This window comes from Apium graveolens, chromosome 7 (assembly GCF_009905375.1).
Source record: "Apium graveolens cultivar Ventura chromosome 7, ASM990537v1, whole genome shotgun sequence".
NCBI lineage: Eukaryota > Viridiplantae > Streptophyta > Magnoliopsida > Apiales > Apiaceae > Apium > Apium graveolens.
In genome coordinates, this window is record NC_133653.1 from 4449405 (window position 1) to 4559566 (window position 110162).

Below are 110162 nucleotides of genomic sequence, written 5' to 3' on the forward strand. Positions count from 1 at the left end.
GATTTAAAGAAATTAGGAAGGGAGATGGTTGGTAAATGTCGAGGTTTACCACTTGCAATTGTGATACTGAGCGGCCTATTATTGCACAACAAGAGCTATAGTTATTGGTCAAATGTGAAGCAGAATATGTGGAGACAATTGAAGGAAGGTGGCTCTATGCAGATTGAAGAAATACTGAGCTTGAGTTATATCGAATTGTCTCCTCAAATGAGAGACTGTTTTCTCTATCTTGCAAGGTACCCGGAAGACCATGTGATTTACTCAGACGAGTTAAAGCTTCTATGGATTGCAGAGGAATTTATATCAGGAGCTGATCAAGGAGGAGTAGTCATGGAGGACTTGGCTGAAGATTATTTGAATGAGCTAATTAATCGCAATTTGCTTCAGATTGAAAGATTGCGATTGAACGGACAAGTTCTGACTTGTCGGGTGCACGATCTTGTACGTGATCTTGCCTTAAATAAAGCAAAGGAGCACAAGCTGTTGTTCGTTTTCGACTCAGGAAAACACAATCCAGTCAATTTGTTGGACGGACAATCGCGTCATGTCATTCATACTGAATTAGGTGAGTACTTGAAATTACTTGAAAATGGATATGATGCTTCAAATTTGCGTTCATTGGCACTAGTAAATTATTTCAGTGAAATAAGAGAAACGAAGTTGTACAGCAAATTTAAAAATCTAAAAGTCCTAGATATGAGAAGTGTGGACTCAGAGAGGATACCAGAAGAAATAGGAGATTTAGTTCTTTTAAAGTACTTGGGCTTAATGGGCGGTGAGAACTATTCTATAATACCTATAAAGATTCCGCCAAGTATAGGCAAGCTGAAAAAGCTACAAACTTTGCACGGTTCTTGGACCAGAGAGTATACAGTTCCTACAGAGATATCTGAGTTGCATGAGTTGAGGTGTGTAGACTTCAAAATTAGTGGGAGTTTGAAAATAGGTAACCACCAAAAAAAGTTGCACACTCTCTGTATTATACAGTATAAGGAATGGATGAAGATTGATACTGTTAATCTCACCAACCTCCATGCACTGTCAGTTCAAGATAAAAAAGGAGATTATGGTTACTACACTTTGGAGTCCATGGCTAATATAACATGTCTGCAAACATTCAGCCTATCCTTTAGTTATGTTGAGATTCCAACACTGAAACCACTCTCGTCTTGCAATCGTCTCAAGAGCGTCAACTTAATGGGTACTCTGAAAGATCCATGGGAACTATGTTATTTGCCTAATTCAGTCACGGATTTAAGTCTAGACACTAGCGAGTTTAGAGAAGATCCAGTTCCCACTCTGGGAAGTTTGTCGAATCTTACAGCTCTCGAGTTGATTAATGTGTACAAGGGAAACAAAATGGTTTGCCGTCCCAACGCGTTTCCATGTCTTGAAATTTTGAAACTACTGTTCTTCTCCAATCTGGAAGAACTGGAAGTTGGGGACGGAGCTTTCCCTTCTCTCAAAAAATTTCAAACATTGGAATGCAGAAAACTGAAGAAGATTCCCGTACTACTAGAACGTTGCTGGTGGGCGTCAGCCAATTTTTCATAGATGCTGCTATTTTCTTCTGAATTTTATTTTACTTTTTAAAAGTTTGTATTTCCTATTAATTAAAGAGCAATCTGAATCCTTTTCCTTTATCATGTTTACGATAATTCTTTTAACTAATCTGCCCAAAAGTAGAAAAATTAATAGAAACATGAAAAATAAATTTCGACAAATCAAACGTTACTGGAAACAAACATTCATGAGTTTCAAGATCGCATGCCTTTCGACCTCTTTGTATAAATGAATAACCTGAACACACACACCGCCTTCTTTGGAAACTAAATCTGTCCTTTGGCATGGTTGTGGTTGATTATGCACGTTGCACAGACAACCAAACACCCCTAAGAAATCATAATTGCAAGGAAAATTATACAAGGTCTGATGCGGGGACTTGCTTTGTAGAAGAGTAGTCGAAAAGCACCTAAGAGCAACGCCAACAAGGAATACCAACTGGAATTGGTGTCATCGAACTTAAAAAGCTGTCAGAGCTAAAAAGCAAAAACTCAATGAAAAAATCAGTTGAAAAAAGAAAAAAGAGACCTTCATCCTCAGGCTCATAGAAATGTCTTCAAATAAAACTCAATTTAAACATTAATTTGAAAATTTATCGAATAATAATTTCTCCCAATGTATATTAGTCAGCATATCCACAAAAGGACAACACTCTGGTTGTTGCAGAAACCAAAAACTGAAAGCATGTTACGGGGACACCATATGCGGCATCAAATAAGAAAAGTCAAATGTCTACTTTAATTATTAACTCAATAATTCATTCAGATCCAGTTCGATCAGATTATTTAAATAATCTCTGAACCATATGTTTCTGCTATATAGAGTTTACATTTGGCCTAACAAACCCTACAAGTCAAAGAATCTGCAGCAGACCAGCCTTCCCAAGTCACATAAATTTAGTCCGATTTGTATTTTTCTTGTTGTTCCTGAGAAAAATGGTTGATGCAATCGTATCTTTTGCAATCGAAAAGCTTGGTGAATTTATTGCACAAGAAGTTAACATTCTACTAGAAGTGAAAGATAATGTAAGATGGCTCAAAGATGAACTGCGCTACCTCCAATCTTCCGTCAGATCAGCAGAATCAAGGCTGGAGGAGGAGCAAATCAGCAACTGGGTGAAGGATGTCAGAGATGTTGCCAATGACGCGGTAACTATCCTGAGCAATTTCAATGCACACCAACAAGAACATGCAGCTCCAAAACAAGGTATCTTGGATCGTGTTCGGGCCTGTGTCTGCGTGTGCAATAAAGAAGTCATGCTTTATGATATTGGCAAGGAGATTGAGTCACTCCAAAAAAGGATCGTTGTCATCAAGAATAGGCGAACTGAGTACCGTATTGACAACATCTTAGCCACTCCAAACGTGCAGCAGAAACAGAGAACATTATTAAGAACCACCGCCATTGATAACCAGGTGGATGTGGTTGGTTTCGAGGATGATTTTAAGATTTTGAAGGCTGAACTTGATAGCAAGGATCTCGCCCTCAAAGTCATTTCAATTCACGGAATGGGGGGCTTGGGAAAGACTTCACTTGCCACTAAGTTGTACAACTCTGGCGAGTTGAGAAATTTTGACACTCGTGCTAAGGTTTGTGTGTCCAACGAATATACCATTAAAGATGTTCTAAAGAGAATAGTAAAGTCTTTTATGGGACCTGAGCACGAACAATATCTGTCAAACATGGACGAGCACGATTTACTGCAGTACCTGCCAAAGTTACTTCAAGATCGAGGCCGCTATTTGGCGTTGATTGATGATATATGGGACATCAAGGCATGGGACCAGTTAAAAATTGCATTTCCGAATCAGAAGAATGGTAGTAGAATTATCATAACTACAAGAAACAAAAAAATTGCAGAGATGGCAGATGACAAATGTTTTGTCTATCAACTCCGTTTTCTAATGGAAGATGAGAGCTGGCAACTGTTCTGTAAGAGAGCAGAACCAACAACCCCGAATTTGAAGAAATTAGGAAGGGAGATGGTTGGTAAATGTCGAGGTTTACCACTTGCAATTGTGATACTGAGCGGCCTATTATTGCACAACAAGAGCTATGGTTATTGGTCGAAGGTAAAGGAGCATATCTGGAGACAATTGAAGGAAGGTGGCTCATTCCAGATTGACGAAATAATGAGCTTGAGTTACGATGACTTGTCTACCCAGATAAAAGACTGTTTTCTCTACCTTGCAAGGTACCCAGAAGACCATGAGATTGAGTCAAACAAGTTGAAGCTTCTATGGATTGCAGAAGAATTTATACCAGAATGTGAAGGAGTACTCATGGAAGATTTGGCTGAAGATTATTTAAATGAGCTAATTAACCGCAATTTGATTCAGGTTGAAAGTTTGCGATTGAACGGACAAGTTTCGAGTTTCCGGGTCCACGATCTGGTCCGTGATCTTGCCATAAATAAAGCAGAGGAGCACAAGTTGTTGGTCGTTTTTGACTCAGGTAAACACCATCCAGATCCCATTCATTGGTTGGAAGGACAACCGCGTCATGTCATTCATAGTAAAATAGGTGAGTACATGGAATTAGTTGAGCGTAGATTTAATGCTTCAAATTTGCGTTCATTAGCACTATTAAAATATGTCAGTGGTAAAGTTGAATTAAATGAAATGAAGCTGGTGTTCAGGAGATTCAGAAATCTCAGAGTGCTAGATATGAGAGGTGTTGACTCAGAGAGGATACCAGAAGAAATAGGAAATTTAGTTCTCTTAAAATACTTGGGCCTAATGGGTGGTGAGGAGTCTTTTGACATACCTATACAAATTCCAGCAAGTATAGGCAAGCTGAAAAAGCTACAAACTTTGCAGGGTTCTTGGAATAGACGGTACACAGTTCCTCCTGAGATATGCGAATTGCATGAGTTGAGGTGTCTAGACATTGAAATCAGTGGGAATTTTAATATAAGTAGTACCCACCAAACAAAGTTACACACTATCCGTACTATACCGTATATAGAATGGATCAAGATTGATACGGTTAATCTCACCAACCTCCATACACTAACTATAAAAGAACAAGAAGAAGAAGGACAAGAGGGGGAGGAGAAAGAGGAGGAGCAAGAAGAAGGACAAGGTCACACTCTGGAGTCCATAGCCAATTTAACAAGTCTCCAAACAGCGGAAATATGGTTTTTTTCGGGTGTTATTCCAACAATGAGGCCACTCTCGTGTTGCAGTCGTCTTAAGAGTGTAGACTTATTCGGTGCTCTAAATGATCCATTGGAACTATGTTTTCTGCCAGATTCTGTCACGGATTTAAGTCTAGGCTATAGTGAGTTTACTATAGATCCTATGCCCACCTTGGGAAGTTTGTCTAATCTCACCGCTCTTGAGTTGATTGATGTGTACATTGGAGACAAAATGGTATGCAGTCATAATTCGTTTCCAAGTCTTCAAATTTTAAAATTAAGTGATTTCGACGATTTGGAAGAATTGGAAGTTGTGGACGGAGCTTTCCCTTCTCTCATCAAGTATCAAGTATTGGATTGTGAAAAATTGTTGAAAATTCCTGTACAACTAGAACGCTTTTGGATTTTATAACGGGATCTTTTCATAAGTACGTAATTCTTTTACACTTGTGTAGACTTTTTCTTCTGAATAATGATAAAAAGATATATTTCACAAACAAAAAATAGACATTGGTTAACATCTGTTAATACACCATATACCAATCCAATTCTACACATGAGTGTATTATAGTTAAGGTCTGATAGATAAGACCCTAAGTTGTTATCCTGCATTGATCTATAAAATTATTGTTCAGAAACTACGAGAGTGAACCTGTGTTGATCCCGAGTTAACAATGCCGTCATCACAAGCGCAGTTAGATAAGATGCAGCTCCGGCAGAGCTATCGGAATGTATGGCACTCCGATCTCATTTCCACAATGACAGCTGATGCCCCATGTATATATCACTTTCTCCGTTTTCATTTAATTATTCCTATCGTTTCATCTATGTTTTTTTCTCTATAGTTGGTCAATTATTATCTGAATTGATCATGCAGATTGCTGTTTTGCAGCATTGTGGTACGTACTTTTCTAATTCCAATTGTTTTTTAGCTTTTGGTTGTCTATTAGGATCTTTTATACGATAAATTTGTAAAATGTGCTGTGTACGTGAATGTTTATGATCATTCTGGCACGTCGAGATTCAGATGAACATCTATGATTGCAGTGAATGTTTATGATCATTCAGTTACAGACTTATTTCAGAGTGTTAAACTACAAACTTGCAGGTGAATGTTATATGTATACTGGATGAAGGTTAATAATATTAATTGAATCGCAAATTTTTACATTGAAAGAAAAATTTGTATGTGAATGTAGTGTGAATAATTTAACCTAACAGATGTAAAGTTTGGCTCTGTTAATCGTCATCACGTGCCTTTTTTTGATAATACTTCAGTCTGCAATTTTATTTTTGCTGTTAATGCTGCATTTAAGTACATTCTGTGGATTGCAGTGCACCATGTGCATCATACATGCTTCGTAAGCGAGCTCTTTACAACGATATGTCGAGGTATGCACAATTTCATACCTCTGTTTTTGTTGTTGTGGTGTTTAAACGTGTGCAATTTATACTTGTATTGTGCCACAGGTATGTTTGTTGTGGTGGTTTTCTCCCCTGCAGTGGTCATTGCGGAGAAAGTAAATGCCCTGAGTTCTGTCTTTGCACTGAGGTAGAGCAATTGCCTTTAAAAGTTTTTACTAACAAAAAATCTCTGTTTTTCCCAGCTGCATTAAGCGTTGCTTTGATGTTATGGAGTCTGATATTGTCAAAAATTGCAGGTCTTCCTTTGCTTTGCAAATTCTGTCGCATCAACTCGTTTTCTTTTGCAAGATGAGTTCAATATACAAACAACGAAATGTGATAATTGCATCATTGTACTCTTTCTCTGCCCTTTACTTGCATCCTCGTCCCTGATCTCTCGTTCTAGCAAACTGAATTTTCTCGTATGGTAACACAGGCTTTCATGGTTTGTCTTCAACAACTAGCATGCATATTTTCCCTTGTCGCAATTATAGTTGGCAGTGATGAAATATCAGAAGCCTCTCAGATCCTCAATTGCTTGTCTGATATGGTCTATTGCACGTACGCATTGTTCCTTAGTTTCTGATTTAATGTTTAGCATTCACAAGGGACTAAGAATCATCTTTTTCCTCTTTGCTAGGGTGTGTGCGTGTATGCAGGTATAATTTCATAACTAGCCCCTTACTTCTACATATTCAAGAACCGAGAATTTTTGCCAATAAGATCATGGGGTTTCTGCTTGGATGGCACTCCTGAAATCGGAAAATTCTACTTATTTCTTTTTCAATTCAATGAAACTTAGTCTGTTTTAAGACCTTACCTAGCATTTCTAATGCTACATCTGTATCATTCTTGGAGTATTTGATCAATTGCTTTGTTGCAGACACAGCACAAGCTTGAAATGGATAAACGAGATGGTCGATTTGGTCCACAGCCTATGGCAGTTCCCCCGCCTCAGCAGATGTCACGTGTCGATCAGCCATATCCTCCCCCTGTAGGATATCCGCAAGGCTATGGGCAGACACCGTATGGTTGTCCACAAGGCCAACCCCAAGGCTACAACTCCCAATTTCAACCGCGAAGCTATGCAGCCCAAGGCTCCCCACACCAAGGCTACAACTACCAGAATCAACAACAAGGTTACCCACCCCAAGGCTCCCCATACCAAGCATACCCGCCACAAGGCGCCCCACACCAAGGCTATAATTCCCAATATCAACCACAAGGCTACCCGCCCCAAGGCCCCTCACACCCCGTATACCCATCTCAAAGCAACCAACCCCAAGGCAATCAAGCACAAGGCTCCCCACCTCAAGGCCAACCTCAAAGCCACCTGCCTCAAGGCGAATCCCAAAATCACCCGCCCCAGGGCTCCCTACCCAAAGGCCAACCGTCCCAACCTCAAGCGCCAACTTCTGCTCATCCTCCAAGCGAGGATCCTGGCCATTGAAAGTGATCGATCAAATATGTAATTATTCGAAAAGTAAGTTCACATTTAAAATAGTCTTTAAAAGGTACATGCAAATTTCAAGTTTGTTAATCCGTGATTTCTGATGATGCATTGAAGAAGTCTACAACAAATCAGATTGTTAGTTAGTTAGATAAGTATTAGAGTTTTGTTTAATGTTAACTTAGTTAACTGGATAACCTTTGACTTATTTTTTCAAAACAAACTCTATCTTAGATAAACCTAACATATTTCAAATTCCTTATCTCTCTCAGGTTTATCTCTTTCAAGAAACAATTCTAACGGATTACTTGTTTTACACATTCAAATATTTCAAACCTAATCTTATCCTTTATTATTTTTAAAAGAGTTTGAAATCCATTATATCCGTTACACGTTTTCTATATAAACCGACTTGATGTTTTTCAGAAACACACAACTCTCTGCACTTTCCATCTTATATCTTTCTGAGAAAAACATCCTCTTAATTACATTCATTGATTATCCAGTTAATTAAGAGTTTATAGTCGAGTTGTAATCTTTCACATTATTATCTTTGTATTTGAAAGGAAGGTGTATTGTATCACTTGTCCCGGGTTGTGGGAATATTGATTACAAGATCAAGGCCAAGTAGCTGTGTGCTAGGTAGCTGTGTGCTAGGGAAAGGGTTCTTTCATTCAGGGCCAAGATTGTAATCAAGGAAAGTTTGTAAGTACTTTATTTAAGTGGATATAATACATTCTCTATGCTAGTTGGCATGGGGACTTGGATGTAGGCCATAGACTAGGTATAGGGGCCGAACCAAGTGAAAAGATTTGGTGTTCTTGCATTAACATATTTCCAGCATTGCATGTTTATATTTCTGCAACTTACATTCTGCTGAATATATAGTATCTGTCTCATTTGCTAAGACAAAAGAGACTGTCTCATTTGTGAACAGTTGCACTTTAACTAATTCTGTTGAGCCTTCGAATTTCATTTTTCTTGATACTTGGTTTAATTATCTGTTGATCGGATGATTTTGGTTGGATAGCACTGGTTTATGTGCTGGATTAAATATTTAAGGTTTTATAACTTTAAGTACTGCTGAGTGCTTGGTTTTTAATCTTGGTTTTTAATCTTATTTGCTGTCCCATTTGTTTACCTGTCTCATTTGATAAGTCTTATGTTTCATTTGCATATTCTCATGATTATCAACTGATTGTTGCATATATACACTGTTACTATCTAACATATTGCAACAGGAGATTAAAGTGTTTTTGATAGGGGGAGCATAACACTTCTTTACCCTTGGCATCATCATAAAAGGGGGAGAATGTTAATCCGTGATTTCTGATGATGCATTGAAGAAGTCTACAACAAATCAGATTGTTAGTTAGTTAGATAAGTATTAGAGTTTTGTTTAATGTTAACTTAGTTAACTGGATAACCTTTGACTTATCTTTTCAAAACAAACTCTATCTTAGATAAACCTAACATATTTCAAATTCCTTATCTCTCTCAGGTTTATCTCTTTCAAGAAACAATTCTAACGGATTACTTGTTTTACACATTCAAATATTTCAAACCTAATCTTATCCTTTATTATCTTTAAAAGAGTTTGAAATCCATTATATCCGTTACACGTTTTCTATATAAACCGACTTGATGTTTTTCAGAAACACACAACTCTCTGCACTTTCCATCTTATATCTTTCTGAGAAAAACATCCTCTTAATTACATTCATTGATTATCCAGTTAATTAAGAGTTTATAGTCGAGTTGTAATCTTTCACATTATTATCTTTGTATTTGAAAAGAAGGTGTATTGTATCACTTGTCCCGGGTTGTGGGAATATTGATTACAAGATCAAGGCCAAGTAGCTGTGTGCTAGGTAGCTGTGTGCTAGGGAAAGGGTTCTTTCATTCAGGGCCAAGATTGTAATCAAGGAAAGTTTGTAAGTACTTTATTTAAGTGGATATAATACATTCTCTATGCTAGTTGGCATGGGGACTTGGATGTAGGCCATAGACTAGGTATAGGGGCCGAACCAAGTGAAAAGATTTGGTGTTCTTGCATTAACATATTTCCAGCATTGCATGTTTATATTTCTGCAACTTACATTCTGCTGAATATATAGTATCTGTCTCATTTGCTAAGACAAAAGAGACTGTCTCATTTGTGAACAGTTGCACTTTAACTAATTCTGTTGAGCCTTCGAATTTCATTTGGTATCAGAGCAGGTGCATTTAATTCTCTTTTTAAGTGTTTATTTTGCTAGCGATCCATGGCTCAACCAGATAGGTACTCAAACAATTATCCACCACTGCTTCATGGTGCTGAAAACTACAATGATTGGAAGTTTCGTATGAAGATCTTTCTCCAGCGTGATGCATTCGAATGGGATGCTGTAGAAAATGGTTTTACAACTCCCATGAAAGAAGGGAAGCCAAAATCTCTCAAGGATCTTTCTCCTGAAGAAGTGAATGCAATGAACTCCAATGCTAAAGCGATGAACTCACTTCTCAATGGCATGGTAGCTACAGAATTAAGAAAAGTTTCAGCATGTACTACTGCCAAGCAGATTTGGGATACGATCAAAGTCAGCCACGAAGGCACGTCTAAGGTACGTGAAGTAAAATTAAGTATGCTAATGAGTGACTATGAAGGTTTCAGGTTGGAAAGAGATGAAAGCGTTCGAGATGCTCAAGGGAGGTTTCTGACATTAATGAACTCCATCTCACTTCTGGAAAGGATCATTCCTCAATCTGAGATTAATAGGAAAATCCTCAGAGCAATGCCAAAGAAATTTGCTCCAAAGGTGACAATTCTGCAGGATTCGACACTACTTTCGACTATGGATACTCTAACACTGTTCAGTGAATTGGAAGAATTCGAGAACCAACTACGCAGATATGATGAAGAAGATGAAGCTCCTCGCAAGAAAACTCTGGCTCTTAATGCAGATGCAGGTGATTCTTCTGAAGATTCTGATGAGGAGATTGCACTTCTCACTAAGAAGTTCCACAAATTTCTGGCCAAAAAGAATACATCTAAACGACCCATGAAGTCTTCATTTCCAAAGAAAGAATTCAGACCTAGTTCAAACAAGGAAGGCAAAAATAATCAAAACAAGGATGCATGCTTTGAGTGTGGAAAGAAAGGTCACTTCAAGAAGGACTGCTACAAGCTCAAAGCCAAAAAAAAAGCTTTACTCACATGGAGTGATGATGATTCTGAAGTGGAAATTGACTCAGACGATGAATTAGCTCAACTATGCTTTGCCGGACTTGAATCTGACTCTAGCCGAGATTACTTCCCCTTTGCCCCTGCCTGCAGTTCCTCCACCTGAAGCTTTTGGGATGACTCGTGCTGAATATCGTTCGTATATTCTGGAATGGCTTCACAAGAGAGATGGGAAAGCTCCAGATGAAGGCAAGTTAGACAAACTGTTCTCCGAGTATGGTGCTTCTCCTGTTTACCACAACAAGGGAAAGCGAAAGACTCGAGAATCTGCTCCTGTTGATGTTGATGATTCTGACTAGTTCCTTTACCCGCCTTTTATGATGTTGAGGGGGAGAATTTTTAATGTGTTTGTTTGATTAAAGACGATTGCTTCTTGATACTTGGTTTAATTATCTGTTGATCGGATGATTTTGGTTGGATAGCACTGGTTTATGTGCTGGATTAAATATTTAAGGTTTTATAACTTTAAGTACTGCTGAGTGCTTGGTTTTTAATCTTGGTTTTTAATCTTATTTGCTGTCCCATTTGTTTCTTATTTGCTGTCCCATTTGTTTACCTGTCTCATTTGATAAGTCTTATGTTTCATTTGCATATTCTCATGATTATCAACTGATTGTTGCATATATACACTGTTACTATCTAACATATTGCAACAGGAGATTAAAGTGTTTTTGATAGGGGGAGCATAACACTTCTTTACCCTTGGCATCATCATAAAAGGGGGAGAATGTTAATCCGTGATTTCTGATGATGCATTGAAGAAGTCTACAACAAATCAGATTGTTAGTTAGTTAGATAAGTATTAGAGTTTTGTTTAATGTTAACTTAGTTAACTGGATAACCTTCGACTTATCTTTTCAAAACAAACTATATCTTAGATAAACCTAACATATTTCAAATTCCTTATCTCTCTCAGGTTTATCTCTTTCAAGAAACAATTCTAACGGATTACTTGTTTTACACATTCAAATATTTCAAACCTAATCTTATCCTTTATTATTTTTAAAAGAGTTTGAAATCCATTATATCCGTTACACGTTTTCCATATAAACCGACTTGATGTTTTTCAGAAACACACAACTCTCTGCACTTTCCATCTTATATCTTTCTGAGAAAAACATCCTCTTAATTACATTCATTGATTATCCAGTTAATTAAGAGTTTATAGTCGAGTTGTAATCTTTCACATTATTATATTTGTATTTGAAAGGAAGGTGTATTGTATCACTTGTCCCGGGTTGTGGGAATATTGATTACAAGATCAAGGCCAAGTAGCTGTGTGCTAGGTAGCTGTGTGCTAGGGAAAGGGTTCTTTCATTCAGGGCCAAGATTGTAATCAAGGAAAGTTTGTAAGTACTTTATTTAAGTGGATATAATACATTCTCTATGCTAGTTGGCATGGGGACTTGGATGTAGGTCATAGACTAGGTATAGGGGCCGAACCAAGTGAAAAGATTTGGTGTTCTTGCATTAACATATTTCCAGCATTGCATGTTTATATTTCTGCAACTTACATTCTGCTGAATATATAGTATCTGTCTCATTTGCTAAGACAAAAGAGACTGTCTCATTTGTGAACAGTTGCACTTTAACTAATTCTGTTGAGCCTTCGAATTTCAAAGTTTACAGTCTTTACTTGGATTGCACCTGAATATCAGAAGAGCAGAGCAATATCATGAGCCCGTCATTTCCTATTACAAGAATGTTAAGTTTTCCAAATATGTAGCTTTTTTTAAGGAACTACTCGAATGCACGGCCATGCTCTATATTACGTTAATTAAATTTTATTTTACAACTGTAATTGCTAATGGTATATTTATGTTATTGTCTGATGGATAAATGATGTATTTATTTGTACGTATGAGCATGAGTATTTGTGGTGTGGTTGTAATGTTGTTTCGAGTATTTGTTTGAACTATAATTATTGACAGTATATGCATATCGTTGTCCGGTGGATTGAGTTCGTATTTGTTTGTGTATAGGAGTTATTTTTGGTATGCGGTGATATTTGGGTTGAACGTGTTCTTGAAAATTTGACTGAAATAATAGAGGCAAGAAACAATTTCTTGTTTTCCAGTGTTAATGGCGATCAATAGGGGTTGTTTGTAGAAATGTTTGTGGTATTTCTTGTTCTCCACTGGTAAGGGTGATCTATTGGGTTGTTGTAAAAGTGTTTGTGATTGTTTGAGATACTGCAAAATATATTAGTTTGTAGGCTTATAATTTTAATTTTGATTGTTAATTGAATATTTATTCTTGACCTTAGTAACTTTTTACATCACTCGTTTAATATTAACAAATACATAGTTCTGAACATGCTAGGTTCTTTCTCGTTTCATTTGATACAAAAACATTACTAAGATTATCTGCTTTATTCGCTACCATTCTTTCAAGTTGTGACGTGTAAGGCCGCAACCAGATATCAAAATATCAAAATAAACCAATATGATCATATATTTAATAAAGGCTATAAGCCAAATATTATATGTGTGTTTGTGTTCATTTTCTATTAGACATTTCAAAGAAAACAACATTTGAGAAATAGAATGGTATATAACTCACTCTGGACGGTTAAGAAAATACTAACAAGATATTTTAGAGGTTGATTAATTATACATAACATAATCTTTAGCCAGTGTGACACACTAGCATTCTCTAAATATGTATAAGATATTGATTTGTTCATAATTATTCTATTTATTTGTATGTTAAAAATGTGATTAAAAATATTTCGTGTATTTGTTGTGTTAAAAATGTGATTGAATAGTCATACAACATTTAGTGTCAATACAAGTTCGTATTGTACTTATATACATCAAAGTTCCTTAATTTTTGTCTAAATTCGAATTTATTTGTACCATAAAAATATAATAGTTAAAGTATGACAGTAGTATATATAATTTATCTAATTAGAGACATAAATAGTTCAATGCACATATGTATGCTCGATACATAGTTTTTTCAGTTGACATCTAACTTATATATTATTAATTATCAAATTAATAATCTAAATAAGTGAATTATAAATGTTAATATTTAGAATTTTAAATTTCACTGAAATATCAAAAAGTACTTGATTTGAATTAGATTTATGTTTTATATGTTTCTCACGTATAATTAATGGATGATATATTATTATAACTATGATTATGACCGTTATTATTATTGACAAAATATATGTATATATTGATTTATTACTCAAACATAAATCTAAAATAAAATAAGTATTTTTTGATATTTCAGCGATATTTAAAAAATATATATATTAATGATGCATTAATTGAGAGAATAGTGTGAAATAAAATATATTTAAATTATGCACGAACATGAAAATATGTATAATTCGTTGATTTTTCGAGATTATTTTATGTGTTCATATTATAAATGTGGTTAGAATTATTTTTTGTGTCAAAAATGTGATTGATGAGTAAAAATTAGTATTCTAGTCGAGTATTCAATTCGAGTGTTCGCTTTTGACCTACTAGTCTAGTTCAAATAAGTACATATGCACGTGTATATATGTATGTATGTATATATATAGGGAGTATTCAATTCGAGTATTCGTATTTGACCTACTAGTCTAGTTCAAATAAGTACATATGCACGTGTGTATATATGTATGTATGTATATATATACGGCAATGATCAAATACAAACTAAAATTAAAATAAAAACTAAAAACTAATCCAAGTCATTAAATCAACTTAATCTAATGGTCCCCCTTAAATCACCCCACCCAACTACTCTGCACCCTCCCACACTCAATTTCAGCTTTTTCCCTCCGTTTTTAATTTGAGTTTTCCCATCAAATTGTAAGTTTTTTTTTAAATCCGATTTCACTGAATTTTTCTACATCTCACAACGATCGATTTGCATAACATATGTGTTATATTTCGAAGTAATTTAAAAAAAATTATTTGATTTCTAGTTTCTATTCTAAATTGGTTTCTATTGGAGTAGCCATATATATATATATATCTATGTATATATGTAAGTATAAATATGTATATATTTGTTTATTAATCATGTAAAATTAATAGATTTTAATAAATGATGATTTAGTTAAATAAATTTTACATTTACATCAATGTTTATATAAAGTATATAATGGTGAAACATGTTAATGATACATCAATTAACATATATTAATTATGAGCAATAAGTATTATATATGTATTAATAGTCAACTAATAAATATTAATTGTGAGAATAAATATAAAATAAATACTAAGTAGGGGTATAATAGTCATATGAATTAATTTTCTCAACAAACCCCCTTGTTGTTGTATTATATATATAATAGATAGATAGATTCTTATTACAGTAATGACCTTTATTAATAAGCGAAAGCTCTAGTACTTTAGTTTCACTTTTTGGTTCCCCACCTTTTGTTTCACCCCTTTTTTATTGGTGCTATAACTTTATGTGTATTATTTTTATCCTCTTTTAATCCTATTTGAATTGTAGATCTATATCTATTATTTTTACCCATTTCACCCTTAGATAATAATTAAATTGTCCCCTTTTTTATTCGTGTTATAACTCTAAGTGTATTATTTTTATCCTCTTTTAATCCTATATGACTTACAATTCTATATCTATTATTTTTACTCATTTTCACCCTTAGATAATATTAAAATTATTCAAACTGTATTATGATTACAATTCTATTTCCCATAAAACTCTAAATTATATTTTGATAAGTTTCTTAGTTTCATCTTAGTACGGGTATATACCGTATTTGATTTCACCTAGATTCCTATTTCATGTAGAGTTTCATGTTACTTTTTAATGAAATATAAAATTTTTGGAATCATGTTATAATTACGATATATCTATTTTTCGTAAAATTCTTCATTATTTTTTATCAAAATAATAAAATAGTTCACATCTCTGATTACGATACTTCTATTTTCTGTAAAGTGTTGAGTAATACCAGCTCATCTAAAACCTTAAGGTATTAGAGGAAGACCCCAATAGGATCATATATTTAACACTCCCTCTCACTCGAAAGCCCATTTATGGGTCGAAGAGTGGAACACCAGCGTCCATCTTTGGGGCATTAATTGTCTTTAGTATCCACAATAAATTGTGAGAATGTTGGGGGTGGCTGGGAATCGAACCTTAGTTCTCCCGCCAGCCTAAACTCTGATACCATGTTGAGTAACTAACTCATCTAAAACCTTAAAATATTAGAGGAAGGCCCCAATAGGATCATATATTTAACATAAAGCTCTATATTATTTTTTAACGATAGAGTACCTGGTTTCACCGTATATTCATTTCAATCTGACTCGTTTTAGTGGTACTTGATTTTACTGTTTTAGTTCCCTATTTTTTGGTTCTGCCCCTAAATTCCTATTTTTGTGGAAGTAATAAAATTATTGAAATTGTAGTATAATTACAATACTTCTACTTCCTATATAATTCTATGTTACTTTTATTGAAATAATAAATTTTTTTGGATCGTGTTATATTTATAATAATTTATTTCACCTCTGATGTATGATCTTTATGATCATATGCTTTCTCTATATTTTAGTCTATTTTGCATGTAATTGGATTGTCATTTAATTAGTTTGAATGTTTTATTGTAGGAAAAAAAGAGAATTCTTATTATAGAAGGATTGTGGCTGAAATTGCAAAATTTGACGTAAGTTCTAGCAAAATTCGGATTTTTGGGACAGCTTGCCCGGTGTTCACTTTTTTGCTATAACCGGAGCTCCCGATGTCGAAATGAAGTGATTCAGGCGTCGTTGGAAAGCTTACGAGAAGACCTTTACTTTAAGTATGGTCTCAGATTTTATTAACATTCCAAACTGCCCAGAAAAAGGCCAGAAGTAATGAGGCCAGATTTCTAATTTGAGAATTCTACTTCATGTAGGATACTTATTTGTATTGTTAATTAAAAAATTAAAATATTAATATTAAGATATAGGGCAATTAGTTTAGGCTATTATAGATTCAAAAAAACATTAGACACGTACGTGACTTGGAGGAGAACAGTAACACACAAAAACCGAGAGAAGCACGGGAGAAAGAAGGCGGGAAATATTCAAGAGGAGAATTGGTGGAGCAAGATCAAAATATATATATTGTTTTATATTCTCTTCTTTACTCTTCTTAATTGTAATATTTTTACGATATATTTATTGTGTATATCTCTTTGTTGTGATGTTCAACTAATTTTGCTTCTAGGCATATAATGGATTCTTGTGGTTTTGTATAAATTACTCTTAAATTCTTTATTATGGCGTTCATTACATTGTTTATAGTGATTTATATGTAATACTTTTCAAGGAATGATCAACCTTGGACTTGATTTGGTAATTTAGGTTGATTTGGGAAAGAAAATCTAAATTAAGACCTAATCACTATAGCTAAGGATTGGCATATGTGTTAATTTGTGTTCAGGATAGGAATATAGTTGAACACCCTTCGTAATCAAATTAAGGTGGATGTTAATGTTGTTATAATACTTAAATTCTTCATAGAAATACGGGAATTACTGGACAAATTAGGATCACTTGAGATAAAGATGGTCCATGTGATTAGTTAGATGTCTTAGACTAACAATTGGAACACTAAAATAGAGATACATTAGTAGTTTATTGACGAACTCAAGATGAAGTTATAGACCTTGTTTTGTTAATCTTGATTATATAACTTTTGAAAATTTAGCATCTTATGTCAGTTAGTTTATGCTTGCAAACAACTTTGAATTTGACTTGGATTAAAAGAAAAGTAGTGTATGTTATTTAGCTTCTTAAATTTAATGTCTATGGGAACAAAATATTTATACTATTTATTACGATATGTGCACTTGCATTTGAGTTGTAAAATCGCTAACATCGAACTCTGTATTATTTTATTAACGATACATTATTTAATTTCACGTATTTTGGTTAGACCATAACATCAATATATTACGCTAATTATATTATTATAAGTAAATTTAATAAAAAAAATGTTTGACCCCATGCTTTGCACGGGTTATCTTCTAGTTACATTATAATTTAATAAAGAACATTATTATTTGGTCTTGATATTTCTACGATTCCATATACTATATAAAATTGACTGCAGATGATGTGTTTATTATAATCTTCACATTGCTCTTATTATATATGAAGTTGAATTTGAAAATTATATGTTAGCATCATGAAATAATTATAAATTAAATTGATTCGTTCAACACACTAGTTTTAAATATTTTTTATGCTAAATGTGTCCTATTATATACTCGTTTTTTATACTTGGTTAATAATTACATAAAATTATTCCACAATGTTAACGTAGCTTTAAAGTTAAATTTTGTAAAATAAATTTAAAAAATTATGAAAAATATTTCAATTCATGTTGAGAATTGTATAAATTAATAATTTACCGCATTAAAAGTGTCTTAAAAACTTAAATAACATTTGTAGTAAAGAAAGATGATAGGTACAATTCAAACAATATTTATTCAACTTTATATTTGAAAATTTAATATAATTCTAAAGTATATAGAAAGAATAATTCAATTATCCCGCAAATAATACTAAAAATATGTCAAGCTCGTTCTCTCCCCCCGGATCTCGCTACAATCAACGCCACACGCCGCATGTCGTCAAATCCCAATTCCAATCATCGACGGTCTCATCCGCTTTCTCAAAGCCCCAATTTTTTTAGGGCCTGACTAAAGATTTTATTTTGTTAGAGTTTATATATTTTTTTTCCTTTTCATGAAAGATATGTACATTCGTTTTCTAATAATTTATCGAATACATAATTTCTTTTGTTACTTTTAATATTTTTTTCCTCATTTTATTTGTTATTATTTTCATGATGCTGTAAAGAGATTTAATGGCTATTCTCTAATTAAACGTTAAAATACAATTATTTATTCAGGGATCTCGAAAAACAAGATAATTTAGCTACAAATTTTGAGGGTCCGAAGAAATTTCAGAGTACACTTGTATTATTCTTAATGAGGCGTTTTATTTGGGTTATCTCTTCAGAAATTAAAGGTGATTTTATCTAAATTTTCGGGAGTATTTGATATGATATACTTTCAATGAATGAAAGAAACTCTGTTTTTTCGGATGGGAAACTCTATCCCTCCGGATTGTACTCTTGATATTTATATAAATGAAATTTTGACAAAATACACACACGTTTAGTTGCTAACTAAATATTGGTTAGTCTAGAGTCTACGAAATTAAAATCAAAAATTGTTTAAATATGTCCTTATGTTAGTTTCAGTTAAGGGGCGTAAACGAGTCAAACTATTTGTGAGCTATTCGTACTTACCTCGTAAAATATTCAAATTCACGTCGGTAATAATCGAGCCAAGCTCGAGCTTGAGCTATTCGAATTCTTTACCGAGCCGAGCTCGAGATTCAAATTACCCAGCTCGTAAGGTTCGCCAGCCTTATCGGACCTTTACTATTTTTAACTTTTTTATAAATATATTTAAATATGTATTTAATATTTTATTTATATTTTATATATTTCATCGAATCGAATTCGAACCTAACAGATTATTTTTTAAGTTTTTTTCAATAGTAAGTGAAATCGATTCGAGCTTTTGAGCCGCAGACGAGCCTATCGAGATTTTACGAGCCGAGCTTCGAGCTTGAAATTTAAGGCATGGTCGAACTCGATTCCGAACATTTTTAGTCGAATTCTTATAAAATTTATTTACTCATTTATAGTGACGACGTGTGATGAGTGCTTTTCGTACAAAATTAATCCTTGAAATGTTACATGTAAGGTCAATTATATTGTGGATGTATCACTTTTGTTCAATTTTTTGGATATTTATTATTATTTTTTGTGAATGAGAAATTAGTAAAATTAAATTTTGTGATATCTTCCACTCTTTATATTTCATATTTGGGACTTTTTAAGTTACACAACATATCCATATTTACATATAGAGCATTAAACATGTGCACGGGTTTTTTAATATATATATATATATATATATATATATTATGTTAAATCATTTTTATTAAATATTATTCGATAGCAAATTTGATCATGTTTTAATCATGTCAGTTAATTTTTATAATATTTGGATTTAGTAATTTATACTGGTAAAAACGAATTTTCAAGAGAGTTTAATCTTAATAATATAATGACGTTAACAATAACTATAATCTTCATTTAATTGATTTCATGTATTGTTTATAACTAAGAAAAAATTACATATTCTAAATTTTAAGATTGTTACTGTGAGGATTCGAACCTTGAACTCTTGATAGATAGCCTAAATGAAAATTATTTTTAATATTGTTGCTGAGAAGATTCAAACATTGGGTTAGAGAATATTGTATGGGTTGGAAATTACTCATTGTCTTGGCCATACACGAGTGACTTTGGAATATGATACTTTGAATGTGATTTCAATGATCAATGGGAATGTGGTTGGTTTCCCTCCTTTATTCTTGTTCTATGAGATATAAGAAGAATCAAGGTTTGGTTTAAATTTTTAGATTATTAGTATAGATATATGGACATTAATGTAGGAGGTAAATTGGTTCTTACCGAGCATTTCCCTCAAATTATTTGTGATTTGTCAGCTATTGATTTTTTTTAATAAAATTCTGGTTAAAAAAAGCTCTTATTTATGTAATGAAGATTTAAAGGCTAATATTATTATGATAGTTAAACCAAACGACTAACAATTATACCGTATTCCTCTAAAAAATAATGATACCATATTTGTCTTATTATTATTATTATTATTATTGTTATTATTATATATAGACACACATATTCATGTTTCTACAAAACTTGTATTTTTATTTGTCACTAGCATTTTCTTTAATGAAGAATACTAATGAATTTTTGGTAATAATCTTTTACATAAATATTGGTTCATACTGATTAAGAATATCAAGTATGCATTAGCATTCTTGTCGAGTGGCGCAATAAGACTGAATTTTCAAATAATGAATGCGTAAGCAACGACTTGCAACTTATTTCGGCTCTTTTTTAATCTATCTTGGCACACAAAAAATGATTGAATTTACAGATAATGAATGCGTAAGCACTACGAAGCTATCTATCGGTGACTTTTTTGTCCTGTCTGAAAGAATGCAAGCTACAAAAGTACGCATTCAAAGAATCTATATATTGAAGAATCTATAACCGAAATTACACCCTAGGAAATAGGAATTGAATAAGCCCGGAGTATTGGACCAATGATCACCTACGACATTTGTGTACCACTTCAATCCGTGTCGGACCGATCGATATACCAATAAAATATGTGATAATGTAAAAGAAACTTAAACAACATAATCAACAATAAATTGAGTCCATGATTTTTTCTTTAAAATTTATAATGACTACCATCTCCATCTCCAAATTACATATATATATTTCTAATTTCTAAAATCAATATAATATTATACAAAATAAGTGAGTAATGTTAATACTATTATACAAAACTGAATTAAAACTAAATTAGGTAAAAATCACAACTTGTTTAAGAAATAAAAGTATTAATGTATTTTTTTAAAAGGCCTTTTTGTTATTCTTTCGTTATTTGTTCGTTCAAATGTTCATATATTTCATAAAAAAATAAATTGAATGAGAAAGCGTGTTTATGCATTGAAAATATTAAAATTGAGTGAATAATGACCTAGTTGATATGTTAACATATGATAAAGATTTTAAGTTAATTCCGCATTACATTTAAAGTGGAACATTTTAGTAATAAAATTATACGAAAAATGATGTTTGCCCAAAACTTATTATCATGTAGCAAAATTCTTCAGTAGAAGCAGGACGTTACATGGTATTCCTAATCACTTTGGACTTATTTATACTATTATTGGTTTTTTCTGCATGTAATTTTGTCCTTAATTATACTCACACCTGTCATGTGTTGTCAGCTTATAGATGTGGTTAAGATACTATCAAAAAAAGATAGTCATGACATTAATTGCTTTTTTGTACATATTTGAAATGTATCAATTTTCATTAAAAAATAATTCATTTATAATTACACGAATATGCTATAAAAGGAACTACAATGGGAGTTCTTTCATCTGCAAAACAAGCTTCAAAATCTTCTATCTAAACAAGTAAGCTTGTACAGTTTTTTTTGTAGTTAGCTTTCTTTTCATCTATATTTCAGATTGCTCCCATTATACTCTTCTTACTATACTTAATTGTATCTATATTTTGGTATCTATTCATATACTTACTTATATAAAAGTCACCTTCATTCATTATATTGTAGTTAATATGTATTTCATTCACAAATCGGTATATAGGATCTTATGATACTTATGTATATATTATATATATGTTATGATCTTATTAGTGACATGCATCGTTGCACAATAATTCGTATAACATTTTTCATAGCAACCTTAAAACAAGCTAAACTAATTACTAATACATTAAATATTTGATGTTTGATTGCAGGTTTTACATATTTTCCACATAAGTCATGGAAGGATTTCCCAATTCGGATACACAAGTCCCTATTTCTGAAGCAAATTTTCGCTTATTTCATACAATGGATCGAATATTATATATTATTCTTGTGACAGATCTATCGTGCGGTCCTAAAGAAGCCATGCAAATCATGGCCATCTGGCTATGGTTGGAGCGAGTTGGCTTCCCGAATACTATTAAAAATATCTTACGACTACCTATCCCGCTCATTAATGAGCTTGTAAATGAGGCTAACATATGCTTGCATTTTATCAATAATCCACAATCATTTAGATTGAATAAGGCAGGTGATATCCATCTCATGAACTTCCTCATAAAAGACTTTTCGCTCCAATATTTGCAAAAAAATCAAAAACTTGCAAAATTTGGAATCGAGACAACCCGAAATAAAATTTGTATGCAAGCTTTTAGTGATTTAATGCACCAGGCTATTTTGCAAGATGAAGCTTGGAAGATAGCTCGGAGCCAACAACAACTCTTCATGCAACAAGCAATGTTATCCAATGGATTTGGTCACGGGATAGTGCCTGATGAACAACGGACAATGTTTGTCACATTTTCCAAAGGGTATCCAGTACAAGAATGGGAAATTCGTGATTTTCTTGTACGAAATTTTGGAGACTGCATTGAATCTTTTTACATGGAGAATGTGAGGGATATTGGAGATCAACCTTTATATGCTCGAATTGTGTTCATTCGAGCTGAGTTTATTCATATCATCCTCAAAGACTTGTTCAAGGCTAAGTTTACTATTAACGGTAAACATGTTTGGATGCGCAAGTACGTTCCAAAAGATCAAAGAGATATCAACACAATAACAACTTAGCGTTTTGCAAAGTGTTGCGTAGCTAGTTTTTAAAACAATAAAACTTGTAATCGTTTTAAAGTTATTGTAAGCAGAAATTAACATGAATGCAATGAAAAAATGATGTTTGCCCAAAACGTTTTACCATCTAGCAAAATTCTTTAGTATGAGTAGGATGTTACATGGTATTCCTAATCAGTTTGGACTTATTTAAATTATTATTGGTTTTTTCTGCATGTAATTTTGTCTTTATTATATTCACACCGGTCATGTGTTGTAAATATATAGATGTGGTTAAGATACTATCAAAAGAGATAGTCATGACATTGATTATTTTTTGGTACACATATGAAATATATCAATTTTCATTAAAAATAATTCATTTGAAATTACACTAATATGCTATATAAAAGAAGCTACAATGAGAGTTCTTTCATCTGCAAAATAAGCTTCAAAATCTTATATCTAAACAAGTAAACTTGTACAGTTTATTTGTAGTTAGCTTTCTTTCCATCTCTATTTCAGATTGATCCCATTATACTCTTGTTAATATATCATTTTGTATCTACATCGGGGTATCTAGTCATATACTTACTTATATAAGAGTCCCCTTCATTCATTAAACTCTTTTTTTCTGCATTCTTCTTTAAAGTTCGCCTATATTGTTCTTAATATGTTATTGATTCACAAATTGGTATTTACGATCTTATAATACTTATGTATATATATATACATATATTATGTATGTTATGATCTTATAAGTGACATGCATAGTTGCACAATGATTGGTATAACATTTTTTATAGCATCATTAAAACAAGCTAAATTAATTACTAATACATGTTTGATTGCAGGTCTTACATATTCTCCACATTAGTCATGGAAGGATTTTTCAATTCGAATACACAAGTCCATATATTTGAAGCAAATTTTTGCTTGTTTCACACAATGGATCGAATGTTATATATTATTCTTGTAATAGATCTATCGTGTGACCCCAAACAAGCCATGCAAATCATGACCTTCTGGTTATGGTTGGAGCGAGTTGGCTTCCTGAATACTGGTAAAAAAATCTTACGATTGCTTATCCTGCTCATTAATAAGCTTGTAAATGAGGCTAACACATGCTTGCTTTAATTAGCAATCCACAATCGTTTACATTAAATGAGGCCAGTGATATCCATCTCGCGTACTACCTCATAAATAACTTTTCGCTCCAATATTTGTAAAAAAATCAAAAACTTGTAAAATTTGGAGTCGAAACAATCAGATCTAAAATCTGCACGCAAGCTTTTATTGATTTAATGCATCAAGCTATTTGGAAAGATAAAGCTTGGAAGATAGAAGACAATAACTACTCTTCATACAACCAACAATTTTATCCAATGGATTTGGTCAGGGGATAGTGCCTGATGAACAACGAACAATGCTTGTCACATTTTCCAAAGGGTATCAATGGGAAAGAATCATAAATTCGAGATTTTCTTGTACAAAATTTCAGAGAATACATTGAATCTTTTTACATGGAGAATGTGAGGGATATATGAGATCAACTTTAATATGCTCGAATAGTGTTCTTTCAAGCTGATTTTATTTATATCATCATCAGTGGCTTACTAAGTTTACTATTAACAGTAAACATGTTTAGATTCGCAAGTACATTCCAAAGATCAAAGATTTACCAACACCACAACAACCTAACGCTTAACAAAATGTTGCGTAGCTAGTTCAAGAACAATGAAACTTGTTATTATTTTAAAGTTATTGTAAGCTGAAATTTATACGAAGGTATTGAAAAATGATATTTTCCCAAAAGTTCTTATTATCTATTAAAAAAATTTAGTGAAAGTAGGACGTTATATGGTATTTCTAATCACTTTGGACTTATTATTGATTTTTTTGCATGTAATTTTGTCTTTCATTATATTCATCCCTGTCATGCGTTGTCGATATATAGATGTGGTTAAGATACTATTAAAAAAAGGTAGTCATGACATTATTTTCTTTTTTGTACATATATGAATCGCATATAACCCGTGTGATGTACGAACTGATTATATTATTTGTTATTTTATTTTTTTATAAAAGTAACAATTATATATTATTGAGATTAATGAAGTTAAAATATTTATGTATCATTTTTGAGATAGTTAAAATTTTAATAAGTCATCCCACTACATCTTATAGGTCGTTTTGCTGTGCGGGTGAGTTTTGAATCGCAATGGTATATGTTGATGCTTTAGTATTATTTTTCTTAATATCATTTTTTTAATTTTTTCTTGATTTTTTAATTATTTTGTTATTTTATATTTTGAATTACTAAAATTAATTTTGGAAGTGTTTGGTTCCCTACAAAAGTAATAAAAAAGTTAAGTACGATTAGAAATTAAGTTGGATAATAATTCATGGGATTTGTAGTTATATTAGATACAAGATTTAATTTTTTTAATTAAATTGTATTTGTTTAATCTTTGTTTTGAAAGGTGTTAAATATATTTTAGGAAGTTGTTAACCAACTGACCAAACGAAATCATGTTTCGCTTATAATAGTGTAGTGTTTATTACTAAAATTAATTTTGGAAGTGTTTGGTTCCCTACGAGGTAAGAAAGAAGTTAAGTTCGATTAGAAATTAAGTTGGATAATAATTATAGAGTTTGTAGTCATATCAGATACATGATTTAGTTTTATTAACTAAATTATATTTGTTTAAACTTTATTTTGGAAGGTGTTAACATATTTTTTAGGAATGTGTTAACCAACCGACCAAACGAAATCATGTTTCGCTTATAATAGTATAGTATGAATTTAAGATTGGATCGATAATATAAATTTATATGGCCCGGCTTGACTGAATTAGAAATTTTTTTAATTCTATTTGTATTTATATAATTCTATTGTGAATACTTACCTATTTAAGAGAATGCTTTATTTTATGTATTTCTATAATTACAGTGATCAAACCGACTACCAACCAAAATTTTATTGTTTCATCTTTAATATAATAGTATAGATATCAATTTTTCTAAGAAAGAAATTAATTTAAAATTACACAAATATGCTATGTAAGAAGCTGTAATGAGAGTTTTTTCATTTGCAAAACAAGCTTCGGAATATTCTATCTAAATAAGTAAGCTTGTACATTTTTTTGTAGTTAGGTTTCATTTCATCTCTATTTCAGATCAATCCCATTATACTCTTGTTGATATACCTTATTGTATCTACAACTTGTTATTTAGTCACGTAGTTACTTATATAAAAAGTCACCTTTCATTTATTAAACACTTCTTTTCTTCATTTTTCTTTAAAGTTCACCTATGTTATTGTCCATATATTTTCTGATTCAGAAATTGGAATATAGGATCTTATAATACTTTTATATATATATATATATTATATGTATGTTTTGATCTTTTAAGTAACATGCATCATTGTACAATGACTGCTATAATATTTTTCATAGAAACCTTAAAATAAGCTAACTAATTACTAATACATTATATATTTGATGTTTGATTACAAGTTTTACATATTCCCCATATCAGTCTTCGAAGGCTTCCCAGTTTTGATACACAAGTCCATATTTTTTTCTGAAGCAAATTTTCGATTGTTTCACATAATGAATCGAATATTATATATACCTCCTGTGATAAATCATTTATCGTGTGATCCTAAGGAAGCCATGCAAATCATGGCCATCTGGCTATGGTTGGAGCGAGTTGGCTTCCTAATACTATTATAAAAAAAATTATGATTAGCTATCCTGCTGTTTAAGATTAATATTAATAATAGAATAATTGAAAAAAAAAATTGATAAAGATTAGGATTTAAAAAGTGAATTAGACATTGAAATTTGACTAATAAGATAAGAATTATTTATAGATTCCCTCAGTTTATTTCAGTTGCGTATCAATTCATATAATACGGTAAATGTATAGTGTGGCATAAAAACTAGTTTACTCACATTCCGGAACACATAGATGCCTTATTGAGTTTTTCTAAATTATGGCATAAACTAGTCCCCATCTAATCATCGAATTAGAAAATATAGCAGCATTGTGTCGCGTGCATAGTGCGACCCTAGAACCATGGGATTTTGAAATTAAGAATTTGATTATTAAATAAGAATTCAAATTTTTATTATGTGGATTATCGAATGTGTTGTGTGCTTCGCTTTAATAATTGTTATACATTATATCGTGTGCATCTTTGTTCAACTTGTAATTAAATACATGTGTGATTTCATGTGATCTCTGTTATATGTTATATGTCTAAATTAGGTTTTTGAAAAAGATTATATTAATATTTGATTCGTTGGACGGTAGTTGCTTGGTGGGATTCACAGCTTCTTCTTTTAATATTTCAGGTTTGATGTAAGTTCGAGTTGGATAACGTTGGAGTTCGAGGACTTAGGATTGGAGTAGACTGAAATTTGAACTTCCGCTTTTGGCTTCATTTTTGTAATAGTCATCTTGGTATCAGATTTTGGATTATAAATTATATTTTAGTTCTACTTTGAGTTATAGTTAATTATCTAAAAAGTTGGGTTGTTACATCCACTCACAATGCGCTTGTAAATGAGCCTAACACATGTTTGCATTTTTATCAATAAACCACAATCGTTTATATTGACTGAGGTCAGTGATATCCATCTCATGCACTGCCGTATAAAGGGCTTTTTGTTCCAATAATTTTAAAAAAATATATAAGAAAACTTGCAAAATTTGGAGTAGAAACAATCCGAACTAAAATTTGCATACAAGCTTTTAGTGATTTAATGCATCAGCCTGTTGTGTAAGATAAAGTTTGGAGGATAGCTTGGAGCCAACAACAAAATTCTTCATGCAACAAGCATTGTTATCCAATGGGTTTGGTAATGGGATATTGCTTGATGAACAACGAACAATGTTTGTCACATTTTAAAAGGCTATTCACTGCAAGAATGGAAATTTTGTGATTTTATTTTACAAAATTTTTTAGACTGCATTGAATCTTTTTACATGGAGAATCTGAGAGATATGGGAGATCAACCTTGACATGTTCGAATAGTGTTCTTTTGAGCTGAGTTTATTTATATCATCCTCAATGACTTGTCTAAAGCTAAGTTACGATTAACGATAAACATGTCAAAAAGATACCAACACAACAACACCTTAGCGCTTAATAAAGTGTTGCAAAAATACTTTGTAGAACTTTAAAATTTGTTGTCATTTTAAAGTTATTGTAAGCTGAAATTGATGTGAATGCATTGAAAAGATTTTAATCTTTCTATTTTTTATGGTATTGATAGTATCTTAGTAGTTTTTGGGCTTAAGATAATAGTCTTATTTTAATTTAATTTTATCAAATTATACAAATTTTTTATTATAACTTTTTTTTGCATACTTTTAAACTCCTTTTAGTTTCATTGTTATGTAAAATCTACCTCGTAATAGTGGTCAAATCATATATGTGCAGTCCCCATATGAATTGTACAAACAAGTATAAATTGTGAAATTAAAGTCTAGTCTAATTTGCGTCCAGATTTTAGACTAACCCCGACTAAAAGTTCTAATAATCTTATTTACTTTATCAATTTTATTGAAGCAGTTTTATAACCAAAATTGAACCGATAAAAATCAAAACTAATATTTTTAAACGGAAATCGAACCGATAATTTAGGTTGTGATTTCAGATTTAAATTTTGAAAATTGAGAATATGTTGTATCGATAAAAAAACTGACTCAAACCGAACAAACCGTACTCCCCATGGTAGAGAGAGGGATGTATGTACATAATTACTTTGAGATGTGATAAGAAAATTTAATACTCTAACTAATTTCTCAAACTCAATGCTAATTATACACAAAATCTGGGTTAAATGCTATTTTGGTTACTCAACTGACAGAATACCAACACCAGGAATGCACAATAGCCTCACAACCACCAGGAATACCAACACCAAACCGAAAATCCCGTATGTATTCTTTAAAATTTTCAATTAAGTCATTGCCATTACATTTCGTTAAAAAACTGACTACGTTTGGTGAGTTGACTTGAATATGTTCACTGTGTGATGTATAATCAGCTAAATCGATGATTCTGTCATCCAACGCACTAAAAATTTGCAGTTGGGTAATCAAACTGAAGAAACTTTCACCAAGATCACTAACTATTAAATCTGTTAAAAGTTCAAAAGAAATTGGAATAAAAGCTTTCCAACCATAATCTCAAGAGCTCTCCTACAACAAATATTTCCTCTCTTACAAAATTCCCAAACATATAAATAAATAAAATAAATACACACATTATCATTAATGATTTCATTTACGAAAATATCATTATTTTTAATCTCTTGTTATTCCGTATATATTTTAGGCCATTTTGGAAAAATCCATCAAATTTCTAACAATAATTAGCCTTAACATTGTGATATCTTTTTAGTAATTTTAAAATAAATTAGATAACCAAATAAGTAGATAATAAGAACAATAATATATAATATATATAATATCATTAATGTATAATTTTCAATAAAAATACTACTACTCATGTAATAGCCCGTGTTCTAAAAATGGGTCGATGAACCGATTAATCGGCCGATAAATCGATTAATCGGACGATTAATCGGCTAATCAGACGGATCCCGTCTCGATTAATCGAAAATCTGGTCAAAGTGTGTTATTTTAAATCAGCCAAAGTCGGTCGATTTGGTCAAAAATTGGTCAATTCGGGTCAAAATCGGTCAGTTCGGTCAAAATGTGAAAATTAATATTAAAAAATTAAAGAAAAATTGAAATTCAAAATAATAGTTAATATTTAATAATAATATATTGACTTGTATTGACTAGCACATGCTCCTAAATCCTAATCTCTAATAAATTAATAAGTTTTTTCAATTAGAATACTCTTACTCCCTAAAATATACTCGATTGATTAATTCATTTCACAATCTCCTTTAATTTGCTATGTATCTAATTTTAACCGTTCATAAATTTGTATCTAATTTATATCAGTAGGTATTCACTTTCTAACTACTGATTAGTGAGTATTTATTATTTTGCATTAATCAATTATAAAAATATGTATATGTCATTTAAATATTAAATATGGACTAGTGATATATGATATTATTTTTGTAAGTCGTATGAAAATTTAATAAAATTTAAATAGAAATTTATATATTAATATTTAATTAATTAAATTAATTCTAATTAATTTTCCAATTAATTAATTTTATTAATTACCGATTATCCAATTAATCATCGAAAGATAGCACTCCATTTTCTCATTTTCGACGACCAAATATTTAAATTAAACAGCTTTCCAATTCAATGTACAATTGACCCAATTGGAAAGTACACTCCAAAACCCTAACTCACACTCTCACTCACATGGGCACCGGAAGAGGCGGCCGGAGAAACAATCTCCGGCGAAACCAACCCAAACCCACTTCATCTTCACACCTCCCAGTGGACCCCACCAACTCAGAACCCTCAAAACCCCAACCCACCGGAAAAACATTACCAGCTGAGCTGCTTCTTGAAGTACTTTACAGAACTGAAGTGAAGTCACTTGTGAGATTCATGTGTGTTTGTAAGTCATGGTATGGTCTCATTACTCACCCTAAGTTTGTTAAGAAGCATCTGTCTTTTAATAACTGTAATAATAGTCATGTGATATTTAATGCTTATGGTGCTGGTAATAGTAAGGCGATATCGTTGTTACGTGTGGATAAAATGCCTGTTAAGTTGCTTGATATTGATGTCAGTGGTAAAGATAGGTTTGATTATCCTAGGAAGATTAATTTTGTTGATTTTTCGAGGAAAATGCATGTTGCGGGTTCGGTTAATGGGGTAGTGTTGCTTATGCATATTGATGAAATGATTGGGAAGTTTGTTGCATTGTGGAACCCTGCAATTAATAAGTGGAAGCCGATTAAGCTTGATGAGAAAGTGGGGCATGATTGTGAGCTTGAACGTTCGGCTTTTGGGTTAGGGTATGATGAGGGGAATGATGATTTGAGGATTATAAGGGTTGTTACTAAGTCGACTTCGAGGACTGAGTTTCATAAGAATTTTAAGTGGGCTCGGGTTGAGATTTATTCGGTGAATAAGGGGTGTTGGAAGGATGTTGATTATGGGGGTGAACTGTTGTTTTGGCCGCGGCAGTATCATTGCAATTTTATTGTGAAAGGTGCTCCGTATTTTGTGGGGATTGACGAGATGCCTGATTGTGTGGTAGCTTTTCAGCATGAGATTTTGGGGTGCTTTGATCCTTGTACCGGGTTTTATAAAAAGATCCAGTATCCGGAACACTTTAGGGAAATGAGTACTTGGGCAGAGCCTTTTGAATATCAGGATTCTGTTGCTGTAATGGTTCAGTCTACTCCTGGATTACTTGACGAACCAATGATTGATTTGTATGTGCTGGATGATGACACTGCTATCTGGACAAAGATGTTTACTATCGGGCCTTTCCCTTATTTTCAATTCCATGTACCTAGAAAGTCCTTCAAAAGTGGTGAAATAGTATTTGAGGAGCAGTTACGTACTAGAGACTTTTACCTCTATGATCCTAAAACTAGTTATATTAGTAGTCTCATTGGAACTGAAGGTCTGAAACCACTTTGGATGCAATCTTACAGTCACACAGAGAGCCTAGTTTCTGTTAAGGGAATGGAGTTGATAGGAAAGGAGGACAAAAACAAGAAAACCAAAGACAAGAAGAAGAAAAGGTATCTCCCTTCATTAACTGCAATTATTTTTCTTTTTTTACTGTGATTTTAAGGTTCTTGTCATTAAATCATGTATTCGGCATGCTTTATTCATTACGGTGCTTAGTAGACAAATTTGTGCAGTCCTTTACTATATGACTAAAAAGCCTTTGACTTGACAAAAGCCAGAATACCTTTCCAGAACAGACTCTTACTATAACGACAGATGCTACTTAAGAACTACATTTTGAATTTACTTGAGGTGCGTTCTGTTGTAACTGGTTTTTAGTCGCTTCCTTGCAAATTAGGGTAAATTTAACAATTTTTTCATGCCTTCTACATCTTGTTACATGCTTTTGCTTCTCCATATATAACATATCGCCACAAGTCACATACTATTTGTTTTCTCTCTTCCGTCCTTATGTCGTCGTGCTATAGTTATTGTTATCTTATTATGAACTAGCTTTAGTTTTTACCTGGCTTGAATTTTACATGCAGGATTGAACTGCTGTCTAAAGATTTTGAGTCTGTGTTGCATGTTTAATGTGGGGCATGAAGGAGTGAAGCCATCTTTTGGAAGGTATGGAACTAGTAGAGTTCTTACTTACGATACTCTTATTAACATTTATAGTTGCACTGAAGATATTTCTTGTTTAAATCTCATTATTATTGAATTTAACTATTCTAGCATATTTTATGACTGAAAGAATTATTTTACTTTTGAAGGCGGAAAACAAGTGTTCTTGGTAGACTGATGCAATTTTTTTCCCAACCTGCTTGACTTGACTCTCTGGCTTCCAATCTGCTGTTTCAGTACTACTATCTTAGAAATTCTGACTATTGTCCAACTCAAGTCCACATAGTTTAGTTTTGGATATTTTATCTATACTCTTATTAATGAATTTAGGGGCATGTAAGGTTCTTAAGGTGTGTAAAGATATAGATTAAACCTTGTACTTCATAATTCTCATACAAGCCACTAAGGGCTGTTTAACTTCTGTTGGCACTTAGTTTACATGTGCTTCTTCCTCTATCAGTTAGTTTCAAAAGCACTGGAATCAGTGACCTATTATGGGATTTTTTAATTGTTTATCTTTTTCTTTAATGTTTGACGTTGCCAGTCAGTGATTTTAACGGTAACTGTTTAGAAAAGGGACTTTGAAGGTGCAAGTACAATACTCTGTTCTTGTAATTTTACTAATTACTAGGTTAGTTAACATTGTCTTCTAAATTTTGTTACGCTAATTTTTACCTATGCTAATCAGTGTCTGCTCCTGCTCTTCACTGGAGTATGACAAGGTTAATTTACTTTGCATTTTACCCAATTATATGGTGATTTGGTTGTATAACATGAAAAACATGAAAGGTGAGAACCTCTAGAAATTACTCCCTCAATCCCTTCCAATTGTTTACATTTATGAGGAAGTGTCCGGCACACATTTTAAGGTGCATAAAAAGTATAATTATTTAGCTTATTTTTACAATTTTCTTTTTCTGAATAAAAGTTGAATGTTTTAATTTTTATTCAGAGAAACAAACTTGTAAATTTTTTTTACAGAACTATACTTTATATGCACCTTAAAATGTGTGTCGGACACTCTCTAAAAAATGTAAACAATTGAAAGGTACGGAAGGAGTAGTTCGCATGGGTCAACAGAAGAAGTGTTCTCTAGAAATTAAGCTTAATGAAGATCTGACTTATTAACAACAATCACATGTACTAAAATGCTAAGTGTGGTGATGTTTACACACACACCTACATTGGTCATGGTACATAAACACTTACCTTTTGTATGTGAATTATGACATCCATAGCTGTCTAGTCTTATGTGCAATTAGCTCTTTTTCCTAAGTCAATGGAGAATTGAGATATCATGTTACTGTTAGAATGGGCATCAATAAAATTTTGTGATACCATTCATTGGACTCAATGTATCTTAAAGCATTCACTGACAAGAAGTATCTTCAGATCCTCTCATACCTAAGTTATTGTGTCAGATACCAATCTCTGTTCTGAACGTATACAATTCTACTTATCATGATTATAATATGCAGTTAGGCTAATTTTTGAATATATACTCGGGTCAGTTGTTGCATTTCTAATTTATAAGTGTTGCTTAGTTTTAAGTTGTACCAGCGTAGCTACCAGTATTAAGCATTACTAATTAAATATTTAAATGTGTTCTTTTGCTTGCTGCATAGCACAGGGAGATGTAAATACAAGTTTTCATCAATTTGGGTGTGTATGTTCTGTCTTTGACGCTGGCTAATTGGCTATACATTTGTTATTAGTAATTTAATTAGTGTTTTTAATTTTTAAGTTGGTATCGTCTCTTTCTATGATAGCCATACAATTCTGAAATCTTTGTAGTTTCCATATCTAATCTCTCTGTTGTTTTTAACTTCCAGATATGACTGTTTTGTTGAAGGCTACTAGGCTAGTACCGGAAGGATGTGATGGAAATGAAGACATTAGATGTTATTAAAGGAACATGACATGTAGAATGTTTCCCTTTTGAAAGTTCTCTATTAATCTATTATTTAATCTGTCTCGTTCAAGAACTCAATGTAGGAGCCTTGTTACTTGCCCTTTGAACCCCGATAATCGCTGTATCTCGACGATTTCTACAGTTATGCTATGCGACGGTGATCGAAACTTTGAATTATATCATGGTATTTAGGTATCATGTACTTTGGTTGGGAAGAAGCAATGTTGCCAACATTGCTATTTTCTTCATGTTGCTTAATCCTACTTTTATTTATAGTGACAGATCCGGAAAGTTATGGTCTAACATTAGTATGCAAGTTGGACCAGAGTTAGATGGGCCCATAAATCTGTTGGACTGGATCTCAAAAAGTCTGGAATTCTTCAAATTGAATTGGGCCAGATCTTCAAAAGATGCGGTCCAATTGTATACTTCTCTAAAATTACAAAAGTGCATTTTAGGTTCTTATAAGATCCCTGTTAATCAAATTAATATATAAAATTATTTTTTTCAAAAGAGTATATATAGATTTATTAATAAGACATTTTCAATTTTTAAAAACTTCACGTTACTTTCAAAATTTTCACCTATTTAACGTAACCAAATATTAATGAAAGAGGTGATATCAAATCAGATTTTTTCTATCGATCTCCTCAAATATTTCTGGCCGAAATCTGATAAATTATAGAAAACTCACGAAACTAAATTACACGAAACGAATTAATAGCCCAGCTTCTGAAACAAAACACATTTCATTACATGAAAATACCTAAAATCCCAGAAACTGGAATACACAAAAAGAACGAATTGCCTAAATTTCATAACAAAATACATTTAGTATACGAAAATACGAAAATTCCAAAAAATTTAATTAAGGGAAATGAACGAATCATCCCTAACATAATACATTCTATTACACGAAACACGAAAATACGGAAAACCTGAATTAGGCGAAATGAACAAATTGCCCTGCTTGCGGTGACAAAACACATTTCTAAATACTTATTCAACCATAAACAAACACTTGCAAGACCCTAAGTCCCCCTCTCACTCTCACTCTCCCCTAAAAAATGGCACCCACCGGAAGAGGAGGGCGGCGCAACACGCACCGGCGCAACAACCCCACTTCATCATCTCACACAACCCCTCTCCCACCATCACTAATCATCAAAATCCTCACTCACACCGACCCCAAATCACTCGCAAGATTGAAATGCGTTTCAAAGTCATGGTATGCTCTCATCACAAACCCACTCTTCATCAAAAAACACCTCCTTATTCACTCTACAAACACCCACACTCACATCATTTGCAATGCTTATATTACTCGTAAACCTAATACTCGTAATTGTAGTCATCGCAGTACTCATAGTACTTGTAATCGAATTAATTGTAGTAAGGTTGTGTCGTTGTTACGTGTCGATAAAATGCCGGTTAGGTTGGTTGAATTGGAAAATGGGGTTAATGGTAATTGTGAGTTTAGGAAAGGGATTGGGTTTGGGGAGTTTTCGAAGAATATGGTGCTTGCGGGTTCGGTTAATGGGGTTGTTTTGGTTATGAATTTGGGGGAGTTGAATGAGAGGTTTGTCGGGTTGTGGAATCCCGGGGTTAATCGATGGAAGGTTGTTAAGATTGGTAGAGAATGTGGGGGTTTTGGGGGGGATGTTACGTGTTCGGCTTTTGGGTTGGGGTATGATGAGGGGAATGATGATTTTAGGATTATAAGGATTGTTACTGGGTATGTTTCGAGGGCGGAGTTTTTTGCGAAAGGTCAGCGGGCTAGAGTGAAGGTTTATTCGGTGTATAGGGGGTGTTGGGAGGATGTTGATGGGGATTTCTCGTTTTGGCCTAGTCGGTGTAATTGTCAGTTTATTGTGAAGGGTGTTCCGTATTTTGTGGGAGATGATGTGATGCCGGATGATCCGAGATCGAATCAGCAGAATTGGATTTTGGCGGGGTTTGATCCTTGTACCGGGATGTATAAGAAGGTTCATTATCCGGAACACTTCAGGGGAGATACTTGGGTAAAACCGTTTGAGTATCAGAATCGTATTGCGGTTTTCGTTCAGTGTACTCCTGGAGCACTTGAGAAACACATGATTGATATGTATGTGCTGGATGACGATAATTGTAGTTGGAAAAAGATGTATTCTATTGGGCCTTTTCCTTTTTTAGAATTTTTCCAACCTCAACAGTCCTTTAAAACCGGTCTGATAGTACTTGAGGAGCTGATAGAAAATGCCCGTGGCCCTTGCCTCTATGATCCTAGAACCAATTTTGTGACTCTTCTTATGGGAATCGACAATTTGGAACCACAGTGGTCAGAGTCTTACAGTCACTCAGAGAGCCTAGTTACTATTGAGGGAATGGAGTTGATTACGAAGAAGGACAAAAACAAGAAAACCAAACCCAAGAAGATGAACAGGTACTTCCAGTCATTAAATTTGATGTATGATTGTTGTCATGAAATTTGTATGTGTTTAGCTTGCTTAAATTGTTACAGTTCTTAGTATATACTAAACTCCCGAGTGCTTCATTATGTGAACCTGCGTATGTATCCTTTCACTTGACAGAAGTGATACTACTACCTATCCAAAACAGACTTTTACTTTTAATTAATAATGCTACTAAAAATTTGCATATGAGAAACGTGGATTTCAGAGTTAATTGTTTTAAAGATCCTTCGCTGCAAGGGACAATTAAGTCATTTTACATGGTTTTTACATCTGGGTTACATGCTTTTGGCTTCTTCATATTTAACAATTATGCACACGCAGAGAAAGTTGTATAATATGTCACCACAAATAGAAATGTACATTTCGTTTTATCTCTGCACTCTGATTCTGCTTCCCTGCCATTACATTGCTGTGCTATAGTTCTAAAGAACTTTCTATAATGAATGTGTATTTTTTCTGACATTTTATCTAATTTGAATCATGCACGCAGGATTGCATTGTTGTCTAAAGATTTTGAATCGGCATTACATCTTTAGTGCACGACAGGAAGAAGCAACGAATTTTGAGGTCTTTTAGAAGGTATGTGACTAGCAGAGTCCTTCTTAAAGTGGTACACTTAGGAACATGAAAGATTATACTGAAGTTAAATGTTTCTTGTTTGAATCTCATATTGTTAAATTTAAGCTTTCTTTGCAATTTTTGTTGGCTGAAGAGATCATTTTACTTTCGATGAAGGGCAACTAATGTAAGACTTCAAGACAGATGCAAACCTATCTTCCCGAGCCATTTTACTTAAATCTGTGACTTCCAATCATAATTTTTAAAACAACTACCTACATATGCTTAGTTTTGGAGACGTTTACATATTTTTAATGACTTTAGCGGCAATGAAAAATTGAACTGGTTACTAAATTTCCTCACTTTTACATTTTACACCAGCTCATTTACAATTCGAAGGTAGTTTCTTTTCTCCATATAAAAGAAGCTTGTGTATAAAATTGTAATGATTACGGAACACTTGAGAATTGAAACATTGATTTTGTAGTTCACCTTTATATATAGGTGGTGGTCTGTAAAAATGTACATGGCCTATATCAGTATTGTCATCCGTCGTCATTATTTCTATATTGTGGAATATTCCCAGAGGCACCATACTAAGAAATCTGAAGTGTAGTATAAGATTATATACAGGGATTGTACTCTAAAGTGCCCGTAATATAGGAGGCAAGTTACTCTGTATGGAGCAACAGTCATGGTAGATAACTTGTTGCCTACAAATCAGGTTCGGAACATCTTGCATTCTGGAATAGAAATAACTGATATGAAGATCTAGTTTACACACTTTCCTGAGTATAAAATTTACCAAGACCAAGGCAGACTACTTCCCTAAAGCCTCCTTTTTTATATAAATAAATATATTTTGGCTCTTCTAAATGAAAACATAAAAACATTCTTTTTAAACCTTCTTATTCAAAAAATCCAGTAAGTTTACATAGGTTGGTTGAGTCAGGAGTGCAAGGAGACAGAAAGTTGCATATTTTTTTAGGCGGGCGTACTAATACTAACTATATCTCAAAGCAGGCTAACACATCGTGTATTGTTAGAAAATCTTTTGGTTGAGAGATTCATATAGCAGTAGCATCAATTTGACAATATTAAATAATTCTCAGGGATCCTGTGCCATTGAAATAGTTAAACCGGCCAAAGTTAAATGTAGCTTAACAACGTGATATACTTAAGTTAGATATAGCTTAATGATTAAATAATGTTGTTGAGTGTTTAACACAATATATTCGAAAATATTGTGACTATCCGGCTATCCCCAATGTATGCTCTCTCCCAGGTACAGAATCATAGTTGAAACATGATTAGGTTGAATTTATGGCTGGTAGGCTGAGTAACTAATTGACTAGGCATGTTTCTGTATATTTCCTGTTTACATCCTGTAAAATCAGGATTTTAGATAAAAGATGCTGAAAAATTGCATTTTTGTACATGTACTCGATCATGCACATGTAATAGTACTTTTCTTATTGTTCTGTAGTTCATAATTGACATTGTTTACGATATTGAACATTTAGTACATGCTCTCATTTTGTAAGAACATTATATTATAATGCTTGTGATTATATATTTATATCACAATCCTTTAATTAAGAATCTCCAATCTACATAGCTAATCTGCGAATAGAAGCAAACGAAATAATTTAAACCCAGCACACATACACACACATACACACATCACACATGTGATATAGGACCAAAAAAATAGCACTACAAGAAAACACGGGTAAAAGCGACTGCACAAAAATGACCGACCTGAAATTCGCCAGACATGGTTGAATTTAAGGTTAAACAGAATTCACAAGATAGTAGCATTGTTTAAGACATACAACTTCCAGTAGTATAACATTCATAGTTAGATGATACTGTAGTTTACAGAAGAGTTATGCAGTTGCCTTTCATCTTCTATTAATAAAACATTTATAATTGACAGTCATGATTTAAAGAGTCAGAGCTCGTGTATGAGATATGCTGGCAGCGTTTGGCCTACTTTGAGGTTTGTGTGTGCTTATTATTTCCATGTGCTTTCCTCTAGAGAATTCATTCTCTTAGCTTTTAGATTAATGATTTACTAAATCTTTTTGGTTCTTGGAATTTTATAGTTCTAGACTGTGTTAGCTTCACAAGTTTTTGCTGTTGTAAAATCACTGTGGTGACATAAGCAGTTTGTGTTTTTGCTTGTATTCCAAAAAGTAAATGTAAAACTTAAAATTTATCGCGGAGTAGACAAATTAATCAATTTAAATATTTTTAGTTCATGTGGAGATGGCTTCTTTTATGTCCTAACCATACACATCAACAAATCAGTTCTGCATAATATGTTTTTATTCCTGGTCATCTTAGTGAAACTGTTTGATCTGATGTTTTCTACAGAATGAATATTACGAGCAAGCTTGTACCTTAATTAAAACAGAAGTTACAGTTCATAGTGTTAATCACTTTATTTGTACATTTTTCTAGTAGTAACAAAATTGGCTCCCATAAATTAGTATCATGATAATTAAAGTGCAACCACAAGGGCAGCAGACTGTTAGAAATTAAATGTTTGTATTTGTATTTGTTTTTTTTGCATAGACACGATGGTTGGATTGAGGTTCTTGTTATTTTTTATCGTTATAGTTTCTATATTTTATAAAATCAAACATGCCTTTTAATAAATCAATTAGCTTTACTCGTATACTTCCTGGACTAGTTTTTCTTCTAGTCACCGTGGACTTTTAGTAAATAGTTATAACATTTTCTTGAAAGTGCCTAGTGAACTGAGTATTTATGATTTGCGTATTTGCCAAATAATGTAATTTAAGGATGTAGCATGCTACATTAGTGATTACAATGTTCTTGTTTTGCTTGCTGTAAAACAAACAGATGTAAGTATAACTTTTTATGAAGTTAAGTTTTAATGATTATATGTCTCCATCACACTTTCATTCACTATTTCCGTCTATATGATGGTTATACACTTAAACATATAGAATTAGCAGTTAAATTGTTGTTGTCTATTTCCGTAATAATTGTTAGTAGTTTGCATGTCTAATGTCTTTATGTTGGTTAATACTTGCAGATATAAACTTGCGCTTTTATGAAGCCTGATACAGTAAAACTTGGATGGACCCGGAGAAAAATGAAGATGACCTATGGAAGGAATGTGACACGTAGAATGCTTCTTTTTTTTTTCTTAAACACTGTTGTTTTCTATGGTTTAACTTGGTTTAGAAACAATGCTGTCTGCTTCACTGTTTTCACAATTATATGATCCAGTTAGAAAAAGTGAATTACATATTGTACTTTCGTCTACTGGAAGTGATCCTTTAAAATTCGGTTCTTAAGTTCTTGATGTGGGTGCATCCTAATTTTAATTTTAATGACTTGCCTACTGTTTTCCCTTACATTTGCCAACAGCGAACAAATTTGAATGTCTTGTTTGCTTAATCTTGCCAGGTCTTTTCACATTATATGCTCGCTTAATTTTCCGTATAGTTTAACAAGTTATTATAGTACTTTCCGTAAACATTAACCTCAGGCGACTCGTGTAAAGTGCGTATTGAGTTTGTTTACCCTCTTCCCTGACTCATGCACCTCAGGTGATTGCCACACAAGACTTGTAACACCATCATGGTGCCTAATGTTACTAGCAAGTTCTAATATTACAACGACTAAGGTTGTTTTATTGCTCCTTTCGGTGTTTGTCATCACAAGCACAGGTAAAATATATGGCATATTTTTCTCTCGGAAGTCTTAGAGTTTCTGTGTTATGGTTCATTTGTAGGACTAACATCTTTGTGTTATAGTTCATTTGTAGGACTAACATCTTGTTTGTGTTAACACTTTACTACTTTAGGTAGGAGCTTATAGTGATTTTTGACTTTAAACTGTTAAATGTTGTTTATGTAAAATAAGTTGGAAAATTAATTAAAAGTTAAAAAACAGCTTAAAATTTAAAATACACATCGTTCAATTTATAACATGAGATAGCTAAATTTATCAATATCAATATTAATATTAACTTTTGTTCAAAATAAAAATTATAAATACCCGTTTGCGCTACAAGAATTCTTGTATACCAAGGGAAAATGGTAACGTAAAAAATTCTTACTTCATATACCAAGGGAAATGGTAACGTAAACAAATCAGTTGTTAATTACCTACGGAACTTAGAAACTTGAAAGGCTGACCCCTAAATTTGCTAGGGCACATTTTTTTTATATAGGTGTATACATAACATACAGTTAAAATGAATAAAAAAAGTAGCAAACTAAATTTTAATTTTAATTTTTAAGGATAAAATTTGAAAATGCAAAAAAAAAAATGTCCTACACTTAAATAATTTTTAATTGTTATTAATAAGGCACATAAATTTTAGAAACACAAATATTAAAATCATCTTAATAGAAATAATAAATACTTGTATTGAAAATTGTAGTTTAAAAACTTCATTAAAGTTAATAAATTTAATTATAATTAAAAAAGTCAATTTAACGTCTAAATATGTACTAATTAACTTTTAAACTCTTTGCATTCTTAATATTTTGAATTTGTATGGGTGACTCTACTAACTCATATAACACATATTACCTATTCATATTTCATCATCTTGTCTCTATTAAAAAAAAGACTTCTTATATTCCTTCCTTGGTTAATCTTTTCATCACTCAACACTCATCACTCATCAATCATCGAACATCTAGGGCTCAGGGCTGCATTTTATCACAAATTTAGAGATCACTTTGATTAAAAATTTGTGTGTCACACCTGCCAGGTTCTTTTGTTCTTATTTATTTTCTTTTATTCTTATTTATTTTCTAGATTTATATTCAATATTTGTGCACTTTTAATATACTAGAAGTAAAATTAAGCCTCCTAAACAATTATCGAGATATGAAAAAAGAAAGAAAAAAGGAAAGGCCGAAGAATTTATTCAATCTCAAAAAGGAGCTCTTAATAAGTTTGTTATTAGGGAGTCTCAAAATGTTAATAATGATGTTGATGTTCCCAAAATTTTGACAAATGATTTAGGTTGTGATAATAATTCAAATCAAGAGAATCATGATGATAGTGAAAAAAAAGAAGATGGCATTGATATTAGTCACCCTGGTGATATTGTTATTGAAGTAAATCAAGAGGAAAATGTGGATGGATGTGTTGATATTTATGATCCAAGAATTTGGGATGGTCTTGACGTTAAGTCAAGAGATTTATTAATATTAAATGATCCTAAAAGAGATCTTTCTATAGTTAAAGGCCCTCGAGATAAATTATCAAGATATTTATATGTTAAATGGTGAAAAATATGATAGACCATGGTTAGTGTATTCAAAAGATCTTGATAAAATATAATTTTTTGTTGCAAGTTATTTAAAAAAAACTTCACAAAAAGAAATTAGATCGATAAATGAGGGATTTAATGATTGGATACATGCTCCTGTCAGGTTTAAGGAACATGAAAATAGTGGCGAACATGTTAATAATGTGTGTGCTTGGATTGATTTGCATGACAGACTAGAGACAAACAAAATAATTGATAAAGTTGTTCAAGAACAGATTAAAAAGGAAAAACAACATTGGAAGGAGTTACTAAATAGAATAATCCATGTTGCGGAATACCTAACTACAAATACATTAGCTTTTCGTGGAACAAATGACCGGCCTTTTGATGAGAATAATGGAAATTTCTAGGATTTATAGAGATGATTGCTAAATGGGATCCTATTATGAAATAACATTTGCGTCGTATTGAACATAGTGAAATTCATCATCATTATCTTAGTAATAAAATTCAAAATGAGTTGATTGTCTCTTTGGCTAATGAAATAAAAAATGTTATGATTAGAAAAATCAAAGAAGCAAAATATTTTTTTGTGATACTTGATTGTACTCCTGATGCAAGTCATTAGGAACAAATGTCTCTCATATTAAGATGTATGAATGTATCTAGTAATCCCATTCAAGTAGAAAAATATTTTGTAGAATTTTTGAAAGCAGATGACACATCAGGTCTTGGACTTTTTAGTATACTAGAGTATGCACTTGTTACTCTTGATCTTAACATTGATAGTATTATAGGCCAGAGATATGATAATGGATCTAATATGAATGGTAAACATCAAGGTGTTCAAAAAAGATTACTTGATATAAATCGTAGGGTTTTTTATACTCCTTGTGGATGTCAGTTTAAATCTAGCACTCTGTGATATTGCAAATTCTTGTGTAAAAGCAAAAGATTTTTTTGGTATTATACAAGGTATTTTTAACTTGTTCTCAAACTCAACGAATAGATGGAAAATTTTAAAAGAGCATGTTAAAATTAGTGTTAAACCACTCTCTTCCACCAGATAGGAAAGTCGTGTGGAAGATGTGAAAGCAATTAGATTTCAACCTATAGAAACAAGAGAAGTCTTACTGGAATTAGCTGAAACAGATGGTGACAATGATGTTAGGTGTAGCGTTAATACTTTAGCTTGTATTCATATTGGAAATTTTGAATTTTTGGTAGGTTTAATTATATGATATGAGATTTTGCATGCAGTGAATTTAATTAGTAAATATTTACAATCTAGTGATATGCTTATTGATGTTGCTATTGATGAGATACAAGAATTAATTAATTTTTTTAAAGAATACATTATACAAGGACACTGGATTTATAAATGCCATGAAAATTACTAAAGATATTGCTATAAAAAATTCAATAGAAGTTTAATTTAGAAAAATATTAATTAGTGTTAGGAATCAAACTCAACACCTCGAAGTCAAAAGCGAGACTCTCAACCACTTATGCTAGACATTCATTTTGAACAAAAATAAAATTCATTATTAATATTCGCAAGTACCCTACATTCTACTAAATTCCCGTTTACTCTTATAATTTATTTAATAAGGAAATTTATTTAGACAAGTACCTTAAAATCATATCTGTAGCGATTTTTTTCAAATTTAACCATAATGGAGAACAAATCCTCGAAAAATAAGCAGATACACAAAATATTATAAATGGTTTATATCAATATCTTTTATAATACGTATATATTAATTACATCAAGTATGTAATGATGCAAATATTATATTCTACTAAATAACAGATCGCATCATCTATCATATTCTGTGAAAACAATCTGTGATTAATACATATAAATCAAACGAGTGTGTGCGTGAGTAAACGAAATCAAACAGAGAAAGAAAGGATATAAACAGAAGAGAGATCCTCGAGTCCAGTTGAAACTGTCTCCTTAAAGCTATTTCGCCTCTCACCGTATGTGTGAGTCGATAGCCTCCCAGGATAAAACGAGGTAGCGGCGGCGTTACGGATAACGAGCACCTTCAACAAGCTTGAACGGGAACGAAACTATCACCAACAGAGAGAGAGAGGTAGGATTTTGTGTTTAGAGGCGAATATATTTTTGGTGTGTCTAACTTTAATGCCTTAGAGGTGTTTATATAGGTGTAGATAGACTTGTGCGCTACTCTTTTCCATAATTAAATATCATTAATTATGGAATCGGTGTAATACTTGCAAGCTACTCTATTTCATAAATAATCTGAAATAGAATCAGATTAAATATATCAAGACATACACCATATCAATTAATCTGAAACAGAATCAAATTAATTTATGCCATAATATTTGAGCCAAATTCTAATGGAAAATAATAATTTCCATTATTAAGAGAATATCATCATATCTTACACATCTTTTTGTCATAATGCTCAAAAATATGACTTACCAATATGGGACTTATACCCATATTTTCCAACAATCCCCCATATGGGTGAGATTGGTGATCTTAGTAGCACACACCAGAAAGACAGACAAACAGACACAAGGCTTGACTTCGTGATAGTTTCTTCGATCAGATATAGCATACGATAGGTAGAGAATGCTCCTTGAACCTTCGCTCGAGTAAGCATACCGACTTTACTGGTAGACAGTAGACGTGTTTGTCCTTGAACTGTTCGACCGTTTGTGTAAATGATGATATACTTATCACTATATCGTTTATGACTCGTACAGCTCTCATGAGTATGTCCATTTTGGCCATGGAACATCGTCCTGGTTCTGCAGGAGTTTCTAAAGAATTGTGCCTCGCAATTCTCCTTTGAAGCGGCCCCATTTCTCTCCCACATAGGTGATCTTTATCTTATAGAGTAACCCGCGTTTACTGAACTGAATTCCATGCGTTCACTCCTGAACTCCATGTATTCATCAAAGATCATTAAAAGCTCAAAGTTTAACCTCGTACCTTACGGGCCTCACTGTTTCCTCATCATAGGAACAGGCCAGGGGTTACCCCCACGGTGATTTGGTCATCATGATTTAGTTGTCCTATTGAACCAAGTTCTTGGGATCTCCAGTCAGCAATGGTTGGGTGTCCACCATGATGCCGTTAAGCAATAGGCTTAAGGCCCATCCCTCTCGATAATTTCTCAACCACTTCTCTTGATAACCCTTTGGTTAGTGGATCCGCGATATTATCTTTTGACGGTATATAGTCAATAGTGATAATTCCGGTTGAGATCAATTGTCTAATGGAACTGTGTCGTCGTCGTTTATGACGAGACTTTCCATTATACATCGTGCTCTGTGCTCTGCCAATAGCGGATTGACTATCACAGTGAATCCCTATTGCAGTTACAGGCTTTGGTCATCTTGGAATATCCTCCAGAAACTGACGTAGATATTCAGCCTCTTCGGCGCATTTCTCTAGTGCCACAAACTCAGCTTCCATCGTGAAATGAGTTATCACCGTTTGTTTTGAGGATTTCCATGATATTGCCACTCCAGCTAATGTAAACACATGCTAGATATCCAATTTGCGTCAGTATATCCTTCTAATACTGCTGGGTATCTACCATAGTGCAGTCCATAGTCTCGAGTTCCCCTCAAGTACCTTAGTACCCTTATGATCGTTTTCCAGTGATCAGCTCCCGGATTACTCGTAAACCTACTCAACTTGCTAATTGAGTATGCAATGTCTGGTCTTGTATAGCTCATGAGGTACATCAGACTACCAATTATCCTCGAGTATTCTAATTGGGAAACAGCTACACCTTTGTTCTTGGATAGGTGCAAAGTCATATCCACAGGTGTCCTAGCTTTCTCAAAATCATCCTTAAGAAACTTCTTAAGGATCTTGTCAATATAATGTGGTTGACTTAATGCGAGACCCTCTGATGTTCTAGAAATTTGAATTCCCAGAATTACATTTGCTAGTCCCATGTCTTTCATGTCAAATCTTAATTTTAACTTGTCCTTTGTAGATTTGATCACTTTATCATTACTTCCGACAATAAGTAGATCATCTACATATATTGTCATCATGACATAGCCACTCTCGTTATCCTTGTAATAGGCACAGCTATCACTTTCATTGATTTTGAAGCCATTGCCCAACACGACCTCGTCAATTTTTTCATGTCATTTCATAGGCGCTTGCTTCAAACCATACAATGATTTCACCAATCTACAGACTTTCCTTTCTTGTCCAGGGACGACAAACCCTTCAGGTTGTTCCATATAGATTTCCTCATCTATGTCTCCATTTAGGAAAGCTGTTTTCACATCCATTTGATGTACAGTTAGATTACGCATTGCAGCGATAGTAAACATCATCCTTATGGATGTTATTCTCGTTATAGGAGAATATGTATCAAAGTAATCAAGGCCTTTTTGTTGCTTGTATCCTTTAATTACAAGTCTAGCCTTGTACTTATCGATAGTGCCATTCATTTTCAACTTCTTCTTGAAAACCCACTTGCTACCTAATGGTTTGCAACCAGTTGGCAAGTCCACTAATTCCCAAGTATGATTCTGCATAATTGAATCAACTTCATTCTTGATGGCCTCTTTCCACATAGGCCCATCAGGTGAGGTAACCGCCTCCTTATAGGTTTTCGGGTCACCTTCTTCGAGCAAATAGGTCATAAAATCAGACCCATAGGATTTCTCCGTTCGTTGTCTTTTGCTCCTTCTCACTACCCCCATATTTCCGTCTTCACTTTCGTCACTCTCATTATTGTCATCTACAGACTCATGAGATCGTTTAGACATCGTAGGTTGTGGGTTTCCTGGATTACAGGGAAACATCGTCTCAAAGAATGAGGCATTCCTTGATTCCATAATTGTATTCTTTTGAATGTCAGGAATCTTGGATTCATAAATAAGAAACCGATATGCAGTACTGTGTGGAGGATATCCAATGAAGATACAATCCACAGTCTTAGGACCTATCTTCACCTTCTTCGGTGTAGGGATCAGTACCTTTGCAAGGCACCCCCACACTTTTAGGTGTTGGTAACTTGGTTTCTTTTTCTTCCACATTTCATAAGGACTTACATCCTTATTCTTGGGCATCGTAATATTTAAAATATTATTTGCGCTTAAGATTGCTTCTCCCCACATCGATTGTAGAAGCCCAGAGCTTAACAACATCGCATTCATCATCTCTTTCAGAGTGCGATTCTTCCTCTCAGCCACACCATTTGATTGAGGGGAGTATGGTGCAGTGACCTCATGGATTATACCATGTTGTGAACAGAATTCCCCAAATGGTTCAACATATTCACCTCCACGATCACTTCGTATCGTTTTGATTTTCTCAGTTTGTTGTGTCTCAACTTCTTCTTTATAGATTTTAAATTTATCTATAGCTTCATCTTTGCTTTTCAACAAATATACATAGCAGTATTTTGTACAATCATCAATGAATGTAATAAAATACTTGTTTCCTCCTCTTGTTGGTGCGAATTTTAAAACACATATGTCGCTATGTATTAGGTCTAGTACTTTGGTGTTCCTTTCCACAAGTTTAAATGATGATCTCGTTAATTTTGCCTAAACACAAGTCTCACACTTATGTTTTGAATCAATAGTGAGTTTTGGTATGTATTCTTTTGCACTTAAACGTCGTAAAGTGTCATAATTTACATGTCCTAATCTAGCATGCCATAAATTAGGAAACTCAAGCAAGTAAGCAGGAAGAATTCTTCATTTCATTATCGTCCTTAACGGACATCACTTTGAGCTTAAAAAGCCCATCGGTTAAATAACCATTGCCTACAAACATACCACTCTTAGACAAAATAACTTTATCTGACTTTATTACAATGCGAAAGCCATGCTTATTCAACAGAGAACCAGACACAAAGTTCTTGCGAATATCAGGCACATAAAGTACATTCTTCAAAGTCATATTCTTCCCAGAGGTCATCTTCAGGATCACCGTGCCTTCACCCTCAATGGTAGAAGTTGCTGAATTCCCCATGTAGAGCTTCTCACCAGCATTGGAAGCTTTGAGGCTAGAGAAAATCGCCTTGTCTGAGCAAACATGCCTAGTAGCACCAATATCAATCCACCATTCACGCGGATTAGAACCGACCAGGTTCACTTCAGAGACCGTAGGATAGAGGTCTATATCACCCATCTCCTTAGAGATATTATCAACCATGTTTGCTTCTTTCTTCTTGTTGGGCTTCTTGCAGTCAGAAGACCTATGACCAACCTTATCACAGTTGTAGCACTTCCCTTAAAATTTTGACTTCGAAATCCCTCCCTTGGGTGCCAGCTTTGCCCCTTTACCAGAACTAGTCTTCTTGGGCTTGGAGCTTTGAGCATGCTCCACCATGTTTGCCTTCTCAGTGGCAACATTAAATTTCTTCTCGGACCCTCTGTTATCTTCTTCAATACGAAGTCTAACAATAAGATCCTCCATAGACATCTTCTTTCGCTTGTGCTTAAGGTAGTTCTTGAAATCTTTCCATCCAGGTGGAAGCTTTTCAATAATAGCAGCGACTTGGAAAGACTCGCTTATGACCATTCCCTCAGCATGAATGTCATGAATGATCACCTGCAGTTCCTGCACCTGACTGACCATAGTCTTAGAGTCTGTCATCTTATAATCAAGAAAGTGGCCAACAATCCACTTCTTTGCCCCAGCGTCCTCGGTTTTATATTTATGGTCAAGTGACTCCCATAAGGCCTTAGCTGTTGGTTTCGTGTTGTACACGTTATACAACGAGTCAGACAAATAATTTAACACATAGTTCCGACAGATGTAGTCGGAGTACTTCTAAGCATCAGCAGCATACACAGTCTGCACGTTACTCTCAGCAGTGAGTAACGGTGGTTCTTCCTTAAGGAAACGATCCATATGCAATGTGGTCAGATAAAAGTACATCTTTTGTTGCCAACGTTTGAAGTTCGTTCCGTTGAACTTCTCAGGTTTTTCAGCATGTGCAGCAGGCACAGTTGGCATTACATGTGCAGCAGGCACCACAGGTGGAACATGTGGTACGTGCGTCTGTGCTACAGGTGTATGCACACCAGTAGGCACCGCAGATATAATCGGAGGAGTGAATCCTGCCGATATCTGTCCAAGAGGAACACTAAACTGTCCAATGACAGTATGTCCCACAGGCACATGTCCTGAAGGCACATGTCCAACAGGTGTTTGACCCCCATCAGATCCTACGATCTGTGCGTTAGGGTTAATCGCCTGTTGGTGAACCCTATCAGATCCAACGATCTGTGCGTTGGGATCAGCCGTCACATTTCCAGCTTTAACCACAGTTTGGTTCTCCATCGATCTGTTACTCAACAAAACAAGCAGATACAGATGTATCAGTCACATATGTATAAAATAAATAGCTTTAAGATTGTGAAAACAATCTGTGATTAATACATATAAATCAAACGAGTGTGTGCGTGAGTAAACGAAATCAAACAGAGAAAGAAAGGATATAAATAGAAGAGAGATCCTCGAGTCCAGTTGAAACTGTCTCCTTAAAGCTATTTCGCCTCTCACCGTATGTGTGAGTCGATAGTCTCCCAGGATAAAACGAGGTAGCGGCGGCGTTACAGATAACGAGCACCTTCAGCGAGCTTGAACGGGAACGAAACTATCACCAACAGAGAGAGAGAGAGGTAGGGTTTTGTGTTTAGAGGCGAATATGTTTTTGGTGTGTCTAACCCTAACGCCTTAGAGGTGTTTATATAGGTGTAGATAGACTTGTGCGCTACTCTTTACCATAATTAAATATCATTAATTATAGAATCGGTGTAATACTTGTAAGCTACTCTATTCCATAAATAATCTGAAACAGAATCAGATTAAATATATCAAGACATAAACCATATCAATTAATCTGAAACAGAATCAAATTAATTTATGCCATAATATTTGAGCCAAATTATAATGGAAAATAATAATTTCCATTATTAAGAGAATATCATCATATCTCACACATCTTTTTGTCATAATACTCAAAAATATGACTTACCAATATGGGACTTATACCCATATTTTCCAACATATTCAATATGGATATACAAGTTCTTTTTGAATAGAAATTAGTATGAATTAAGATTGTTTGGGTTAAAAAAATTTTATACTCAAATTAACCGATATCAATTTGAGTTTTTGGCTACATATTAATTATGAATTAGTTTTTTTTTTAATTATGAATTGAATAATAAGATTAATTTATATAAATTACCAGTATACCCTTATTTATCCAATAATTATAAAAAAACACTATAAGTTTAATATAGTGGTGTTGGTAATCAAATTCAACATCTCTAAGTTAAGAGTTAGACTCCCAACCACTTATGCTAGTCTTTTAATTTTAAACAAAAATAAAATTCATTATCAATATTTGCAAGTACCCTACATTCTATTAATTTGATGTTTGCTCTAATAATTTAATTGAATAAGGCATAAAATATATCCTTATTTATCCGGTAATTACAAAAACCACTAGAAGTTTAATTTAGGAAAATATTAGTTGGTGTTGGGAATCAAAGTCAATACCTCGAAATCAAAAGTGAGACTCTCAACCACTTATGTTAGATATTCATTTTGAACAAAAATAAAATTCATTATTAATATTCGCAAGTACCCTACATTCTATTAAATTCTCGTTTACTTTTATAATTTATTTAATAAGACATAAAATTTATTTATACAAGTACCTTAAACTCATATTTGTAGCGATTTTTTTTCCGAATATAACCATAATTAAGAATACATCCTCAAAAATAAGTAGATATACAAAACATTATAAATGGTTATATCAATATCTTTTATAATACGGATATATTAATTACATCAAATATATAATGATGCAAATATTATATTCTACTAAATAAAAAATCCCATCATCTATTTAGGAAAAAAAAATCCCATCATCTATATATTCAGCATGGATATATAAGTTCTTTTTGAAAAGAAAGTAGTATGAATTAAGGTTGTTTAAGTTAAAAATATTCTATACTCAGATGAACCGATATCAATTTGAATTTTTTGTTACATATTAATTAAGATTAAATAATTAGATAAATTCATATGCATAATCAAATTAATATATATGGTTAAGTGAAAATTATGATAATATATATAAAAAAGTTAGATCAAAACGTATAGTTGATTTATCATATATTTGCATGAATAAGATAGTACATACTTATAAAATACAATTAAAATGTACAGTATCCCCTAAAGAATTTTTGTATTATAATAATAGAACCTTGGTTAGGGATCGATTATTATGTTACATATTCAATCTAATTTAAAATATATAACTACAAAATCATTTCAAATAGAAAAATACCAGGGGTACAAAATTACACGTGTCAGATTTTTATTGGCTAAATATAAATGGACTCCATGCATACACACTAGTAGCACCCATTAAATTATTTCATACTGCCACGAACCCATGCCATGTCAATTTATAACAATTTTTTACAACTTTTTTTGTACCTCTGGCATTACTATTTCAAGTATATGAAATAAATATAGAAATATTGAAGTCACTTCTATCTAATTTTGAGTAAATAAATCAAATAGTTTTACTATTAATTAAGATATATAATTTTAATATTGGTATAGTTAAAATGATACATAATTTACCGTAAAACGCTAATAAAACAAATTTGTAGCAAAAAAATTAAACTAAAAACTTAAACACAATTAATAATATAACAAGAAATAAATTTAAATTTAAGGACAAAGAAAATCAATAAAATGACTACGAAGTTACCTTTTAACCCTCTTATATTTCCAAATGTGTCATGTATTATACCAAATCGAAAAGAATAAGAATATTCGAGCCCTTTATTGATACAAGTAAATAAATAATGTGTATCAAATTTTTTGCTTTTTCGGATTGAATGATGATGGGTTGTTAGGTCAAGTATGCATTCAATGGTGGGTTTGGATGTTATAAATGATATCAGAGTTACACCCGAACGGAAGTGAAGAGGCATTGTTCGAGTTTCGTATGTGTGTTTATGGGCTTGATAAGGACGGTGACCCAAGAAGACGGGGTATTATTTGTAACGTCCCAAGTCAATAAGAAAAGAAGTATTCGGAATTTTATAGATACAAGTTAACAACTAATATGTAGCAAATTACTATCTTTTTTGGACTAAACTATGATGTATTGTTGGGTCTGATTTATACTTTCGGTTGTAGGTATTGATGTTCTATTTTATATCTTTATTATTTATGCAAAATGAGATGAATTTGTTTTAGCTAAGTATCAAACCACCGACCTCTTTTTTAGAATTTCATGTTATAACTATTGTGGTAAATTGAGTTTCAAGTTTGTTTTAAAAATCTTATTAGTTAAATTACAATTTTTCGTTTAACCCAATTTTTTTATTTTAATTTTGAAGTAAATAAAATATTAGTTTATATTACTTATGTGACTCATTTTTTTCAGGTTTTGAAATTTTATGTATAACTATGTATTTAGTTACAATCTCGGTCGGACGAACCAACACGACCCTCTTTTGGTAGATTAAATGGTAGCACTCCATGAAAAACCCTATTATATAGAGAATCATAGAGAATTATTACTTAAAAAATATATAATTTATAATTTATTTCATTTTTCTTCATATATGATTACAAATTTTAAATACCAAGTTAAAAAGCCAAGTTACACGATATTTTTATTTAAAAAAGCTTTGAAATTTAATGAAAATGTTTAAAATGGTTCTATGGTAGAATCAGAGTGGGATCACACTTATTTAAAATTGTTCCACCGTAAAATCAAATTTAAAATATATTTTTTTCAAATTTTAATTGATTATTTTTTATATATTCAAATATAATTATTATTCTAGATTATCATCGAACTTAATATTTTTTGACATAAAATTTAATAATTTGTGATGCGATTCTCTAATAAAATCAAGGGTTCTCCACGATTCTGCATATAAGAGGGTTTTTCATTGAATAATGGCTCACATATGTAATCATAAATTTTATCTATAAAAAGAAAAGGTAAGACAACCTTACGCATGATCTTTACGCAATACTAATAGGATTGTTCTTCATTCAGTAATGACCCACGTATGAAGTCATAAATTTTATGTATAAAAAGAAAAAGTAAGAGAATCTTAAGCTTGCATCTTTACTCAATATTAATAGGATTGCATCATATATTCATCATACACTATTACACTCCCCAATATTTACCCAATTTAATGTCTAATAAATTTACGGTTATTTCGTTAAAATCATACAAGTTTACATACGTTCATGTTCTTATCAAAGTTAAAAATTGTCTTAAATATTACAATAAAAATTAAGTTAAATTTGAAATATTTCCATTTACCGTATTTTAATTACAAAAATATTTTAATATATGCCTCGGTTCGTTCGAGAAATTATTTTAGTTTATAAACGTACCTTACAGGGGTTTTTACGCTAGTTCTCAGCAGTAGTGCAGCTAACTGATTTAATGTTTGTGAAAAATCACATACTAATCATGTTAATAAAAGTGTGGTCACTTATAATTTGTGTTGTCTTCTCGTAATCACAATATTGGTGTCCATATATTGGTGTCATGATGAATAAGATTTTTCTTTTTAGAATCTCATGAAGAATAAATTTTCAACAACAGGGGCAGCAAAATTATTAGCTATTGTAGTAAGTAGACATTGTTATAGTGGTGCTACTTAGAGCTGTTCGCGAACCGAGCCGTTCGCGAACAAGCTCGAGCTCGGCTCGTTAAGGGCTCGGTTTGGCTCGGTTCGTTAAGGGCTCGAGCTCGAGCTCGAACACAAAAATGTGTTCGTTAAGAAAACGAGCTCGAGCCGAGCTTTTGGCATGTTCGGCTCGAGCTCGGCTCGAGCTCGGCTCGGCTCGATTCGACTCGAGCTCGGCTCGGTTCGGCTCGAAAAAAAATTTAAAAAAAAATTATTTTTTATATATTTAATTATTATGAATTTTATTCAGATTTTTTATAAATATTTTTAAATTATTGAACTATACGAATGTCAAAATACATATTTTAGTAATTTGAAAAAATTCAGATATTAAAAATTAATTTTTTAATTTGATATTTTAATAATTAACAAGTGATTTGACTATTACTTGTAACTAGTATTTATTTCCTGATCGGTGTTTCGATTTTTTGAAATTATTTATAAATGATCCAACCGTACGGATGTCAAGATCTATATATTTAAGTGATATAATAAAAAATTTAGAAAAATTAAATATATTTGGTTTGCTATTTTAACGGTAAACTAGTAGTTTGACTAGTACTTCTCCCATATTAATGTTTCGATTTTTTAAAAAATATTTATGAATGATCCAGCCGTACGGATGTTAATATCTATATTATTTAGTAATATGACAAAATTTTTAGAAAAAATAAATGTATTTGATTTGTTATTTTCACAGTCAACAGGTGTTTTGACATTTATTTGTAACTAGTGTTTAGTCTCATATTAATGTTTCAATTTTTAAAAAATATTTATGAATGATCCAACCGTACGGATGTTAATATCTATATATTTTAGTGACATGATAAAAAATTTAGAAAAAAATAAATTTATTTTGTTTATTATTTTGACAATCGACCAATTGTTTGAATAGTTGTTAGAACTAGTGTTTAGTCTCATATTAATGTTTCAATTTTTTAAAAAATATTTATGAATGATCCAACCGTACGGATGTTAAGATCTATATATTTTAGTGACATGACAAAAGTTTTAGAAAACAATAAATGCATTTGGTTTGTTATTTTAACAGTCAACCGGTATTTTGACCTTTACTTCTAACTAGTGTTTAGTCTCGTATTAATGTTTTGATTTTTTTAAAAATATTTATAGATGATCCAACCGTACGGATGTTAATATCTATATATTTTAGTGACATGATAAAAAATTTAGAAAAAAATAAATTTATTTTGTTTATTATTTTGACAATCAACCACTTGTTTGAACAATACTTGTAACTAGTGTTTAGTCTCGTATTCATATTTTGATTTTTTTAAAATATTTATAGATGATCCAACCGTACGGATGTTAAGATCTATATATTTTAGTGACATGACAAAAGTTTTAGAAAAAAATAAATGTATTTGGTTTGTTATTTTAACAGTCAACCGGTGTTTTGACCTTTACTTGTAACTAGTGTTTAGTCTCGTATTAATGTTTTGATTTTTTAAATAATATTTATAGACGATCCAACCGTACGGATGTTAATATCTATATATTTTAGTGACATGATAAAAATTTTAGAAAAAAATAAATTTATTTTGTTTGTTATTTTGACAATCAACCACTTGTTTGAACAATACTTGTAACTAGTGTTTAGTCTCGTATTCATGTTTTGATTTTTTTAAAAATATTTATAGATGATCCAACCGTACGGATGTTAAGATCTATATATTTTAGTGACATGACAAAAGTTTTAGAAAAAAATAAATGTATTTGATTTGTTATTTTAACAGTCAACCGGTGTTTTGACTTGTACTTGTAATTAGTGTTTAGTATCGTATTAATGTTTCGATTTTTTAAAAAATATTTATGAATGATCCAACCATACGGATGTTAAGATCAATATTTTTTAGTGATATGACAAAATTTTTAGAAAAAAATAAAAGTATTTGGTTTGTTATTTTAACAGTCAACCGGTGTTTTGACCAGAATTTTTTAATTAAGCTCGGCTCGGCTCGGCTCGACTCGTTTTGATGGAGAAAGCTCGTGTTCGGCTCGTGTTCGGCTCGGTTCGACTCGACTCGATTTTGTTCGATAAAAGCTCGTGTTCGGCTCGTTCGTTAAGGAGCTCGAGCTCGAACACAGGTTTTTGTTCGTTAAGAAAGCTCGGCTCGGCTCGGCTCGTCAGAAAAAAAATTAAAGCTCGGCTCGGTTCGATCAAAACTCGACTCGGCTCGGTTCGTGAACAGCTCTAGTGCTACTTGCTAGTGTACTGACTGAGATTTTTCCATTCCTCAGTTGGTGACTAGAAATGTTATTATTCCTGTCTTTAATCCCCTAACTACAGAAGTAAAAAGGTGAAAATTTTAAATTAATAGTTGTCCGAGTAATTTTGTACTGGGATTTTTTGAAAAATAGCCAAAATTAAAAACATTTTTGCAAAAATATTATTATTATTTCTAAAAAAATTGTAAAAATACTTTTTAATTTACAAAAATACTATTTTTCAAAATCCTTTTGCAAAAATACGGGTTTTTATAACTTGATTCAACTAGATGTAACCTTCGACGAATTTCTGCAATTAAATGTAATCTCATGCAACAAAAAAACCTCGATTCAATTAGTTGCATGTCTGCTTGATTTTGGTTGATTTCATATTTTTGCAAAACATGTCAGAAGATAGTAAATCACAAATTTTTAGAAAAATTAGTATTTTTAGTAATTTCTCTTTTGTATTTTAGTTTAGGTCAAGATTTTGAATTATTAAAAATATAAAAAAAATAGGATGATTTTAACTTTTATCAAATAAATTATTGAAATAAAATAATTTATTTTTAAAAATCTCCTAACAATTATTATTTTTATTAAACAAATACACACTTTTCTTTTTAAAGTGAAAAATCATTTTAAGCCCCCGTTTCAAAATTATATATAGGAAGGAGCTCTAAATTTTATGTGTATAGTATGCTGGTAGAAAATATGTAACTGATGGATTTCGAATTTGGTCATGCTTAAAGTATTAGAGTTGGGTTCATAACAAAAAAAAAGAGTTGGGTTCATACAGTAGGTATGATCAATTACTTTAAAATCAATGATTAATTTGTATCCCATATATAACTTACTTTTTTGCTGCACAATGAGATAGATGAGATATAGGAGCAAATTAATTTTCATTTTAATGTAAGTCTTAATCACAAGGATAGCAGTTCTTGAACAATTATAGAATCATGAATCATGTGCGGAACCAGGATTTAATGTATAGTGGGGTTGAAATATTTTTTTTTTACGTAAACTCAACAAATCCCAATAATTGAACAAAATATATACTATGATTCATGATGATTAGGGCTAGGTATAATTAAATTTCATTATAATATAATTCGTAATCACAAGGGCATATTGTTTTGACGCCAAATTGATATTGTTTAGTTATCACATTTTCTTTTATAGAAATTAAATTGATTAATTTTTGATCAAAAATTAAACTTTATTTTTATATTATTTAGAAAAACTAAAAATTATATATTAAAGTAGATTAAATCTACTTTTCAGTGATATAATTTCTTTATTTTATTTAAATATAAAATTTTAATAAATTCGGTCGGGTCAAAAATTAAGTGTGACAACGAACGGAGGGAATGAACTTTAACTCTGGCACAGTGCCATGTTTGGTAAGATATTTTCTTCGACACCTCGTCCCCGATTTTGGGTTACCTTTCACATTTTGTCTATACGGCCATATAGGGATGATAAAATAATCCGATCCGACGGATACCCGATCTGAAAACTGAAATTTTGAATTTACCGAACTCGATTTTTTGGATTTGGATTTATTTTTTAAACCCGAAATTTTTTGAAATAATATTAGAATTTATATATTAAATATTTTAATATATATGTTATACATATTATTATATAATTTTTAGAACATATATTTTTATATTTATGTTAAAAATTAACTAACTATAAAGTTTAATTAAATATAATTATTCAATCATTTAAACGGGTGATAAGGTTTATTAGGTTAACAAAACATTTTTTAGTAATAAATCTAAAAAGATATCAATTGAGTTGATTTTTTAAATATTAGTTATACATATAATAACACAATTAATGATGTCGTGTATTGGTTGAAAATAACACATTAAAACTCTTTCTCTACAAGTCGCGTGTTCGATCCCAAGCACTTGCAATAGCAATAATTATACAAATTTTCAGATTTCGGGTTCGGGTTTCGGGTTCGGGTTTCGGGTTCGGGTATGAATATCCAATTCAAAAAAATTTCGGGTTTCAGGTATACCCGAATCCGATCCGCAATCCGATGGATCGGGTTCGGGTATTCATTTTCGGGTATTTTTCGGGTTCGGGTTCGGGTCGGGTTCAGGTATGGATAAAATTTTCGGGTTTGGATAAGGATTGTGCAATACCCGACCCGATTTGACCCGATTGCCATCCCTACGGCCATACTTGACTTTTTCTCACATTTTTACCATGTTTTAATCTGTTTTTTTTTTTGTTATATCTCTCATTTGTTGAAATTGGGCAAAATATAAAAAAAAAACAAAGAGGGAGAATTGAATTGAAGTGGAGGAGTAATAGAGAAATTATAAGTTTTTCTCATTTATTGTAATCAATTTGTGTGTGTGTATTAAATGTTGTATTGAATGTGTTTAATTTTTTATGAGAATTGTTTGTGTTTGTTGTATGTAATAAATGTGTTTGAGTTTGTTTTATGTATTTAAAATGTTGTTTTGGTATGTATATATTGAATATTTTTAATTTGTTATGAAATGCATGTTAAATATATGTTAATTGTGTTTTTTATGTTAAATACATATTATTGTAGATGGAAATCATTGATCAAAGTTGGATTGGTAATCAATTGCAAAGTGATAAATTTCATTGACTCCGGAAAATTGAATTGGTGTAGAAATATTTTTAAAATTTGCTCGTGAGAATGGAATGGAAGAAAATGGTACAATGAAGTGTCCTTGTAAACGTTGTAAAATTTTGAATTGGTTAAATATTAACGATGTTGTATTGTATTGTCAATTTCTATTATTACATTTCTTTTTATTTTTATGTATTATAAAATGTAGAGGGGTGTATTCAATTGGGATTTCAAATGATTTTTTTGGATTTTGAAAATTTTGGGTATTCAATTTATATTCTAAAAAATCCTTTAAAATCTGATGGTATAGGGACCTTTGCCTGCGCGCCACGCGTGCTATCAAAAATCTCTATATGGTTGTTTTTTGTTGATATATTTAATCTGATTCTGTTTCAGATTATTTATGGAATAGAGTAACTTGCAAGTATTACACCGATTCCATAATTAATGATATTTAATTATGAAAAAGAGTACCGCACAAGTCTATTTACACCTATATAAACACCTCTAGGGCGTTAGGGTTAGATACACAAAAAAAACACATTCGCCTCTAAACACAAAATTCTACCTCTCTCTCCTCCGGTGATAATGTCTTGCTCTGTTTCAAGCTCGCTGAGAGTGTTGTTCTACATCAATGCAATCCGTTTTATCCTGGGAGGCTTTTCGCTCGCACATGACGATGAGGGCTAATAAGCTTTAAGGAGACAGTTGTGCACTGGACTAGGATTATATCATTCTCTCCTCTTTTCCGTTACTCTGTTTTTTCATTTTGTTCACACACACATACACATATTGGTTTGTTTCTGCACAGATTGTATAACACTAACTACATACTATACTACAATGCATAGTGTATAAACTTTAAAGTGGTAATCTTATTGATTTCTAATTTAGTACGGTCTCATATATCTTTGCATGATAGACTTTATAACAACCACTTCTTTAGTATGTAGTTAGTATTCTTATTAGGCCTCATGTTCCAAAGAAAAGTTCATCAAATAACTAATCTTCAATTTAACGATAAGATACTGCCGGTTTAATTTTGATGTACCATATGAAATCCAGTTTTTAGTATATTTGTTAAAATCTTAAGATTGAAAATTCATTTTGCTAAAAACTAATTCATGATAGTTAATCATTCATGCAGTATCGTTTTATTAGTCCCCTTCATATATAATAGTAGCCCTTTAGTAATCCTCAATTTGGTCATCAAAATTTTGTCTGTCATTATTGGACATTTTAAGCATAGTCAAACATTTCCAAAAATGTCAATAAACATCAGATTGTACTTAGTAAAAGAGTATAACAAAAAGTTATGACTTACGTAGATGAATATTTTTTGCCACTAAACTATACCTGTTATGGATCATAATTGAGGTAATATACATGTTACATTAATTTACAAAGCATTCGGAATGTTACTAAGTTCACCTCTTCTAATCGTCAATTACTTAACGCTGAATTTTTTTTGGCGAATATATTCACTGACATTGATGTCTTATTTTAATCAAGCAAAACTTTCCTGTATTTTTCTTTGAAAATGATAATTATATTTTTTGGTGCATCTTTACGTATTTTTATTTGTTCGTTAATTTAATTAAGACGTCATTATCTCGCAATACGATATAACGTTTTTTTCATTTATATAAAATTTTACGTTTAAAAATTGGCTGATAATAATAATAAGTTTGCGTAACGCGGGCAAAAGTCCCTAGTTAATATACACTTTGATGGATACTAATAACTGAAAACAAATTTTATCGAGAATAGAAATCAATAAGTAATTGAAAACAAAATTTGCTCAAAATAGAAGTCAAATTGTACAAAGTTTGGTAGTTTGCTAGACCTGGTTGTAATCGAGTTCTTGTTGGTTATTAGTTCAAAACACATATAAATTAGAATTCAAGAAATTGATCTTGCTTAAATAACCGAGATAGTACTCTGCCTTAAGAAACTAAATTGATCTTGCTTAAATAACCGAGATAGTACTCTGCCTTAAGAAACTATCTGATCATGAGCTCTGACAATTGGAATAATCTTCCTAAAGATCTTCTCATAGATATAGTTCAACGCCTGACTTGTCTAGAGGATTATTTTACATCTATTGTTGTTTCCAAATCATGGAATTCAGTAGCCCTCGAAGCTGTTGCGAGTTTAGCAGACTCTGTTATTGCTGAGAAGCCTTGGTGGCTTCTTCTCAGGTCTGATACGACAACTCCTATGCTTCTTCTTGCTGAAGAGGTTGCACCGGGTTCTATACGTTATGATACTGAATTTGACTTAAATCGAGATTATGCCTACGACAAAGACGGATTTTATATCGATGATGAAGATCACGATAAAGACACCATTTGGGGTTATGATTATTTAAAGAATTCAGTAGGTAGTAGTCGTGGTTTATACAGTCTTTCTTCGATGAAAACGTATAATATTGAGTTGCCAGAAGCTGCTGGGAAACTAATATTAGGAACTAGTAAAGGATGGTTGCTAACTCTAGGTAGAGATTTGCAAATCAATCTGTTGCATCCTCTTTTGAGGCGTCAAATCTCACTTCCACCAATGAATATGTTTACTGCACCGACTGCATATCTTCCGCGTGCAGGATTTACTAAAGAACACACCAGTGAACATTTTATCCGAAAAGTTGCTATGTCTTCTGAATTACCACAGAAAAAGACCGATCTTAGCTCTTTAAGTCACCACTCTACACGGTCGCCTATTGTAATGGTTGTCTATCATCGTATAGGTATTTTAGGTTTTGCTAGATCGGGAGATAAAAGGTGGACTGATGTCAGAGTTTGTTCTGACGGCTTCCACGATATTGTTTACCACAAAGGAAAGTTTTACGCCGTAGACTTTCAGGGAAATATATACTTGTGTTGTATTGACGTTGATGAAAAGAGAGAATGGCCAAGAGCCACCAAAATTGCATCTATTAAAACCAACAATAACCAACAAAAGTACTTGGCCGAACCATTGTCAGGATCTGGTCTTTTGCTAGTTGTGCGCTATGACAGGGATAAGTTGGTAAAAAGAGATCGTGTCCGAGCATCCAAGTATCGTACAACTAATTTTGAGGTGTGGCGGTTGGAACTTGAATATTGTAATTCTCTTAGAATTCCATCATGTACTTTGACCCCAGTGAATAACTTGGGGAATGAAGCAATATTTATCGGCAGAGCTTCATCACTATGTGTACCATCATCAGACATCATAAAGCCAAACTCCATATACTTTACAGATGACCACCACCAAGTCTTCATCCGTTTAGGAGGTGGCCATGACATGGGGATCTTCGACATAGAACATCGCACCATTGAACCTCATTATCAAGGAAAATCCATCCATTGCATCTCCCCTCCGCTTTGGTACATCTAAATTGTGCAAAGTCACCCTGCAATTTGTTTGGCTAGTTAGAAATTATATACATTATTATTTTTTATCCTTTTCTTCAAACTTCCTATAATCATCCTTTGTTATGTACTGTTAAATGAAAGAAAATTATCAGGTTTATGTTATTTCCTCAGTTTTTCCTACTTTGTTCTGTAATAGAAGCTACATTTTCTTAATATCCATTCTCTTAACACTTTGTACATGTATATGCACGGAGTTGCGACCTCCCGCCAGGGATAGAGTTTTCAATCACTGCATCAACACTTTGATAGCTTTATAGTACTCAATTCTAACATACAAATAGTCATTAACTCACGTGATACCTAAAAACTCAATTTCTTGCCAACGAATTAATCAGGGTTTTATTTTTTTTTATTCTATAAATAATAAATTACAAGTTGGACAAATAAATTCTAACCTTCATTCACAAATCCTAAATTCGAATCTTAAACAGGCCTTTCTAACACAAGAACACACAAAAAATATTAACTAGCATTGAAACATGTCCCGGAATTAGCCAATTTGACAATAGCTAGTAAGAAATTAAAAGCCAAGTGAGTATCTATACAAAGCATGATCAAACATGACCGATTGTTCTTCACACTTAGTGGATTATGAAGGCATGTAGTAGCGTCGGGGACGAAGACAAGGTGTCATTCGAATCATTATCACTACAAGAAATCTGACCATTTACGACGGTTTTTTTGAACTGAAATCGTCGTAATTGAGCCAATTACGATGGAAAAAAATCGTCGTTTTTGGTCGAGTATTGGTCGAGTAGTAAGTTCGTTTTTTCGTCACAAGATAAAATTGCGTCGTAAGTTGGTGAACGTGGGCCCACATTAACAATTTAATAATAAATAAACTTACGACGAAAATATTCGTCGTATGTTGTTAACATCCGACGGAAAAAATCGTCAGTTTAAATATTTTGGGACCCACCTTTAATAAATTACTAAAACAATACAATGAACAATCTTCATAAATAACCCAGAATTTCCGTCATAAGTTTTATTCTGAAAAAGGATATTCTGGTTCCACCCATTCAACTTTCAAATTAAATTCTAAATACAATTGAATCCCAATTCAACACAAAATTAAAATTTGAATTTTATAACAAGCAATTATGCACACAATTATACAAATCAAAAGTTGAAAATACCATAATTTACATAAATATTCTCATAGCCACAAAACTTCTAGTATAATATTTAACCTTTCGATATGTAATACAAAAATGTAAATACCATTATACAACTGAGCAGTAGTTTCAGGTGCGGTACCAGCAACTTCACTATAATCCGCTTGTTGCACAGGCATGTTGTATGCTTGAGTCTGTCTAGCAGGCACATAGTACACTGGGTATTGCTGCTCAACTGCAGGATGGTGAGAATGTTGTGGTTGCTGGGAAGAATATACACGATAGTATGCTTGCATTGGCACTGCTCCCATGGGAAGAAGTTGGACATACTGCGAACCAGCATGAATGAACTGAGGTTGCTGCAACTAAGGATGACGTTGCGGATAATATTGAGTCGGCAACAAATACCCAGTCTTGATATTGTTGTTGCATATGCATTCTTGAATCAGTGATCTTCTGTTCAACAGGATTAGTAGTAACCCTACTTTGAACAGGTGCATATTGCACATTTGGGTCTTGATACATCATAGGCCTTTGGCGAGACAATGGGTTTGTAATGCTAGTGTCACTACACAAATAAAAAACACAATAGCTCAACTGATAGCAGTTCAAAGACAACTATAAATACAAACATAATGCAATGCGTTAAATCTCTTAAAAATTAACAACTTGAAACATCAACTTACACAGGGCATTTGAGCAACCTGGCATAATCTAGCAATAACGACTACAATTAACCAGTTTCATAGCATATAGGCACATAATTAAAACATATATTAATTAGGCACCGTGCACCGTAAACTAGCATATCGAACATTTAATTATGAATATTTTACCCTATACCGCACAAATTTCATTCCATTTTTATTCACTCGACCAAACCCAACTCTATTTAAACCCACTGTCTCCCTTCCTCACCTCTCTCTCTCTCTCACCTTAATATATAGCATCTATCTATTTCTCTACTCAATCTATCAAAAAGTTATACCAATCAACTTCAAAACATTTTGCAAGGTTTAACTGTATAAGTCGGAAGATATTTTTATTGAACATTGATCACCTGAATCGAGTGATTGAAAAACCCGCTCATTAGCTTCATTAAGTACATGAGAGCAAGTATTAATAACTCAAAACCTTTGCAGAGGCTCAAAGTGCAAAGAGTGTCCATGATTTATACATTTGTATAAATGATGGCTGCTCTAACAGGCTCTCCGAACCAACGCCCAAGTGAATTTGCTGAAGGAAGTGAAGGCCTAATTAACAACAGATACACTTTATAAGATATATTTCAGAATAATATGTATCCTAGTTGCAAACTTTGTAACAGTTATTTACAAAACTTTACTCACGAGATATCAAGTGCAATTGATAACTGGCTATGATGCTCACATAGAATACGAAAGGAATTCCATAATTCCCAAGAGTCCATCTGTTCTCTCTAAAAGAAAAAACAAGAGCACTTATAAAATGACAGTTAAATGGCATTCTTCATATATATATATATATATATACAGAAAATTTTGAAAAAAATTCAGTAAGACGAAAATTACTCTCATCAAGGAGGACATACAATAGTAAGCTATTTTCCTGCTGAAGGCACCCAAACCTAACTCAAAAGATATCTTGAAAAGAGGACCATTTTGGTAATGTACAGCATATACATAATGCTCAAAACAAAAAATTAATTAGACTCTTCATCATTAACACTAGACAAAAAACGAACTAGCACGCCATGCTTGCAACCACGCAACATTTATCAGTACGACTACACTTAATTCATTTTCAAATTAATTGGAATCTAGGACCACTAATTGGACTCGGTGTATTTTCAAATTCATTTTCGTTTGCTTGAAATTGAAGAGAGTTGTGGTTGTGATTCGACACTGTTACTGATCAAGCTGAGAATAGAACAAGATACATAAAGATAAGGATGGTGTGGCATTGAGAAGGAAGGTGAAGGAGTGCGGGATTGTGAGATTTAATGTTTAGGGGAAGAGCAAGGCACAGAGGAAATAGGGTTATGATGATTAATGGGCTTATGGGCCGATCCGTTAAATAGCTGGGGTTTTTTACTATAATTTAGCTCATGTTTTGTTAATAAATGATATTTAACAAATTTAAATAAGATTTTTTTTGTCGTTAAATAAGAATGATAAATGTCTAATTAGAAGAAATAATAAGGTACAAAATGATAATTTACTATTTAACATTATATTTATGTTGAATAATACATTCGTTTAATTAAAAAATGCAAAGGTTTTATCGAAAGTAACGGGGTTCGTGATAATTTGATCACTGAAACATACATGAAATTTTATTTGATGTGTCATTTTAACAGTCAAACATGAGTTTGACTTATACAACTAACTAGTATTTAGTCCTCAATTTATGTTTCAATTATTTTAAAAATATTTTTCATCAATCCAACTATATGGATGTCAATAGATACATATATTAGTGATATAACCAAAGTTACATATCAAAATAATTTTATTTGGTTTGTCATTTTAACAATCAAGCATGAATGTGACTTGTACAACTAATTGGTGTTTAGTCCTGAATTTGTATATCGATTATTTTAAAAATATTTTTCATCGATCCTGCCGTATGGATGTGAATAGATATATATATTAGTGATATAACCAAAATTTCATATCAAAATAATTTTATCTAGTTTGTCATTTTAACAGTCAAGTATTAGTTTGACTAGTACGGCTAGCTAATGTTTAATCCTGAATTGATGTTTTGATTATTTTAAAAATATTTTCAAACGATCCAACCGTATGGATTTCAATAGATATATATATATATTAGGGGTTGAGTTCTATGGAGTCCACCTTTTTATCGGAGTCCTCGGAGTCCATCTACGTTCTGCAAATAAAATATATTGTAAAACGTGTTATTTTGCAAAACATGTTACACAAATAGCATAACTTCAACAAAATCATGCAAATCTCATATATTTACGGTACAATATATATGTTCTGCAATATGTTCTGCAACATGAACATTTATGTTCTGCAAACTAAACATGTTTTGTAGAATATATATTTTTGCAATGTTCTGCTTGTAAAATGTATGCAATCTACAAGATTTTTGATAGAATAGTGATGTTTGTCGAAAAATAATATATTTTGCAATATTTTAAGCTATATTTTACTTGCAGAACATATATGGACTCCGAGGACTCCAATTAAAGGTGGACTCCATAGAACTTTACTCTATATATTAGTGATATGACCAAAATTTCATATCAAAATAATTTTATTTGGTTTGACATTTTAACAATCAAGCATTAGTTTGACTAGTACGGCTAGCTAATGTTTAATCCTGAATTAGTGTTACGACTATTTTAAAAATATTTTTCAACGATCTAACTGTATGGATGTCAATGGATATATATATATTAGTGATATAACCAAAATTTCATATCAAAATAATTTTATTTTGTTTGACATTTTAACAGTCAAACATCAGTTTGACTAGTACAACTAACTAGTATTGAATCTTAAATTATTGTTTCGATTATTTTAAAAATATTTTTCAACGATCCAACTGTATCGATGTCAATAGATACATATATTAGTTATATAACCAAAATTTTATATAATAATAATTTTATTTGGTTTAACATTTTAACAGTCAAGTATCAGTTTGACTAGTACAACTAACTACTATTGAATCTTGAATTAGTGTTTCGATTATTTTAAAAATATTTGTCAACGATCCAACCGTATGGATGTGAATAGATATATATATTAGTGATGTAACCAAAGTTTCATATCAAAATAGTTTTATTTGGTTTGCCATTTTAACAGTTAAACGTCAGTTTGACTAGTACAACTAACTAGTGTTTAATCCTAAATTGGTGTTTCGATTATTTTACTAATATTTTTCAACGATCCAACCGTATGGATGTAAATAGATATATATATATATATTAGTGATATAACCAATATTTCATATCAAAATAAATTTATTTGGTTTCACATTTTAACAGTCAAACATTAGTTTGACTAGTACAATTATCTAGTGTTTAGTTCTGAATTTGTGTTACTACTATTTTAAAAATATTTTTCAACGATCTAACCATATGGATGTAAATATATATATATATATATTAGTGATATAACCAAAATTTCATATCAAAATAATTTTATCTGCTTTGTCATTTTAACAGTCAAGTATTAGTTTGACTAGTACAACTAGCTAATGTTTAATCCTGAATTGGTGTTTTGATTATTTTAAAAATATTTTCAAACGATCCAACCGTATGGATTTCAATAGATATATATATTAGTGATATAACCAAAATTTCATATCAAGATAATTTTATTTGGTTTGACATTTTAACATTCAAACATCAGTTTGACTAGTACAGTTAACTAATGTTTACTTCTGAATTTGTGTTTCGATTATTTTAAAAATATTTTTCAACGATCCAGCCGTATAGATGTAAATAGATATATAAATTAGTGATATAACCAAAATTTCATATCAAAATAATTTTATTTGGTTTGACATTTTAACAGTCAAAGATCAGTTTGACTAGTACATGTAAGTAGTGTTTAATCCTGAATTGATGTTTCGATTATTTTAAAAATATTTTTGAACGATTCAACCGTACGGATGTCAAAACATATACATATTAGTGATATAACCAAATTTTCATATCAAAATAATTTTATTTGGTTCGTCATTTTAACAGTCAATCATCAGTTTGACTAGTACAACTAACTAGTGTTTACTTTTGCATTGATGTTTCGATTATTTTAAAAATATTTTTGAATGATCCAACCGTATGGATGTAAATATATATATATATATATATATATATATTAGTGATATAACCAAAATTTAATGTCAAAATATTTTTATCTGGTTTGCCATTTTAACAGTCAAACATCAGTTTGACTAGTACTGTTAACTAGTGTTTAATCATGAGTTGATGTTTCGATTATTTTAAAAATATTTTTGAACGATCCAACCGTATGGATGTCAATATATATATATATATATATATATTAGTGATATAACCAAAATTTCATATCAAAATAATTTTAGTTGGTTTGTCATTTTAACAGTCAAACATTAGTTTGACTAGTGCAACTAACTAGTATTTACCGCCAAAATTTTGGGGAAAAAGTTAAATTTCTCTCTTTAATAACTTACGACGAATTTTAATTTCCGTCGTAAATTGGATGTTCAATATTTTCCCCGCCAAAAATTTGGGAAAAAGGTTAAATTTCCCTCTTTGATAACTTACGACGAATTTTAATTTCCGTCGTAAATTTGACGATCCGATTTTTTCCATCGCATATATTTCGTTGTAAATTTTGATTAAATATTTTTTTTTCAATTTCAAGTTAAAATTTTAATAAAAATAATTAACTTACGAAGAAATGTTTAAATCGTCGCAACTTCAAATAATTTTTATTTTTGTTTAATCGTGCTGTGCATAAATTTATTAATAAAATACTAAACTTACGACGGTTTTGTGTTTCGTCATAAATAATTACGACGTTTTACTTTTTTCCGTCGTAAGTTGGGCGCACATTTTTTTCCGTCATAAGTTGGCCGTCGTAATTGACCTATTTTGTTGTAGTGTATAGTAATCTAAAGTTCAATTTAACAAGGTTTAAATTTTGAAAAAACGTATAAATATATTAAAAAAATATTAAAATCTTAAAAATATAAAAAAAATCAATATATATTTATATATTAATAAATTTTATTTGTATATGGTATCTTGAAAAGAAACAAAAACTTTACTTATTTTGTTCAAATTTAAAAAATTTATGTCAATAAAATTAAAAATAAATAGTAAATATTTAGCAAAAAAAAAATAGTAAATAATTTTTAAAATCTAAATATGTTATTTGAAATACAATTTTCATATATTTTTGTTTGGTCGCGGTAATATTCAAAAAATATGTAAAATTTTATAAAAAACTATTTTTATATCTCGAACATATATTTTAGCGCATCTATTTGACATTACTAATATTTTATAATTCAAATGATATTTCATTAATATCGGTGAACATATAATAAGTTCATCATTTTAGTAATCAAATTGATATTTAACCGTTTTTAAATATGATCAATAAAAAAGAGAAAAAAGTTCATGAGGTTCTCAAGAACTTTTTTGAGATAATATTAAAAGAATACAAGTATAACACATTGCATGTGTTATATAAGTGTTAAGAAAATAAAATAATCAAAAATTATGTTATCAAAAAAGTGAACAATTTTTTGATTTGATATACATACATATCATATCTCACGAAGTTCTGAGATAACCTGAGAACTTTATTCTCGATGAAAAATAAAAAATGACAAAATAATGGTATTGGGTGATTTCCGACTTTTATTTGCTTTTTTATATACACAAAAAATATAAAAACCAGCAAGATTATTATTTTCTATCATGAAATTGCACTACAAGAAAACATGACAAAACAGACCACACATAACCGACCGACGTCGATTTGGCCTCGTTAAAACCGACCATCCACTGTGGTCGGTTATAACAGTAAAAAACGACGACGTTTTGTTGACGTGGCACACATAAAACTGACCACGTCCTTGTGGTCGGTTATAACAACTACAAACGACGTACTTTTGATGATGTGGCATACTTAAAACCGTCCACTGTAAGGTGGTCGGTTATAATGCTTACCTTCTTCGTTTAATCGATTTTAGAACAAATATAAATTAAAAAAAATATAAAAAAATGTACCGGTTATAGATAGAACGGTGCCGTTTATTTATTTATTATAACCGACCGTTGTCGGTCGGTTTTAATCTATTTTTTTTGTTATATCTCTCATTTGTTGAAATTGGGCAAAATATAAAAAAACAAAGAGGGAGAATTGAATTGAAGTGGAGTGGAGGAGTAATAGAGAAATTATAAGTTTTTCTCATTTATTATAATCAATTTGTGTGTGTGTATTAAATGTTGTATTGAATGTGTTTAATTTTTTTATGAGAATTGTTTGTGTTTGTTGTATGTAATAAATGTGTTTGTGTTTGTTTTATGTATTTAAAATGTTGTTTTGGTATGTATATATTGAATATTTTTAATTTGTTATGAAATGCATGTTAAGTATATGTTAATTGTGTTTTTTATGTTAAATACATATTATTGTAGATGGAAATCATTGATCGAAGTTGGATTGGTAATCAATTGTAAAGTGATAAATTTCATTGAATCCGGAATATAGAATTGGTGTAGAAATATTTTTAAAATTTGCTCGTGAGAATGGAATGGAAGAAAATGGTGCAATGAAGTGTCCTTATAAACGTTGTAAAAATTTGAATTGGTTAAATATTAACGATGTTGTATTGTATTGTTAATTTCTATTATTACATTTAATTTTATTTTTATGTATTATAAAATGTAGAGGGGTGTATTCAATTGGGATTTCAAAGGATTTTTTTGGATTTTGAAAATTTTGGGTATTCAATTTATATTCTAAAAAATCCTTTAAAATCTGATCGTATAGGGACATTTGCATGCGCGCCACGCGTGCTATCAAAAATCTCTATATGGTTGTTATTTCTTGATATATTTAATCAAATTCTGTTTCAGATTATTTATGGAATAGAGTAGCTTGCAAGTATTACACCGATTTCATAATTAATGATATTTAATTATGAAAAAGAGTACCGCACAAGTCTATTTACACCTATATAAACACCTCTAGGGCGTTAGGGTTAGATACACAAAAAAACACATTCGCCTCTAAACACAAAATCTTACCTCTCTCTCCTCCGGTGATAATTTCTTGCTCTGTTTCAAGCTCGCTGAGAGTGTTGTTCTACATCACTGCAATCCGTTTTATCCTGGGAGGCTTTTCGCTCGCACACGACGATGAGGGTTAATAAGCTTTAAGGAGACAATTCCGCACTGGACTAGGATTATATCCTTCTCTCCTCTTTTATGTTACTCTGTTTGTTCATTTTGTTCACACACACATACACATATTGGTTTGTTTCTGCACAGATTGTATAACACTAACTACATACTATACTACAATGCATAGTGTGTAAACTTTAAAGTGGTAATCTTATTGATTTCTAATTTAGTACGGTCTCATATATCTTTGCATGATAGAATTTATAACAACCACTTCTTTAGTATGTAGTTAGTATTCTTATTAGGTCTCATGTTCCAAAGAAAAGTTCATCAAATAACTAATCTTCAATTTAACGATAAGATACTGCCGGTTTAATTTTGATGTACCATATGAAATCCAGTTTTTAGTATATTTGTTAAAATCTTAATATTGAAAATTCATTTTGCTAAAAACTAATTCATGATAGTTAATCATTCATGCAGTATCGTTTTATTAGTCCCCTTCATATATAATAGTAGCCCTTTAGTAATCCTCAATTTGATCGTCAAAATTTTGTCTGTCATTATTGGACATTTTAAGCATAGTCAAACATTTCCAAAAATGTCAATAAACATCATATTGTACTTGGTATAAGAGTATAACAAAAAGCTATGACTTACGTAGATGAATATTTTTTGCCACTAAACTATACTCGTTAAGGATCATAATTGAGATAATATACATGTTATATTAATTTACAAAGCATTCGGAATGTTACTAAGTTCACTTCTTCTAATCGTCAATTACTTAACGCTGAAATCTTTTTGGCGAATATATTCACCGACATTGATGTCTTATTTTAATCAAGCAAAACTTTCCTGTATTTTTCTTTGAAAATGACAATTATATTTTTTGGTGCATCTTTACGTATTTTTATTTGTTCGTTAATTTAATTAAGACGTCATTATCTCGCAATACGATATAACGTTTTTTTCATTTATATAAAATTTTACGTTTAAAAATTGGCTGATAATAATAATAAGTTTGCGTAACGCGGGCAAAAATCCCTAGTTAATATACACTTTGATGGATACTAATAACTGAAAACAAATTTTATCGAGAATAGAAATCAATAAGTAATTGAAAACAAAATTTGCTCAAAATAGAAGTCAAATTGTACAAAGTTTGGTAGTTTGCTAGACCTAGTTGTAATCGAGTTCTTGTTGGTTATTAGTTCAAAACACATATAAATTAGAATTCAAGAAATTGATCCTGCTTAAATAACCGAGATAGTACTCTGCCTTAAGAAACTATCTGATCATGAGCTCTGACAATTGGAATAATCTTCCTAAAGATCTTCTCATAGATATAGTTCAACGCCTGACTTGTCTAGAGGATTATTTTACATCTATTGTTGTCTGCAAATCATGGAATTCAGTAGCCCTCGAAGCTGTTGCGAGTTTAGCAGACTCTGTTATTGCTGAGAAGCCTTGGTGGCTTCTTCTCAGGTCTGATACGACAACTCCTATGCTTCTTCTTGCTGAAGAGGTTGCACCGGGTTCTATACGTTATGATACTGAATTTGACTTAAATCGAGATTATGCCTACGACAAAGACGGATTTTATATCGATGATGAAGATCACGATAAAGACACCATTCGCGGTTATGATTATTTAAAGAATTCAGTAGGTACTAGTCGTGGTTTATACAGTCTTTCTTCGATGAAAACGTATAATATTGAGTTGCCAGAAGCTGCTGGGAAACTAATATTAGGAACTAGTAAAGGATGGTTGCTAACTCTAGGTAGAGATTTGCAAATCAATCTGTTGCATCCTCTTTTGAGGCGTCAAATCTCACTTCCACCAATGAATATGTTTACTGCACCGACTGCATATCTTCCGCGTGCAGGATTTACTAAAGAACACACCAGTGAACATTTTATCCGAAAAGTTGCTATGTCTTCTGAATTACCACAGAAAAAGACCGATCTTAGCTCTTTAAGTCACCACTCTACACGGTCGCCTATTGTAATGGTTGTCTATCATCGTATAGGTATTTTAGGTTTTGCTAGATCGGGAGATAAAAGGTGGACTGATGTCAGAGTTTGTTCTGACGGCTTCCACGATATTGTTTACCACAAAGGAAAGTTTTACGCCGTAGACTTTCAGGGAAATATATACTTGTGTTGTATTGACGTTGATGAAAAGAGAGAATGGCCAAGAGCCACCAAAATTGCATCTATTAAAACCAACAATAACCAACAAAAGTACTTGGCCGAACCATTGTCAGGATCTGGTCTTTTGCTAGTTGTGCGCTATGACAGGGATAAGTTGATAAAAAGAAATCGTGTCCGAGCATCCAAGTATCGTACAACTAATTTTGAGGTGTGGCGGTTGGAACTTGAATATTGTAATTCTCTTAGAATTCCATCATGTACTTTGACCCCAGTGAATAACTTGGGGAATGAAGCAATATTTATCGGCAGAGCTTCATCACTATGTGTACCATCATCAGACATCATAAAGCCAAACTCCATATACTTTACAGATGACCACCACCAAGTCTTCATCCGTTTAGGAGGTGGCCATGACATGGGGATCTTCGACATAGAACATCGCACCATTGAACCTCATTATCAAGGAAAATCCATCCATTGCATCTCCCCTCCGCTTTGGTACATCTAAATTGTGCAAAGTCACCCTGCAATTTGTTTGGCTAGTTAGAAATTATATACATTATTATTTTTTATCCTTTTCTTCAAACTTCCTATAATCATCCTTTGTTATGTACTGTTAAATGAAAGAAAATTATCAGGTTTATGTTATTTCCTCAGTTTTTCCTACTTTGTTCTGTAATAGAAGCTACATTTTCTTAATATCCATTCTCTTAACACTTTGTACATGTATATGCACGGAGTTGCGACCTCCCGCCAGGGATAGAGTTTTCAATCACTGCATCAACACTTTGATAGCTTTATAGTACTCAATTCTAACATACAAATAGTCATTAACTCACGTGATACCTAAAAACTCAATTTCTTGCCAACGAATTAATCAGGGTTTTATTTTTTTTTATTCTATAAATAATAAATTACAAGTTGGACAAATAAATTCAAACCTTCATTCACAAATCCTAAATTCGAATCTTAAACAGGCCTTTCTAACACAAGAACACACAAAAAATATTAACTAGCATTGAAACATGTCCCGGAATTAGCCAATTTGACAATAGCTAGAAAGAAATTAAAAGCCAAGTGAGTATCTATACAAAGCATGATCAAACATGACCGATTGTTCTTCACACTCAGTGGATTATGAAGGCATGTAGTAGCGTCGGCGGGGACGAAGACAAGGTGTCATTCGAATCATTATCACTACAAGAAATCTGACCATTTACGACGGTTTTTTTGAACTGAAATCGTCGTAATTGAGCCAATTACGACGGAAAAAAATCGTCGTTTTTGGTCGAGTATTGGTCGAGTAGTAAGTTCGTTTTTTCGTCACAAGATAAAATTGCGTCGTAAGTTGGTGAACGTGGGCCCACATTAACAATTTAATAATAAATAAACTTACGACGAAAATATTCGTCGTATGTTGTTAACATCCGACGGAAAAAATCGTCAGTTTAAATATTTTGGGACCCACCTTTAATAAATTACTAAAACAATACAATGAACAATCGTCATAAATAACCCAGAATTTCCGTCATAAGTTTTATTCTGAAAAAGGCTATTCTGGTTCCACCCATTCAACTTTCAAATTAAATTCTAAATACAATTGAATCCCAATTCAACACAAAATTAAAATTTGAATTTTATAACAAGCAATTATGCACACAATTATACAAATCAAAAGTTGAAAATACCATAATTTACATAAATATTCTCATAGCCACAAAACTTCTAGTATAATATTTAACCTTTCGATATGTAATACAAAAATGTAAATACCATTATACAACTGAGCAGTAGTTTCAGGTGCGGTACCAGCAACTTCACTATAATCCGCTTGTTGCACAGGCATGTTGTATGCTTGAGTCTGTCTAGCAGGCACATAGTACCCTGGGTATTGCTGCTCAACTGCAGGATGGTGAGAATGTTGTGGTTGCTGGGAAGAATATACACGATAGTATGCTTGCATTGGCACTGCTCCCATGGGAAGATGTTGGACATACTGCGAACCAGCACGAATGAACTGAGGTTGCTGCAACTGTGGATGACGTTGCGGATAATATTGAGTTGGCAACAAATACCCAGAGTCTTGATATTGTTGTTGCATATGCATTCTTGAATCAGTGATCTTCTGTTCAACAGGATTAGTAGTAACCCCTACTTTGAACAGGTGCATATTGCACATTTGGGTCTTGATACATCATAGGCCTTTGGCGAGACAATGGGTTTGTAATGCTACTGTCACTACACAAATAAAAAACACAATAGCTCAACTGATAGCAGTTCAAAGACAACTATAAATACAAACATAATGCAATGCGTTAAATCTCTTAAAAATTAACAACTTGAAACATCAACTTACACAGGGCATTTGAGCAACCTGGCATAATCTAGCAATAACGACTACAATTAACCAGTTTCATAGCATATAGGCACATAATTAAAACATATATTAATTAGGCACCGTGCACCGTAAACTAGCATATCGAACATTTAATTATGAATATTTTACCCTATACCGCACAAATTTCATTCCATTTTTATTCACTCGACCAAACCCAACTCTATTTAAACCCACTGTCTCCCTTCCTCATCTCTCTCTCTCTCTCACCTTAATATATAGCATCTATCTATTTCTCTACTCAATCTATCAAAAAGTTATACCAATCAACTTCAAAACATTTTGCAAGGTTTAACTGTATAAGTCGGAAGATATTTTTATTGAACATTGATCACCTGAATCGAGTGATTGAAAAACCCGCTCATTAGCTTCATTAAGTACATGAGAGCAAGTATTAATAACTCAAAACCTTTGCAGAGGCTCAAAGTGCAAAGAGTGTCCATGATTTATACATTTGTATAAATGATGGCTGCTCTAACAGGCTCTCCGAACCAACGCCCAAGTGAATTTGCTGAAGGAAGTGAAGGCCTAATTAACAACAGATACACTTTATAAGATATATTTCAGAATAATATGTATCCTAGTTGCAAACTTTGTAACAGTTATTTACAAAACTTTACTCACGAGATATCAAGTGCAATTGATAACTGGCTATGATGCTCACATAGAATACGAAAGGAATTCCATAATTCCCAAGAGTCCATCTGTTCTCTCTAAAAGAAAAAACAAGAGCACTTATAAAATGACAGTTAAATGGCATTCTTCATATATATATATATATATATATATATACAGAAAATTTTGAAAAAAATTCAGTAAGACGAAAATTACTCTCATCAAGGAGGACATACAATAGTAAGCTATTTTCCTGCTGAAGGCACCCAAACCTAACTCAAAAGATATCTTGAAAAGAGGACCATTTTGGTAATGTACAGCATATACATAATGCTCAAAACAAAAAATTAATTAGACTCTTCATCATTAACACTAGACAAAAAACGAACTAGCACGCCATGCTTGCAACCACGCAACATTTATCAGTACGACTACACTTAATTCATTTTCAAATTAATTGGAATCTAGGACCACTAATTGGACTCGGTGTATTTTCAAATTCATTTTCGTTTGCTTGAAATTGAAGAGAGTTGTGGTTGTGATTCGACACTGTTACTGATCAAGCTGAGAATAGAACAAGATACATAAAGATAAGGATGGTGTGGCATTGAGAAGGAAGGTGAAGGAGTGCGGGATTGTGAGATTTAATGTTTAGGGGAAGAGCAAGGCAGAGAGGAAATAGGGTTATGATGATTAATGGGCTTATGGGCCGATCCGTTAAATAGCTGGGGTTTTTTACTATAATTTAGCTCATGTTTTGTTAATAAATGATATTTAACAAATTTAAATAAGATTTTTTTTGTCGTTAAATAAGAATGATAAATGTCTAATTAGAAGAAATAATAAGGTACAAAATGATAATTTACTATTTAACATTATATTTATGTTGAATAATACATTCGTTTAATTAAAAAATGCAAAGGTTTTATCGAAAGTAACGGGGTTCGTGATAATTTGATCACTGAAACATACATGAAATTTTATTTGATGTGTCATTTTAACAGTCAAACATGAGTTTGACTTATACAACTAACTAGTATTTAGTCCTCAATTTATGTTTCAATTATTTTAAAAATATTTTTCATCAATCCAACTATATGGATGTCAATAGATACATATATTAGTGATATAACCAAAGTTACATATCAAAATAATTTTATTTGGTTTGTCATTTTAACAATCAAGCATGAATGTGACTTGTACAACTAATTGGTGTTTAGTCCTGAATTTGTATATCGATTATTTTAAAAATATTTTTCATCGATCCTGCCGTATGGATGTGAATAGATATATATATTAGTGATATAACCAAAATTTCATATCAAAATAATTTTATCTAGTTTGTCATTTTAACAGTCAAGTATTAGTTTGACTAGTACGGCTAGCTAATGTTTAATCCTGAATTGGTGTTTTGATTATTTTAAAAATATTTTCAAACGATCCAACCGTATGGATTTCAATAGATATATATATATTAGTGATATGACCAAAATTTCATATCAAAATAATTTTATTTGGTTTGACATTTTAACAATCAAGCATTAGTTTGACTAGTACGGCTAGCTAATGTTTAATCCTGAATTAGTGTTACGACTATTTTAAATTTATTTTTCAACGATCTAACTGTATGGATGTCAATGGATATATATATATTAGTGATATAACCAAAATTTCATATCAAAATAATTTTATTTTGTTTGACATTTTAACAGTCAAACATCAGTTTGACTAGTACAACTAACTAGTATTGAATCTTGAATTATTGTTTCGATTATTTTAAAAATATTTTTCAACGATCCAACTGTATCGATGTCAATAGATATATATATTAGTTATATAACCAAAATTTTATATAATAATAATTTTATTTGGTTTGACATTTTAACAGTCAAGTATCAGTTTGACTAGTACAACTAACTACTATTGAATCTTGAATTAGTGTTTCGATTATTTTAAAAATATTTGTCAACGATCCAACCGTATGGATGTGAATAGATATATATATTAGTGATGTAACCAAAGTTTCATATCAAAATAGTTTTATTTGGTTTGCCATTTTAACAGTTAAACGTCAGTTTGACTAGTACAACTAACTAGTGTTTAATCCTAAATTGGTGTTTCGATTATTTTACTAATATTTTTCAACGATCCAACCGTATGGATGTAAATAGATATATATATATATATATATTAGTGATATAACCAATATTTCATATCAAAATAAATTTATTTGGTTTCACATTTTAACAGTCAAACATTAGTTTGACTAGTACAATTATCTAGTGTTTAGTTCTGAATTTGTGTTACTACTATTTTAAAAATATTTTTCAACGATCTAACCATATGGATGTAAATAGATATATATATATATTAGTGATATAACCAAAATTTCATATCAAAATAATTTTATCTGCTTTGTCATTTTAACAGTCAAGTATTAGTTTGACTAGTACAACTAGCTAATGTTTAATCCTGAATTGGTGTTTTGATTATTTTAAAAATATTTTCAAACGATCCAACCGTATGGATTTCAATAGATATATATATTAGTGATATAACCAAAATTTCATATCAAGATAATTTTATTTGGTTTGACATTTTAACATTCAAACATCAGTTTGACTAGTACAGTTAACTAATGTTTACTTCTGAATTTGTGTTTCGATTATTTTAAAAATATTTTTCAACGATCCAACCGTATAGATGTAAATAGATATATAAATTAGTGATATAACCAAAATTTCATATCAAAATAATTTTATTTGGTTTGACATTTTAACAGTCAAAGATCAGTTTGACTAGTACATGTAAGTAGTGTTTAATCCTGAATTGATGTTTCGATTATTTTAAAAATATTTTTGAACGATTCAACCGTACGGATGTCAAAACATATACATATTAGTGATATAACCAAATTTTCATATCAAAATAATTTTATTTGGTTCGTCATTTTAACAGTCAATCATCAGTTTGACTAGTACAACTAACTAGTGTTTACTTTTGCATTGATGTTTCGATTATTTTAAAAATATTTTTGAATGATCCAACCGTATGGATGTAAATATATATATATATATATATATATATTAGTGATATAACCAAAATTTAATGTCAAAATATTTTTATCTGGTTTGCCATTTTAACAGTCAAACATCAGTTTGACTAGTACTGTTAACTAGTGTTTAATCATGAGTTGATGTTTCGATTATTTTAAAAATATTTTTGAACGATCCAACCGTATGGATGTCAATATATATATATATATATATATATTAGTGATATAACCAAAATTTCATATCAAAATAATTTTAGTTGGTTTGTCATTTTAACAGTCAAGCATTAGTTTGACTAGTGCAACTAACTAGTATTTACCGCCAAAATTTTGGGGAAAAAGTTAAATTTCCCTCTTTAATAACTTACGACGAATTTTAATTTCCGTCGTAAATTGGATGTTCAATATTTTCCCCGCCAAAAATTTGGGAAAAAAGTTAAATTTCCCTCTTTGATAACTTACGACGAATTTTAATTTCCGTCGTAAATTTGACGATCCGATTTTTTCCATCGCACATATTTCGTTGTAAATTTTGATTAAATATTTTTTTTCAATTTCAAGTTAAAATTTTAATAAAAATAATTAACTTACGAAGAAATGTTTAAATCGTCGCAACTTCAAATAATTTTTATTTTTGTTTAATCGTGCCGTGCATAAATTTATTAATAAAATACTAAACTTACGACGGTTTTGTGTTTCGTCATAAATAATTACGACGTTTTACTTTTTTCCGTCGTAAGTTGGGCGCACATTTTTTTCCGTCATAAGTTGGCCGTCGTAATTGACCTATTTTGTTGTAGTGTATAGTAATCTAAAGTTCAATTTAGCAAGGTTTAAATTTTGAAAAAACGTATAAATATATTAAAAAATTATTAAAATCTTAAAAATATAAAAAAAATCAATATATATTTATATATTAATAAATTTTATTTGTATATGGTATCTTGAAAAGAAACAAAAACTTCACTTATTTTGTTCAAATTTAAAAAATTTATGTCAATAAAATTAAAAATAAATAGTAAATATTTAGCAAAAAAAAATAGTAAATAATTTTTAAAATCTAAATATGTTATTTGAAATACAATTTTCATATATTTTTGTTTGGTCGCGGTAATATTCAAAAAATATGTAAAATTTTATAAAAAACTATTTTTATATCTCGAACATATATTTTAGCGCATCTATTTGACATTACTAATATTTTATAATTCAAATGATATTTCATTAATATCGGTGAACATATAATAAGTTCATCATTTTAGTAATCAAATTGATATTTAACCGTTTTTAAATATGATCAATAAAAAAGAGAAAAAAGTTCATGAGGTTCTCAAGAACTTTTTTGAGATAATATTAAAAGAATACAAGTATAACACATTGCATGTGTTATATAAGTGTTAAGAAAATAAAATAATCAAAAATTATGTTATCAAAAAAGTGAACAATTTTTTGATTTGATATACATACATATCATATCTCACGAAGTTCTGAGATAACCTGAGAACTTTATTCTCGATGAAAAATAAAAAATGACAAAATAATGGTATTGGGTGATTTCCGACTTTTATTTGCTTTTTTATATACACAAAAAATATAAAAACCAGCAAGATTATTATTTTCTATCATGAAATTGCACTACAAGAAAACATGACAAAACAGACCACACATAACCGACCGACGTCGATTTGGCCTCGTTAAAACCGACCATCCACTGTGGTCGGTTATAACAGTAAAAAACGACGACGTTTTGTTGACGTGGCACACATAAAACTGACCACGTCCTTGTGGTCGGTTATAACAACTACAAACGACGTAGTTTTGATGATGTGGCATACTTAAAACCGTCCACTGTAAGGTGGTCGGTTATAATGCTTACCTTCTTCGTTTAATCGATTTTAGAACAAATATAAATTAATAAAAAATATAAAAAAATGTACCGGTTATAGATAGAACGGTGCCGTTTATTTATTTATTATAACCGACCGTTGTCGGTCGGTTTTAATCTGTTTTTTTTGTTATATCTCTCATTTGTTGAAATTGGGCAAAATATAAAAAAACAAAGAGGGAGAATTGAATTGAAGTGGAGGAGTAATAGAGAAATTATAAGTTTTTCTCATTTATTATAATCAATTTGTGTGTGTGTATTAAATGTTGTATTGAATGTGTTTAATTTTTTTATGAGAATTGTTTGTGTTTGTTGTATGTAATAAATGTGTTTGTGTTTGTTTTATGTATTTAAAATGTTGTTTTGGTATGTATATATTGAATATTTTTAATTTGTTATGAAATGCATGTTAAGTATATGTTAATTGTGTTTTTTATGTTAAATACATATTATTGTAGATGGAAATCATTGATCGAAGTTGGATTGGTAATCAATTGCAAAGTGATAAATTTCATTGAATCCGGAATATAGAATTGGTGTAGAAATATTTTTAAAATTTGCTCGTGAGAATGGAATGGAAGAAAATGGTGCAATGAAGTGTCCCTATAAACGTTGTAAAAATTTGAATTGGTTAAATATTAACGATGTTGTATTGTATTGTTAATTTCTATTATTACATTTATTTTATTTTTATGTATTATAAAATGTAGAGGGGTGTATTCAATTGGGATTTCAAAGGATTTTTTTGGATTTTGAAAATTTTGGGTATTCAATTTATATTCTAAAAAATCCTTTAAAATCTGATCGTATAGGGACATTTGCATGCGCGCCACGCGTGCTATCAAAAATCTCTATATGGTTGTTATTTCTTGATATATTTAATCAAATTCTGTTTCAGATTATTTATGGAATAGAGTAGCTTGCAAGTATTACACCGATTTCATAATTAATGATATTTAATTATGAAAAAGAGTACCGCACAAGTCTATTTACACCTATATAAACACCTCTAGGGCGTTAGGGTTAGATACACAAAAAAACACATTCGCCTCTAAACACAAAATCTTACCTCTCTCTCCTCCGGTGATAATTTCTTGCTCTGTTTCAAGCTCGCTGAGAGTGTTGTTCTACATCACTGCAATCCGTTTTATCCTGGGAGGCTTTTCGCTCGCACACGACGATGAGGGTTAATAAGCTTTAAGGAGACAATTCCGCACTGGACTAGGATTATATCCTTCTCTCCTCTTTTATGTTACTCTGTTTGTTCATTTTGTTCACACACACATACACATATTGGTTTGTTTCTGCACAGATTGTATAACACTAACTACATACTATACTACAATGCATAGTGTGTAAACTTTAAAGTGGTAATCTTATTGATTTCTAATTTAGTACGGTCTCATATATCTTTGCATGATAGAATTTATAACAACCACTTCTTTAGTATGTAGTTAGTATTCTTATTAGGTCTCATGTTCCAAAGAAAAGTTCATCAAATAACTAATCTTCAATTTAACGATAAGATACTGCCGGTTTAATTTTGATGTACCATATGAAATCCAGTTTTTAGTATATTTGTTAAAATCTTAATATTGAAAATTCATTTTGCTAAAAACTAATTCATGATAGTTAATCATTCATGCAGTATCGTTTTATTAGTCCCCTTCATATATAATAGTAGCCCTTTAGTAATCCTCAATTTGATCGTCAAAATTTTGTCTGTCATTATTGGACATTTTAAGCATAGTCAAACATTTCCAAAAATGTCAATAAACATCATATTGTACTTGGTATAAGAGTATAACAAAAAGCTATGACTTACGTAGATGAATATTTTTTGCCACTAAACTATACTCGTTAAGGATCATAATTGAGATAATATACATGTTATATTAATTTACAAAGCATTCGGAATGTTACTAAGTTCACTTCTTCTAATCGTCAATTACTTAACGCTGAAATCTTTTTGGCGAATATATTCACCGACATTGATGTCTTATTTTAATCAAGCAAAACTTTCCTGTATTTTTCTTTGAAAATGACAATTATATTTTTTGGTGCATCTTTACGTATTTTTATTTGTTCGTTAATTTAATTAAGACGTCATTATCTCGCAATACGATATAACGTTTTTTTCATTTATATAAAATTTTACGTTTAAAAATTGGCTGATAATAATAATAAGTTTGCGTAACGCGGGCAAAAGTCCCTAGTTAATATACACTTTGATGGATACTAATAACTGAAAACAAATTTTATCGAGAATAGAAATCAATAAGTAATTGAAAACAAAATTTGCTCAAAATAGAAGTCAAATTGTACAAAGTTTGGTAGTTTGCTAGACCTAGTTGTAATCGAGTTCTTGTTGGTTATTAGTTCAAAACACATATAAATTAGAATTCAAGAAATTAACTATCTGATCATGAGCTCTGACAATTGGAATAATCTTCCTAAAGATCTTCTCATAGATATAGTTCAACGCCTGACTTGTCTAGAGGATTATTTTACATCTATTGTTGTCTGCAAATCATGGAATTCAGTAGCCCTCGAAGCTGTTGCGAGTTTAGCAGACTCTGTTATTGCTGAGAAGCCTTGGTGGCTTCTTCTCAGGTCTGATACGACAACTCCTATGCTTCTTCTTGCTGAAGAGGTTGCACCGGGTTCTATACGTTATGATACTGAATTTGACTTAAATCGAGATTATGCCTACGACAAAGACGGATTTTATATCGATGATGAAGATCACGATAAAGACACCATTTGGGGTTATGATTATTTAAAGAATTCAGTAGGTAGTAGTCGTGGTTTATACAGTCTTTCTTCGATGAAAACGTATAATATTGAGTTGCCAGAAGCTGCTGGGAAACTAATATTAGGAACTAGTAAAGGATGGTTACTAACTCTAGGTAGAGATTTGCAAATCAATCTGTTGCATCCTCTTTTGAGGCGTCAAATCTCACTTCCACCAATGAATATGTTTACTGCACCGACTGCATATCTTCCGCGTGCAGGATTTACTAAAGAACACACCAGTGAACATTTTATCCGAAAAGTTGCTATGTCTTCTGAATTACCACAGAAAAAGACCGATCTTAGCTCTTTAAGTCACCACTCTACACGGTCGCCTATTGTAATGGTTGTCTATCATCGTATAGGTATTTTAGGTTTTGCTAGATCGGGAGATAAAAGGTGGACTGATGTCAGAGTTTGTTCTGACGGCTTCCACGATATTGTTTACCACAAAGGAAAGTTTTACGCCGTAGACTTTCAGGGAAATATATACTTGTGTTGTATTGACGTTGATGAAAAGAGAGAATGGCCAAGAGCCACCAAAATTGCATCTATTAAAACCAACAATAACCAACAAAAGTACTTGGCCGAACCATTGTCAGGATCTGGTCTTTTGCTAGTTGTGCGCTATGACAGGGATAAGTTGGTAAAAAGAGATCGTGTCCGAGCATCCAAGTATCGTACAACTAATTTTGAGGTGTGGCGGTTGGAACTTGAATATTGTAATTCTCTTAGAATTCCATCATGTACTTTGACCCCAGTGAATAACTTGGGGAATGAAGCAATATTTATCGGCAGAGCTTCATCACTATGTGTACCATCATCAGACATCATAAAGCCAAACTCCATATACTTTACAGATGACCACCACCAAGTCTTCATCCGTTTAGGAGGTGGCCATGACATGGGGATCTTCGACATAGAACATCGCACCATTGAACCTCATTATCAAGGAAAATCCATCCATTGCATCTCCCCTCCGCTTTGGTACATCTAAATTGTGCAAAGTCACCCTGCAATTTGTTTGGCTAGTTAGAAATTATATACATTATTATTTTTTATCCTTTTCTTCAAACTTCCTATAATCATCCTTTGTTATGTACTGTTAAATGAAAGAAAATTATCAGGTTTATGTTATTTCCTCAGTTTTTCCTACTTTGTTCTGTAATAGAAGCTACATTTTCTTAATATCCATTCTCTTAACACTTTGTACATGTATATGCACGGAGTTGCGACCTCCCGCCAGGGATAGAGTTTTCAATCACTGCATCAACACTTTGATAGCTTTATAGTACTCAATTCTAACATACAAATAGTCATTAACTCACGTGATACCTAAAAACTCAATTTCTTGCCAACGAATTAATCAGGGTTTTATTTTTTTTTATTCTATAAATAATAAATTACAAGTTGGACAAATAAATTCAAACCTTCATTCACAAATCCTAAATTCGAATCTTAAACAGGCCTTTCTAACACAAGAACACACAAAAAATATTAACTAGCATTGAAACATGTCCCGGAATTAGCCAATTTGACAATAGCTAGTAAGAAATTAAAAGCCAAGTGAGTATCTATACAAAGCATGATCAAACATGACCGATTGTTCTTCACACTCAGTGGATTATGAAGGCATGTAGTAGCGTCGGGGACGAAGACAAGGTGTCATTCGAATCATTATCACTACAAGAAATCTGACCATTTACGACGGTTTTTTTGAACTGAAATCGTCGTAATTGAGCCAATTACGACGGAAAAAAAATCGTCGTTTTTGGTCGAGTATTGGTCGAGTAGTAAGTTCGTTTTTTCGTCACAAGATAAAATTGCGTCGTAAGTTGGTGAACGTGGGCCCACATTAACAATTTAATAATAAATAAACTTACGACGAAAATATTCGTCGTATGTTGTTAACATCCGACGGAAAAAATCGTCAGTTTAAATATTTTGGGACCCACCTTTAATAAATTACTAAAACAATACAATGAACAATCGTCATAAATAACCCAGAATTTCCGTCATAAGTTTTATTCTGAAAAAGGCTATTCTGGTTCCACCCATTCAACTTTCAAATTAAATTCTAAATACAATTGAATCCCAATTCAACACAAAATTAAAATTTGAATTTTATAACAAGCAATTATGCACACAATTATACAAATCAAAAGTTGAAAATACCATAATTTACATAAATATTCTCATAGCCACAAAACTTCTAGTATAATATTTAACCTTTCGATATGTAATACAAAAATGTAAATACCATTATACAACTGAGCAGTAGTTTCAGGTGCGGTACCAGCAACTTCACTATAATCCGCTTGTTGCACAGGCATGTTGTATGCTTGAGTCTGTCTAGCAGGCACATAGTACACTGGGTATTGCTGCTCAACTGCAGGATGGTGAGAATGTTGTGGTTGCTGGGAAGAATATACACGATAGTATGCTTGCATTGGCACTGCTCCCATGGGAAGAAGTTGGACATACTGCGAACCAGCATGAATGAACTGAGGTTGCTGCAACTGTGGATGACGTTGCGGATAATATTGAGTTGGCAACAAATACCCAGAGTCTTGATATTGTTGTTGCATATGCATTCTTGAATCAGTGATCTTCTGTTCAACAGGATTAGTAGTAACCCTACTTTGAACAGGTGCATATTGCACATTTGGGTCTTGATACATCATAGGCCTTTGGCGAGACAATGGGTTTGTAATGCTACTGTCACTACACAAATAAAAAACACAATAGCTCAACTGATAGCAGTTCAAAGACAACTATAAATACAAACATAATGCAATGCGTTAAATCTCTTAAAAATTAACAACTTGAAACATCAACTTACACAGGGCATTTGAGCAACCTGGCATAATCTAGCAATAACGACTACAATTAACCAGTTTCATAGCATATAGGCACATAATTAAAACATATATTAATTAGGCACCGTGCACCGTAAACTAGCATATCGAACATTTAATTATGAATATTTTACCCTATACCGCACAAATTTCATTCCATTTTTATTCACTCGACCAAACCCAACTCTATTTAAACCCACTGTCTCCCTTCCTCATCTCTCTCTCTCTCTCACCTTAATATATAGCATCTATCTATTTCTCTACTCAATCTATCAAAAAGTTATACCAATCAACTTCAAAACATTTTGCAAGGTTTAACTGTATAAGTCGGAAGATATTTTTATTGAACATTGATCACCTGAATCGAGTGATTGAAAAACCCGCTCATTAGCTTCATTAAGTACATGAGAGCAAGTATTAATAACTCAAAACCTTTGCAGAGGCTCAAAGTGCAAAGAGTGTCCATGATTTATACATTTGTATAAATGATGGCTGCTCTAACAGGCTCTCCGAACCAACGCCCAAGTGAATTTGCTGAAGGAAGTGAAGGCCTAATTAACAACAGATACACTTTATAAGATATATTTCAGAATAATATGTATCCTAGTTGCAAACTTTGTAACAGTTATTTACAAAACTTTACTCACGAGATATCAAGTGCAATTGATAACTGGCTATGATGCTCACATAGAATACGAAAGGAATTCCATAATTCCCAAGAGTCCATCTGTTCTCTCTAAAAGAAAAAACAAGAGCACTTATAAAATGACAGTTAAATGGCATTCTTCATATATATATATATATATATATATATACAGAAAATTTTGAAAAAAATTCAGTAAGACGAAAATTACTCTCATCAAGGAGGACATACAATAGTAAGCTATTTTCCTGCTGAAGGCACCCAAACCTAACTCAAAAGATATCTTGAAAAGAGGACCATTTTGGTAATGTACAGCATATACATAATGCTCAAAACAAAAAATTAATTAGACTCTTCATCATTAACACTAGACAAAAAACGAACTAGCACGCCATGCTTGCAACCACGCAACATTTATCAGTACGACTACACTTAATTCATTTTCAAATTAATTGGAATCTAGGACCACTAATTGGACTCGGTGTATTTTCAAATTCATTTTCGTTTGCTTGAAATTGAAGAGAGTTGTGGTTGTGATTCGACACTGTTACTGATCAAGCTGAGAATAGAACAAGATACATAAAGATAAGGATGGTGTGGCATTGAGAAGGAAGGTGAAGGAGTGCGGGATTGTGAGATTTAATGTTTAGGGGAAGAGCAAGGCAGAGAGGAAATAGGGTTATGATGATTAATGGGCTTATGGGCCGATCCGTTAAATAGCTGCGGTTTTTTACTATAATTTAGCTCATGTTTTGTTAATAAATGATATTTAACAAATTTAAATAAGATTTTTTTTGTCGTTAAATAAGAATGATAAATGTCTAATTAGAAGAAATAATAAGGTACAAAATGATAATTTACTATTTAACATTATATTTATGTTGAATAATACATTCGTTTAATTAAAAAATGCAAAGGTTTTATCGAAAGTAACTGGGGTTCGTGATAATTTGATCACTGAAACATACATGAAATTTTATTTGATGTGTCATTTTAACAGTCAAACATGAGTTTGACTTATACAACTAACTAGTATTTAGTCCTCAATTTATGTTTCAATTATTTTAAAAATATTTTTCATCAATCCAACTATATGGATGTCAATAGATACATATATTAGTGATATAACCAAAGTTACATATCAAAATAATTTTATTTGGTTTGTCATTTTAACAATCAAGCATGAATGTGACTTGTACAACTAATTGGTGTTTAGTCCTGAATTTGTATATCGATTATTTTAAAAATATTTTTCATCGATCCTGCCGTATGGATGTGAATAGATATATATATTAGTAATATAACCAAAATTTCATATCAAAATAATTTTATCTAGTTTGTCATTTTAACAGTCAAGTATTAGTTTGACTAGTACGGCTAGCTAATGTTTAATCCTGAATTGGTGTTTTGATTATTTTAAAAATATTTTCAAACGATCCAACCGTATGGATTTCAATAGATATATATATATTAGTGATATGACCAAAATTTCATATCAAAATAATTTTATTTGGTTTGACATTTTAACAATCAAGCATTAGTTTGACTAGTACGGCTAGCTAATGTTTAATCCTGAATTAGTGTTACGACTATTTTAAAAATATTTTTCAACGATCTAACTGTATGGATGTCAATGGATATATATATATTAGTGATATAACCAAAATTTCATATCAAAATAATTTTATTTTGTTTGACATTTTAACAGTCAAACATCAGTTTGACTAGTACAACTAACTAGTATTGAATCTTGAATTATTGTTTCGATTATTTTAAAAATATTTTTCAACGATCCAACTGTATCGATGTCAATAGATACATATATTAGTTATATAACCAAAATTTTATATAATAATAATTTTATTTGGTTTAACATTTTAACAGTCAAGTATCAGTTTGACTAGTACAACTAACTACTATTGAATCTTGAATTAGTGTTTCGATTATTTTAAAAATATTTGTCAACGATCCAACCGTATGGATGTGAATAGATATATATATTAGTGATGTAACCAAAGTTTCATATCAAAATAGTTTTATTTGGTTTGCCATTTTAACAGTTAAACGTCAGTTTGACTAGTACAACTAACTAGTGTTTAATCCTAAATTGGTGTTTCGATTATTTTACTAATATTTTTCAACGATCCAACTGTATGGATGTAAATAGATATATATATATATTAGTGATATAACCAATATTTCATATCAAAATAAATTTATTTGGTTTCACATTTTAACAGTCAAACATTAGTTTGACTAGTACAATTATCTAATGTTTAGTTCTGAATTTGTGTTACTACTATTTTAAAAATATTTTTCAACGATCTAACCATATGGATGTAAATAGATATATATATATATATATTAGTGATATAACCAAAATTTCATATCAAAATAATTTTATCTGCTTTGTCATTTTAACAGTCAAGTATTAGTTTGACTAGTACAACTAGCTAATGTTTAATCCTGAATTGGTGTTTTGATTATTTTAAAAATATTTTCAAACGATCCAACCGTATGGATTTCAATAGATATATATATATATTAGTGATATAACCAAAATTTCATATCAAGATAATTTTATTTGGTTTGACATTTTAACATTCAAACATTAGTTTGACTAGTACAGTTAACTAATGTTTACTTCTGAATTTGTGTTTCGATTATTTTAAAAATATTTTTCAACGATCCAGCCGTATAGATGTAAATAGATATATAAATTAGTGATATAACCAAAATTTCATATCAAAATAATTTTATTTGGTTTGACATTTTAACAGTCAAAGATCAGTTTGACTAGTACATGTAAGTAGTGTTTAATCGTGAATTGATGTTTCGATTATTTTAAAAATATTTTTGAACGATTCAACCGTACGGATGTCAAAACATATACATATTAGTGATATAACCAAATTTTCATATCAAAATAATTTTATTTGGTTCGTCATTTTAACAGTCAATCATCAGTTTGACTAGTACAACTAACTAGTGTTTACTTTTGCATTGATGTTTCGATTATTTTAAAAATATTTTTGAATGATCCAACCGTATGGATGTAAATATATATATATATATATATATATATTAGTGATATAACCAAAATTTAATGTCAAAATATTTTTATCTGGTTTACCATTTTAACAGTCAAACATCAGTTTGACTAGTACTGTTAACTAGTGTTTAATCATGAGTTGATGTTTCGATTATTTTAAAAATATTTTTGAACGATCCAACCGTATGGATGTCAATATATATATATATATATATATATATATATATATATATATATATTAGTGATATAACCAAAATTTTATATCAAAATAATTTTAGTTGGTTTGTCATTTTAACAGTCAAACATTAGTTTGACTAGTGCAACTAACTAGTATTTACCGCCAAAATTTTGGGGAAAAAGTTAAATTTCTCTCTTTAATAACTTACGACGAATTTTAATTTCCGTCGTAAATTGGATGTTCAATATTTTCCCCGCCAAAAATTTGGGAAAAAGTTAAATTTCCCTCTTTGATAACTTACGACGAATTTTAATTTCCGTCGTAACTTTGACGATCCGATTTTTTCCATCGCACATATTTCGTTGTAAATTTTGATTAAATATTTTTTTTTCAATTTCAAGTTAAAATTTTAATAAAAATATTTAACTTACGAAGAAATGTTTAAATCGTCGCAACTTCAAATAATTTTTATTTTTGTTTAATCGTGCCGTGCATAAATTTATTAATAAAATACTAAACTTACGACGGTTTTGTGTTTCGTCATAAATAATTACGACGTTTTACTTTTTTTCCGTCGTAAATTGGGCGCACATTTTTTTCCGTCATAAGTTGGCCGTCGTAATTGACCTATTTTGTTGTAGTGTATAGTAATCTAAAGTTCAATTTAACAAGGTTTAAATTTTGAAAAAACGTATAAATATATTAAAAAATTATTAAAATCTTAAAAATATAAAAAAAATCAATATATATTTATATATTAATAAATTTTATTTGTATATGGTATCTTGAAAAGAAACAAAAACTTTACTTATTTTGTTCAAATTTAAAAAATTTATGTCAATAAAATTAAAAATAAATAGTAAATATTTAGCAAAAAAAAATAGTAAATAATTTTTAAAATCTAAATATATTATTTGAAATACAATTTTCATATATTTTTGTTTGGTCGCGGTAATATTCAAAAAATATGTAAAATTTTATAAAAAACTATTTTTATATCTCGAACATATATTTTAGCGCATCTATTTGACATTACTAATATTTTATAATTCAAATGATATTTCATTAATATCGGTGAACATATAATAAGTTCATCATTTTAGTAATCAAATTGATATTTAACCGTTTTTAAATATGATCAATAAAAAAGAGAAAAAAGTTCATGAGGTTCTCAAGAACTTTTTTGAGATAATATTAAAAGAATACAAGTATAACACATTGCATGTGTTATATAAGTGTTAAGAAAATAAAATAATCAAAAATTATGTTATCAAAAAAGTGAACAATTTTTTGATTTGATATACATACATATCATATCTCACGAAGTTCTGAGATAACCTGAGAACTTTATTCTCGATGAAAAATAAAAAATGACAAAATAATGGTATTGGGTGATTTCCGACTTTTATTTGCTTTTTTATATACACAAAAAATATAAAAACCAGCAAGATTATTATTTTCTATCATGAAATTGCACTACAAGAAAACATGACAAAACAGACCACACATAACTGACCGACGTCGATTTGGCCTCGTTAAAACCGACCATCCACTGTGGTCGGTTATAACAGTAAAAAACGACGACGTTTTGTTGACGTGGCACACATAAAACTGACCACGTCCTTGTGGTCGGTTATAACAACTACAAACGATGTAGTTTTGATGATGTGGCATACTTAAAACCGTCCACTGTAAGGTGGTCGGTTATAATGCTTACCTTCTTCGTTTAATCGATTTTAGAACAAATATAAATTAATAAAGAATATAAAAAAATGTACCGGTTATAGATAGAACGGTGCCGTTTATTTATTTATTATAACCGACCGTTGTCGGTCGGTTTTAATCTATTTTTTTTGTTATATCTCTCATTTGTTGAAATTGGGCAAAATATAAAAAAACAAAGAGGGAGAATTGAATTGAAGTGGAGTGGAGGAGTAATAGAGAAATTATAAGTTTTTCTCATTTATTATAATCAATTTGTGTGTGTGTATTAAATGTTGTATTGAATGTGTTTAATTTTTTTATGAGAATTGTCTGTGTTTGTTGTATGTAATAAATGTGTTTGTGTTTGTTTTATGTATTTAAAATGTTGTTTTGGTATGTATATATTGAATATTTTTAATTTGTTATGAAATGCATGTTAAGTATATGTTAATTGTGTTTTTTATGTTAAATACATATTATTGTAGATGGAAATCATTGATCGAAGTTGGATTGGTAATCAATTGCAAAGTGATAAATTTCATTGAATCCGGAATATAGAATTGGTGTAGAAATATTTTTAAAATTTGCTCGTGAGAATGGAATGGAAGAAAATGGTGCAATGAAGTGTCCTTATAAACGTTGTAAAAATTTGAATTGGTTAAATATTAACGATGTTGTATTGTATTGTTAATTTCTATTATTACATTTATTTTTATTTTTATGTATTATAAAATGTAGAGGGGTGTATTCAATTGGGATTTCAAAGGATTTTTTTGGATTTTGAAAATTTTGGGTATTCAATTTATATTCTAAAAAATCCTTTAAAATCTGATCGTATAGGGACATTTGCATGCGCGCCACGCGTGCTATCAAAAATCTCTATATGGTTGTTATTTCTTGATATATTTAATCAAATTCTGTTTCAGATTATTTATGGAATAGAGTAGCTTGCAAGTATTACACCGATTTCATAATTAATGATATTTAATTATGAAAAAGAGTACCGCACAAGTCTATTTACACCTATATAAACACCTCTAGGGCGTTAGGGTTAGATACACAAAAAAACACATTCGCCTCTAAACACAAAATCTTACCTCTCTCTCCTCCGGTGATAATTTTTTGCTCTGTTTCAAGCTCGCTGAGAGTGTTGTTCTACATCACTGCAATCCGTTTTATCCTGGGAGGCTTTTCGCTCGCACACGACGATGAGGGTTAATAAGCTTTAAGGAGACAATTCCGCACTGGACTAGGATTATATCCTTCTCTCCTCTTTTATGTTACTCTGTTTGTTCATTTTGTTCACACACACATACACATATTGGTTTGTTTCTGCACAGATTGTATAACACTAACTACATACTATACTACAATGCATAGTGTGTAAACTTTAAAGTGGTAATCTTATTGATTTCTAATTTAGTACGGTCTCATATATCTTTGCATTATAGAATTTATAACAACCACTTCTTTAGTATGTAGTTAGTATTCTTATTAGGTCTCATGTTCCAAAGAAAAGTTCATCAAATAACTAATCTTCAATTTAACGATAAGATACTGCCGGTTTAATTTTGATGTACCATATGAAATCCAGTTTTTAGTATATTTGTTAAAATCTTAATATTGAAAATTCATTTTGCTAAAAACTAATTCATGATAGTTAATCATTCATGCAGTATCGTTTTATTAGTCCCCTTCATATATAATAGTAGCCCTTTAGTAATCCTCAATTTGATCGTCAAAATTTTGTCTGTCATTATTGGACATTTTAAGCATAGTCAAACATTTCCAAAAATGTCAATAAACATCATATTGTACTTGGTATAAGAGTATAACAAAAAGCTATGACTTACGTAGATGAATATTTTTTGCCCCTAAACTATACTCGTTAAGGATCATAATTGAGATAATATACATGTTATATTAATTTACAAAGCATTCGGAATGTTACTAAGTTCACTTCTTCTAATCGTCAATTACTTAACGCTGAAATCTTTTTGGCGAATATATTCACCGACATTGATGTCTTATTTTAATCAAGCAAAACTTTCCTGTATTTTTCTTTGAAAATGACAATTATATTTTTTGGTGCATCTTTACGTATTTTTATTTGTTCGTTAATTTAATTAAGACGTCATTATCTCGCAATACGATATAACGTTTTTTTCATTTATATAAAATTTTACGTTTAAAAATTGGCTGATAATAATAATAAGTTTGCGTAACGCGGGCAAAAATCCCTAGTTAATATACACTTTGATGGATACTAATAACTGAAAACAAATTTTATCGAGAATAGAAATCAATAAGTAATTGAAAACAAAATTTGCTCAAAATAGAAGTCAAATTGTACAAAGTTTGGTAGTTTGCTAGACCTAGTTGTAATCGAGTTCTTGTTGGTTATTAGTTCAAAACACATATAAATTAGAATTCAAGAAATTGATCCTGCTTAAATAACCGAGATAGTACTCTGCCTTAAGAAACTATCTGATCATGAGCTCTGACAATTGGAATAATCTTCCTAAAGATCTTCTCATAGATATAGTTCAACGCCTGACTTGTCTAGAGGATTATTTTACATCTATTGTTGTCTGCAAATCATGGAATTCAGTAGCCCTCGAAGCTGTTGCGAGTTTAGCAGACTCTGTTATTGCTGAGAAGCCTTGGTGGCTTCTTCTCAGGTCTGATACGACAACTCCTATGCTTCTTCTTGCTGAAGAGGTTGCACCGGGTTCTATACGTTATGATACTGAATTTGACTTAAATCGAGATTATGCCTACGACAAAGACGGATTTTATATCGATGATGAAGATCACGATAAAGACACCATTCGCGGTTATGATTATTTAAAGAATTCAGTAGGTACTAGTCGTGGTTTATACAGTCTTTCTTCGATGAAAACGTATAATATTGAGTTGCCAGAAGCTGCTGGGAAACTAATATTAGGAACTAGTAAAGGGTGGTTGCTAACTCTAGGTAGAGATTTGCAAATCAATCTGTTGCATCCTCTTTTGAGGCATCAAATCTCACTTCCACCAATGAATATGTTTACTGCACCGACTGCATATCTTCCGCTTGCAGGATTTACTGAAGAACACGCCAGTGAACAGTTTATCCGAAAAGTTGCTATGTCTTCTGAATTACCACAGAAAAAGACCGATCTCAGCTCTTTAAGTCACCACTCTACACGGTCGCCTATTGTAATGGTTGTCTATCATCGTAAAGGTGTTTTAGGTTTTGCTAGATCGGGAGATAAAAGGTGGACTGATGTCAGAGTTTGTTCTGACGGCTTCCACGATATTGTTTACCACAAAGGAAAGTTTTACGCCGTAGACTTTCAGGGAAATATATACTTGTGTTGTATTGACGTTGATGAAAAGAGAGAATGGCCAAGAGCCACCAAAATTGCATCTATTAAAACCAACAATAACCAACAAAAGTACTTGGCCGAACCATTGTCAGGATCTGGTCTTTTGCTAGTTGTGCGCTATGACAGGGATAAGTTGATAAAAAGAAATCGTGTCCGAGCATCCAAGTATCGTACAACTAATTTTGAGGTGTGGCGGTTGGAACTTGAATATTGTAATTCTCTTAGAATTCCATCATGTACTTTGACCCCAGTGAATAACTTGGGGAATGAAGCAATATTTATCGGCAGAGCTTCATCACTATGTGTACCATCATCAGACATCATAAAGCCAAACTCCATATACTTTACAGATGACCACCACCAAGTCTTCATCCGTTTAGGAGGTGGCCATGACATGGGGATCTTCGACATAGAACATCGCACCATTGAACCTCATTATCAAGGAAAATCCATCCATTGCATCTCCCCTCCGCTTTGGTACATCTAAATTGTGCAAAGTCACCCTGCAATTTGTTTGGCTACTTAGAAATTATATACATTATTATTTTTTATTTATTTTCTTCAAACTTCCTATAACCATCCTTTGTTATGTACTGTTAAATGAAAGAAAATTATCACGTTTTTGTTATTTCCTCAGTTTTTCCTACTTTGTTCTGTAATAGATGTTGAGATGGAACTGCTATCGTATTTAAACTAATATAATAGATATATGAGGCTGTATATAACACAGGAGAGAAAGCAAAAGAAAAGACATTATTTTCTGATGATAAGAGAACAGAACTCAGTACATTCAAATATATAAGCCAACACTCAGCTACTGAACGTGCTAAAAACTAGAGCTACAAACCAGCAGACTCCTACTAAACCTCCACACTACTCCCACTTATTCATTTTGTTCCTAGAATTACTGAACAGACCAAAAACTTATTCTTTGTGAGGTAGATGTGGCTTAACAGCTACTAAAACAAATATATTAATAACTAAATTTAAGATTATTCCAACATTCACCCCCATAATCTTAAATTTACGAAGCACTTTCTCTTCGCCTGTGATGCACTTCTCACCACCATCAATTTTGATGCACTTTCTCATCAAAAACACTTTGGAGCACTTCTCTCCAAAAATACTTTAGAGCACTTTCTCTCCACAACTCTAAATGAGTGGTTCTCCCTCGATCAATTGTGTCATCCTTTCTTCATCATTCTGAAATCTACAATTCTTTGTCAGATGCCCATATTTTTTGCATTTGTAGCATTGTGGCTTTCATTTGTACCAGCAGTCTTTTTCTTCATGTCCCATCTTATGACAATGGTTGCATTGAACTTTGTTGCCTATGCCTTTTGAGGATGAAGCTTTAGCTAATAGCAGTCCCTCAGCAGTCTTTTTCTTCATGTCATATCTTATGACAATGGTTGCATTGAACTTTGTTGCCTGTGCCTTTTGAGGATGAAGCTTTAGCTAATAGCAGTCCCTCAGCAGTCTTTTTCTTCATGTCATATCTTATGACAATGGTTGCATTGAACTTTATTGCCTGTGCCTTTTGAGGATGAAGCTTTAGCTAATAGCAGTCCCTCATTTTTTCCTCCAATTTCTTCCTCCCTCATTGATCTCCTTTGGTTCACAGCGTGAAGTGAATTGATCAATTCTGAAACAGCTAATTCGAAAGATCTTTAGTATCTTCAAGTGAGGAAATTTTAGTTTCATACCTCTCAGGAAGAGTCACTAAAAGTTTGTCCACAACTCTTTGACTTGAGAAATCTCCACCAAGTAGTTTGATTTGGTTAACAATGGACATCAACCTACTCCCATATTTCTTGACGCCTTCATTATTTTTCATTCTCATCATCTTAAACTCTCTCTTGAGGTTCAGAATTTGCATCAGTTTGATTTGTTGGTTGCCTTCAAATTCTTCCTTAATTTTTGTCCATGCTTCTTTAGGAGTATCACAACTCATAATAGTTGTAAAGATCTCTTCCGACACAGCCGAATGTAGACATGAAAGTGTCTTTACTTCTCTAGCCACTTCTTCATCACGTTTTTTGATTTGGGCTGCTGTTGGATTTTGTGGAAGAATGGTTGGCTCAACATCACTCTCAATTGCTTCCCACAAACTCATAGCTTTCAAATATGATTTCATTTTGATAGCCCATAAATTATAATGATCTCCTTTGAATAATGGAATAGAGACGGAGAAATTGTTTGATACCATGGAAAATATTAAGGATAATATATATATATGTGTATTTTATAAGAGTTTTATAAGCCCTGGATCATATGGCTCTGATACCAGTGTTGAGATGGAACTGCTATCGTATTTAAACTGATATAATAGATATATGAGACTGTATAGAACACAGGAGAGAAAGCAAAAGAAAAGACATATTATTTTCTGATGATAAAAGAACAGAACTCAGTACATTCATATATATAAGCCAACACTCAGCTACTAAACGTGCTAAAAACTTGAGCTACAAACCAGCAACAGACTCCTACTAAACCTCCACACTACTCCCACTTATATTACTGAACAGACCAAAGACTTATTCTTTGTGAGGTAGATGTGGCTTAACAGCTACTAAAACAAATATATCAATAACTAAATTTAAGATTATTCCAACAATAGAAGCTATATTTTCTTAATATCCATTCTCTTAACACTTTGTACATGCCTCCCACGAGGAATAGAAGTTTTCAATCACTGCATCAACACTTTGGTAGCTTTATATTACTCAATTCTAACATATAAATAGTCATTAACTCACGTGATACCCAAAAACTCAATACCTTGCCAACGAATTAATCAGGGTTTTATTTCTTTTATTCTATAAATAAATTACAAGTTGGACAAATAAATTCAAACCTTCATTCACAAATCCTTATAGCAAACAATCAATAAGTTGCACATCGTTCTTCACATACCGTGCTATCATGTCCCGGAATTAGCCAATTTGACAATAGCTAGTAAAAAATTAAAAGCCAAGTGAGTATCTATACAAAGCATCATCAAACATGACCGATTGTTCTTCACACTCAGTGGATTATGAAGGCATGTAGTAGCGTCGGGGACGAAGACTAGGTGTCATTCGAATCATTATAGTAAATTAAAGTTCAATTTAGCAAGGTTTAAATTTTGAAAAAACGTATAAATATATTAAAAAATTATTAAAATCTTAAAAATATAAAAAAATCAATATATATATATATTAATAAATTTTATTTGTATATGGTATCTTGAAAAGAAACAAAAACTTTACTTATTTTGTTCAAATTTAAAAAATTTATGTCAATAAAATTAAAAATAAATAGTAAATAATTTTTAAAATCTAAATATGTTATTTGAAATACAAAATTCATATATTTTTGTTTGGTCGCGGTAATATTCAAAAAATATGTAAAATTTTATAAAAAAATATTTTTATATCTCGAACATATATTCTAGCGCATCTATTTGACATTATTAATATTTTATAATTCAAATGATATTTCATTAATATCGGTGAACATATAATAAGTTCATCATTTTAGTAATCAAATTGATATTTAACCGTTTTTAAATATGATCAATAAAAAAGAGAATAAAGTTCATGAGGTTCTCAAGAACTTTTTTGAGATAATATTAAAAGAATACAAGTATGACACATTGCATGTGTTATATAAGTGTTAAGAAAATAAAATAATTTAAAATTATGTTATCAGAAAAGTGAATAATTTTTTGATTTGATATACATACATATCATATCTCAGGAAGTTCTGAGATAACCTGAGAACTTTATTCTCGAGGAAAAATAAAAAATGACAAAATAATGGTATTGGTTGATTTTCGACTTTTATTTGCTTTTTTATATACACAAAAAATATAAAAACCAGCAAAATTATTATTTTCTATCATGAAATTGCACTACAAGAAAACAGGACAAAACCGACCACACATAACCGACCGACGTCGATTTGGTCACGTTAAAACCGACCATCCACTGTGGTCGGTTATAACAGTAAAAAACGACGATGTTTTATTGACGTGGCACACATAAAACCGACCACGTCCTTGTGGTCGGTTATAACAACTACAAACGACGTAGTTTTGATGATGTGGCACACGTAAAACCGTCCACTGCATGGTGGTCGGTTATAATGCTTACCTTCTTTGTTTAAAACCGGCCAACGCCTGTTGTCGGTTTTAGAACAAATATAAAATTAATAAAAAATACAAAAAATGTACCCGTTATAGATAGAACGGTGTCGTTTTAATTATTTATTATAACTGACCGTTGTCGGTCGGTTTTAATTCGTTTTTTTTGTTATATCTCTCATTTGTTGAAATTGGGCAAAATATAAAAAAACAAAGAGGGAGAATTGAATTAAAGTGGAGGAGTAATAGAGAAATTATAAGTTTTTCTCATTTATTGTAATCAATTTGTGTGTGTGTGTATTAAATGTTGTATTGAATGTGTTTAATTTTTTTATGAGAATTGTGTGTGTTTGTTGTATGTAATAAATGTGTTTGTGTTTGGTTTATGTATTTAAAATGTTGTTTTGGTATGTATATATTGAATATTTTTAATTTGTTATGAAATGCATGTTAAATATATGTTAATTATGCTTTTTATGTTAAATACATATTATTGTAGATGGAAACCATTGATCGAAGTTGGATTGGTAATCAATTGCAAAGTGATAAATTTCATTAACTCCGGAATATAGAATTGGTGTAGAAATATTTTTAAAATTTGCTCGTGAGAATGGAATGGAAGAAAATGGTACAATGAAGTGTCCTTGTAAACGTTGTAAAAATTTGAATTGGTTAAATATTAACGATGTTGTATTGTATTGTCAATTTCTATTATTACATTTATTTTTATTTTTATGTATTATAAAATGTAGAGGGATGTATTCAATTGGGATTTCAAAGGATTTTTTTGAATTTTGAAAATTTTGGGTATTCAATTTATATTCTAAAAAATCCTTTAAAATCTGATGGTATAGGGACCTTTGGCTACGCGCCACGCGTGCTATCAAAAATCTCTATATGGTTGTTATTTCTTGATATATTTAATCTGATTCTGTTTCAGATTATTTATGGAATAGAGTAGCTTGCAAATATTACACCGATTCCATAATTAATGATATTTAATTATGGAAAAGAGTAGCGCACAAGTCTATCTACACCTATATAAACACCTCTAGGGCGTTAGGGTTAGATACACAAAAAAAAAACACATTCGCCTCTAAACACAAAATCCTACCTCTCTCTCCTCCGGTGATAATTTCTTGCTCTGTTTCAAGCTCGCTGGGAGTGTTGTTCTACATCACTGCAATCCGTTTTATCCTGGGAGGCTTTTCGCTCGCACACGACGATGAGGGCTAATAAGCTTTAAGGAGACAGTTCTGCACTGGACTCGGATTATATCCTTCTCTCCTCTTTTCTGTTACTCTGTTTGTTCATTTTGTTCACACACACATACACATATTGGTTTGTTTCTGCACAGATTGTATAATACTAACTACATACTATACTACAATGCATAGTGTGTAAATTCTAAAGTGGTAATCTTATTGATTTCTAATTTAGTACGGTCTCATATATCTTTGCATGATAGACTTTATAACAACCACTTCTTTAGTATGTAGTTAGTATTCTTATTAGGCCTCATGTTCCAAAGAAAAGTTCATCAAATAACTAATCTTCAATTTAACGATAAGATACTGCCAGTTTAATTTTGATGTACCATATGAAATCCAGTTTTTAGTATATTTGTTAAAATCTTAAGATTGAAAATTCATTTTGCTAAAAACTAATTCATGATAGTTAATCATTCATGCAGTATCGTTTTATCAGTCCCCTTCATATATAATAGTAGCCCTTTAGTAATCCTCAATTTGATCATCAAAATTTTATCTGTCATTATTGGACATTTTAAGCATAGTCAAACATTTCCAAAAATGTCAATAAACATCAGATTGTACTTAGTATAAGAGTATAACAAAAAGTTATGTACTTAGTAGTAAATGTGTTTGTGTTTGTTTTATGTATTTAAAATGTTGTTTTGGTATGTATATATTGAATATTTTTAATTTGTTATGAAATGCATGTTAAATATATGTTAATTGTGTTTTTTATGTTAAATACATATTATAGTAGATGGAAATCATTGATCGGAGTTGGATGGGTAATCAATTGCAAAGTGATAAATTTCATTGACTCCGGAATATAGAATTGGTGTAGAAATATTTTTAAAATTTGCTCGTGAGAATGGAATGGAAGAAAATGGTACAATGAAGTGTCCTTGTAAACGTTTTAAAAATTTGAATTGGTTAAATATTAACGATGTTGTATTATATTGTCAATTTCTATTATTACATTTATTTTTATTTTTATGTATTATAAAATGTAGAGGGGTGTATTCAATTGGGATTTCAAAGGATTTTTTTGGATTTTGAAAATTTTGGGTATTCCATTTATATTCTAAAAAATCCTTTAAAATCTGATGGTATAGGGACCTTTGCCTGCGCGCCACGCGTGCTATCAAAAATCTCTATATGGTTGTTATTTCTTAAGCGATCTGCTAATATGGTTGTACATGAACTAGCTCGTGCATCGTATTCTTTCCCAGGCCGAATTTTCGATAGAAGGTCTGTTCCTATTGAAGTGGATGTAGCTCTTAAAGCCGATTTCTGTTAATAAATTGCTTGTTCGTCGAAAAAAAATCTCTATAATTTTCATTTTTATAATGAATTGATAGTAAATATTTATTTACATTTATTTTAGTTATTTATTTTTAAATTTGGTGAAAGTTGTAGTGTCTGATTGACATAGAATTATAACATACTATAAAAATGACTTTTGCAGTACGCTCGCAGCCACAATTCAATTTATGAAATATATTGTCAACCAAAATTAAGAAGGTTAAAATTACACAACAATCATTATTACTTACTTGCTATAATTATAGAGAAAAACAAAAAAAATGACAATACAATACAACAGTCACATTCATTTTTAGACGACGACACATACTAAACATCTAAAAAGTAAAAACAGATAAGTTCTTAAATATTTTCCAAACATATGTAAAATCTATACTTCTGTATTATTATATTAAAGGCAAAACAATGAAAGTTTGGTTGGTAGTCGGTCTATTCACCGTAATTATAGTAATATTTAAAATAAAATATTCTCATAAATATATTACTATGCACGATAGAATAATATAAATAAAAATACAATTGTAATATGTCTAATAAATATATAAATTACTAATCACAACATAATTATATAAATATAAAAAAATTGTAATATGTCTAATGGTTATGATTTAAAGAAAATAATATATAATATTAAATAAAATTATACTATTGATCTTATCATAAATATAAAATAAAAAATAAATTACTTACAATTAGTTGGATTTTCAAGTTCGAATTAAATTAAAATAATAAAGACTAATAAAAATTTGAAAGTAAATTCGTTTGGTCGACATAATTCCATCAGGCTAAAACAAAAAATTAAATGAGTTAAAATAAAATAAATTGAAAGTAAATTTGTTTGGCAGATATAATGTCATCACAGTAAAATAAAAATATACATATTATCAATTTGGTCTAAAACATAATAGTATACATTTACGGCTAAAACGAAATTAAACAAAAAACTAAATATAATCAACTGGATTTGGTTGACATAGCGGGTCTTAAACTAAAACCAAGATTGCTATCTTAGGGTAAAACAATATACTAAATACAACCAATCTAACTAAAAAATATTTTATCAAACCGGAGTACACTGCGTTGGTCGAGATAATGTCATCAGAATAAAACAGAATATATTATTTATCCAACTTAAAACAATATAATATTTAACTAGAGCTAAAATAAAATTAAAAACAAAATAAATGTAATTAGATGGTTGATATAGCGGGCCTAAGGCTAAAACAAAATAATATATATTATTGATCTACGCTAAAACAAAATTTAATTCAAACTAAAGGTAATTCTTTTATTCTTGATCCGTGTTAAAATAAAGTTAAAATCTACTTAATTCGTTTTTAGGTATAATATTGGCTTGGGATTGTGAGATAACTGGCATCCGACTCTAATAGCCGAAATATTATAAGTTTGATTGCAGATCCTTGTGTTAAATGTTTGGGATTATATAATTGCAGGTTCTTTCCGATTTCTATAATATCCAAAACTATTTTAATAAAATGAAAATGGATATGATTCTTTAGTTTGTGTCGGACAAAAATAAATCAATACATGCTACTCATTTGGGCTAAAAACAATTATATAATTGATTCATGATAAATCAATATTAAAAATAAGAAATTAACTATACAAGCTAATATGTACTTTTATTCGGATTAACATAAATTTTTTATTATCGATACATAAATTTTTTATCATTGATCCGGGTTGAAACAAATTTAAAATTTTAAAATTTTCACATCAAATTAAATTCAAAAATTATGTAATATTAAAAAAAATCTGTGCATCGCACGGATTTTAGGCCATTATTAATATAAACATAACTCTAGGATTATTTGATTTATAAAACATAAAATAAAACATTTTTATAGGATTTGCAAAAATATATGAAGAATACAGTAACATATTCCAATAAAACACACAAACGTGAGGTTAGCAGATGTAAACTGTACATAAGCCGTGGACAGAAGCTCCAACGCAGTATCATTGGTTATAAATTGATGCAGAAATGGATCAAAAAGTAGTTCAGATATGTTTTGTTTATACAAATATGGAATCTGTATGCGGTGGAAATGAGATATACAGGAGTTGCATGGAATTCTGACTTGATCTGGAATATGAAGGAGGAGTGCAGTTCAATTTTCAAGTATTTAATCCCTATACGGTAAAAATGAGATATACAGAAGTTGCATGAGATTCTGACTTGATCTAGAGTGATACCGATGTAGAAAGACTGAGTACCTCTGTTTGTTATAATGTTATAACTAATTTTTGTATTGTTCATCACATACTTATTGAAGACAAACATAAGTTAGGCACTGCATTCACAAAGGTAATATATTTTCTAAAAAATTGTTCAAATTAAATTTGTACTTATATTTCCTTCTCAAAAATTTTGTAATCGGAATAATATAAATAAGATTTTTATTAACGGTTTATCAGCGTCGTCTTTGACGACACCTCATGTTCTGCAACAAAAAAAAGTATAACAGATGATATATAATAATTTTGAAAGTGAAATAAAATTAAAATAAGATATACTTGATTATTACTCGACGTCTTTTTCAAATGCGCCTCGTATTCTATAACTAAACAATATAATAAATGATATACAATAATTTTGAAATTGAAATAAAATCAAAATAAGATATTTATTGATAGTTCCTTGATTCTGCAACTAAATATTTGTAAAAGAAGATGTAAAATAATTTTCAAATTGAAATAAAATCAAAATAAGATACTCGGCTTCGTTTTCGACGATGTATCGTATTCTATAAGTAAAAGTATAATTGAGGATTTAAAGCAATTTTGAAATTAGATTAAAATCAAAATAAGATATTTATTAACAATTTCTCGACGTCATCCTCGACGACACCTTACATTCTGCAACTAAAAAGGTATAAAAGAGAATATACAATATTTTTGAAATTTAAATAAAATCAAAATAGAATATTAATTAATTGTTTCGCGGCTTCTTTTTCGATGACAACTCGTATTTTGTAACTAACAATTAAAATAAAGGATCTAAAATAATTTTAAAATAAGAATGAAATCAAAATAAGATATTTATTTCTCGGAGTTGTTAAAGGTGATACCTCGTATTTCACAACTAAAAAGGGATTAAAGAGGATATACAATAATTTTGAAATTGGAATATAATTAAAATAAGATATTAATTGACTGTTTATCGATTTATTTTTCGACTTCGCCACATATTCTATAACTAAAATGTATAAATAGATGATATACAATTATTTTAAAATTAAAATAAAATTAAAAAAAGACATTTAATTGACTGTTTCTCGGCATAGTCGAATATGATGCCTTATATTCTACAACTAAAAAGTGTAAAAGAGGACATATAATAATTTTATAATTCGAACAAAATCAAAATAAGATATTAATTTACCGTTTATCGTCTACCTTTTTTATGACGCCTCGTATAATATAACTAAAAAGTATAAATAAGGATATACAATAATTTTGAAAATTGAATAAAATCAGAATAAGATACTTATTCAGAGTTTCCCGGCGTCGTCGAAGACGACGCCACGTATTCTACAACTAAAAATATATAATAGATGAGATACAAAATTGGAATAAAATCAAAATAAGATAATAATTGATTATTTTTCGACTTCTTTTTTCGACTACGCCTCACATTCTATAACTAAACAGTATAATAAATCATATAACTAAATTTTGAAATTGGAATAAAATTAAAATACGATATTTATTGATAGGTTCTCGGTTATGTAACTAAAATATGTAAAAAAGGATGTACAATAATTTTAAAATTGAAATAAAATTAAAATAAGTTACTAAGTTTCATGTTTTACTATCGTATCTTATAAGTAAAAAAGTATAATTGTATCCTATAAGTAAAAAAAGGATAATTGAGATTAAACAATAGTTTTGAAATTGGATTAAAAAAAATTAGTGTTATAAAAACTTGTAATGTTATAAGGCATATTAGTTAAAAAAAATAATTCTTATAAATTATTCAAGAGTAATATTTTATGTTAAACAACTTATATACCTACGATCGAGAATATTTTATATAAATCAAACTTATAAATTATATTATAAAATTTAGTATTTATTAGAATATTAAAATTATGATAAATGAATGAGGCCATTTTATTTTATATTAAAGTCTAAGAATTAATATTAGAATTAGTATTTTTATTTGTCAAATTATTTAAAAATGATAAATAAAATTATATTTAGAGAGAATAATTTTTTATACCATGATGCTAAAGTATGAAGCTATGTATAATTTACTTTTTTGACTATGTGTACTTGAATTATTGATTTTTTATTTGTTAAAGTATGAAGCTATGTATAATTTACTTTTTTGACTATGTGTACTTGAATTATTGATTTTTTATTTTCAAATCGAACTTAACAATTCATTGTAATGAGAGGCTGAACAAAAAAAATGATATATTAATGGGGTTAAATCTTAATTCAAAATCATGTGAGCATAAAGTATTATATCAAATTAGTTGGAAACATATATTTATTATTTTCAATATATTTTTAAGAGAAAACTGGTTAGAGAAAATTTTATAACTAACTTATTTACTTAGTGTGAGCATCTGTTTATATTCTCAACTATACGTCTATGCATACTCTTGGTAGACTAAAATTTAAATCATAATTTTCTTACATAAAATAATAAAAAATCATTGAGCCCTCTTTTTGTTGTAAAATAAAAAATCATTGAGCCCTCTTTTTGTTGTCCGGTGAAATGTAGCCTGCTTAATTTGTTTACTCTATGTCTTATAAAAAATCGTGGTAAATAAATTTTTTACAATTTGAACGTATGCATTTCTCTCTTGTTCTATATTCTTAAAATTATAAAATTTCTTTTTTCAATTTTCGTCTTCCTTTTTCATATTATGATATTCAACGCATCAATTGATTATTTACTACTTATTTGTACAAATTTATTGAATATTAATATAACCCGTACTTCGCACACAAGAATTTCGACTAATATACAAAATTAATCTGAAAAAAAATATTAGTTCTAAACTTCAATTTTACAGTTTAATAATATTAACTAAATTATATAAATTAATATATCATATTTCTTTATAATGGTACGATGTAAGTAAGTTAGAAATATATAACACTAATCTAAAAAAATGCCAGGAGAAAAAGAAGACTTACATTTTAATCATTTAATTTTGTAAAACATAAAAGGTTAACTTGAAAATTTGAAAAATAACTTTACAATATACTAAATACAGACCTACACAAAATTTTCATTCATATAAAATATTCACTCCTTATCTTTTTAATTATCACAAATTGACTTCATCAAACTGACCAAAATTCATTATTATTTTATAACTGAATAAAATTAAAAATTTATATATTATTAAAAATTACATTTAATCTATTTCTATATTAATGCAAACCTCTATCTGTAAATAACATCAAATAAATTTATAAAAATCTAAATATTTATGATACACATCTAAAAATTACCATATACATAATACACTTTATTCCATTACCCCACAGATTAATATTTAAAAATTTAATTCAGATATCTAAAACATGCTACGCTTAAACTGTAAACTAATATACCAAGATGAATCCAGACATATAAATTAAGATATGTGACTACGTCATGTAGTGACCTGGTGATGTTCCGTCATTTTGGTGAGAAAAATCAACTCCATTCATTCCTCTATGAGATGGTGTCTGAAGGAATGCAGTACCGAGTGAATGTACAGAAATGCATATGACAATCAGAAATATAGAACGTGTGGCAAATATTAAGCTTTACAAATAACCAAAACATTGAGTCTGCTAAGTTGTGAAAAATTACAGAGCTGTGAAACCTGCTTATTTGTTGAAACACTTGGTTGAAAAAACTATTAGTTCACTACATACTTTGTGATAGGCCACATTTATGTCTGAATATGGTGTTTGGTAAACAACATGGCTGAGTTAAGATCCAGTCATTCATGTGACAAAAAAGATAGATATAACACGTAGAGAAGAAAACTTACTCTATTACTTTGCACATCAATAAATAAAATAAAATTAGGAATGATAAATTAAAAAAAATCAGACAATCTCACAAAGCAAAAACAACATTAAAATTAGTATATTGGAATAAATTTGTATTCGTTCTTCGTTTGAGAAAAGCTAGCAGATCGACATGTCCTCTATAATGTACTTTTGTAGACTGACATGACAGTGTCTGAAACTAAAAAGGACAAAGGTCGATATGTTATGCATAACGCGTAAATTGAAAATTAAGATTAATGTAATTTTTTTAAAGAAATAGTTAAAAGTACATAAATAAATGAATTGAGTTAAGAGTGTATCATTCTTAACAAAAAGGTGGAGATCTAACCGTTAATATTAAGCTACAATATGACTATAGATGAACTAAGAGTGTCTCATTCTTAACAGAAAGGTGGAGATCTACTACTAATCTATCAAGTAAATAAAATGACACCAGTGTTCAACACGAAATACTGATAATCATTTACTCTACAATAAAATGGCAATCAAGTTTAGCAAATTAAAATTGACACAAGACTTTGAGTTATTTCTCACGGATTCTTAAGCCTCCTAACATGCGTACTACTATCTGTATACAACACGCTCATGTGATTTTCTGCTATGTCTTGCAATATGTAACCAAGAAAGCTGGAAATGAAAAACTCACCAGAATTAACAAAACATTAACTCCTAAAATGTAATGGATCAAATCAACTAACCAAGCACAAAATAATTTAGAATAATAGTTTGTTCCTCACTAAATTATAAGTAAAAATGAGTTAAACGTGTTGGAAACGTATATGGGCTTGGGCTTAATATAGATCAAATTGATATGACTCAAACACACACTGTATATCTTTGATATTGAAACAAACACCAAGTTTATTTTAAATCTCACAACCACAAAGTTACAGCTTGACACAAGGCTACGGCCTTATTTCTTTCTCTCTGTTGCTTTACAAACTCACTTCTGTGTATTCTATTACATTCAGAGAGGACCAGCCTATTTATAGGCTTCATATATGCATGCATTACATCAGGGCTTACATCACTACTATTTATTACTACATAGACTTTTACCAGCCTACAATACTGACTAACTTAACATGCAGCCTACCATATTTTACGTATCTATAATTATTGCCAGCCTTCAGACCTTATCTTGACAACCCAGCCTTCTAATCTTGAACAACTGTTATATGCTACGCATTTCAAGGGAGACTTCATCACATCTCTTGTATGAATTCTTGACC

General features: G+C 31.1%; 10 protein-coding genes and 3 long non-coding RNA genes across 20 annotated transcripts in view; 9 read left to right on the forward strand and 4 right to left on the reverse strand.

The window, feature by feature from the left end:
* The window catches only part of LOC141675055 (disease resistance protein RPP13-like), a 2787-nt gene extending 1141 nt beyond the window's left edge, over positions 1-1646 (forward strand). The window contains exon 1 of the mRNA XM_074481763.1: positions 1-1646. This exon is cut by the window's left edge and continues 1141 nt beyond it. Coding sequence (XP_074337864.1) covers positions 1-1554 — 1554 coding nt within the window. The 3' untranslated portion in view covers positions 1555-1646.
* Positions 1647-1714: 68 nt separating this feature from the next.
* On the forward strand, positions 1715-5114 carry LOC141675054 (putative disease resistance RPP13-like protein 3). Its single transcript, XM_074481762.1, has one exon. The coding sequence runs from the start codon at positions 2499-2501 to the stop codon at positions 5112-5114; it is 2616 nt and encodes an 871-aa protein (XP_074337863.1). The 5' UTR covers positions 1715-2498.
* Positions 5115-5343: 229 nt separating this feature from the next.
* LOC141675056 (uncharacterized) lies at positions 5344-7657 on the forward strand. 3 transcript variants are annotated; one of them, XM_074481765.1, is made up of 8 exons: positions 5344-5479; positions 5580-5601; positions 6038-6094; positions 6173-6254; positions 6364-6442; positions 6543-6667; positions 6747-6765; positions 6990-7657. In XM_074481765.1, the coding sequence occupies exons 1-8, from the start codon at positions 5471-5473 to the stop codon at positions 7554-7556; spliced, it is 960 nt and encodes a 319-aa protein (XP_074337866.1). In that variant the 5' UTR covers positions 5344-5470; the 3' UTR covers positions 7557-7657. The 3 variants fall into 3 exon arrangements, with proteins under 3 accessions (XP_074337866.1, XP_074337865.1, XP_074337867.1); XM_074481764.1 differs by having other exon boundaries at positions 5369-5479; positions 6364-6459; XM_074481766.1 differs by lacking the exons at positions 5344-5479; positions 5580-5601 and having other exon boundaries at positions 5790-6094.
* A 22692-nt stretch (positions 7658-30349) lies between these two features.
* Positions 30350-34400, forward strand: LOC141672550 (putative F-box protein At3g51171). 2 transcript variants are annotated; one of them, XM_074479171.1, is made up of 3 exons: positions 30350-31755; positions 32233-32314; positions 34144-34400. In XM_074479171.1, the coding sequence occupies exons 1-2, from the start codon at positions 30413-30415 to the stop codon at positions 32276-32278; spliced, it is 1389 nt and encodes a 462-aa protein (XP_074335272.1). In that variant the 5' UTR covers positions 30350-30412; the 3' UTR covers positions 32279-32314; positions 34144-34400. The 2 variants fall into 2 exon arrangements, with proteins under 2 accessions (XP_074335272.1, XP_074335273.1); XM_074479172.1 differs by lacking the exon at positions 34144-34400 and adding an exon at positions 32461-32744.
* An 822-nt stretch (positions 34401-35222) lies between these two features.
* LOC141672932 (uncharacterized) lies at positions 35223-40596 on the forward strand. Of its 2 annotated transcripts, XR_012555741.1 has the most exons (4): positions 35223-36645; positions 37167-37255; positions 39174-39236; positions 40302-40596. XR_012555741.1 is itself a non-coding variant. In XM_074479632.1 (3 exons), exons 1-2 carry the CDS (start codon positions 35291-35293, stop codon positions 37210-37212), a joined length of 1401 nt encoding a protein of 466 aa, XP_074335733.1. In that variant the 5' UTR covers positions 35223-35290; the 3' UTR covers positions 37213-37255; positions 40302-40596. The 2 variants fall into 2 exon arrangements, 1 of the variants encoding a protein (XP_074335733.1); XM_074479632.1 differs by lacking the exon at positions 39174-39236.
* A 20496-nt stretch (positions 40597-61092) lies between these two features.
* LOC141673131 (putative F-box protein At5g55150) lies at positions 61093-62457 on the forward strand. Its single transcript, XM_074479864.1, has one exon. It carries the CDS (start codon positions 61093-61095, stop codon positions 62455-62457), a length of 1365 nt encoding a protein of 454 aa, XP_074335965.1.
* Positions 62458-63539: 1082 nt separating this feature from the next.
* LOC141672271 (uncharacterized) lies at positions 63540-65612 on the reverse strand. 2 transcript variants are annotated; one of them, XR_012555425.1, is made up of 4 exons: positions 65164-65612; positions 64963-65051; positions 64674-64866; positions 63540-64181 (listed from the first exon to the last, which is right to left on the reverse strand). It is a non-coding gene; the product is annotated as an uncharacterized LOC141672271 (long non-coding RNA). The 2 variants fall into 2 exon arrangements; XR_012555426.1 differs by having other exon boundaries at positions 63541-64181; positions 65184-65612.
* Positions 65613-72774: 7162 nt separating this feature from the next.
* Positions 72775-74139, forward strand: LOC141673132 (putative F-box protein At5g55150). Its single transcript, XM_074479865.1, has one exon. The coding sequence runs from the start codon at positions 72775-72777 to the stop codon at positions 74137-74139; it is 1365 nt and encodes a 454-aa protein (XP_074335966.1).
* Positions 74140-75243: 1104 nt separating this feature from the next.
* LOC141672419 (uncharacterized) lies at positions 75244-77334 on the reverse strand. 2 transcript variants are annotated; one of them, XR_012555518.1, is made up of 4 exons: positions 76878-77334; positions 76651-76739; positions 76362-76554; positions 75244-75869 (listed from the first exon to the last, which is right to left on the reverse strand). It is a non-coding gene; the product is annotated as an uncharacterized LOC141672419 (long non-coding RNA). The 2 variants fall into 2 exon arrangements; XR_012555517.1 differs by having other exon boundaries at positions 76858-77334.
* Positions 77335-84003: 6669 nt separating this feature from the next.
* Positions 84004-85368, forward strand: LOC141673133 (putative F-box protein At5g55150). Its single transcript, XM_074479866.1, has one exon. It carries the CDS (start codon positions 84004-84006, stop codon positions 85366-85368), a length of 1365 nt encoding a protein of 454 aa, XP_074335967.1.
* A 1102-nt stretch (positions 85369-86470) lies between these two features.
* Positions 86471-88560, reverse strand: LOC141672120 (uncharacterized). 2 transcript variants are annotated; one of them, XR_012555367.1, is made up of 4 exons: positions 88104-88560; positions 87877-87965; positions 87588-87780; positions 86471-87095 (listed from the first exon to the last, which is right to left on the reverse strand). It is a non-coding gene; the product is annotated as an uncharacterized LOC141672120 (long non-coding RNA). The 2 variants fall into 2 exon arrangements; XR_012555366.1 differs by having other exon boundaries at positions 88084-88560.
* A 6739-nt stretch (positions 88561-95299) lies between these two features.
* On the forward strand, positions 95300-96664 carry LOC141673134 (putative F-box protein At5g55150). The gene has a single exon (XM_074479867.1). The coding sequence runs from the start codon at positions 95300-95302 to the stop codon at positions 96662-96664; it is 1365 nt and encodes a 454-aa protein (XP_074335968.1).
* A 1167-nt stretch (positions 96665-97831) lies between these two features.
* Positions 97832-98314, reverse strand: LOC141673135 (uncharacterized). The gene has a single exon (XM_074479868.1). The coding sequence runs from the start codon at positions 98312-98314 to the stop codon at positions 97832-97834; it is 483 nt and encodes a 160-aa protein (XP_074335969.1).
* Between the last annotated feature and the right edge of the window lie 11848 nt (positions 98315-110162).

What these genes read in the sequence shown, in the direction of transcription:
- LOC141675054 (XM_074481762.1), top strand. Translation starts at nt 2,499, where the DNA reads ATGGTTGATGCAATCGTATCTTTTGCAATCGAAAAGCTTGGTGAATTT.
- LOC141675056 (XM_074481764.1), top strand. Translation starts at nt 5,377, where the DNA reads ATGCCGTCATCACAAGCGCAGTTAGATAAGATGCAGCTCCGGCAGAGC. An exon ending in CTTTACAACGATATGTCGAG is followed by an intron (nt 6,095 to 6,172) that starts GTATGCACAATT and finishes ATTGTGCCACAG; the next exon opens with GTATGTTTGTTGTGGTGGTT. An exon ending in AATGTGATAATTGCATCATT is followed by an intron (nt 6,460 to 6,542) that starts GTACTCTTTCTC and finishes ATGGTAACACAG; the next exon opens with GCTTTCATGGTTTGTCTTCA.
- LOC141672550 (XM_074479171.1), top strand. Translation starts at nt 30,413, where the DNA reads ATGGGCACCGGAAGAGGCGGCCGGAGAAACAATCTCCGGCGAAACCAA. An exon ending in AAAGACAAGAAGAAGAAAAG is followed by an intron (nt 31,756 to 32,232) that starts GTATCTCCCTTC and finishes TTTTACATGCAG; the next exon opens with GATTGAACTGCTGTCTAAAG.
- LOC141672932 (XM_074479632.1), top strand. Translation starts at nt 35,291, where the DNA reads ATGGCACCCACCGGAAGAGGAGGGCGGCGCAACACGCACCGGCGCAAC. An exon ending in AAACCCAAGAAGATGAACAG is followed by an intron (nt 36,646 to 37,166) that starts GTACTTCCAGTC and finishes TCATGCACGCAG; the next exon opens with GATTGCATTGTTGTCTAAAG.
- LOC141673131 (XM_074479864.1), top strand. Translation starts at nt 61,093, where the DNA reads ATGAGCTCTGACAATTGGAATAATCTTCCTAAAGATCTTCTCATAGAT.
- LOC141673132 (XM_074479865.1), top strand. Translation starts at nt 72,775, where the DNA reads ATGAGCTCTGACAATTGGAATAATCTTCCTAAAGATCTTCTCATAGAT.
- LOC141673133 (XM_074479866.1), top strand. Translation starts at nt 84,004, where the DNA reads ATGAGCTCTGACAATTGGAATAATCTTCCTAAAGATCTTCTCATAGAT.
- LOC141673134 (XM_074479867.1), top strand. Translation starts at nt 95,300, where the DNA reads ATGAGCTCTGACAATTGGAATAATCTTCCTAAAGATCTTCTCATAGAT.
- LOC141673135 (XM_074479868.1), bottom strand. Translation starts at nt 98,314, where the DNA reads ATGAAATCATATTTGAAAGCTATGAGTTTGTGGGAAGCAATTGAGAGT.